This window comes from Argopecten irradians, chromosome 1, assembly GCF_041381155.1.
Source record: "Argopecten irradians isolate NY chromosome 1, Ai_NY, whole genome shotgun sequence".
Taxonomy (NCBI): Eukaryota; Metazoa; Mollusca; class Bivalvia; order Pectinida; family Pectinidae; genus Argopecten; species Argopecten irradians.
This window is the reverse complement of record NC_091134.1, coordinates 71,623,448-71,767,626: the sequence shown is the minus strand read 5'-3', so window position 1 is coordinate 71,767,626 and position 144,179 is coordinate 71,623,448. Positions and strand designations below refer to the sequence as shown.

The 144,179-nt window shown below is 41.3% G+C and overlaps 4 protein-coding genes across 6 annotated transcripts; 3 read left to right on the top strand and 1 right to left on the bottom strand.

The window, feature by feature from the left end:
* The first annotated feature begins 5,795 nt into the window (after positions 1-5,795).
* LOC138307463 (basic phospholipase A2 3-like) lies at positions 5,796-23,766 on the top strand. 3 transcript variants are annotated; one of them, XM_069248229.1, is made up of 6 exons: positions 5,796-6,589; positions 8,109-8,227; positions 8,813-8,888; positions 9,723-9,882; positions 10,189-10,307; positions 23,028-23,766. In XM_069248229.1, exons 3-6 carry the CDS (start codon positions 8,837-8,839, stop codon positions 23,153-23,155), a joined length of 459 nt encoding a protein of 152 aa, XP_069104330.1. In that variant the 5' UTR covers positions 5,796-6,589; positions 8,109-8,227; positions 8,813-8,836; the 3' UTR covers positions 23,156-23,766. The 3 variants fall into 3 exon arrangements, with proteins under 3 accessions (XP_069104330.1, XP_069104347.1, XP_069104338.1); XM_069248246.1 differs by lacking the exon at positions 8,109-8,227; XM_069248237.1 differs by lacking the exon at positions 5,796-6,589 and having other exon boundaries at positions 6,609-8,227.
* A 36,806-nt stretch (positions 23,767-60,572) lies between these two features.
* On the top strand, positions 60,573-97,822 carry LOC138307433 (ras-related and estrogen-regulated growth inhibitor-like). Its single transcript, XM_069248185.1, has 5 exons — positions 60,573-61,760; positions 64,534-64,590; positions 93,311-93,384; positions 96,219-96,854; positions 97,155-97,822. Exons 1-4 carry the CDS (start codon positions 61,637-61,639, stop codon positions 96,654-96,656), a joined length of 693 nt encoding a protein of 230 aa, XP_069104286.1. The 5' UTR covers positions 60,573-61,636; the 3' UTR covers positions 96,657-96,854; positions 97,155-97,822.
* A 34,557-nt stretch (positions 97,823-132,379) lies between these two features.
* LOC138307357 (zinc finger protein 436-like) lies at positions 132,380-134,724 on the bottom strand. Its single transcript, XM_069248059.1, has one exon. The coding sequence runs from the start codon at positions 134,141-134,143 to the stop codon at positions 132,914-132,916; it is 1,230 nt and encodes a 409-aa protein (XP_069104160.1). The 5' UTR covers positions 134,144-134,724; the 3' UTR covers positions 132,380-132,913.
* Positions 134,725-137,635: 2,911 nt separating this feature from the next.
* Positions 137,636-141,051, top strand: LOC138307390 (zinc finger protein OZF-like). Its single transcript, XM_069248113.1, has 2 exons — positions 137,636-137,728; positions 139,571-141,051. The coding sequence occupies exon 2, from the start codon at positions 139,638-139,640 to the stop codon at positions 140,577-140,579; it is 942 nt and encodes a 313-aa protein (XP_069104214.1). The 5' UTR covers positions 137,636-137,728; positions 139,571-139,637; the 3' UTR covers positions 140,580-141,051.
* The last annotated feature ends 3,128 nt before the right edge of the window (positions 141,052-144,179 follow it).

Here is a 144,179-nt window from a genome sequence, read left to right as displayed (position 1 = left end):
CATTTAGAAATGATAATTGTGTCGTCATAACATTATGCAACCCTACTCGATCTGAATATACCGGCTTCACACCATCGGCATATTGTTGTGTAACATAAAAAAATGAATTAATTGTCTCGCTAAGACATATAAACAAATTGATCTTTTAAGAGACATTTTTTTTAAATAGCACATAGAATCCCTTGATGGACATTTTTAGTCTAGTTTGTGTGTATTGAATTTTCACTATTTAAGGTTTGACATTATGTGCTTGAACGTTTTAGGAAATGCGCCGCGCAGCGGAAAATTTTCTAGAATGAAGTACGAAAAATGTGTAGGAGGACCCTTTTTTCTTTCAAATAAGCATTTTTAGAAAATTTCAGTCGGCGAAAATGGGGGGGCAAAAAGACATGTTTGCCCCCCCGTCCTGGGGAACGGGGGGGCAGTTGCCCCCCTGCCCCCCGCTTCCTACGCCCCTGCACGTATATATATTATAGTAACAAGGGTATGAACTCGGCGGTCGAGAAAAACGGACCTATTTTTTTAAAACCATGATTATTTTAATAAATGGGTTCTATACAACATTGACTGATATCTTACCCTAAAGAAAAATAATTTATCTTTCCATTGAGTGCTTGATGAACAAAATTGGCCAAGTATTGACGATGTTATGGCTTGATGAATCGGGAAATTTACGAAAAATATGCTAGGTAGACATTTCCCTGTCCGGTCGAAATGTCGTCTCGGCTCTAATGGGTACCTCAAAAACCAAGCCAAAATCACAAAATCTACGCTTGTGGCGCTAAATACTACCCATAACTGTGTTCATCCACATTCTCCTTTGGAGGTGTCATGGCCCGTACTCTGCTGAAACTCCATTTAAACATCGTGTAGCTCACGTACTTTAACCGTCACCGCCATGTTCATTTTTCTCTCGGAACGCTTCTCGACTTTACATATCGTGACTTCATTATGCAAATTATGTTATGTTGTGCTTGTCGGTAAACTCGAGAAGCGTTCCGAAGAACAAATGAACATGGCGGTGACGGTTAAAGTAAGTGAGCTACACGATGTTTAAATGGAGTTTCAACAAAGTACGGGCCATGACACATCCAAAGGAGATTGTGGATGAACACAGTTATGGGTAGTGTTTTAGCGCAACAAGCGTAGATTTTGTGATTTTGGCTTGGTTTTTGAGGTACCCATTAGAGCCGAGACGACATTTCGACCGGACAGGGAAATGTCTACCTAGCATATTTTTCGTAAATTTCCCGATTCATCAAGCCATAACATCGTCAATACTTGGCCAATTTTGTTCATCAAGCACTCAATGGAAAGATAAATTATTTCTCTTTAAAATAAGTTATCCGTCAATGTTGTATAGAACCCATTTATTAAAATAATCACGGTTTGAAAAAAATAGGTCCGTTTTTCTCGACCGCCGAGTTCATACCCTTGATACTATAATATATGTATGTATACTATTGGTTAAAAAAAATTTCGTGCCAGGTCCCTGTGGTATGGCATGACGGACTACATGTAGCTCCCTCTTAAGTTCACATGATGATCTCATAGCATAATAATTACAATCAGGTCTATTCCAATAAGACATTAAACTTGGATAAAAGCTATTAAAGTACATACGAGTTCTGCATATAGGTGTTTGAAGGTTGATAATTTTGAAGAATAACATATGTTGTTAGTCATTTCTACGTTTCTTTAACCCCTAGAGTGCCACAGAGCCTATTTATAGCTCTATGATACTACCGTTGAGTGCCAAAGGGCCTTTTTTTAGGCTCTCTGGAATTCGACAGTTTAACAATAGCGAAGACGTCATCTAACTATTCTGCAACGTCATTTCTTTTAATTCTTCGGGACAAAGCAGGCACATTTATATATACATCTCCACATATTGCATGCAATGTTTTTAAAATTTTATATACATTGAGAAACAATCAGTAAAATTCAACATATTATGTAGGTTTTACCTTAGCAGAAATTATTATCACTAAAGAATGAATTTGAATATATAATCGAAAATTAACTTACCAGAAATCATTTTGAGATATAACACAAATTTATTGAGTGTATTACTGAAAATACAAATACAAATTTTACATATTTAATTAAAAGATATTACCTATACCAATATATAAATAATGATTAACATTAATAATAGAAAAAGCCCCAAGCTCTTGAACGATTTTTTTCGAATGTTATAAAAAATTCAATTAATGCTTATAAATTTATTAGTATTTGCTTAATGAAAAGATTTATGAGTTTAGCTTAATTTTGAATTTTGATTTTAAAACATTTTTAACTTGAAAAACACATCAACTTAATTTTATTTCTCTAAAACAAAAATTTGCCTTCACTCTCATTTATTCAATTTTTACTGGGCAATTCATAAAATATAATAGTTTTCACCCAATATGTGCTTACACAGTCACTGCTAAATAAATATTTTCTTTTTGAGATAATTACAACAAATTGAGGGAGTGAAACAATTATATATATTTTTTATATATGCATATAACATAAATTTATAATTCCATTCAATCAAAACAAAAATTAATCACATTTAACACAATATATCTGTCTTAGAGCCAAATTGACACATCAAAATATATGATACATCAAAGGTAAAGTAGAAGTAAATATAGTGTTTAATGTTAACACAGCTTAATTTAATGCAGTATTAATTATCAAAATATTACAGCTTTTTTATCGGAAATAAAATACATTGTAAATCATGTTTTTTCGATAGGAAGATGAAACGTATGGGGGGGCAAAGGTCCTCAATATTTTGTAACCCCCCCCCCCGAAACAACCTACAGGAGGAGATTTAATTTCAACTCCCAACCTTATAATATAATTTAATGTTCATTTTTGAAAATCATTTATATCATAAAATTTAATCCTTGTACACATTTATTATACAGTGTTTGTCGCCTAAAATTTCGAAACGAAATTAACATTTTTCTGAACTAACGCAAAATATTAATTTCCCTATAAAAAAGTAAGCATCGAAGGCAGTTCGATTTTTTTCATTTAGCAAATGTTTTATTATTTCTACTGACAACCCCTATACCCCATCATTAGTAAATGTATTTTGATGATTTTTGCGATCGCCCGACAGCGCGAGACACAATACCATCGGCATATTGTTCAACTTGTAACATATAAAAAATGAATATACAAACAAAAATTTAATATTGTCTCGCTAAACAACATATAAACAAATTTTTCTTTTAAGAGACATTTTTTAAATATCACATAGAATCCCTTGAAACATTTTTCTCTATGTATACATGTGTATTGAAATATTTAAAAACTATTTAAGGTTTACATTATGTGCAATTTGAAACGTTTTAAAAATGCGCCAATTTCTTTTGCGTCAAAAATTTTCTAGAATGAAGTACGGAAAAAATGTGTACGTGATTGTTTGCTCCAATTTTTCGATTTTTTTCAATAAGCTTTATTTTTCGAGAAAATTTTTACCAAAATGGTATAACAAAACGTATAAATTTTGCCCCTCAGTTCAACGGGTGAGCGATGCCCCTTTTGCACCGTTAAAACTCCATGACACTTTCTTTTTTTTTACAAATAGCGTGAAAATGCTTGCTCATAGGACACGGTTTTCTAAAAAAACAATATCAATTAAAATTACTGATGTATGATCTGTAAGAGTAGATAATTTTCTGGATGTTTGGCAACTTGTTTAGAATCAATGAATAAATAAAATCAGGTAGATCTATATTGCAAAATTGACCACGTGAAAAGACGTTTCAGCCGAAATTGAGCATAAGAAGTCTATTCGTAGCAGTAAAATACTTAAAATTCCAAGTGCATGTGCATTGGTGCCTGTCAGCCATGTTGTTTTCTCATTTGTCCTAAGTTACAATATGCATGTTCATAGGAAGCGGGAGATATAAATGAAAAGATATCACCTCAAATACTTTCCGAGAATTACCTGTAGCGGTAAAAAGAATGCTTACGGACGGCTGAAGAACGACGGACAAAAGGCGATAATTATGTATATAAAATTTACGTTATATAATTAAATTTTAAGGGATTTATGCTTAAGAGCAACAATAAAATGCACAAGTATTAACGCAATATATCAATATCATAAATATACGAGAACATAGATTGTCAGTTGCATTCTTATCTGTTGAGATAAGCACAGGCACAAAACATAAATACAAATGTATGCTTAGGCAAATAGCTCTCGTTCGCTTGACTGTTAATAATTACCGACATATCAAACGTACGTCAATACATATCGACATCACCAAAAATAAGTAACTAACAAATCAACTTTTGTCGATTGTAGGATATTTTTTTCGCGGGCTTTTTGGTGTACACGCGCGCGGCTGGCAATACTCTTCAGATTTGTCTCCGATTAATGTGAATAGCTAACACATATACATGCATACGATTTTATGCGGACTCGTCCGCCTTATTCATCTTTCTGAAAAAATAGATTTTGAAAATGCAGAAAGTCTGCACCGGGGAAAAAATTATATCATCATTTGTTCGAATTCCTTATCTTAAAATAAAGAAATATGTGAAAGTGAAGTTATCGATTACACCTACCTCGCTAGCCATTACGATACTATCCCTGTTTTGGGTACTTGGTTTGCTATGTTGCGGTTATATATACCACAGGCGTTAGGCTCTATAGGCATGTTTCTCTCTATTACATATATATATGTGACACAGTATTACCTTGTATAATATATATAAAGAGAGAGAGGGGGGAGGGGAGAGGGGGAGAGAGAGAGAGAGAGAGAGAGAGAGAGAGAGAGAGAGAGAGAGAGAGAGAGAGAAAGAGAGAGAGAAATATCTATAGAGCCAAACCCCTGTGCTTATACCGTATCGCTGTACCATTCGCTCGTTCCCCCCATCCACCGCTATCATTTATTTACCGAAAGGATATACAATGTATCTCGGTGGCTGACCGTCTGTTTTTCCTATATCATTCTTAGTTTTTTTTTTATACATTTTAGAGTGATACATATGTGCGAATACGGTACGTTCAAGGAATTTCCGTAGATTACATGTAAGACACATGTATACATGTACAGATGACGTCACGAAGAATAAATGTTGTTTGGTTTTCTGTTTGGAATAAAATGTGATTTGAGACGATACATTGGTTTTTATTTCAACGATTCATATAATTCTATTTAAAAACTTCTGTTAAAATATCTGAAAATAGACATATAGCACACGACCTTAAACGCTACATCAACAGTTTCGGATCAAAAGTCTTTCCGCATTGTTAAATTTTCCTATATATTTGTTTTATTTTCATTTTATCTTTGAATTTTTTTATCTCTTTATTAGTGGATTTTTTTCCAAATTCATCTATATGTTCAGCTCATTATATTTGCATAGTTCTCCAATATTTATTTTTTTAAGATATCATTAGTTTTGTGCTCAAAGCTGACATCTTCCTTTCCTTGTTATGCTAAACATGGCGATGAAGATGGTTTTTTTTGTTTATAAAATATGTTTTTTCTCAAAAGAATCAGTGACGAGAAACTATGCAAATATCATGAGCTGAAATAGTAGAAAATTTCCCATTAGTATGTCAAATTTGGTAAAGATTCATTTGGCTAGGAACTGTACACAAACATGTCCTTTTATCAGTTGTGCACAACAATATCCATTTTGTGACGAGAGGAATTCCAGGCTTGCCGTGATAATGACGTGACGTCATCGCTGGTTCTATTGTTCAATTGTTCTACGTCATATTTTTTTCAAATCACATTTTGATCGAAACACGGCTTGGCACTCTCTAAGAGGATTCCTGAGGCACTCAAAGGGTTAAAGGCCCACTACCTTTCCGAAACGGCTTTTAATTTTTAAAATAGGAATGTAAAACGACATAAATAATTTTGTAGAGTCGCAGGAGTATTAACTATACGTTTACTAGCACACTTATCATCACCTTCAGAACTGTTTAATAAAAATAAATAAAATGTCAATTTTCATAACGCGGGTCGTTTTATGTTTCCCGCCGTCGTCCTAAATGCCGCGCGGTAGTTGACTATCACTGCGCCAGACGACAAAACAGCGAAATGAATCTCCACTGTTATCGTACATTAGACAGGAAATCTTGCATATGTTTGGTGTTGTAACCTCATCTTAAGCCATCGATATATATTTTCTTTTGTTATTAATGTTTTTAAGAAACCTTTAAATTTTGCTCCGGAAAGGTAGTGGTCCTAATGGTGTAACAGAAATAGGCCTATAATTAGATGGGTCATTTCTTATTCCTTTACCTTTATAGATAGCTGTAACATCAGCATTTTTTCAGATTTGAGGTAGATGTCCAAGTTCAATTGATTCAATAAACTATTGTTTATAATAAGTCTACCATTGGTGTAAATACGACCAGTAAGTGTTTACAAATATGATGATGTCACGTCATTCATAATCTAAGTACACACGACCTACAAGTACATCATCTTGGTGTGGTATTCTCGTCAACGACACATCTGACGTCAGCATTCTTACCGCTTATTAAACACGTGTTAAACACATCATCTGTAATCTGATCATAATAAATGGTACACGGATCAACGTTTCAAACTTAAAGGTAAGTGAAGTGTTATTTACATCCTACATTTATTATTGTTGTATTTTCGTACTACCTAGATCATATACTCATTTCAAATCTATCGATTATTACAGTACACAATTGTATATCTGTGGATATTATCATTAGGTTATACAACAAGATTCACACCCTTGTAATCATGAGGCTTTGGATCCTGGAATGGGCACTTCCCTTTGAATCTAATATATCGCATGCCAAACTATTTCAATTCTTAATGTTACACAGGTTGTAGGTCAATCAGCAATATAGTCCAATACCTAATCGTCTATGTAACGTAATTTTCATATGAACAAATTCCGAAAGCGAGAGAAGATTATTTTATGTAACATTAAATCATCTGTTTAAACATAATATGAACAATATAACAAACATGGCGAAGGCAATTCCATGGAATCTCATATATTTTGATTTTTGAATATAACTTTCATGGATAAGACAATTAAACGCCCTTTTGATAATACTGTAACGTTGTGATATGAATAAGATACTAAATAAATTTTCATTTCGTAAGAATTTTTTATGAAACGAAGTCTCTGAAGGGTTTTTCATTATCATTATTGCGAACATTGGCGATCAGATATGAAACAGATTCGAACCTAGTTTATCAAAAAACAAATTTACTTAACAATGAATTTCCTGTACGGTACATACATTGCTATCAATGTCACACTAGTACGTAAACCAATACAGTCAGAAAGTGACTGGTTATCAGGTGGATTATGTGATTATAGAGTGTTCCACATTTTAGGTTTGTGTGATGTAGATATTGAACGAAAATATTGTACTGAGGAGGTTTGATTACAAATCCTTTGAAAAGGTGATATTTCTGTAGGACTTCAGCCTCGGGGAACATCACCTTTCTCAGGTTTAACAATTCCTCGTATTCACCTACAAAAAGTCGATATTTGTATAATGTCACCTGAACATTTTAGCATAATCTGTCGTTAGGATTTGATTGTGATCACGAATTGTTCACACATTAGGTGAGTGTAATGTTGATACCCCGATATATCAGGTGTTATCTATAAGATATGATAAAACAATGAAGCCCGATGTCACAAACAGATAAACAAGAAAGTTACTCCTGTGGACACTGTCTGGAGTGTGGTCAGTGGCCATCTTGTTTGAACTAGATATTAGAATGTCTAACGTCTGTGGTCAGGCAGACGGCTGGGCAAGGTCCAGGATTATCAACAGTAATGTCATTGACATCTTTATACTTGTAGTGTATTCTGAGGTTAAATTACTGCCCTTGCACAAAAGTGATGCTCTACAAAAGTCATGTCGAATGTGAATTTTGAGTAACCATGGTGATAGCAATATTTTAAACATTGGTCTATTAAATTGTTTATCGAAGACATATACTCCCGTGTATTGAAGACGAGGTGGATTTTGTAGAGGACATCTTCCGTTCCAATAGGAAACCTGGAATATTCCGGTTTTTATGTACCATACTTTATCTTTCACATTACTAGGGTTTCTTTCTCCCTTATTTCAGGATTTCTCCCGAGCCAAATGTATTTTGTATTGAAGTTTCCTAAGGTCCTGTTGTTGTCTTTCCGTGACGTCGGCATATCTATAGTTCATATTTATCTGTTCTCTTGGATTGTTTTGGTGGTTTGTATGATTTTAATTAACAATCCCACATCTATGTTGTTTTTTCCCTTTGGATGTCCATATTCTAGCACATTTGTTCCATCCCATGAATTTCACTGTGCTTAACCTCTAACATTTCATACATTAATAATAATTTTTTATTTATTTTCATACTAAATCCAACTCTCTGATTTTCAGATTCTTTTTCTTCTATATACCCTGAAGAAAAAATCCTAGAATGACGCGAAAATCCAACGTAATCAATTAATTATAAGCATTGATGTAACTATTTTTTTAACTTCAAAGGGTTGTGAAATAAATTTTGTTAGCAAACTTTTGTGAGAATCCGCTACGCGGATTCACACAGTTTGCAAACAAAATTTCTTTCTTACCCCTATGAATTTAAAAAGTAGCAACATCAATGCTTAAATGAAATGTGCCAATAATGTTGAGAATGTTTTAAATACATTTATTGATTTCAATGTATGGACACACCAAACCAGCGCCCGTTTGTTGTCACAGCCTTATTAACTTGACTATATATGTGTATCGTAGTTGTAGTATACCGTATGTAACTGGTTCTGTTGTTTACCATTACTTTTCCAGGATTGATACCAAACGCACATGTAAATGGAGCTAAAATGGATCCTTATAATGACAGCTGTATTTCTCCTTTACGAAGGTAAATCAAATATCATTGTCTGAATAAAACAATGACCGAAAAGGACTTGGTACAATTAGGGCTCTTCATGAAAACCAACCCCTCCCCTTTCCCCATTAATATTTTAACTAAGTGTTAAGGCATTTAGCTTCTAGCTAAACACGTGTTTAATATTAACAAATCTCTATTTTTGCATAATTAATGAATGCTAAGAGTTATTATCATAGCTAGTTCTGCTACATTGATACGGAACTATCATAGTAATTGTAGCGGAGATGTACTCTATATTTCAAAATTTGAACATTTGGGGGCAAAAAGGTACACACCATGAAGAGTCCTTCGACTTAAATCGTGACACTGTTTCGGTTGTTTTCGTATGACAGTATTTGTGCTTCAATATTGCTTGGCTGTTCGAATATGATTGGTTATTTCAGTAATAATGTTTTTCTGCTCACACGGATATGTTTTATTCTTGGTTCATCGCTAAGACGATTTTGTGGGATACCAAATGCAATAGTATCAATGTGTGTGTTTGTGTGTGTGTGTGTGTGTGTGTGTGTAGGGGGGTGTATCTGTAATATCCTTCCGTTATGATTGGCGTAATGTTGCACCTTTTTCATCATCTTCTTTTAGAAATGTATATCATTATTAAACGAATAGCACACAACAGTGAATGAATGAATAAATGAATGAAGTGTCTTTTGTAACATAGATGGTCACGGCACCATATAGATGGGTTTTTTCCCTTGATTTATGCTGTGTTGGTCCCTTCCAGGTTCGGACGTAGTGTGTTTCTGTTATTTATTTATCTATTTATTTATGTATTTTATTTTATTTGAGACATTTTTGTATTAGTAAGGACGACGTGCTGCCGGATGATACAGAAGAGGAGTGTATTTCAGCTGTGTGACCTTATAGAGTTCCATAGTGACGTATCCTGCTACACTGTCAACGATTATGGCTGTTTCTGTGGGCTGGGGCAGAACGGGCATCGCCCACTCGATAATATAGACAGGTAAACACATCCTACTTATGTAAATTCAGTTAATTTCTTAACATGTTTTATACAGTTGTCATGGATACTTCACTATATATGCCTGTTGTTTCCTTGACACCGGGTTCCAATACTTTTATATTTTTCGGGATAACGTAACAGTTTATTACTTATTTGCATTTTCCTTGTAAAAACATATCTCAACTAATCCATCGTAACATATATACAGTTCTGAATTTAACATGCTTCGTAATGACATATCGGACGATTTTTTTTATTTGATACCTTTATTGCCAGGTTATTAAATTATACTAATTTTATATCAAGGTGTTGTTATGAACATGATGGTTGCTATGGTAACCTAGCCCGGTGTTACTTGTACCTTCCCCAACTGTTCCACTACTGGTATTCCTGTGACCAGTCCACACAAAGCTGTTCTTGTACAGGTAAATTCTTATATTCTCCATCCCAGTCCACATAAATATGTACTTGTACAGGTAAACCCTTATATTCTACACCCTAGTTCACATAAATCTGTACTTGTACAGGTAAACCTTATATTCTACACCCTAGTTCACATAAATCTGTACTTGTACAGGTAAATCCTAATATTCTACGACATTGGAAATCCACAAATAGAACACTGCACTAGCGCATGTTTTAGTTCCAGACTTTTTACATAAAAGCTTGTAATAATGACATAATTTCCTGGCGCGTGTACATAAAAGCTTGTAATAATGACATAATTTCCTGGCGCGTGTACATAAAAGCTTGTAATAATGACATAATTTCCTGGCGCGTGTACATAAAAGCTTGTAATAATTCTGGCGGTACATAATTCATAATTTCCTGGCGCGTGTACATAAAAGCTTGAAATAAATGACATAATTTCCTGGCGCGTGTACATAAAAGCTTGTAGTAATGACATAATTTCCTGGCGCGTGTACATAAAAGCTTGTAATAATGACATAATTTCCTGGCGCGTGTACATAAAAGCTTGTAATAATGACATAATTTCCTGGCGCGTGTACATAAAAGCTTGTAATAATGACATAATTTCCTGGCGCGTGTACATTAAAGCTTGTAATAATGACATAATTTCCTGGCGCGTGTACATAAAAGCTTGTAATGACTAATTCCTGGCGCGTTATAAAAGCTGTAATAATTCTGGTTACATAACTGTACATAATTTCCTGGCGCGTGTACATAAAAGCTTGTAGTAATGACATAATTTCCTGGCGCGTGTACATTAAAGCTTGTAATAATGACATAATTTCCTGGCGCGTGTACATTAAAGCTTGAAATAATGACATAATTTCCTGGCGCGTGTACATAAAAGCTTGTAGTAATGACATAATTCCCTGGCGCGTGTACATAAAAGCTTGTAGTAATGACATAATTTCCTGGCGCGTGTACATAAAAGCTTGTAGTAATGACATAATTTCCTGGCGCGTGTACATAAAAGCTTGTAATAATGACATAATTTCCTGGCGCGTGTACATTAAAAGCTTGTAGTAATGACATAATTTCCTGGCTTGTATATTGACATAATTGTCCAGGCGCGTGTACATAAAGCTTGTAGTAATGACATAATTTCCTGGTGCGTGTACATAAGAGGCTTGTAATAAGAAATAATTTCCCTGGCGCGTGTACATAAAAGCTTGTAAATATCGACCATAATTTCCTGCGTGTACATAAAGCTTGTAACATAATTTTAATATTGAATAATAAACCATATAATAAAACATAAAATTTGACAAATTTCCTAACGCGTGTTTAAAAGCCCAAACATATTGACATAATTAACACATTTGAAATATTGACATTCCTGGCAAGCTTGTAATAAAAAAAAAAAAAAACCCAATTTATTCCACGCGTGTACATTAAAAAGCTAATTAATATTGAAAATAATTTACAAAAAACATAAATAAAAAATTTCCTGGCGCGTGTAAAAATACATTAAAGCTTGTAATAAAAACATAATTTCCTAAACGTTTTGTACACCCAATATTAAACCAAATAAAATGGCGCGTGTACACAAAAAGCATTTAAATTGAACATAATTTCCCCCATTGTACCCCCCCTAAATTAACATTTATTGACATAATTTCCCGCGTGTACATAAAGCTTTTAATATTGACATAATTTCCTTCGTGTACATAAAATTATAAAAAATAATACATGACATAATTTCCTGGCCGTTGTACATAAAAAGCAAAAAAATATTAATTTTTTAATTTCCTAAATTTTCAAGTTTATACATAACCCCCCAAACCCCCCCACCCACATTAATTAATCCCCCCCCGTGTACATAAAACCTAATAAATTTACAAAAAATTCCCAACTTTTAACAAAATTTAAAATACCAATTTCCTTTACATATTAAAGCTTGTTTTTGACATAATTTCCTGGCCCTATACAAAGCTTTAATAAAATTTCCCCTCGTGTAAAAACTTTTTACCCAAATTTTCCTGCCGTGTAAATTAAATTATTATCAAAAATTAAAAAATTTACCAATTTAAAAAACAACATTAACATTAAAAAAAAAAAAAAATATATCCTGGGTGGTTTAATACCAAAAATATAACCAAATACACCATAAAAGCTACTTTAATAACCCAAAAAATTTCCAAAAAACATAAAAAAAAGTTAAACAAAATAAAAAAAATTTAACAAAAAAATATAAAGCTTTCAAATTAAATCACCAAACTAATGTCAAAACATTAAAACACTTTGGTAATAACCCCACATCAAACTAAAATATTTTTATTTTTACCAATTTTTTTTAAATTAATTAACAAAATTAACCCCCCCATATATGGTAATGTATTATAAATTAACTTTAATTTAATTGCCCCCAAATTAACATATAAAAAAACCACATAATTACCCCCCCCTACCATTTGTAAAAAAAACATAACCCAACAAATGTAAACAAAAAAAAAAAAAAATAATTAAACATCCCTACCACCTTTTTAAAAAAAATAAAACCAAAATTAAAAAAAATACAAACCCACGTAACATAAATAACCCCCTTGTAAACCACCACAATTAAAAAATTCATCCCCACAACAATATAAAATCAAAAAATTCCACCCCCCCCCTCCAAATCATACATAAAAACCCTTTAAAAAAAAAAAAATCAAAAAACTTTACCATAAAAATAAAAATGACATAATTTCCCCGTGTAAAAATTTTTTTTAAAACTATACAAATAAAAACAAAATAAAAATGTTTAACAAAAAAATTAAAAAAAAAATACCAAAAAACATACCAATTTTTAACAAACATTCTACGTTTACAAAAACCCCCAATAATATCAAATTAAACACAAAAAAAAATAAAAAAATGTAAACAAAACTTGTAAAAAAATAAACAAATTTCCTGGCCAATGTAATTTTCTAAAATTGTAATAAAATACGGTTTAATTTCCCCATGTACATAAACCCCCAACAATTCAAACCCCAAAAAAACATTCCCCCCAATTTTTTTAACCACCTTATATAAAACATCATTCCTATATAATACTCCCCAAAAAAAAAACCATTTTTTAAAACCATTCTTAAAAAAAAAAAAAAAACAAAAACAAAAAAATTAAAAATTACTCAAAAAAAACCCAAAAACGGTTAAAAAAAAACAAAAAATATTTTTTTAACAACCCCCCCCCACCCCCCAATAAACCCCCCCCCAAACTAAATTATTACAAAAAAAAAAACCTTCAACAACAACCCCCTATTTTTTTTCAATAACCCTTTACTTTTAAACACCCCATAAACATTTAAATAAGTAACAACATTTAAATCCCCCATCCCCCCTGTGTAATAAACACCATACTATTATATAAAAAATTAATCAATACCATTAAATTTTTAAAATACCAAAACCACACCAAATTTATGACAAAAACAATCCCCATAACCATCTTCACCCCAAAAAAAAACAAAATTTAAATAATTTAATAAACAAAAAAAAAAAACTTCATACCAACCCCCAAAAAACCATTAAAAAAAAAAATTAAAAATAAAAATCCCCCCCCCCCCGTACCCATATTTAAAAAAATTTTAAAACCAACCCCAACCACTTTTTAAAAAAAAAATTACAATACCAATTTTAACAAACACCCCATTTGTTTTAACTCATTTTAAAAAATTTTTACCCCCCCACAACAAACAATTACCCAAGTCTATTACATAACAAACAGTTAAACTATAACAAATTAAAAAATTTTAACAAAAAAACCAAAACCCCAATTGAAAAAACAACCCCATATTAACAAACAATAAAAAATTTTTTGCTAAAATCATATATTAACCCAAAACATTTAATTTTTACAAAACATATAAACCCCATGTTTAACCATTTTAAAAAAATTTAAACCCCCACCCCCCAAAAAAACCACCCACATCAAAAACATATAAACTTCCAAAAAAAAACCCACATTCAAAAACAAAAAAAAAAAAAAAAAAAAAAAAAAATTTTAACAACAAAACTCTATTTAAAATTTTACAATTTATAACCCCCCCAAACCCATTAAACCCCACACCATTATATTCAAAAAACAACCCCAAAAAAAACCATTTTAATAATCCCAACCCCCAAACCCAAACCCTAACCCATTCCAAAAATAAAACCCAATTCTAACATTTAAAAACAAAATAAAAATAACAAACAATTTAACAAAACCCCACCCCCCCAACCAAAAAAATTTAAAAACCAATTTTTAAAAAATTAAAATTACCCCAAAACCCACCCCCCCCCCCACCCCCCCCCCCCAAATTTTTAACAACCACCCCCTTCAATTCATTAAACATTTTATTTAACCACCATAAAAAAAAAAAACCCCCACTCCATACTCCTTCTCAATCACCTTATCTAAATACAACCCAAAAAAAAAAACACCCACCCACAAACCAAAAAAAAAAAACAACCCAAACACCCAAAAAAACCCCCCCCCCAACCCCAACCCACCCCCACAAACACAACAACAACCCACCCCACCAACAACACAAACCCCCCCCCCCCCCCCACCCCCAAAAACACCCCCACCAACCACCCCCCCCCCCAACCCCCCCCCCCCCCAAACCCCCACCCCCCCCCCCAAAAAAAAAAAAAAAAAAAACCCCCCCCCCCCCCCCCCCCCCCCCCCCCCCCCCCCCCCCCCCCCCCACCCCCCCCCCCCCCCCCCCCCCCCCCCCCCCCCCCCCCCCCCCCCCCCCCCCCCCCCCCCCCCCCCCCCCCCCCCCCCCCCCCCCCCCCCCCCCCCCCCCCAAACCCCCCCCCCCCCCCCCCCCCCCCCCCCCCCCCCCCCCCCCCCCCCCCCCCCCCCCCCCCCCCCCCCCCCCCCCCCCCCCCCCCCCCCCCCCCCCCCCCCCCCCCCCCCCCCCCCCCCCCCCCCCCCCCCCCCCCCCCCCCCCCCCCCCCCCCCCCCCCCCCCCCCCCCCCCCCCCCCCCCCCCCCCCCCCCCCCCCCCCCCCCCCCCCCCCCCCCCCCCCCCCCCCCCCCCCCCCCCCCCCCCCCCCCCCCCCCCCCCCCCCCCCCCCCCCCCCCCCCCCCCCCCCCCCCCCCCCCCCCCCCCCCCCCCCCCCCCCCCCCCCCCCCCCCCCCCCCCCCCCCCCCCCCCCCCCCCCCCCCCCCCCCCCCCCCCCCCCCCCCCCCCCCCCCCCCCCCCCCCCCCCCCCCCCCCCCCCCCCCCCCCCCCCCCCCCCCCCCCCCCCCCCCCCCCCCCCCCCCCCCCCCCCCCCCCCCCCCCCCCCCCCCCCCCCCCCCCCCCCCCCCCCCCCCCCCCCCCCCCCCCCCCCCCCCCCCCCCCCCCCCCCCCCCCCCCCCCCCCCCCCCCCCCCCCCCCCCCCCCCCCCCCCCCCCCCCCCCCCCCCCCCCCCCCCCCCCCCCCCCCCCCCCCCCCCCCCCCCCCCCCCCCCCCCCCCCCCCCCCCCCCCCCCCCCCCCCCCCCCCCCCCCCCCCCCCCCCCCCCCCCCCCCCCCCCCCCCCCCCCCCCCCCCCCCCCCCCCCCCCCCCCCCCCCCCCCCCCCCCCCCCCCCCCCCCCCCCCCCCCCCCCCCCCCCCCCCCCCCCCCCCCCCCCCCCCCCCCCCCCCCCCCCCCCCCCCCCCCCCCCCCCCCCCCCCCCCCCCCCCCCCCCCCCCCCCCCCCCCCCCCCCCCCCCCCCCCCCCCCCCCCCCCCCCCCCCCCCCCCCCCCCCCCCCCCCCCCCCCCCCCCCCCCCCCCCCCCCCCCCCCCCCCCCCCCCCCCCCCCCCCCCCCCCCCCCCCCCCCCCCCCCCCCCCCCCCCCCCCCCCCCCCCCCCCCCCCCCCCCCCCCCCCCCCCCCCCCCCCCCCCCCCCCCCCCCCCCCCCCCCCCCCCCCCCCCCCCCCCCCCCCCCCCCCCCCCCCCCCCCCCCCCCCCCCCCCCCCCCCCCCCCCCCCCCCCCCCCCCCCCCCCCCCCCCCCCCCCCCCCCCCCCCCCCCCCCCCCCCCCCCCCCCCCCCCCCCCCCCCCCCCCCCCCCCCCCCCCCCCCCCCCCCCCCCCCCCCCCCCCCCCCCCCCCCCCCCCCCCCCCCCCCCCCCCCCCCCCCCCCCCCCCCCCCCCCCCCCCCCCCCCCCCCCCCCCCCCCCCCCCCCCCCCCCCCCCCCCCCCCCCCCCCCCCCCCCCCCCCCCCCCCCCCCCCCCCCCCCCCCCCCCCCCCCCCCCCCCCCCCCCCCCCCCCCCCCCCCCCCCCCCCCCCCCCCCCCCCCCCCCCCCCCCCCCCCCCCCCCCCCCCCCCCCCCCCCCCCCCCCCCCCCCCCCCCCCCCCCCCCCCCCCCCCCCCCCCCCCCCCCCCCCCCCCCCCCCCCCCCCCCCCCCCCCCCCCCCCCCCCCCCCCCCCCCCCCCCCCCCCCCCCCCCCCCCCCCCCCCCCCCCCCCCCCCCCCCCCCCCCCCCCCCCCCCCCCCCCCCCCCCCCCCCCCCCCCCCCCCCCCCCCCCCCCCCCCCCCCCCCCCCCCCCCCCCCCCCCCCCCCCCCCCCCCCCCCCCCCCCCCCCCCCCCCCCCCCCCCCCCCCCCCCCCCCCCCCCCCCCCCCCCCCCCCCCCCCCCCCCCCCCCCCCCCCCCCCCCCCCCCCCCCCCCCCCCCCCCCCCCCCCCCCCCCCCCCCCCCCCCCCCCCCCCCCCCCCCCCCCCCCCCCCCCCCCCCCCCCCCCCCCCCCCCCCCCCCCCCCCCCCCCCCCCCCCCCCCCCCCCCCCCCCCCCCCCCCCCCCCCCCCCCCCCCCCCCCCCCCCCCCCCCCCCCCCCCCCCCCCCCCCCCCCCCCCCCCCCCCCCCCCCCCCCCCCCCCCCCCCCCCCCCCCCCCCCCCCCCCCCCCCCCCCCCCCCCCCCCCCCCCCCCCCCCCCCCCCCCCCCCCCCCCCCCCCCCCCCCCCCCCCCCCCCCCCCCCCCCCCCCCCCCCCCCCCCCCCCCCCCCCCCCCCCCCCCCCCCCCCCCCCCCCCCCCCCCCCCCCCCCCCCCCCCCCCCCCCCCCCCCCCCCCCCCCCCCCCCCCCCCCCCCCCCCCCCCCCCCCCCCCCCCCCCCCCCCCCCCCCCCCCCCCCCCCCCCCCCCCCCCCCCCCCCCCCCCCCCCCCCCCCCCCCCCCCCCCCCCCCCCCCCCCCCCCCCCCCCCCCCCCCCCCCCCCCCCCCCCCCCCCCCCCCCCCCCCCCCCCCCCCCCCCCCCCCCCCCCCCCCCCCCCCCCCCCCCCCCCCCCCCCCCCCCCCCCCCCCCCCCCCCCCCCCCCCCCCCCCCCCCCCCCCCCCCCCCCCCCCCCCCCCCCCCCCCCCCCCCCCCCCCCCCCCCCCCCCCCCCCCCCCCCCCCCCCCCCCCCCCCCCCCCCCCCCCCCCCCCCCCCCCCCCCCCCCCCCCCCCCCCCCCCCCCCCCCCCCCCCCCCCCCCCCCCCCCCCCCCCCCCCCCCCCCCCCCCCCCCCCCCCCCCCCCCCCCCCCCCCCCCCCCCCCCCCCCCCCCCCCCCCCCCCCCCCCCCCCCCCCCCCCCCCCCCCCCCCCCCCCCCCCCCCCCCCCCCCCCCCCCCCCCCCCCCCCCCCCCCCCCCCCCCCCCCCCCCCCCCCCCCCCCCCCCCCCCCCCCCCCCCCCCCCCCCCCCCCCCCCCCCCCCCCCCCCCCCCCCCCCCCCCCCCCCCCCCCCCCCCCCCCCCCCCCCCCCCCCCCCCCCCCCCCCCCCCCCCCCCCCCCCCCCCCCCCCCCCCCCCCCCCCCCCCCCCCCCCCCCCCCCCCCCCCCCCCCCCCCCCCCCCCCCCCCCCCCCCCCCCCCCCCCCCCCCCCCCCCCCCCCCCCCCCCCCCCCCCCCCCCCCCCCCCCCCCCCCCCCCCCCCCCCCCCCCCCCCCCCCCCCCCCCCCCCCCCCCCCCCCCCCCCCCCCCCCCCCCCCCCCCCCCCCCCCCCCCCCCCCCCCCCCCCCCCCCCCCCCCCCCCCCCCCCCCCCCCCCCCCCCCCCCCCCCCCCCCCCCCCCCCCCCCCCCCCCCCCCCCCCCCCCCCCCCCCCCCCCCCCCCCCCCCCCCCCCCCCCCCCCCCCCCCCCCCCCCCCCCCCCCCCCCCCCCCCCCCCCCCCCCCCCCCCCCCCCCCCCCCCCCCCCCCCCCCCCCCCCCCCCCCCCCCCCCCCCCCCCCCCCCCCCCCCCCCCCCCCCCCCCCCCCCCCCCCCCCCCCCCCCCCCCCCCCCCCCCCCCCCCCCCCCCCCCCCCCCCCCCCCCCCCCCCCCCCCCCCCCCCCCCCCCCCCCCCCCCCCCCCCCCCCCCCCCCCCCCCCCCCCCCCCCCCCCCCCCCCCCCCCCCCCCCCCCCCCCCCCCCCCCCCCCCCCCCCCCCCCCCCCCCCCCCCCCCCCCCCCCCCCCCCCCCCCCCCCCCCCCCCCCCCCCCCCCCCCCCCCCCCCCCCCCCCCCCCCCCCCCCCCCCCCCCCCCCCCCCCCCCCCCCCCCCCCCCCCCCCCCCCCCCCCCCCCCCCCCCCCCCCCCCCCCCCCCCCCCCCCCCCCCCCCCCCCCCCCCCCCCCCCCCCCCCCCCCCCCCCCCCCCCCCCCCCCCCCCCCCCCCCCCCCCCCCCCCCCCCCCCCCCCCCCCCCCCCCCCCCCCCCCCCCCCCCCCCCCCCCCCCCCCCCCCCCCCCCCCCCCCCCCCCCCCCCCCCCCCCCCCCCCCCCCCCCCCCCCCCCCCCCCCCCCCCCCCCCCCCCCCCCCCCCCCCCCCCCCCCCCCCCCCCCCCCCCCCCCCCCCCCCCCCCCCCCCCCCCCCCCCCCCCCCCCCCCCCCCCCCCCCCCCCCCCCCCCCCCCCCCCCCCCCCCCCCCCCCCCCCCCCCCCCCCCCCCCCCCCCCCCCCCCCCCCCCCCCCCCCCCCCCCCCCCCCCCCCCCCCCCCCCCCCCCCCCCCCCCCCCCCCCCCCCCCCCCCCCCCCCCCCCCCCCCCCCCCCCCCCCCCCCCCCCCCCCCCCCCCCCCCCCCCCCCCCCCCCCCCCCCCCCCCCCCCCCCCCCCCCCCCCCCCCCCCCCCCCCCCCCCCCCCCCCCCCCCCCCCCCCCCCCCCCCCCCCCCCCCCCCCCCCCCCCCCCCCCCCCCCCCCCCCCCCCCCCCCCCCCCCCCCCCCCCCCCCCCCCCCCCCCCCCCCCCCCCCCCCCCCCCCCCCCCCCCCCCCCCCCCCCCCCCCCCCCCCCCCCCCCCCCCCCCCCCCCCCCCCCCCCCCCCCCCCCCCCCCCCCCCCCCCCCCCCCCCCCCCCCCCCCCCCCCCCCCCCCCCCCCCCCCCCCCCCCCCCCCCCCCCCCCCCCCCCCCCCCCCCCCCCCCCCCCCCCCCCCCCCCCCCCCCCCCCCCCCCCCCCCCCCCCCCCCCCCCCCCCCCCCCCCCCCCCCCCCCCCCCCCCCCCCCCCCCCCCCCCCCCCCCCCCCCCCCCCCCCCCCCCCCCCCCCCCCCCCCCCCCCCCCCCCCCCCCCCCCCCCCCCCCCCCCCCCCCCCCCCCCCCCCCCCCCCCCCCCCCCCCCCCCCCCCCCCCCCCCCCCCCCCCCCCCCCCCCCCCCCCCCCCCCCCCCCCCCCCCCCCCCCCCCCCCCCCCCCCCCCCCCCCCCCCCCCCCCCCCCCCCCCCCCCCCCCCCCCCCCCCCCCCCCCCCCCCCCCCCCCCCCCCCCCCCCCCCCCCCCCCCCCCCCCCCCCCCCCCCCCCCCCCCCCCCCCCCCCCCCCCCCCCCCCCCCCCCCCCCCCCCCCCCCCCCCCCCCCCCCCCCCCCCCCCCCCCCCCCCCCCCCCCCCCCCCCCCCCCCCCCCCCCCCCCCCCCCCCCCCCCCCCCCCCCCCCCCCCCCCCCCCCCCCCCCCCCCCCCCCCCCCCCCCCCCCCCCCCCCCCCCCCCCCCCCCCCCCCCCCCCCCCCCCCCCCCCCCCCCCCCCCCCCCCCCCCCCCCCCCCCCCCCCCCCCCCCCCCCCCCCCCCCCCCCCCCCCCCCCCCCCCCCCCCCCCCCCCCCCCCCCCCCCCCCCCCCCCCCCCCCCCCCCCCCCCCCCCCCCCCCCCCCCCCCCCCCCCCCCCCCCCCCCCCCCCCCCCCCCCCCCCCCCCCCCCCCCCCCCCCCCCCCCCCCCCCCCCCCCCCCCCCCCCCCCCCCCCCCCCCCCCCCCCCCCCCCCCCCCCCCCCCCCCCCCCCCCCCCCCCCCCCCCCCCCCCCCCCCCCCCCCCCCCCCCCCCCCCCCCCCCCCCCCCCCCCCCCCCCCCCCCCCCCCCCCCCCCCCCCCCCCCCCCCCCCCCCCCCCCCCCCCCCCCCCCCCCCCCCCCCCCCCCCCCCCCCCCCCCCCCCCCCCCCCCCCCCCCCCCCCCCCCCCCCCCCCCCCCCCCCCCCCCCCCCCCCCCCCCCCCCCCCCCCCCCCCCCCCCCCCCCCCCCCCCCCCCCCCCCCCCCCCCCCCCCCCCCCCCCCCCCCCCCCCCCCCCCCCCCCCCCCCCCCCCCCCCCCCCCCCCCCCCCCCCCCCCCCCCCCCCCCCCCCCCCCCCCCCCCCCCCCCCCCCCCCCCCCCCCCCCCCCCCCCCCCCCCCCCCCCCCCCCCCCCCCCCCCCCCCCCCCCCCCCCCCCCCCCCCCCCCCCCCCCCCCCCCCCCCCCCCCCCCCCCCCCCCCCCCCCCCCCCCCCCCCCCCCCCCCCCCCCCCCCCCCCCCACCCCCCCCCCCCCCCCCCCCCCCCCCCCCCCCCCCCCCCCCCCCCCCCCCCCCCCCCCCCCCCCCCCCCCCCCCCCCCCCCCCCCCCCCCCCCCCCCCCCCCCCCCCCCCCCCCCCCCCCCCCCCCCCCCCCCCCCCCCCCCCCCCCCCCCCCCCCCCCCCCCCCCCCCCCCCCCCCCCCCCCCCCCCCCCCCCCCCCCCCCCCCCCCCCCCCCCCCCCCCCCCCCCCCCCCCCCCCCCCCCCCCCCCCCCCCCCCCCCCCCCCCCCCCCCCCCCCCCCCCCCCCCCCCCCCCCCCCCCCCCCCCCCCCCCCCCCCCCCCCCCCCCCCCCCCCCCCCCCCCCCCCCCCCCCCCCCCCCCCCCCCCCCCCCCCCCCCCCCCCCCCCCCCCCCCCCCCCCCCCCCCCCCCCCCCCCCCCCCCCCCCCCCCCCCCCCCCCCCCCCCCCCCCCCCCCCCCCCCCCCCCCCCCCCCCCCCCCCCCCCCCCCCCCCCCCCCCCCCCCCCCCCCCCCCCCCCCCCCCCCCCCCCCCCCCCCCCCCCCCCCCCCCCCCCCCCCCCCCCCCCCCCCCCCCCCCCCCCCCCCCCCCCCCCCCCCCCCCCCCCCCCCCCCCCCCCCCCCCCCCCCCCCCCCCCCCCCCCCCCCCCCCCCCCCCCCCCCCCCCCCCCCCCCCCCCCCCCCCCCCCCCCCCCCCCCCCCCCCCCCCCCCCCCCCCCCCCCCCCCCCCCCCCCCCCCCCCCCCCCCCCCCCCCCCCCCCCCCCCCCCCCCCCCCCCCCCCCCCCCCCCCCCCCCCCCCCCCCCCCCCCCCCCCCCCCCCCCCCCCCCCCCCCCCCCCCCCCCCCCCCCCCCCCCCCCCCCCCCCCCCCCCCCCCCCCCCCCCCCCCCCCCCCCCCCCCCCCCCCCCCCCCCCCCCCCCCCCCCCCCCCCCCCCCCCCCCCCCCCCCCCCCCCCCCCCCCCCCCCCCCCCCCCCCCCCCCCCCCCCCCCCCCCCCCCCCCCCCCCCCCCCCCCCCCCCCCCCCCCCCCCCCCCCCCCCCCCCCCCCCCCCCCCCCCCCCCCCCCCCCCCCCCCCCCCCCCCCCCCCCCCCCCCCCCCCCCCCCCCCCCCCCCCCCCCCCCCCCCCCCCCCCCCCCCCCCCCCCCCCCCCCCCCCCCCCCCCCCCCCCCCCCCCCCCCCCCCCCCCCCCCCCCCCCCCCCCCCCCCCCCCCCCCCCCCCCCCCCCCCCCCCCCCCCCCCCCCCCCCCCCCCCCCCCCCCCCCCCCCCCCCCCCCCCCCCCCCCCCCCCCCCCCCCCCCCCCCCCCCCCCCCCCCCCCCCCCCCCCCCCCCCCCCCCCCCCCCCCCCCCCCCCCCCCCCCCCCCCCCCCCCCCCCCCCCCCCCCCCCCCCCCCCCCCCCCCCCCCCCCCCCCCCCCCCCCCCCCCCCCCCCCCCCCCCCCCCCCCCCCCCCCCCCCCCCCCCCCCCCCCCCCCCCCCCCCCCCCCCCCCCCCCCCCCCCCCCCCCCCCCCCCCCCCCCCCCCCCCCCCCCCCCCCCCCCCCCCCCCCCCCCCCCCCCCCCCCCCCCCCCCCCCCCCCCCCCCCCCCCCCCCCCCCCCCCCCCCCCCCCCCCCCCCCCCCCCCCCCCCCCCCCCCCCCCCCCCCCCCCCCCCCCCCCCCCCCCCCCCCCCCCCCCCCCCCCCCCCCCCCCCCCCCCCCCCCCCCCCCCCCCCCCCCCCCCCCCCCCCCCCCCCCCCCCCCCCCCCCCCCCCCCCCCCCCCCCCCCCCCCCCCCCCCCCCCCCCCCCCCCCCCCCCCCCCCCCCCCCCCCCCCCCCCCCCCCCCCCCCCCCCCCCCCCCCCCCCCCCCCCCCCCCCCCCCCCCCCCCCCCCCCCCCCCCCCCCCCCCCCCCCCCCCCTGGGAGACTGCGGTATATTCGTGTTACCTTCTTGTGGTGCTGCAATGGGTTTTTTCAAATTTAATTAGACAAGCTTACTCAACGACGAAAACGCCAAATAACGGTTAAGTGAACTCTTTGATTCTATTGTTTTATTTTGTTTCAGATAACTGGCCGTGTCTACAGGATGTGTGTGAATGTGACCTTCAACTTGCTCGCTGTTTAAAAAGCGCCTTTAATAACACGGACTATAACGTAGCTTATAAGAACTACAAGTTATCTCGCTGTGTATGATCATACTACTAGTTAAAGTTCTACTACCTCGCTTGTTTTGTGATATACAGATCGCCGAGACAGACAAATAGACGGATATGTGTTGTGCTCTTCTGACCTCCATTGTTGTTAAAGTCTTAGATTTCAGAAACAACTAAGAAACACTCATGGTGCAAAAATGATCAAATTACCGAACTCAGAATGAACACTGAACGCGAGAGTCAGCCATGCCTCGTTATCCTATTGACTGAGATCAGTAGAAACACCTATTGCTACGAATATTGACAATAATTTGAGGGGGCTTGTTTCTCAGTTCTTTGACCCCATCGGCCTTTTCAAGTCTATTCAGTAACGTGACTAAAATGTTTATAGTGATTATAGTATAAAGCAAACACTGCATGGTGGAACGGTAACACGATATATACATGATGTGTACTATATTTTTAATTGTTCATCTGTTTAATCAAAGTTCATTTATATTCGTCTTGTACATGTAGGGTCATATTCCATAAGCCAAATTCATTCAAGTGAATTTCGATGATATCATAACTCAAGAGAAATAACTCGCAGTGACTATAAATCATTATGGAAAAACGAAGTGAATAATGATATTAATATATATATTTTCTTTGCTTTCAAATCTTGCTTTTTGATTGGCCAATTTTTTTCATGCCACTATGAAAATAGTGTAATCACACTATTTTGTAATATCATCGGGTTTAAAAAAAAACCCATTTGTTTGCTAACAATGCGGATTCTCACAAAAGTTTGTTTACGGTGATTCTCACGGTTTGCATACAGATTTTGTTATTACCACCTTGGAATTATATAATAGTAACATCAATGCTTATATATATATATATATTTCTTTGCTGTCAAATCTTGCTTTTTCATTGCCCATTTTTGTTTTTATACCACCGTGAGAATGGAGTGAACAACCGACGTTATCGTGACGCCACAATAAAAACATTAACGTTGCGTAGATTTGGAAAAAGACTCCCTTGTAAAACCAATGAAATCGTACATCAAAACGTATTTTATCAAACAAACACATCAAACTAAGAATTAATTAAAAGCCTCGATGACACAAACACTATTGTATAATTTAATCGGGTATGAAAAAAATATTTGTTTGCTAACTTTGTGAATCTGCGTAGCGGATTCTCACAAAAGTTTGTTTACGGTGATTTTCACGGTTTGCAAACAGATTTTGTTAATACCACCTTGGAATTATGTTATAGTCACATCAATGCTTATATAAATATTTTTTTTTTCATACTAAATTTGACTGATTAACCGATTGCTTTATACCACTTTGAAAAAAAGAAGACAAAAATTCAAAAATGATGCGACAACCCGACAATATCGAGACATCGACGTTGCGTAATCAATTTGATAAATCTATTGAATCGTAAATAGACGTAACGGTATTTTATTTTGTCAAGTTGCCTGCAAAATTATTTATCAATATTGATGTCTAATTTAATCGTGTTATAAAAATGTTTGTAAGAATCCGATGCGCTGATTCACACAGTTTGCAGACAATTGCTTTTCAAATCCCTATGAAGTTAAATAATATTGACATCAATGCTTAAATCCTTACCGTTGACACTTTCCATCGAAGGACAGTAAACACTGATGCTGTTGATGGAGACTACTTGTGAAGGGAGGTTACACTGTAATCCTTAAACCATTCTAACACAGGTCACCTCTTTATATACCTTCTAACATTTTACAACCATTCTAACACAGTTCACCTCTTCATATACCTTCTAACATTTTACAACCATTCTAACACAGTTCACCTCTTCATATACCTTCTAACATTTTACAACCATTGTAACACAGTTTCACATCTCCTATACCTTCCAACATTTTACAACCATTGTAACACAGTTCACCTCTTCATATACCTTCTAACATTTTACAACCATTCTAACACAGTTCACCTCTTCATATACCTTCTAACATTTTACAACCATTCTAACACAGTTCACCTCTTCATATACCTTCTAACATTTTACAACCATTGTAACACAGTTCACATCTTCCTATACCTTCCAACATTTTACAACCATTGTAACACAGTTCACCTCTTCATATACCTTCTAACATTTTACAACCATTCTAAACAACACAGTTCACATCTCCTATACCTTCCAACATTTTACAACCATTGTAACACAGTTCACATCTCCTATACCTTCCAACATTTTACAACCATTGTAACACAGTTCACATCTCCTATACCTTCCAACATTTTACAACCATTGTAACACAGTTCACATCTCCTATACCTTCCAACATTTTACAACCATTGTAACACAGTTCACATCTCCTATACCTTCCAACATTTTACAACCATTGTAACACAGTTCACATCTCCTATACCTTCCAACATTTTACAACCATTGTAACACAGTTTACATCTCCTATACCTATAACATTTTACAACCATTTAACACACCATTTTACATTGTAACACAGTTCACATCTCCTATACCTTCCAACATTTTACAACCATTGTAACACAGTTCACATCTCCTATACCTTCCAACATTTTACAACCATTGTAACACAGTTCACATCTCCTATACCTTCCAACATTTTACAACCATTGTAACACAGTTTACATCTCCTATACCTTCCAACATTTTACAACCATTGTAACACAGTTTACATCTCCTATACCTTCCAACATTTTACAACCATTGTAACACAGTTCACATCTCCTATACCTTCCAACATTTTGCAACCATTGTAACAAAGTTTACATCTCCTATACCTTTTAACATTTTAAAAACCATTGTAACACAGTTTACATCTCCTATACCTTCCAACATTTTACAACCATTGTAACACAGTTCACATCTCCTATACCTTCCAACATTTTACAACCATTGTAACACAGTTTACATCTCCTATACCTTCCAACATTTTACAACCATTGTAACACAGTTCACATCTCCTATACCTTCCAACATTTTACAACCATTGTAACACAGTTCACATCTCCTATACCTTCCAACATTTTACAACCATTGTAACACAGTTTACATCTCCTATACCTTCCAACATTTTACAACCATTGTAACACAGTTTACATCTCCTATACCTTCCAACATTTTACAACCATTGTAACACAGTTCACATTCTTCCTATACCTTCCAACATTTTACAACCATTGTAACACAGTTTACATCTCCTATACCTTCCAACATTTTACAACCATTGTAACACAGTTCACATCTCCTATACCTTCCAACATTTTACAACCATTGTAACACAGTTTACATCTCCTATACCTTCCAACATTTTACAACCATTGTAACACAGTTTACATCTCCTATACCTTCCAACATTTTACAACCATTGTAACACAGTTCACATCTCCTATACCTTCCAACATTTTACAACCATTGTAACACAGTTTACATCTCCTATACCTTCCAACATTTTACAACCATTGTAACACAGTTTACATCTCCTATACCTTCCAACATTTTACAACCATTGTAACACAGTTCACATCTCCTATACCTTCCAACATTTTACAACCATTGTAACACAGTTTACATCTCCTATACCTTCCAACATTTTACAACCATTGTAACACAGTTCACATCTCCTATACCTTCCAACATTTTACAACCATTGTAACACAGTTTACATCTCCTATACCTTCCAACATTTTACAACCATTGTAACACAGTTCACATCTCCTATACCTTCCAACATTTTACAACCATTGTAACACAGTTTACATCTCCTATACCTTCCAACATTTTACAACCATTGTACACAGTTCATATCTCCTATACCATCCAACATTTTACAACCATTGTAACACAGTTCACATCTCCTATACCTTCCAACATTTTACAACCATTGTAACACAGTTCACATCTCCTATACCTTCCAACATTTTACAACCATTGTAACACAGTTCACATCTCCTATACCTTCCAACATTTTACAACCATTGTAACACAGTTTCACATCTCCTATACCTTCCAACATTTTACAACCATTGTAACACAGTTCACATCTCCTATACCTTCCAACATTTTACAACCATTGTAACACAGTTTACATCTCCTATACCTTCCAACATTTTACAACCATTGTAACACAGTTCACATCTCCTATACCTTCCAACATTTTACAACCATTGTAACACAGTTCACATCTCCTATACCTTCCAACATTTTACAACCATTGTAACACAGTTTACATCTCCTATACCTTCCAACATTTTACAACCATTGTAACACAGTTCACATCTCCTATACCTTCCAACATTTTACAACCATTGTAACACAGTTTACATCTCCTATACCTTCCAACATTTTACAACCATTGTAACACAGTTCACATCTCCTATACCTTCCAACATTTTACAACCATTGTAACACAGTTCACATCTCCTATACCTTCCAACATTTTACAACCATTGTAACACAGTTCACATCTCCTATACCTTCCAACATTTTACAACCATTGTAACACAGTTTACATCTCCTATACCTTCCAACATTTTACAACCATTGTAACACAGTTCACATCTCCTATACCTTCCAACATTTTACAACCATTGTAACACAGTTCACATCTCCTATACCTTCCAACATTTTACAACCATTGTAACACAGTTCACATCTCCTATACCTCTTCAACATTTACACCATTGTAACACAGTTCACATACTCTCCTATACCTTCCAACATTTTACAACCATTGTAACACAGTTCACATCTCCTATACCTTCCAACATTTTACAACCATTGTAACACAGTTTACATCTCCTATACCTTCCAACATTTTACAACCATTGTAACACAGTTTACATCTCCTATACCATCCAACATTTTACAACCATTGTAACACAGTTTACATCTCCTATACCTTCCAACATTTTACAACCATTGTAACACAGTTCACATCTCCTATACCTTCCAACATTTTACAACCATTGTAACACAGTTCACATCTCCTATACCTTCCAACATTTTACAACCATTGTAACACAGTTTACATCTCCTATACCTTCCAACATTTTACAACCATTGTAACACAGTTCACATCTCCTATACCTTCCAACATTTTACAACCATTGTAACACAGTTTACATCTCCTATACCTTCCAACATTTTATAACCATTGTAACACAGTTTACATCTCCTATACCTTCCAACATTTTACAACCATTGTAACACAGTTTACATCTCCTATACCTTCCAACATTTTACAACCATTGTAACACAGTTTACATCTCCTATACCATCCAACATTTTACAACCATTGTAACACAGTTTACATCTCCTATACCTTCCAACATTTTACAACCATTGTAACACAGTTCACATCTCCTATACCTTCCAACATTTTACAACCATTGTAACACAGTTTACATCTCCTATACCTTCCAACATTTTACAACCATTGTAACACAGTTCACATCTCCTATACCTTCCAACATTTTACAACCATTGTAACACAGTTTACATCTCCTATACCTTCCAACATTTTACAACCATTGTAACACAGTTCACATCTCCTATACCTTCCAACATTTTACAACCATTGTAACACAGTTCACATCTCCTATACCTTCCAACATTTTACAACCATTGTAACACAGTTTACATCTCCTATACCTTCCAACATTTTACAACCATTGTAACACAGTTCACATCTCCTATACCTTCCAACATTTTACAACCATTGTAACACAGTTTACATCTCCTATACCTTCCAACATTTTGCAACCATTGTAACAAAGTTTACATCTCCTATACCTTTTAACATTTTAAAAACCATTGTAACACAGTTTACATCTCCTATACCTTCCAACATTTTACAACCATTGTAACACAGTTTACATCTCCTATACCTTCCAACATTTTACAACCATTGTAACACAGTTTACATCTCCTATACCTTCCAACATTTTACAACCATTGTAACACAGTTCACATCTCCTATACCTTCCAACATTTTACAACCATTGTAACACAGTTTACATCTCCTATACCTTCCAACATTTTACAACCATTGTAACACAGTTTACATCTCCTATTACCTTCCAACATTTTACAACCATTGTAACACAGTTTACATCTCCTATACCTTCCAACATTTTACAACCATTGTAACACAGTTCACATCTCCTATACCTTCCAACATTTTACAACCATTGTAACACAGTTCACATCTCCTATACCTTCCAACATTTTACAACCATTGTAACACAGTTTACATCTCCTATACCTTCCAACATTTTACAACCATTGTAACACAGTTCACATCTCCTATACCTTCCAACATTTTACAACCATTGTAACACAGTTCACATCTCCTATATACCCTTCCAACATTTTACAACCATTGTAACACAGTTTACATCTCCTATACCTTCCAACATTTTACAACCATTGTAACACAGTTTACATCTCCTATACCTTCCAACATTTTACAACCATTGTAACACAGTTTACATCTCCTATACCTTCCAACATTTTACAACCATTGTAACACAGTTTACATCTCCTATACCTTCCAACATTTTACAACCATTGTAACACAGTTTACATCTCCTATACCTTCCAACATTTTACAACCATTGTAACACAGTTCACATCTTCCTATACCTTCCAACATTTTACAACCATTGTAACACAGTAACATCTCTATCTCACATTTACCCTTATCCTTCCAACATTTTACAACCATTGTAACACAGTTTACATCTCCTATACCTTCCAACATTTTACAACCATTGTAACACAGTTTACATCTCCTATACCTTCCAACATTTTAACAACCATTGTAACACAGTTTACATCTCCAACACCATTTAACACAGTTTACATCTCCTATACCTTCCAACATTTTACAACCATTGTAACACAGTTTACATCTCCTATACCTTCCAACATTTTACAACCATTGTAACACAGTTTACATCTCCTATACCTTCCAACATTTTACAACCATTGTAACACAGTTTACATCTACATCTCCTATACCTTCCAACATTTTACAACCATTGTAACACAGTTCACATCTCCTATACCTTCCAACATTTTACAACCATTGTAACACAGTTTACATCTCCTATACCTTCCAACATTTTACAACCATTGTAACACAGTTCACATCTCCTATACCTTCCAACATTTTACAACCATTGTAACACAGTTCACATCTCCTATACCTTCCAACATTTTACAACCATTGTAACACAGTTCACATCTCCTATACCTTCCAACATTTTACAACCATTGTAACACAGTTTACATCTCCTATACCTTCCAACATTTTACAACCATTGTAACACAGTTTACATCTCCTATACCTTCCAACATTTTACAACCATTGTAACACAGTTCACATCTCCTATACCTTCCAACATTTTACAACCATTGTAACACAGTTTACATCTCCTATACCTTCCAACATTTTACAACCATTGTAACACAGTTTACATCTCCTATACCTTCCAACATTTTACAACCATTGTAACACAGTTTACATCTCCTATACCTTCCAACATTTTACAACCATTGTAACACAGTTTACATCTCCTATACCTTCCAACATTTTACAACCATTGTAACACAGTTTACATCTCCTATACCTTCCAACATTTTACAACCATTGTAACACAGTTACATCTCCTATACCTTCCAACATTTTACAACCATTGTAACACAGTTCACATCTCCTATACCTTCCAACATTTTACAACCATTGTAACACAGTTTACATCTCCTATACCTTCCAACATTTTACAACCATTGTAACACAGTTTACATCTCCTATACCTTCCAACATTTTACAACCATTGTAACACAGTTTACATCTCCTATACCTTCCAACATTTTACAACCATTGTAACACAGTTTACATCTCCTATACCTTCCAACATTTTACAACCATTGTAACACAGTTCACATCTCCTATACCTTCCAACATTTTACAACCATTGTAACACAGTTTACATCTCCTATACCTTCCAACATTTTACAACCATTGTAACACAGTTTACATCTCCTATACCTTCCAACATTTTACAACCATTGTAACACAGTTCACATCTCCTATACCTTCCAACATTTTACAACCATTGTAACACAGTTCACATCTTCCTATACCTTCCAACATTTTACAACCCATTGTAACACAGTTCACATCTCCTATACCTTCCAACATTTTACAACCATTGTAACACAGTTTACATCTCCTATACCTTCCAACATTTTACAACCATTGTAACACAGTTCACATCTCCTATACCTTCCAACATTTTACAACCATTGTAACACAGTTTACATCTCCTATACCTTCCAACATTTTACAACCATTGTAACACAGTTTACATCTCCTATACCATCCACTATTTAACAACCATTGTAACACAGTTTACATCTCCTATACCTTCCAACATTTTACAACCATTGTAACACAGTTTACATCTCCTATACCTTCCAACATTTTGCAACCATTGTAACAAAGTTTACATCTCCTATACCTTTTAACATTTTAAAAACCATTGTAACACAGTTTACATCTCCTATACCTTCCAACATTTTACAACCATTGTAACACAGTTTACATCTCCTATACCTTCCAACATTTTACAACCATTGTAACACAGTTTACATCTCCTATACCTTCCAACATTTTACAACCATTGTAACACAGTTCACATCTCCTATACCTTCCAACATTTTACAACCATTGTAACACAGTTCACATCTCCTATACCTTCCAACATTTTACAACCATTGTAACACAGTTTACATCTCCTATACCTTCCAACATTTTACAACCATTGTAACACAGTTTACATCTCCTATACCTTCCAACATTTTACAACCATTGTAACACAGTTTACATCTCCTATACCTTCCAACATTTTACAACCATTGTAACACAGTTTACATCTCCTATACCTTCCAACATTTTACAACCATTGTAACACAGTTTTCACATCTCCTATACCTTCCAACATTTTACAACCATTGTAACACAGTTTACATCTCCTATACCTTCCAACATTTTACAACCATTGTAACACAGTTCACATCTTCCTATACCTTCCAACATTTTACAACCATTGTAACACAGTTTACATCTCCTATACCTTCCAACATTTTAAAACCATTGTAACACAGTTTACATCTCCTATACCTTCCAACATTTTACAACCATTGTAACACAGTTCACATCTCCTATACCTTCCAACATTTTACAACCATTGTAACACAGTTTACATCTCCTATACCTTCCAACATTTTACAACCATTGTAACACAGTTTACATCTCCTATACCTTCCAACATTTTACAACCATTGTAACACAGTTTACATCTCCTATACCTTCCAACATTTTACAACCATTGTAACACAGTTTACATCTCCTATACCTTCCAACATTTTACAACCATTGTAACACAGTTCACATCTCCTATACCTTCCAACATTTTACAACCATTGTAACACAGTTTACATCTCCTATACCTTTAACATTTTAACACCATTTAACAACACATTGTACACATTACATCTCCTATACCTTCCAACATTTTACAACCATTGTAACACAGTTTACATCTCCTATACCTTCCAACATTTTACAACCATTGTAACACAGTTCACATCTCCTATACCATCCAACATTTTACAACCATTGTAACACAGTTCACATCTTCCTATACCTTCCAACATTTTACAACCATTGTAACACAGTTTACATCTCCTATACCTTCCAACATTTTACAACCATTGTAACACAGTTTACATCTCCTATACCTTCCAACATTTTACAACCATTGTAACACAGTTCACATCTCCTATACCTTCCAACATTTTACAACCATTGTAACACAGTTTACATCTCCTATACCTTCCAACATTTTACAACCATTGTAACACAGTTCACATCTCCTATACCTTCCAACATTTTACAACCATTGTAACACAGTTCACATCTCCTATACCTTCCAACATTTTACAACCATTGTAACACAGTTTACATCTCCTATACCTTCCAACATTTAACATTAACACAGTTACATCTCTACTTTTTACAACCATTGTAACACAGTTTACATCTCCTATACCTTCCAACATTTTACAACCATTGTAACACAGTTTACATCTCCTATACCTTCCAACATTTTACAACCATTGTAACACAGTTCACATCTCCTATACCTTCCAACATTTTACAACCATTGTAACACAGTTTACATCTCCTATACCTTCCAACATTTTACAACCATTGTAACACAGTTTACATCTCCTATACCTTCCAACATTTTACAACCATTGTAACACAGTTTACATCTCCTATACCTTCCAACATTTTACAACCATTGTAACACAGTTACATCTCCTATACCTTCCAACATTTTACAACCATTGTAACACAGTTTACATCTCCTATACCTTCCAACATTTTACAACCATTGTAACACAGTTTACATCTCCTATACCTTCCAACATTTTACAACCATTGTAACACAGTTCACATCTCCTATACCTTCCAACATTTTACAACCACAGTTCACATCTTCCTATACCTTCCAACATTTTACAACCATTGTAACACAGTTTACATCTCCTATACCTTCCAACATTTTACAACCATTGTAACACAGTTTACATCTCCTATACCTTCCAACATTTTACAACCATTGTAACACAGTTCACATCTCCTATACCTTCCAACATTTTACAACCATTGTAACACAGTTCACATCTCCTATACCTTCCAACATTTTACAACCATTGTAACACAGTTCACATCTCCTATACCTTCCAACATTTTACAACCATTGTAACACAGTTCACATCTCCTATACCTTCCAACATTTTACAACCATTGTAACACAGTTTACATCTCCTATACCTTCCAACATTTTACAACCATTGTAACACAGTTCACATCTCCTATACCTTCCAACATTTTAAACCATTGTAACACAGTTTACATCTCCTATACCTTCCAACATTTTACAACCATTGTAACACAGTTTACATCTCCTATACCTTCCAACATTTTACAACCATTGTAACACAGTTTACATCTCCTATACCATCCAACATTTTACAACCATTGTAACACAGTTTACATCTCCTATACCTTCCAACATTTTACAACCATTGTAACACAGTTCACATCTCCTATACCTTCCAACATTTTACAACCATTGTAACACAGTTTACATCTCCTATACCTTCCAACATTTTACAACCATTGTAACACAGTTCACATCTCCTATACCTTCCAACATTTTACAACCATTGTAACACAGTTTACATCTCCTATACCTTCCAACATTTTACAACCATTGTAACACAGTTTACATCTCCTATACCTTCCAACATTTTACAACCATTGTAACACAGTTCACATCTCCTATACCTTCCAACATTTTACAACCATTGTAACACAGTTCACATCTCCTATACCTTCCAACATTTTACAACCATTGTAACACAGTTCACATCTCCTATACCTTCCAACATTTTACAACCATTGTAACACAGTTTACATCTCCTATACCATCCAACATTTTACAACCATTGTAACACAGTTTACATCTCCTATACCTTCCAACATTTTACAACCATTGTAAACACAGTTCACATCTCCTATACCTTCCAACATTTTACAACCATTGTAACACAGTTCACATCTCCTATACCTTCCAACATTTTACAACCATTGTAACACAGTTTACATCTCCTATACCTTCCAACATTTTACAACCATTGTAACACAGTTCACATCTCCTATACCTTCCAACATTTTACAACCATTGTAACACAGTTTACATCTCCTATACCTTCCAACATTTTACAACCATTGTAACACAGTTTACATCTCCTATACCTTCCAACATTTTACAACCATTGTAACACAGTTCACATCTCCTATACCTTCCAACATTTTACAACCATTGTAACACAGTTCACATCTCCTATACCTTCCAACATTTTACAACCATTGTAACACAGTTCACATCTCCTATACCTTCCAACATTTTACAACCATTGTAACACAGTTCACATCTCCTATACCTTCCAACATTTTACAACCATTGTAACACAGTTTACATCTCCTATACCTTCCAACATTTTACAACCATTGTAACACAGTTTACATCTCCTATACCTTCCAACATTTTACAACCATTGTAACACAGTTCACATCTCCTATACCTTCCAACATTTTACAACCATTGTAACACAGTTCACATCTCCTATACCTTCCAACATTTTACAACCATTGTAACACAGTTACATCTCCTATACCTTCCAACATTTTACAACCATTGTAACACAGTTTACATCTCCTATACCTTCCAACATTTTACAACCATTGTAACACAGTTCACATCTCCTATACCTTCCAACATTTTACAACCATTGTAACACAGTTCACATCTCCTATACCTTCCAACATTTTACAACCATTGTAACACAGTTTACATCTCCTATACCTTCCAACATTTTACAACCATTGTAACACAGTTTACACATCTCCTATACCTTCCAACATTTTACAACCATTGTAACACAGTTTACATCTCCTATACCTTCCAACATTTTACAACCATTGTAACACAGTTCACATCTCCTATACCTTCCAACATTTTACAACCATTGTAACACAGTTTACATCTCCTATACCTTCCAACATTTTACAACCATTGTAACACAGTTTACATCTCCTATACCTTCCAACATTTTACAACCATTGTAACACAGTTTACATCTCCTATACCTTCCAACATTTTACAACCATTGTAACACAGTTCACATCTCCTATACCTTCCAACATTTTACAACCATTGTAACACAGTTTACATCTCCTATACCTTCCAACATTTTACAACCATTGTAACACAGTTCACATCTTCCTATACCTTCCAACATTTTACAACCATTGTAACACAGTTTACATCTCCTATACCTTCCAACATTTTACAACTATTGTAACACAGTTCACATCTCCTATACCTTCCAACATTTTACAACCATTGTAACACAGTTCACATCTCCTATACCTTCCAACATTTTACAACCATTGTAACACAGTTCACATCTCCTATACCTTCCAACATTTTACAACCATTGTAACACAGTTTACATCTCCTATACCTTCCAACATTTTACAACCATTGTAACACAGTTTACATCTCCTATACCTTCCAACATTTTACAACCATTGTAACACAGTTCACATCTCCTATACCTTCCAACATTTTACAACCATTGTAACACAGTTCACATCTCCTATACCTTCCAACATTTTACAACCATTGTAACACAGTTCACATCTCCTATACCTTCCAACATTTTACAACCATTGTAACACAGTTCACATCTCCTATACCTTCCAACATTTTACAACCATTGTAACACAGTTTACATCTCCTATACCTTCCAACATTTACAACCATTGTAACACAGTTTCACATCTCCTATACCTTCCAACATTTTACAACCATTGTAACACAGTTTACATCTCCTATACCTTCCAACATTTTACAACCATTGTAACACAGTTCACATCTCCTATACCTTCCAACATTTTACAACCATTGTAACACAGTTCACATCTCCTATACCTTCCAACATTTTACAACCATTGTAACACAGTTTACATCTCCTATACCTTCCAACATTTTTACAACCATTGTAACACAGTTCACATCTCCTATACCTTCCAACATTTTACAACCATTGTAACACAGTTCACATCTCCTATACCTTCCAACATTTTACAACCATTGTAACACAGTTCACATCTCCTATACCTTCCAACATTTTACAACCATTGTAACACAGTTACATCTCCTATACCTTCCAACATTTTACAACCATTGTAACACAGTTTACATCTCACTCTCTATACCTTCCAACATTTTACAACCATTGTAACACAGTTTACATCTCCTATACCTCAACATTTACAACCATTGTACACATTACATCTCCTATACCTTCCAACATTTTACAACCATTGTAACACAGTTTACATCTCCTATACCTTCCAACATTTTACAACCATTGTAACACAGTTCACATCTCCTATACCTTCCAACATTTTACAACCATTGTAACACAGTTCACATCTCCTATACCTTCCAACATTTTACAACCATTGTAACACAGTTTACATCTCCTATACCTTCCAACATTTTACAACCATTGTAACACAGTTTACATCTCCTATACCTTCCAACATTTTACAACCATTGTAACACAGTTTACATCTCCTATACCTTCCAACATTTTACAACCATTGTAACACAGTTTACATCTCCTATACCTTCCAACATTTTACAACCATTGTAACACAGTTTACATCTCCTATACCTTCCAACATTTTACAACCATTGTAACACAGTTCACATCTCCTATACCTTCCAACATTTTACAACCATTGTAACACAGTTTACATCTCCTATACCTTCCAACATTTTACAACCATTGTAACACAGTTTACACATCTCCTATACCTTCCAACATTTTACAACCATTGTAACACAGTTCACATCTCCTATACCTTCCAACATTTTACAACCATTGTAACACAGTTCACATCTCCTATACCTTCCAACATTTTACAACCATTGTAACACAGTTCACATCTCCTATACCTTCCAACATTTTACAACCATTGTAACACAGTTCACATCTCCTATACCTTCCAACATTTTACAACCATTGTAACACAGTTCACATCTCCTATACCTTCCAACATTTTACAACCATTGTAACACAGTTCACATCTCCTATACCTTCCAACATTTTACAACCATTGTAACACAGTTCACATCTCCTATACCTTCCAACAACATTTTACAACCCATTGTAACACAGTTCACATCTCCTATACCTCAACATTTAACAACCAACATCTTATACAACCATTGTAACACAGTTACATCTCCTATACCTTCCAACATTTTACAACCATTGTAACACAGTTTACATCTCCTATACCTTCCAACATTTTACAACCATTGTAACACAGTTTACATCTCCTATACCTTCCAACATTTTACAACCATTGTAACACAGTTTACATCTCCTATACCTTCCAACATTTTACAACCATTGTAACACAGTTTACATCTCCTATACCTTCCAACATTTTACAACCATTGTAACACAGTTCACATCTCCTATACCTTCCAACATTTTACAACCATTGTAACACAGTTTACATCTCCTATACCTTCCAACATTTTATACAACCATTGTAACACAGTTTACATCTCCTATACCTTCCAACATTTTACAACCATTGTAACACAGTTCACATCTCCTATACCTTCCAACATTTTACAACCATTGTAACACAGTTTACATCTCCTATACCTTCCAACATTTTACAACCATTGTAACACAGTTCACATCTCCTATACCTTCCAACATTTTACAACCATTGTAACACAGTTTACATCTCCTATACCTTCCAACATTTTACAACCATTGTAACACAGTTTACATCTCCTATACCTTCCAACATTTTTTACAACCATTGTAACACAGTTCACATCTCCTATACCTTCCAACATTTTACAACCATTGTAACACAGTTCACATCTCCTATACCTTCCAACATTTTACAACCATTGTAACACAGTTTACATCTCCTATACCTTCCAACATTTTACAACCATTGTAACACAGTTCACATCTCCTATACCTTCCAACATTTTACAACCATTGTAACACAGTTCACATCTCCTATACCTTCCAACATTTTACAACCATTGTAACACAGTTTACATCTCCTATACCTTCCAACATTTTACAACCATTGTAACACAGTTTACATCTCCTATACCTTCCAACATTTTACAACCATTGTAACACAGTTACATCTCCTATACCTTCCAACATTTTACAACCATTGTAACACAGTTTACATCTCCTATACCTTCCAACATTTTACAACCATTGTAACACAGTTCACATCTCCTATACCTTCCAACATTTTACAACCATTGTAACACAGTTCACATCTCCTATACCTTCCAACATTTTACAACCATTGTAACACAGTTCACATCTCCTATACCTTCCAACATTTTACAACCATTGTAACACAGTTTACATCTCCTATACCTTCCAACATTTTACAACCATTGTAACACAGTTCACATCTCCTATACCTTCCAACATTTTACAACCATTGTAACACAGTTCACATCTCCTATACCTTCCAACATTTTACAACCATTGTAACACAGTTCACATCTCCTATACCTTCCAACATTTTACAACCATTGTAACACAGTTCACATCTCCTATACCTTCCAACATTTTACAACCATTGTAACACAGTTCACATCTCCTATACCTTCCAACATTTTACAACCATTGTAACACAGTTTACATCTCCTATACCTTCCAACATTTTACAACCATTGTAACACAGTTTACATCTCCTATACCTTCCAACATTTTACAACCATTGTAACACAGTTCACATCTCCTATACCTTCCAACATTTTACAACCATTGTAACACAGTTTACATCTCCTATACCTTCCAACATTTTACAACCATTGTAACACAGTTTACATCTCCCTATACCTTCCAACATTTTACAACCATTGTAACACAGTTTACATCTCCTATACCTTCCAACATTTTACAACCATTGTAACACAGTTTACATCTCCTATACCTTCCAACATTTTACAACTATTTAACAACCATTGTAACACAGTTTACATCTCCTATACCTTCCAACATTTTACAACCATTGTAACACAGTTCACATCTCCTATACCTTCCAACATTTTACAACCATTGTAACACAGTTCACATCTCCTATACCTTCCAACATTTTACAACCATTGTAACACAGTTCACATCTCCTATACCTTCCAACATTTTACAACCATTGTAACACAGTTCACATCTCCTATACCTTCCAACATTTTACAACCATTGTAACACAGTTTACATCTCCTATACCTTCCAACATTTTACAACCATTGTAACACAGTTTACATCTCCTATACCTTCCAACATTTTACAACCATTGTAACACAGTTCACATCTCCTATACCTTCCAACATTTTACAACCATTGTAACACAGTTTACATCTCCTATACCTTCCAACATTTTACAACCATTGTAACACAGTTCACATCTCCTATACCTTCCAACATTTTACAACCATTGTAACACAGTTACATCTCCTATACCTCACATTTACAACCATTGTAACACAGTTTACATCTCCTATACCTTCCAACATTTTACAACCATTGTAACACAGTTTACATCTCCTATACCTTCCAACATTTTACAACCATTGTAACACAGTTTACATCTCCTATACCTTCCAACATTTTACAACCATTGTAACACAGTTCACATCTCCTATACCTTCCAACATTTTACAACCATTGTAACACAGTTTACATCTCCTATACCTTCCAACATTTTACAACCATTGTAACACAGTTTACATCTCCTATACCTTCCAACATTTTACAACCATTGTAACACAGTTTACATCTCCTATACCTTCCAACATTTTACAACCATTGTAACACAGTTCACATCTCCTATACCTTCCAACATTTTACAACCATTGTAACACAGTTCACATCTCCTATACCTTCCAACATTTTACAACCATTGTAACACAGTTCACATCTCCTATACCTTCCAACATTTTACAACCATTGTAACACAGTTTACATCTCCTATACATTCCAACATTTTACAACCATTGTAACACAGTTCACATCTCCTATACCTTCCAACATTTTACAACCATTGTAACACAGTTTACATCTCCTATACCTTCCAACATTTTACAACCATTGTAACACAGTTTACATCTCCTATACCTTCCAACATTTTACAACCATTGTAACACAGTTCACATCTCCTATACCTTCCAACATTTTACAACCATTGTAACACAGTTCACATCTCCTATACCTTCCAACATTTTACAACCATTGTAACACAGTTTACATCTCCTATACCTTCCAACATTTTACAACCATTGTAACACAGTTCACATCTCCTATACCTTCCAACATTTTACAACCATTGTAACACAGTTCACATCTCCTATACCTTCCAACATTTTACAACCATTGTAACACAGTTCACATCTCCTATACCTTCCAACATTTTACAACCATTGTAACAACAGTAACACAGTTACATCTCCTATACCTTCCAACATTTTACAACCATTGTAACACAGTTTCACATCTCCTATACCTTCCAACATTTTACAACCATTGTAACACAGTTTCACATCTCCTATACCTTCCAACATTTTACAACCATTGTAACACAGTTCACATCTCCTATACCTTCCAACATTTTTACAACCATTGTAACACAGTTCACATCTCCTATACCCAACATTCAACCATTGTAACACAGTTACATCTCCTATTTCCACAACAACCATTGTAACACAGTTCACATCTCCTATACCTTCCAACATTTTACAACCATTGTAACACAGTTCACATCTCCTATACCTTCCAACATTTTACAACCATTGTAACACAGTTCACATCTCCTATACCTTCCAACATTTTACAACCATTGTAACACAGTTCACATCTCCTATACCTTCCAACATTTTACAACCATTGTACACAGTTACATCTCCTATACCTTCCAACATTTTACAACCATTGTAACACAGTTCACATCTCCTATACCTTCCAACATTTTACAACCATTGTAACACAGTTTACATCTCCTATACCTTCCAACATTTTACAACCATTGTAACACAGTTTACATCTCCTATACCTTCCAACATTTTACAACCATTGTAACACAGTTTACATCTCCTATACCTTCCAACATTTTACAACCATTGTAACACAGTTTACATCTCCTATACCTTCCAACATTTTACAACCATTGTAACACAGTTTACATCTCCTATACCTTCCAACATTTTACAACCATTGTAACACAGTTTACATCTCCTATACCTTCCAACATTTTACAACCATTGTAACACAGTTTACATCTCCCTATACCTTCCAACATTTTACAACCATTTGTAACACAGTTTACATCTCCTATACCTTCCAACATTTTACAACCATTGTAACACAGTTTACATCTCCTATACCTTCCAACATTTTACAACCATTGTAACACAGTTCACATCTCCTATACCTTCCAACATTTTACAACCATTGTAACACAGTTTACATCTCCTATACCTTCCAACATTTTACAACCATTGTAACACAGTTCACATCTCCTATACCTTCCAACATTTTACAACCATTGTAACACAGTTTACATCTCCTATACCTTCCAACATTTTACAACTTGTATACAACTCACATTTACATTGTAACACAGTTTACATCTCCTATACCTTCCAACATTTTACAACCATTGTAACACAGTTTACATCTCCTATACCTTCCAACATTTTACAACCATTGTAACACAGTTTACATCTCCTATACCTTCCAACATTTTACAACCATTGTAACACAGTTCACATCTCCTATACCTTCCAACATTTTACAACCATTGTAACACAGTTCACATCTCCTATACCTTCCAACATTTTACAACCATTGTAACACAGTTCACATCTCCTATACCTTCCAACATTTTACAACCATTGTAACACAGTTTACATCTCCTATACCTTCCAACATTTTACAACCATTGTAACACAGTTCACATCTCCTATACCTTCCAACATTTTACAACCATTGTAACACAGTTTACATCTCCTATACCTTCCAACATTTTACAACCATTGTAACACAGTTCACATCTCCTATACCTTCCAACATTTTACAACCATTGTAACACAGTTCACATCTCCTATACCTTCCAACATTTTACAACCATTGTAACACAGTTTACATCTCCTATACCTTCCAACATTTTACAACCATTGTAACACAGTTCACATCTCCTATACCTTCCAACATTTTACAACCATTGTAACACAGTTCACATCTCCTATACCTTCCAACATTTTACAACCATTGTAACACAGTTCACATCTTCCTATACCTTCCAACATTTTACAACCATTGTAACACAGTTCACATCTCCTATACCTTCCAACATTTTACAACCATTGTAACACAGTTTACATCTCCTATACCTTCCAACATTTTACAACCATTGTAACACAGTTTACATCTCCTATACCTTCCAACATTTTACAACCATTGTAACACAGTTCACATCTCCTATACCTTCCAACATTTTACAACCATTGTAACACAGTTCACATCTCCTATACCTTCCAACATTTTACAACCATTGTAACACAGTTTACATCTCCTATACCTTCCAACATTTTACAACCATTGTAACACAGTTTACATCTCCTATACCATCCAACATTTTACAACCATTGTAACACAGTTTACATCTCCTATACCATCCAACATTTTACAACCATTGTAACACAGTTTACATCTCCTATACCTTCCAACATTTTACAACCATTGTAACACAGTTCACATCTCCTATACCTTCCAACATTTTACAACCATTGTAACACAGTTCACATCTCCTATACCTTCCAACATTTTACAACCATTGTAACACAGTTTACATCTCCTATACCTTCCAACATTTTACAACCATTGTAACACAGTTCACATCTCCTATACCTTCCAACATTTTACAACCATTGTAACACAGTTCACATCTCCTATACCTTCCAACATTTTACAACCATTGTAACACAGTTCACATCTCCTATACCTTCCAACATTTTACAACCATTGTAACACAGTTTTACATCTCCTATACCTTCCAACATTTTACAACCATTGTAACACAGTTCACATCTCCTATACCTTCCAACATTTTACAACCATTGTAACACAGTTCACATCTTCCTATACCTTCCAACATTTTACAACCATTGTAACACAGTTCACATCTCCTATACCTTCCAACATTTTACAACCATTGGTGATCATATTATAATACAAACACTTACCACACCAACTCTAGAGGTGATCATATTATAATACAAACACTTACCACCAACTCTAGAGGTGATCATATTATAATACAAACACTTACCACCAACTCTAGAGGTGATCATATTATAATACAAACACTTACCACCAACTCTAGAGGTGATCATATTATAATACAAACACTTACCACCAACTCTAGAGGTGATCATATTATAATACAAACACTTACCACCAACTCTAGAGGTGATCATATTATAATACAAACACTTACCACCAACTCTAGAGGTGATCATATTATAATACAAACACTTACCACCAACTCTAGAGGTGATCATATTATAATACAAACACTTACCACCAACTCTAGAGGTGATCATATTATAATACAAACACTTACCACCAACTCTAGAGGTGATCATATTATAATAATACAAACACTTACCACCAACTCTAGAGGTGATCACATTATAATACAAACACTTACCACCAACTCTAGAGGTGATCATATTATAATACAAACACTTACCACCAACTCTAGAGGTGATCATGTTATAATACAAACACTTACCACCAACTCTAGAGGTGATCATATTATAATACAAACACTTACCACCAACTCTAGAGGTGATCATATTATAATACAAACACTTACCACCAACTCTAGAAGTGACATTTTAATCAAACACTTACCACCAACTCTAGAGGTGATCATTTATAATACAAACACTTACCACCAACTCTAGAGGTGATCATATTATAATACAAACACTTACCACCAACTCTAGAGGTGATCATGTTATAATACAAAACACTTACCACCAACTCTAGAGGTGATCATATTATAATACAAACACTTACCACCAACTCTAGAGGTGATCATATTATAATACAAACACTTACCACCAACTCTAGAGGTGATCATATTATAATACAAACACTTACCACCAACTCTAGAGGTGATCAATTATAATACAAACACTTACCACCAACTCTAGAGGTGATCATATTATAATACAAACACTTACCACCAACTCTAGAGGTGATCATATTATAATACAAACACTTACCACCAACTCTAGAGGTGATCATATTATAATACAAACACTTACCACCAACTCTAGAGGTGATCATATTATAATACAAACACTTACCACCAACTCTAGAGGTGATCATGTTATAATACAAACACTTACCACCAACTCTAGAGGTGATCATATTATAATACAAACACTTACCACCAACTCTAGAGGTGATCATATTATAATACAAACACTTACCACCAACTCTAGAGGTGATCATATTATAATACAAACACTTACCACCAACTCTAGAGGTGATCATATTATAATACAAACACTTACCACCAACTCTAGAGGTGATCATATTATAATACAAACACTTACCACCAACTCTAGAGGTGATCATGTTATAATACAAACACTTACCACCAACTCTAGAGGTGATCATGTTATAATACAAACACTTACCACCAACTCTAGAGGTGATCATATTATAATACAAACACTTACCACCAACTCTAGAAGTGATCATGTTATAATACAAACACTTACCACCAACTCTAGAGGTGATCATATTATAATACAAACACACTTACCACTACACCAACTCTAGAGGTGATCATATTATAATACAAACACTTACCACCAACTCTAGAGGTGATCATATTATAATACAAACACTTACCACCAACTCTAGAGGTGATCATATTATAATACAAACACTTACCACCAACTCTAGAGGTGATCATATTATAATACAAACACTTACCACCAACTCTAGAGGTGATCATGTTATAATACAAACACTTACCACCAACTCTAGAGGTGATCATATATAATACAAACACTTACCACCAACTCTAGAGGTGATCATTTATAATACAAACACTTACCACCAACTCTAGAGGTGATCATATTATAATACAAACACTTACCACCAACTCTAGAGGTGATCATATTATAATACAAACACACTTACCACCAACTCTAGAGGTGATCATATTATAATACAAACACTTACCACCAACTCTAGAGGTGATCATATTATAATACAAACACTTACCACCAACTCTAGAGGTGATCATATTATAATACAAACACTTACCACCAACTCTAGAGGTGATCATATTATAATACAAACATTACCACCAACTCTAGAGGTGATCATATTATAATACAAACACTTACCACCAACTCTAGAGGTGATCATATTTATAATACAAACACTTACCACCAACTCTAGAGGTGATCATATTATAATACAAACACTTACCACCAACTCTAGAGGTGATCATATTATAATACAAAACACTTACCACCAACTCTAGAGGTGATCATATTATAATACAAACACTTACCACCAACTCTAGAGGTGATACATTTAATACAAACACTTACCACCAACTCTAGAGGTGATCATATTATAATACAAACACTTACCACCAACTCTAGAGGTGATCATATTATAATACAAACACTTACCACCAACTCTAGAGGTGATCATATTATAATACAAACACTTACCACCAACTCTAGAGGTGATCATATTATAATACAAACACTTACCACCAACTCTAGAGGTGATCATGTTATAATACAAACACTTACCACCAACTCTAGAGGTGATCATATTATAATACAAACACTTACCACCAACTCTAGAGGTGATCATATTATAATACAAACACTTACCACCAACTCTAGAGGTGATCATATTATAATACAAACACTTACCACCAACTCTAGAGGTGATCATATTATAATACAAACACTTACCACCAACTCTAGAGGTGATCATATTATAATACAAAAACACTTACCACCAACTCTAGAGGTGATCATGTTATAATACAAACACTTACCACCAACTCTAGAGGTGATCACATTATAATACAAACACTTACCACCAACTCTAGAGGTGATCATATTATAATACAAACACTTACCACCAACTCTAGAGGTGATCATGTTATAATACAAACACTTACCACCAACTCTAGAGGTGATCATATTATAATACAAACACTTACCACCAACTCTAGAGGTGATCATATTATAATACAAACACTTACCACCAACTCTAGAGGTGATCATATTATAATACAAACACTTACCACCAACTCTAGAGGTGATCATATTATAATACAAACACTTACCACCAACTCTAGAGGTGATCATATTATAATACAAACACTTACCACCAACTCTAGAGGTGATCATATTATAATACAAACACTTACCACCAACTCTAGAGGTGATCATATTATAATACAAACACTTACCACCAACTCTAGAGGTGATCATGTTATAATACAAACACTTACCACCAACTCTAGAGGTGATCATATTATAATACAAACACTTACCACCAACTCTAGAGGTGATCATATTATAATACAAACACTTACCACCAACTCTAGAGGTGATCATATTATAATACAAACACTTACCACCAACTCTAGAGGTGATCATATTATAATACAAACACTTACCACCAACTCTAGAGGTGATCATATTATAATACAAACACTTACCACCAACTCTAGAGGTGATCATATTATAATACAAACACTTACCACCAACTCTAGAGGTGATCATATTATAATACAAACACTTACCACCAACTCTAGAGGTGATCATATTATAATACAAACACTTACCACCAACTCTAGAGGTGATCATATTATAATACAAACACTTACCACCAACTCTAGAGGTGATCATATTATAATACAAACACTTACCACCAACTCTAGAGGTGATCATGTTATAATACAAACACTTACCACCAACTCTAGAGGTGATCATATTATAATACAAACACTTACCACCAACTCTAGAGGTGATCATATTATAATACAAACACTTACCACCAACTCTAGAGGTGATCATATTATAATACAAACACACTTACCACCAACTCTAGAGGTGATCATATTATAATACAAACACTTACCACCAACTCTAGAGGTGATCATATTATAATACAAACACTTACCACCAACTCTAGAGGTGATCATATTATAATACAAACACTTACCACCAACTCTAGAGGTGATCATATTATAATACAAACACTTACCACCAACTCTAGAGGTGATCATATTATAATACAAACACTTACCACCAACTCTAGAGGTGATCATGTTATAATACAAACACTTACCACCAACTCTAGAGGTGATCATATTATAATACAAACACTTACCACCAACTCTAGAGGTGATCATATTATAATACAAACACTTACCACCAACTCTAGAGGTGATCATGTTATAATACAAACACTTACCACCAACTCTAGAGGTGATCATATTATAATACAAACACTTACCACCAACTCTAGAGGTGATCATATTATAATACAAACACTTACCACCAACTCTAGAGGTGATCATATTATAATACAAACACTTACCACCAACTCTAGAGGTGATCATATTATAATACAAACACTTACCACCAACTCTAGAGGTGATCATATTATAATACAAACACTTACCACCAACTCTAGAGGTGATCATATTATAATACAAACACTTACCACCAACTCTAGAGGTGATCATATTATAATACAAACACTTACCACCAACTCTAGAGGTGATCATATTATAATACAAACACTTACCACCAACTCTAGAGGTGATCATATTATAATACAAACACTTACCACCAACTCTAGAGGTGATCATATTATAATACAAACACTTACCACCAACTCTAGAGGTGATCATATTATAATACAAACACTTACCACCAACTCTAGAGGTGATCATATTATAATACAAACACTTACCACCAACTCTAGAGGTGATCATGTTATAATACAAACACTTACCACCAACTCTAGAGGTGATCATATTATAATACAAACACTTACCACCAACTCTAGAGGTGATCATGTTATAATACAAACACTTACCACCAACTCTAGAGGTGATCATATTATAATACAAACACTTACCACCAACTCTAGAGGTGATCATATTATAATACAAACACTTACCACCAACTCTAGAGGTGATCATATTATAATACAAACACTTACCACCAACTCTAGAGGTGATCATATTATAATACAAACACTTACCACCAACTCTAGAGGTGATCATATTATAATACAAACACTTACCACCAACTCTAGAGGTGATCATATTATAATACAAACACTTACCACCAACTCTAGAGGTGATCATATTATAATACAAACACTTACCACCAACTCTAGAGGTGATCATATTATAATACAAACACTTACCACCAACTCTAGAGGTGATCATATTATAATACAAACACTTACCACCAACTCTAGAGGTGATCATATTATAATACAAACACTTACCACCAACTCTAGAGGTGATCATGTTATAATACAAACACTTACCACCAACTCTAGAGGTGATCATGTTATAATACAAACACTTACCACCAACTCTAGAGGTGATCACATTATAATACAAACACTTACCACCAACTCTAGAGGTGATCATATTATAATACAAACACTTACCACCAACTCTAGAGGTGATCATATTATAATACAAACACTTACCACCAACTCTAGAGGTGATCATATTATAATACAAACACTTACCACCAACTCTAGAGGTGATCATATTATAATACAAACACTTACCACCAACTCTAGAGGTGATCATATTATAATACAAACACTTACCACCAACTCTAGAGGTGATCATATTATAATACAAACACTTACCACCAACTCTAGAGGTGATCATATTATAATACAAACACTTACCACCAACTCTAGAGTGATCATTATATACAACACTTACACATTAGATGATCATATTATAATACAAACACTTACCACCAACTCTAGAGGTGATCATATTATAATACAAACACTTACCACCAACTCTAGAGGTGATCATATTATAATACAAACACTTACCACCAACTCTAGAGGTGATCATATTATAATACAAACACTTACCACCAACTCTAGAGGTGATCATATTATAATACAAACACTTACCACCAACTCTAGAGGTGATCATATTATAATACAAACACTTACCACCAACTCTAGAGGTGATCATATTATAATACAAACACTTACCACCAACTCTAGAGGTGATCATATTATAATACAAACACTTACCACCAACTCTAGAGGTGATCAATTATAATACAAACACTTACCACCAACTCTAGAGGTGATCATTTATTATAATACAAACACTTACCACCAACTCTAGAGGTGATCATATTATAATACAAACACTTACCACCAACTCTAGAGGTGATCATATTATAATACAAACACTTACCACCAACTCTAGAGGTGATCATATTATAATACAAACACTTACCACCAACTCTAGAGGTGATCATATTATAATACAAACACTTACCACCAACTCTAGAGGTGATCATATTATAATACAAACACTTACCACCAACTCTAGAGGTGATCATATTATAATACAAACACTTACCACCAACTCTAGAGGTGATCATGTTATAATACAACAAACACTTACCACCAACCAACTCTAGAGGTGATCATATTATAATACAAACACTTACCACCAACTCTAGAGGTGATCATATTATAATACAAACACTTACCACCAACTCTAGAGGTGATCATATTATAATACAAACACTTACCACCAACTCTAGAGGTGATCATGTTATAATACAAACACTTACCACCAACTCTAGAGGTGATCATATTATAATACAAACACTTACCACCAACTCTAGAGGTGATCATATTATAATACAAACACTTACCACCAACTCTAGAGGTGATCATATTATAATACAAACACTTACCACCAACTCTAGAGGTGATCATATTATAATACAAACACTTACCACCAACTCTAGAGGTGATCATATTATAATACAAACACTTACCACCAACTCTAGAGGTGATCATATTATAATACAAACACTTACCACCAACTCTAGAGGTGATCATATTATAATACAAACACTTACCACCAACTCTAGAGGTGATCATATTATAATACAAACACTTACCACCAACTCTAGAGGTGATCATATTATAATACAAACACTTACCACCAACTCTAGAGGTGATCATATTATAATACAAACACTTACCACCAACTCTAGAGGTGATCATGTTATAATACAAACACTTACCACCAACTCTAGAGGTGATCATATTATAATACAAACACTTACCACCAACTCTAGAGGTGATCATGTTATAATACAAACACTTACCACCAACTCTAGAGGTGATCATATTATAATACAAACACTTACCACCAACTCTAGAGGTGATCATATTATAATACAAACACTTACCACCAACTCTAGAGGTGATCATATTATAATACAAACACTTACCACCAACTCTAGAGGTGATCATGTTATAATACAAACACTTACCACCAACTCTAGAGGTGATCATGTTATAATACAAACACTTACCACCAACTCTAGAGGTGATCATATTATAATACAAACACTTACCACCAACTCTAGAGGTGATCATATTATAATACAAACACTTACCACCAACTCTAGAGGTGATCATGTTATAATACAAACACTTACCACCAACTCTAGAGGTGATCATATTATAATACAAACACTTACCACCAACTCTAGAGGTGATCATTTTATAATACAAACACTTTACCACCAACTCTAGAGGTGATCATATTATAATACAAACACTTACCACCAACTCTAGAGGTGATCATATTATAATACAAACACTACCACCAACTCTAGAGGTGATCATGTTATAATACAAACACTTACCACCAACTCTAGAGGTGATCATGTTATAATACAAACACTTACCACCAACTCTAGAGGTGATCATATTATAATACAAACACTTACCACCAACTCTAGAGGTGATCATTTAATACAAAACACTTACCACCAACTCTAGAGGTGATCATATTATAATACAAACACTTACCACCAACTCTAGAGGTGATCATATTATAATACAAACACTTACCACCAACTCTAGAGGTGATCATATTATAATACAAACAACTTACCACCAACTCTAGAGGTGATCATGTTATAATACAAACACTTACCACCAACTCTAGAGGTGATCATGTTATAATACAAACACTTACCACCAACTCTAGAGGTGATCATATTATCATATTATAATACAAACACTTACCACCAACTCTAGAGGTGATCATATTATAATACAAACACTTACCACCAACTCTAGAGGTGATCATGTTATAATACAAACACTTACCACCAACTCTAGAGGTGATCATGTTATAATACAAACACTTACCACCAACTCTAGAGGTGATCATATTATGGTGAATACAAAAGTTAGACATCGAATACAGAATAACTGCCCATCTTTAATTTGCACTCAAAAGAACAGATGTGCTGAGAAAACGAAAAAAGGACGTCAATTAAGGATTAAATCACATATCTTATATATTGTATATAAAAAAATCATTGGAATTATGTACAGCGTTGTCAGTTAAGTGCCATCATTGTATTCAATGACAAATTAGACTGTCTTACACCTAAAAGCACATTTACAAAGTAAGAACGCTCTTTCCCCGACTTTCTCTTGTTTAAATCTGTGTTACTTTAAATCGTGTGGGAGGAGGCCACAGGAGCCTTTGGGGGAGAAGCTCATCGTCTAATAGACATTGACGTGACGTGTAGATGTTAGCTCATGTCGTAAAACTTCCAAGTAATAACATGTTTCCTTGTACTTCAGCATGTCTATGGGATTATTGCACGGAAAATATTATGATGCATGTTTTCGAAAATATCTTGACACAACCAAGCAGACGATGTAGATACGAGACGGATGTAGCTTGTCTGTGGAACAGAAAGGCCAACAGCCATCAAGGCTACCTTAGTATTAACATGTGACAACTGTACCATTGGACAATAATAATAATACACAATGTACAAACATCCGCGCGAGAGCACGTTCACCAGATAGAGTTTTCATAATGATCTATCTGAGCATCTTATCTAAAACCTTGATTCTTACACTGTCCCCATAAAAACATATTGTCGAATGAGGATAGATGTAGGGGCCGGCCTGTGAAGGGAGGGGGTGGTGTTCTAATTTCACAGAGTTTCTTTCCCTCGATTCTCTTCATGATTGAATAGAATAGAAGAAAGACAAGATCTACCATATGCTTTTTTTATGAAATATCCATATCTGAACCATCTACAATTTATTTCGAGAAGATGTAACAGTTTTAGAGGAAATGATACGATAAATATGTCGTTCAAAGTCTGGAGTGTCGATAGGACTAAACTAAATATACCATCCTAGTTTTGAATTTCATTAAATCACGAAACTTTTTCAGAACAACAATATGAATTTGGTTATTTTTGTCCTCTCTGATACATGCTTCGCCGTTTTGTGTCTACGTGCCAAGTGAGGCTATCTCCGATTATATTTCCGCCCAGACCAGTATTCTGAACTCTTTCTAAACTGATACGCCTGTCTAACTTCTTAAGAAATAACAACAAAGACCCCGGAGGTTCTTACATTTCTTTTTTTCTCTCTCTCTCTAAAATTAAACAAGCATACGAAATACAGGGTGGGTTTACAGGTGCCTTTTCAACATTCATCTACTATGCGTAACTACACACCAATATACAATTTAATTTGGCCATTATTAAAATAATCTGATTTTTAACTCTTCTCTGAGATCCTACTTCGATTGACCGATTTGATTTTGGTGACATTTTGGGCAACAACCTATATTTATATCTAGAGCTTTTTCAAATCAAGTCTTTGAGTCTGGTTTCCAATTATAACAAAGCATCAGAAACAACTTAATAATACATTGTAATCTCTTTGGTAAACGTGAACATATCAGTTTCTCATAAATTCCATTTCTAATATTTAGATTGTAACATTCCAGCATTCCGAGTACCCGCTTTTCTCAGATATTCAAATCGTTTGTTCACAAATCCCATGATAGGAACTATTCACACTTTGAGGTATTGGTATAGAAATAATGAAATATCATTATCATTTAGCTTTTAATTATTGTCTAAAGATTTATATATCAAAGACACTATATTTTCCAATTCACATTGTTTTGGCTCGGGCGATCTAGAATGATGACGAACGATCGACAAAATGCTAACATTGGTATAGTGATCCTCTTTAAGTCGAATCTTCGTTTTACTGATTATTCTATTTATTTAAAGTTTTTACAAATATCAGTACAAACGGATTTTTTGAATTGTTGCCTTATGAATAGTTTGTGATCATGTATTACGTCTGTGTTCATATTGCTGGTCGGTCACAATCATATTTTCAAATGTATCAAGAAGTTCATGATGAATTTTACATAGGTGGTTTTTGTTTTCATGTACATGATGATGACCACGAGGACGGAAATTTGTAGAGGAAGAGACATCTATGAACAAGAAAACGTTTATCCTGTTATCAGGAACAAAACCTTAAATGTTCATTATACCTGTTTCTAATCTGAATAATGAAAATCGCACCATAATGGTGTTAACGGCATTGGTTCTTACCTACACAAAAGGGATTTAAAAAGAAAGTTAGAATGTTCATAATAACGAAACACAACAACTAGTAAACCACGGAGATATAAAAACGCTGATGGATCCAAGGGCTGGGGAGGGTGAAATGGAGGTCTCTTAATATAACATTACCTATAGCTAGTGAAGGTGTGAGAATGGAGTCTCGTGACGGCCGGATGGAAGGTGTTAACTTGTGTAATGACGGCATTAATTTTAATCTACAAGCATTAGACTTGACCTTGTAATGGGGAGAATTGCTCTTCTGGTAACGAGCGTAGCAATTTCCCTGGATTGTCGCAATTATACAGCAAAGGTATGCCAATCTTAGTTAAAAAAAAAATCGCTAAGACTTTAAGGTAATGGGTATTGTTTTTATTACAGTTTCCGGTAGAGAAGTTTAAAAAAAGATTACAGAAATATGTAGTTTTTGTTATTGGCGGTTTCATTAGCACTTATGTTCTGTGTGTAAACCTCTAGGCGAGAACATAATCCAAGGAATGTAAAAAACGACTTATTTATTTATCTATCAAATGTATTTATTTGCTTTATTATCAGAAAGCAATAAAACGGATATTTTCTGCACATCAACAAAATAAGAACTCTACTTAAATATGCATTAACTCTAATGATTCCGTAAATTCTCTCATGCCACATATCGGGCTGTTTTCATGTAATAAGAATATTTTTACGTAGAATATAGTTGACTTAATCATGAACATTTCAACATTTGATTTCCACTAAAACAGTGGTGCTGTTTTTTCACTTATCTAAATAGTGTTATGACCATTTCAAGTTGATAAAAAGCGTAAAAAGTGAACTTGGTGCGCCAATCTACCTCCTGTTCGATGATGTAGGACTTCATTCTACATTGAATCAATGGAGACAACGATGAAATATAAACCGACTACTCCCCATAGTAATATGGCTCTTTTTCTCTATCGACTACCTATTTACCCCGTCTGGGGTTATTTTTGTAAATATATGGATACTGCTTGTTAATGTAAAAACAATAGGAAGGATAAGACAATATGGAAATCATAACACATACTGACAAAGGAAAATAGAGTACCTCAAAATCACTACAGTAGGGGCAAAATATCAACAAATATGGTCAGATAGGTCAATAACAAAGGAAAATAGAGTACCTCAAAATCACTACAGTAGGGGCAAAATATCAACAAATATGGTCAGATAGGTCAATAACAAAGGAAAATAGAGTACCTCAAAATCACTACAGTAGGGGCAAAATATCAACAAATATGGTCAGATAGGTCAATAACAAAGGAAAATAGAGTACCTCAAAATCACTACAGTAGGGGCAAAATATCAACAAATATGGTCAGATAGGTCAATAACAAAGGAAAGTAGAGTACCTCAAAATCACTACAGTAGGGGCAAAATATCAACAAATATGGTCAGATAGGTCAATAACAAAGGAAAATAGAGTACCTCAAAATCACTACAGTAGGGGCAAAATATCAACAAATATGGTCAGATAGGTCAATAACAAAGGAAAATAGAGTACCTCAAAATCACTACAGTAGGGGCAAAATATCAACAAATATGGTCAGATAGGTCAATAACAAAGGAAAATAGAGTACCTCAAAAATCACTACAGTAGGGGCAAAATATCAACAAATATGGTCAGATAGGTCAATAACAAAGGAAAATAGAGTACCTCAAAATCACTACAGTAGGGGCAAAATATCAACAAATATGGTCAGATAGGTCAATAACAAAGGAAAATAGAGTACCTCAAAATCACTACAGTAGGGGCAAAATATCACAACAAATGGTCAGATAGGTCAATAACAAAGGAAAATAGAGTACCTCAAAATCACTACAGTAGGGGCAAAATATCAACAAATATGGTCAGATAGGTCAATAAAAAAGGAAAATAGAGTACCTCAAAATCACTACAGTAGGGGCAAAATATCAACAAATATGGTCAGATAGGTCAATAACAAAGGAAAATAGAGTACCTCAAAATCACTACAGTAGGGGCAAAATATCAACAAATATGGTCAGATAGGTCAATAACAAAGGAAAGTAGAGTACCTCAAAATCACTACAGTAGGGGCAAAATATCAACAAATATGGTCAGATAGGTCAATAACAAAGGAAAGTAGAGTACCTCAAAATCACTACAGTAGGGGCAAAATATCAACAAATATGGTCAGATAGGTCAATAACAAAGGAAAATAGAGTACCTCAAAATCACTACAGTAGGGGCAAAATATCAACAAATATGGTCAGATAGGTCAATAACAAAGGAAAATAGAGTACCTCAAAATCACTACAGTAGGGGCAAAATATCAACAAATATGGTCAGATAGGTCAATAACAAAGGAAAATAGAGTACCTCAAAATCACTACAGTAGGGGCAAAATATCAACAAATATGGTCAGATAGGTCAATAAAAAAGGAAAATAGAGTACCTCAAAATCACTACAGTAGGGGCAAAATATCAACAAATATGGTCAGATAGGTCAATAACAAAGGAAAATAGAGTACCTCAAAATCACTACAGTGGGGGCAAAATATCAACAAATATGGTCAGATAGGTCAATAAGGTGAGTTAACGATGCTTTTCTTTTGTTTTTGTATTCACTATGAGTGAATATTAATCTTGATGACCAAATTTTAAAAAGTTCTGGTGCCCTTTATTTTGAATTTCACGAGGTATATTCAACAGTCATGACCGTCAAAGTTTTTGTCATTAAAAAACGAACATTAATACCTGTTGTTTTTGAAGGTCCATGTAAGGCCAGGTAAGTTCTCGTAAGTTCTTCCATACATGTTCTCAGATTAGTTTATAGATAACCGACACAAAGCGGCCGAAATAGATGGGAGTTAAATAGTTTGTGGAAACGTTTGTCCTTTAATATAATCTGAAAATATATCGTCTCTATCAAGAAATCTGTTCCTTTTGTGATGTAAGATAAAACTTTAATCTTCTTGATATGATTTGTGGTTCCGTGTGGATGCCTGAAATCTGAAATTATTACATAATTTATTTGATCTAGAGTTATATGGCGGATGCCGACGATAACGCAGAGACGCTTACTATTCCGGAGCGATGATATCTTTGTTGTATTTATTCACCAGTCTATGTATAGATGTATATACTTTAATTTTCCTTGTAAAATACATTTTATATTTATTTATTATGCACCTTTAACAATACAACATATATCCCGTTCATATAGTTCACTACAAATAATCTGTTTATTGGGGTAGTTGAAACTTCAAAGGAAGTTTCGATATGTTATTTTGAGATTTGGCCCAGTTTTACCCAGCACTTCTAGATACCTTGTCGCATTGCAACAATCGGAACTCCTCGGATGTAACTGTCGAACATTGACCTCTGATGTGATACGAGAGCATCCAATTTTAAACAATGGGCTGCTTTCATTACAACATGGTAACCATCTATGACACTACTCCTCGGAAAGCTTTAGTGTATCGATGTTGTGTTGTGCAACTCGAACGAGAAAAGTTTACGATCGATTTCTTGAAATAAGGCTATAATATCTCAATATTTCAATAACTATTAATTTCTTTCGCACACTTAGGGTTAATTACGTTTTTCCGATGAAGAAATGTTTACATATACATATACTTACTTCTATTACACCCCAGGTCATATTATACATTCGAGAAGTTTCGATTGATATTGAAGATACCAAGATTGACAATTCCGCATGATCTACAATCGTACAAATTTCTTGTGAACTAACAAAAGCAAATGTTGCTTGTTTTTCATAGATAGGACCAATAATGCATTCAAACATTACGAGTTCCTTTGTTGTTTTTTCTACGAATTCCATTAAAATAATGATATAAGAAAAATGGAAGTGTTAATTAGATGTGTGTGTATACTGAGTGCAGTACATTTAGATTTCAACAGTTTACGAGTTTGTGAGAGATGTAAAGCACCTGTTTAAGATGTTGGTGTAATAGAGTTTATGCAGATATTTACATTGGCGTTAAAATTCCTATACCTTTATCCTTTAATTTGAGGCTACAGCTAATCTTCTGAAATACATTACACACGTGTTGAAACATTATGTGCATTATTTCTGCAAACCACAGAAAGGTTTTACTGCATATTTCAAATTAACACTATACAGATTGGGCATGAACTAAAATGTTTTACTTCCCCGAAAATTATCTATTTGATGTTTGTCTGCAAATTTGTTTAGCATTTGTCTTATTACACTGAGATAAAAAGTATTAATGGATGAATACAAAGACTTCCAATCTTTCATTTGTGTTTTATTAATAATCCAGAAATTGCTGGTACAGGTATTTAGTGATGAATTAAACACACCTGAAAATTTTATTGTTACATACAGCTAATTAACAGTTCTAGGAATCTATGTCTAAGTGTTTCTCACAGAGACAATGTGTACCTTAAATATCGTTTAATTTTGTTTCTACTTTTACGATGCATTAGTTTGTACATGCACCTTTTTCTTTTCTTCAAATTATTGAACATTTTTTGAAGATGATATGTCAGAAAAAAACCGTATTATTCTACCGGATAATGGGAATATTGAAATGTAGCAAAGAGTTTACATATTTATTTTGCTTATTATACTATTAATCAATCCATTGATTGATTATAAATTAAGACATTTTAAAAATGCAATAATACTCGATTGACTACGAAAAAGTCTGTGTCTCTCGCTCTGTAAATATCCGATATGTTAACAGCATATCATTTATCTCCCTTTTATTCTTTCTGACCGTAAGACGCTTTCTATTTTACACTCCCCCTATCGAAGGTCTCCATGCCGGAAATCGTTTGGCGGAATGTATAACATTTCCTGGGTACACATTTAGAAAACTACGTTTGTTTACATCGATATTTTAGCGTGTTTCCTCCTAATATTAACACAGCAATGTTTCCTTTGACTAAAACACACATTACACATCGTTTGAACATACATTTAAAATCCATGATTAGCCTGACTAGTATATATCTATATGTGAGGAAATGTTACCCACCCTAACATGGAGGGCTGGAGGAGTTTAGATCTGTGATATATCGGTGATTCTGTCCCCTAAATAAACAACATTGTAACAAAAAAAGTGGGCTATGGACAAATCTGTCAGATTGGACGAGTAGCAAAATATGCACATTTCAGTTAATAGCCAATTCACATCTAAATAAACAATCTACAGAGAACAATATATTGAGCCAAAACTTGAGTTTTGATATGACGATGGTTTAATGAAGACAAATCCAGAACATATACGAACTAACTTAAGTAATATGTAATTGATTGTCGCACGAGTTCGTCTTCAAACTAAATGAAAGTGTTGTCGATTAGAATATAATTATAAAAAACATAACGTTACACTATACTTTAACAGTACAAATCAGGTGTTCGATTCATCAGAGTATATCCTTTGGCACAACAGACATTACAACAAACAAACACAAACGTGTCTATAGGAGCTACATGTACCTGTTAAAAGTGAATAAGAGAATATATCAGGTAGTACAAAGCTCTCCCAAAAGGTTCCTCGTATCTTCATAGAAAACCTATCATATCCCCATTGGACCCAGAAACCTTATGACAGTGACCCAGATAAGAGTACATCTATGAATATCCATGACTGGCCCTTCCAGGTGGAAGAAAGTACATTTTATACATCTTTCACGGAGTTCGCTGAACCCTTGAATAAAAACGAAGAAGAACCAAGTATCCTTTTTGATATATGACAATCCCTTCCGGGATGAATGATGAAGAAAATATGAGTATCAAATTGACGTCGAATTCTCTGCGTGATTTGCCATTCCCTTGGTATATATCGTTGGAATGGACAAAAAGTAAATGTTATCGTTATTACGTACACCACTCGACGGGACCAGGAAGGAGAGCACACTGACGATCACTGGTGAAAACATCCCAAGGAACATGCATTCTCTAACGTCAATGACGGCGCAATTAGTTCGATAATTTGACCTTGTGGTACGATAGTCATCTATAACCAGAACTTCTACTCAGACATCGGTTTATACAGAAGCAAGCTAATAGCGAGATAAGGTCTTATCAAGATACTTCCGTGTGCGCAAGTTCTCTGTTGGCCGGTGAATTAGTCCGTACATCAGACATGTGTGTGCTATAGCAACGCGCAAATGTCGAACTACAAATTATATCTGTGTAAACAGTCATCTACTTCATTCAAGTTAGGTTTTTAATACCTTTGGAAAACACTTAAACATAGCAAATGTATATCACTGGACCACTTATATGAGAAAAATTCGATAATTCTAAACTGTAATTTATTTTTCTTTTCATAACGGAGGATTAATATCACCGGGGTACAAATCCTTTAATCTGTGTTTGACACTGAGGAGGGTGTCGAGTCCTTACCTAGGACATATGACGGGTGTTAGGGTCCTATCTCCACTACAGATAGATAAGTTTGTTCTGAGATACGGCCTTCCTCCCGTTATATATAACACGCTTCACACTTGAGCAATGCTAGCAGATGATGACAGACTGCCGACCTTACAGCTCCCGTACACACCGTTAACTCAGCTTCCATCGACCAGCACTTTACTGGAATAGTACAAAGTCAGCAATACTTGTAATTCCAAAACATACATGGACAAAGAATTCCAAAACCGATGCATAGAAACTTTTATTCACCTGTTGATTCGACTGGATTTTGGTGTTAAAATATGTTTTTTGGAAACTGTGATATATCTGTTATGTGATAATTCGTGAAGGATAATGTGATGGAATAACCTGTAACTATAAAAAAACTTATCTTCATAAATGTGTGTCATTCCTGATCTGTGGTAAACTGTGATAGCTTTATATAATGCATCTATTCGTGTATATGTTGTCCCCCTAATATAAGTTAGTGTAACCTATTAACTTACTACTACTACAAAGAGGTTTACGTAGTCACATGTGATGCACGATCTAAGAACCAAGGACACAATAATGAATGGATCAAGGTATCGTAGCAACGGAAGTGACAGCAAGGACACTGTGTTTAAAGTTGTTCTGCTGGGCTGTCCAGGTGTCGGAAAGACAGGTAAGATAATTATCATTATGCAATTTCCATTTAATTAAATTTTCTTAAAATTTTGTAATTTATTGTGAAAACTAGTATTACGTTGAAGTATGCACAATATGTAAAATACAATTTCAGTTCTTGTTTGGTTTAAACAATTAGTTCTATATAATTATATTATTTCATCAATCAAATCAACCCCTTACGATTCCATAAAATCACAATTTCTATTTATGACCCGCCAGTATATTTTTGTCTTTGCTTTTATTATCAAGTACTTTGTATGAGCAATTCGATGACATATTCAAAAACCTATATATCACTTTTCCTGAGCAAATATGATTAAGAAAAATAAAACCATTATATAATGTTGCTAGTTGCTATAATTTCTAGGACTCTGGATCTAAACTGCTTCGCAGTTTGGGTAAAACTTTGGGGAGACATTATTTCAAAGCCTGACGAACACTTTTATATGGGGTACTATATTAACTATAGCTATTCTTCAGTACAGCTAATTATTCATTAATCAGTGCTATCGATATATTTACACTGCACATTTCCCAATTATTCGCACTAGCTACCTAACGTTACAAGTTTTACCTTTGGCAGGCGGTGTATCAGAGATCAGTAATTTCTTTCTTTTATCAAACAATGGACTGGTTGGTATATATCTTTCGTCTTCACCTTTACTGATTTTAATATTTTATTTGTTTAAAGTTCTGTATTTGGTCTTCTTATAGTATCTACATTAAGCCTGTTTGTGAACATTACAGATGATGACTGGAAGGGCGAATTGTATGAGGTAATCTAGGCTCGAATAAGCTTTCTAGCACGAAGGCCTAATTTGAGAAAATGTTATAGGATGAGATGTCAAGTATGTTCTAACAGGGGCATTGTTGTGTTTGGGAAACTATTGCTAAAAACTCTTCTGGTGAATGTTTATCAAAGTCTGTCTTGTTGCTAACGGGTTACATTTTATGAGACCATTTTAAAAGCTCAACTTTCAAATAAAACATCAACGTGACTTTAATGTTAGGTAAAGTTCCGAAGTTACTAACAATGCTTTTTCAGTTGATAAATATTTCTACGTTACTAAAAAAAATATATAATTGAAATAGGGGAGACACCGTTTTGAGCTTTGTAGATAAGGAACTTTGAAACGTTTAAAGAATAAGACATAATCTCCAGTCAGCTCTTGTGAAGAGTTCAACACACAATATTAAAATTCCATGATACATAATAATGATTTGTTAATGATTTTTAAATTACCATCATGTTAGGCTCAGCTTAACATCGTATTGCTAAGATACAGGAATGATGTGAATCACTACTCTCTGGCATATATCCTGAAATATGTGGAAGATGCATGGCAAATTCAATTTTACTGATTTTGAAATATTTTGGTTATCTCGAATTGTTTTTATTCCCACTTTGAGCATTTCCTACCCTTCCCCCCTTTCAGTATACAAACAAAGTAGAATCTGTTACAATGCTTTACCACCCCGCTGATGTGTAGGAAACATTAGGCCTGGTCGGAGTCCACCCGCTGCCAAGACACCGGTGTGATATAGACATTTCCAATCTATAAACCATTCATTTACACAATCTTCCTGACACTTTTGAATTAGGCCTGGAACACACAGGCATTCTTCTTCAGCTTTTATGGTGTCAGAATTGTGATTGGGGAAAAAATGCGAAATGTCGATCACTCCTGAGAGGAATCAGAATAATGATAACAATGTCATACAGCCCTTAATTGATAACATTGACAAATACAGCCCAACTGTTTCATAGATTTAAAAAATATTATACCGATGGTAGCTACTAAATGAATAGTACAAAAGTTACTTAAGATATCATGCACTTTTCGATATTTGACTGCACATCTGTTTACCGCTGTAGAACTGATTCAAGAAAAAGTTAATGATAATATATATCGGATGGCACTAAGCTCAAAACGCGGATGAATCAAACAAAATATCAGCAATATTCACGTTATGATAAAATTGACCCATAATTTAAATATTTAGATAATTATATCTCCAAATCTATTCTGAAACCACTATATCCAAATTAGCGTTACGAGCAGACTGTAAAGAAACTGCTTTTTGTCACTGATCATTTTTTTTTATTTTCTTTAAATTCTTACCGTTGTTATAAACCAATAGTACTAAAGAATAATGTTGATATATAAGACAGGTTTTCTAAAGCGTTACATCAATATATCCATACTATACCTATATGTTCTTCAGCGAAGAGTAAACAGGATACTGTGGCATTAACTATTCGCCTACAAAAAAATTCTTACTGACGTTTTGATTTTATTTAGTGCCTGACTTAGTGATATTCGTTGTATTTACATGTTCATGGTAACAAAACTGCAAAGGAAAAAAACCAAAACACAGCAGTTTGTACAGAACGGACATTTCATATTTAATGATCATAACCTATTCTAAAAGCCTCATGTTACGGCTTTATATCATGACAAATGATGTATTTACTTTCATGTGAACAGTTTTATACATGTATGTTTGTAATTCTGATAGATATGTAAACATGTAACAAACCAGGCAATAACTCTGTTGTTGGCCATTATTATATGTTTGAACAACTTGATCATTATTTTGATTATATTCATACGTGGTGCCATACATCTTAGAAGATGAGCGCGAAAACCAGCTATTTATGTGTTTACAAAATACATTACAGATATTTATAATCTTACGCCCTAGCGATAGTTTATATAAACGAAACATGTTTATTATTATAAACGTGTTTTCTATTTCTACTTTAGCTCTTACGGTGCGATTCCTGACAAAGCGGTTCATTGGCGAGTATTGTCCAACTCTTGGTAAGTAATATATTTTTTTTTGCTTCCTTTGTCGGGATAACCTGCTTCTCTTAGTACTCATAACATATCCTAAGCAAAGATTCAGTTACCTGGTCCAGAAGTCTAAAATATATTTGAAACTGTTCTCAATTTCGTTGCATCATAGTTATTACGTGGTGTTTTGTTTTACTTTTGGTGAGTTATGAACTTTGTCTAGTTCTTACCTGCTTGGGAATAATGGTTTTATTATTTGTAAACATCAACACATTGATTAGTGCTAATAGGATAATTGTATAATTATTAAAATTTCGTAGTAATTTCGAAGGGCTTAAAACAAAGGTCATCTCATTTTTTGTATAAGTTTTTTTTTCCGTTCGCTCTGCCATTGATCCACAATGCAAATTTGCAAGTGTACGTTTGCCTCTTTCATCCGTGTGTAAACACCTTGTGTTAATTCCGATGTTAAGATTGTACTTCGCTGACTTGCACAAGCTGTCCCCCTGAGATTACCAACCAGCGTCATATGAACGTAGTTACAAGCTCGATTACCTCGCTACCACCTGAGGTTACATAGTAAACCTTTATAAACAGACATCCACAACAAACATCATTTCAGCTAAACATACCAACTTCTTGTTACCTCATCAGAACCAAATCGCTTTGTATCTATCTACAAAGCGTTAGATCTGCCGTACACCTGTTAATATTAAAGGGCTTGGATTCCCCGTATCGTGGCAAGTGCTCTCCCAAACATTTGATCTGAAGCTTGCAGAACGGTGATTTTATGTTCTTGATAATGACAACAGTTAAAAAATCAATTTGTAAACCTACACGATATTTCACTTTTGCATTCGTTTTGTGCCTGTTCCATATGAAATTTGTTGAGTATTGTAGGGTATAATGGCGTTCAGTTTTTGTTGGATTGAAACATCCGACAGCGTTTGATCAGGACTTCCGGTATAGGTAGCTGTTAGGTCTATGCAAAGGATCATATACTTTATATACGACAACAATACGCAGATATCAGTATGCATCATATACTTAGACACATAATTAACGGTGATATCTGTACAACAATATACTTGGACACATCAGTAATGGCGATATCTGTACAACAATATACTTGGACACATCAGTAATGGCGATATCTGTACAACAATATACTTAGACACATCAGTAATGGCGATATACTTAGACACATCAGTAATGGCGATATCTGTACAACAATATACTTAGACACATCAGTAATGGTGATATCTGTACAACAATATACTTGGACACATCAGTAATGGTGATATCTGTACAACAATATACTTGGACACATCAGTAACGGTGATATCTGTACAACAATATACTTAGACACATCAGTAACGGTAATATCTGTACAACAATATACTTAGACATATCAGTAACGGTGATATCTGTATTACAATATACTTAGACACATCAATAACGGTGATATCTATACAACAATATGCTTAGACACATCAGTAACGGTGATATCTGTACAACAATATACTTAGACACATCATTAACGGTGATATCTGTACAACAATATACTTAGACACATCAGTAACGGTGATATCTGTACAACAATATACTTAGACACATCAGTAACGGTGATATCTATACAACAATATACTTAGACACATCAGTAACGGTGATATATATACAACAATATACTTAGACACATCAGTAACGGTGATATCTGTACAACAATATACTTAAACACATCAGTAACGGTGATATCTGTACAACAATTTACTATGACACATCAGTAACGGTGATATCTGTACAACAATATACTTAAACACATCAGTAACGGTGATATCTGTACAACAATATACTTAGACACATAAGTAACGATGATGTCTGTACAACAATATACTTAGACACATCAGTAACGGGGATATCTGTACAACAATATACTTATACAAATAAGTAACGGTGATATCAGTACAACAATATACTTAGACACATCAGTAACGGTGATATATATACAACAACATACTTAGTATCCTGATACGAGGGGGCGAAATACTACACAAAAAACCCGAATCCATATCTCGGTGTATGAGGTTTATTTTAATCACGATGAAACAAAGTGAAGAACTGAAACAAACAGAAAGAAGAATTACTCTTTCTGATAGACAGAACACATAACAAACAACACTATGCTATAATGCAATAAATGTTACTCGAAACGATATGACCTTAATTTGACATGATTTACTTTAATATGTCGACTGTATATTTCCTATTCATAGTAAATATGAGTGATCGATAACATAACATACAATAGGAATGAAATTACATTTAGTCTAAACGATTATAAACTCTGTAAACTTACATTTTTGGACCACCCAAACTAATGGTGCGAGGCCCTCCAATGGCGTATCTTGCGAAAAGAGCGAAACAAAAGGGGGATAACTCTAATGTAACTATAAAGTTTTAAAGCGGCGATGTACCGAATCTATGACACATAATATAATACGAAATAATTGTATAATGTAACTATTTGTTACAGAACACTCCCCGTCTGGTATTGAATATGGGAAATACCACTATAATTAAACATACAACTAATAAGCCTTTCAAGTATACTTCAGTTCGTAGTGGTCACTTTAACCTACAGGGCAATCAACTAGTTCATTAATACACTTGAAATGTCCATGAAATTAGTCTCAGAATTTCCCATGATTGGGACAAATTACTGATTCTCTTTTTCTAAGAGTACGATAAGTTCCGTGATGGGTCTGACATAGTTTTTGATTTTTTGTTCATCATTGCGATATAACTGAACTGTGACGGTGCGCACATGACCGTCATCACCTGGGAAAGTCTCCTTCACGATTCCCATGGGCCAGTTGTTCCTATGGGAGTCCTTTTCTATAACTAGCACAATATCTCCAGGTTGCATATCACGTCTGCGAACAGTCCATTTGCGACGTTGTTGGAGAGACTGAAGGAACTCGAGACGCCAACGCTTCCAGAAAACGTTGGCTAACGCTTGAACTCGACGCCAATGAGCTCTGTACATGTCTTTACTGTTAGTGTCGGTGATGTACTCTCCTGTTTCAGCTGGTTTCTGTGTAAGTAACATGCTGGGACTCAGAACTGTTGGATTATCCGGGTCAGTAGAGACAGGAAGTAAAGGTCGCGCGTTTACCATTGCAGTGACTTCCGCCATAAATGTAGTAATCACATCATGAGTTAGGTCCTTAGTCGTAGTATGGTAAAGCATAGAGTCTAAGATCCGTCGAACAACACCTATCATCCGCTCCCACACTCCGCCCATATGGGAGGAATGTGGAGGGTTAAAGATCCATACTGTTCCACTTCTAAACAAAAACTCCTTCAATGGACCATCCTCTACATTTACAGCGTCGATTCTCATCAAGTCGGTAGCGCCCACAAAATTGGTGCCTCGATCTGACCTGAATTCCGTCACTTTTCCTCTGATGGCGATGAACCTACGAGTCGCGTTGATGAATGCTGAGGTGCTAAGTTCTTCAACGACTTCAATGTGAATGGCTCTAGTCGTCAAGCATGTATATAGCACGGCCCATCGTTTACTGTTGGCAACACCACCTCTTGTCCGACGTGCGACAACATTCCACGGGCCGAAAACGTCGACGCCCAAAGAGGAGAATGGCGGTCCTGGTACGACACGATCTTTTGGCAGATCTGACATTATCTGGTTCCCTTCCTTGCCTCGAAACTTCCTACACGTGACGCACTTATGAATGATAGACGATATAAGGCGCTTGCCACCAACAATCCAAAAGCCAGCCGACCTGATAGATCCCTCGGTGAGATGGCGACCCTGATGTTTCATCTGTTCATGATAGTGTCTCACAATGAGAGTGGATATATGATGAGCGCTGGGAATGATGATCGGATATTTCTCGTTGGTGTCTATCTTTGCGTGTTTCAAACGTCCTCCCACGCGCAGGAGACCATGCTGGTCCAGAAACGGGTTCAAAGCAGATATAGGACTATCTCTAGGACATGGATTGCCAGATGACAAACATTCGATTTCCGTCGGAAAGGTGTCTCGCTGAACAAGTTGTAGAATGAAAGTTTGTGCACGCGAGAAGGACTCGAGGCAACTCGGAGTTGAAGGTAAATTCCCTCCACCAATTCGCCTTGCTAATTTAATCAAAGTTCCCATAGCCGTAACCAACTGATGCCAATTGGAAAACTTTTCACAGCGCTTAAGAATTGTCTCACCTGATACTTTTGCCTTGGTGAGGAGACAGGATACCTCTGGCCGAACTTCCTTATCGTCAGCCGATACCTCTGGAACAAGGTCATCGGAGAACTCTGTTCCTTCGAGGAGAAACATGGGACCGTGGAGCCACTTGCTTTCCAACAAGTCCTTTGCGTGAATAGGTCTAGTTCCTTGGTCAGCGGGGTTATGTTCTGTTGATACAAAGTTCCACTGTTCAGGAGTTGAGCTCTTGCGGATCCTCGTTACGCGATTACACACGTAGTTATAGAAACGGCGGGTCTGGTTATACACGTATCCTAAAACCACTTTACTATCTGTGTAGAAGCGAAAGATGCTTTAACGGCAGATTGAGTTGCTCAGATATAGTTTCCGCGATTTCTATCGCAAGAACAGCAGCACACAGCTCAAGTCGTGGTATCGTCGTGGTATGAAGTGGCGCAACCTTGGTCTTACCCAAGATGAACCCTAGCTCTTGAGTTCCATCTTCACACGCTGTCAACAAGTAACCGACAGAGGCTATAGCTTTCTCAGAAGCGTCTGAGAAAACATGGACACTGATGTTCTCGCACTCTTTGAAGGATGATGAAGTATACTGACGTGGAATTCTGAGGTCCTGAAGATCATGTAATGAATCTCTCCATCGTTCCCACTCATTATAGAACTTTGAAGGAAGAGTCTCATCCCAGTCGAACATACCCGTAGTCATAGAGCGCAGCAGTATTTTCCCTCCGATTGCAACAGGTGCGATAAAGCCTAGTGGATCAAACAAACTATTAGTCACTGAAAGAACACCGCGACGAGTGTACGGTTTGTCATCTGGAGATATGCGAAACAGAAATGAGTCCGATTCAAGATCCCAACTGAGTCCGAGACTGTGCTGGACAGGTAAGCTGTCTGTACCTATCTCCAGATCCTTTAAGTCTTTTGCGAGGTCTTCTTGGGGGAATGATTTTAACACTTGTGTGCTGTTTGAAGCCACTTTGTGAAGCCTTATGCCAGCTGTAGCGAGAGCTTGTTGCGTACGTTTCATGAGGTCAATAGCTTCTGGTGCAGATGGCAGCGACATAAGCCCGTCATCAACATAAAAGTCTTGCTCAACGAACTCCTTCATATCATAGCCAAAGTTGTCAGCGTTTTCACATGCAGTTCTCCGAAGGCCGTACGTAGCAACTGCAGGTGAGGGGGTATTGCCGAATACATGCACACACATGCGGTATTCAACCAAGTCCTTGGACATGTCATTATCTTGATACCATAAGAACCTCAAGAAATTTCGATGATCCTCACAGACAAAGAAGTTGTAAAACATTTGCTGGACGTCGGCTGTTACTGCGACCTGCTCTCTGCGGAAGCGCAACAAGATCCCTGGTAAATTGTTGGTCATGTCTGGACCGGACATCAAGACATTGTTGAGCGACAGCCCATCATGTTTAGCCGATGAATCAAAGACTCCGCGGATTTGGTCTCTCTTTTTCGGATGATACACTCCGAAGATTGGCAAGTACCAACATTCTTGACCGTCATGGAGCGGTGGAGCTAGTTCGGCGTGTTTTTGCTCAAACAGTTTCTGCATGAAGGTTATGAAATGTGCTCTCTTGATGGGATCCTTACGCAGTGTATTGTCAAGTATATGAGCGCGCTTTACTGCTTGGGACTTGTTGTTTGGCAAACGCGGTCGATGTGGTTTAAATGGTAGTGGAGCTGTCCATCGCCCATGTAAGTCTTTTGTAAAGTCTCTATCCATAATTTTCAGGAAGTCCTGGTCCTCACGAGAGAAACCCAGTTTTTCGTCATCTCTGGTTCTTTGGAAGATTGAGTGTTCACACTCGTCGTGCGCAGTGGTATCTGAAGGTGCACGTTCCTTCACTCGGAGATTGTAGGGACAAGGTTTGCAAAGCGATGGTCGGTCCTTGATGAGATAAGTCTTATTGACATTGACTGTGTCGGGACGATGCATAGTACCTAAACACGTTTCTCCAATTATTGTCCATCCTAGATGGAGTTGTTGCGCGTAAGGTGAACCGGAAGGACCAATACGTTGATCTTGTACGTGATGTACCTCAGGGATATCACGGCCTAGAAGCATGACAATTTCTACACTAGGATCGAGATCAGGAATGTATTGTGCGAGGTCAGAAAGATGGGGGTAACTCAAGGCAACATCCGGAGTTGGAATTTCCTCTCGTTCGTTCGGCATATTGTCACATTCAAGTAAGCACGGTAGGTCTGCATTAAATGAACCATCAAGTGCTGAGACAGTAAAGTCACACGCTTTCCTCCCTGTAGCTGAAGCAAGTCCAGAGCATGTCGATAGCGAGTAGTTTACAGTTTCGTACTTTTTATCAAAAAGTTGGAAAAACGCAGGGCGTACAAGAGATCTATTACTTTGTTCATCTAACAACGCGTACATCTTTACTGTATTCTGTGGCTCTTGTGTAGGGTGAACATTTACCATGAGGATTTTGGCGCACGATTTACTTCGGCCACTGGCATTGTTAATACGCGTACAATTTGCCGTAACTTTCTCATTATGTGGTATGGTGACTGTTTTTACTAGTGGTTCTTTGTCACGATTTTTCTCCCCGCCGTCAAAATGTAGAGCTCCCGGATGTTCAGTGCTTTGACATACATTGCATGTTATGTTCTTCGAACAGTTTTTGTACACATGATCAGTGCTGTCACAACATTTGAAACAGTACCTCTTTTCTTTAAGGTATTTTCTCCTAACTCCAATAGGTTTTGATCGAAATTGACGACAGGAGTTTAACGAATGGCCTGTGTGATGCAACGGACAAAGCGATGAACTGTCGATAGACTCCATGTTTCCTGTAGGTGAGATTTCAGTTTTGAAAGTAGAGACATGAGGTGCCGACTGGTTTCCACGTTTCTTTGCGGGGGCACGACTAACAGGATTTCTGTCCTGTTTCTGAGTACTGCTGTCTTTCGCAGTGTCGTTGTCATAGACAAATCCTGGATCATTCTTTATCTGACTCATCTCGCGCACGAATTCTGTGAAGCATGAAAAGGGTGGGAAAACAACATCAAATTGTTTACGATACCGAACAGCATGATTTGTCCATTTTTCCTGAATGTTGTGCGGCAACTTAGAGACTATAGGATTTATCCCAGCAGTGGTGTTAAAGTATGAGAGAAGTTCTCGGTATGTCGGGTTTTCCATGGCAGATTCAATTTCCAAAAGAATGTCAGCAAGTTCATATAATCGCTTGAAGTCCTTGTTCGTGATCTTGGAAAAATTGTTTAGTTTTGTTTTGAGTGCGCTCTCGACCATATGGGGGCTTCCATACCTTTCATTAAGACGGTCCCATAGTCGTGAAAGACCTTTAACTGGGTTTGACGTACTTGCTGCACGGATGCTTGTCGCGTGTTTCATCGATTCAGGTCCTAACCAACGTATTAACAAGTCAAGTTCTTCAGGTGGCGAGACATTGAGTTCGTCCATGATGTTACAAAACCCAGTTCTCCAGGCAGCATAATTTTCGGGTGAATCGTCGAACTTGTGTAGTCGCGAGAATATTAGATCTTTTTTTAACAGAAATTGCGAAAGTTCAGACGCGACAGTGCTCTCCTTCATGACTGGTTGTCTCGATTCATTTTGCGACACATTTTCCATGTTCAGTTGTCTTTCTTCGTCGCGCGACACATTTCCAATGTTGGGTTGCCTCGCTTCGTAACGCGACATATTCTCAAAGTGCGGTTCTCTTGCTTCGTAACGCGACAGATTTTCAATGTTCGGTTCCCTTGTGTCGTAACGCGACCCATTTTCAATGTTTGTGAGCGAATTAACATATTTCTCTGTACGCAACACAGTATCCACTACAGGAACATTGAGATGTGCAGGAATATGTATACTTTCACCTGCAGCACTGATTGTTTCAAGTGCATCAGCTTCCGCTTCCGCTGCGGCACAGTTTTTGCGTTCTTGTAAAACATACATATCCGCATTTAGTTCTTGTTTTTGACGTTCTAATTTTGCTAAGTGTAATTTCTCCTCCTGCTCAATAAATGCTTGATGTTTACGTAACTCAGCTTCCTTTTGTACATATGCGACGCGAACCTTAGCAGCGTCTGCCTTAGCTCTCCTTCTAGCGGCATCAGAGCTAGAGTTCGAATGTTGTGAGATGCGATCAGAGTGTCGTGAAGTGCGACCAGAATGATCGGAGTGCCTCGATGACCGATTGGAACGAGTCTCATATTCTGCGGAACTAATTTTTACATCTATCTGTTTAAGGACGTTTTTTACTATGAAGTCTGATCTTTTGAAATTTGTTGCGTGATGAGCTACTTCACCTTGGCTTTCTGCAGAGTTGATTGTGTCCATGTAGGACGTAAATTCATCTGAAATCATGCAATATCCACCATATACTATTGACAGAGAAAGTCTTACTTTTTTCAGATTTTCTACGTTATCATCACTAGCACACATAACATTGTCCAACTCAGACTGGCACTTTCCCCAAGCAGAGGACAATTTATCCTTGAGTTTGGTTAATGTTTGTTCATATTGTTCTTTGGCCTTCTCAGTCAGGACCCGTGTCCTTCGGCTTTCAAGAATGTTTTTCTGAGTTACAGATGATTTGATCGACATATTTGTACGAATGTTCTAGTTAACTGTACACAAATTGAGGCTGTATATGTGTAATATATATGGAAAGTCTTATATGGAGTAGTTTTCAAGTAGTGGTACGTGTGACACTAATTTGTACGAAATTGCTTGTTCGAAAACAGTTCCATTGGTCACTGAGACTAGTACGAGTAGTTGTACAAGTGTCTATCGGGCTGCATTGAAACACGATTACAGAGTGTCCGAAATTTCTTCACTATCCTGATACGAGGGGGCGAAATACTACACAAAAAACCCGAATCCATATCTCGGTGTATGAGGTTTATTTTAATCACGATGAAACAAAGTGAAGAACTGAAACAAACAGAAAGAAGAATTACTCTTTCTGATAGACAGAACACATAACAAACAACACTATGCTATAATGCAATAAATGTTACTCGAAACGATATGACCTTAATTTGACATGATTTACTTTAATATGTCGACTGTATATTTCCTATTCATAGTAAATATGAGTGATCGATAACATAACATACAATAGGAATGAAATTACATTTAGTCTAAACGATTATAAACTCTGTAAACTTACATTTTTGGACCACCCAAACTAATGGTGCGAGGCCCTCCAATGGCGTATCTTGCGAAAAGAGCGAAACAAACGGGGATAACTCTAATGTAACTATAAAGTTTTAAAGCGGCGATGTACCGAATCTATGACACATAATATAATACGAAATAATTGTATAATGTAACTATTTGTTACAGAACACTTAGACACATCAGTAACGGTGATATCTGTACAACAATATACTTAGACACATCAGTAATGGTGATATCTGTACAAAGATATACTTAGACATATCTGTAACGGTGATATCTGTACAATAATATATTAGACATATCTGTAACGGTGATATCTGTACAATAATATATTAGACATATCTTTAACGGTGATATCTGTACAACAATAAACTTAGACACATCAGTAACGTTGATATCTGTATAAAATGAACTTAGATATATCAGTAACGGTGATATCTGTACAACAATATACTTATACACATCAGTAACGATGATATATGTACAACAATATACTAAGACACTTCAGTAATGGTGATATTTGAACAACAATATACTTAGATACATTAGTAACGGTGATATCAAAACAACAATATACTTATACAAATCAGTAATGGTGATATCAGTACAACAATATACTTAGACATATCAGTAATTGTGATATATGTACAACAATATACTTAGACACGTCAGTACTGGTGATAGATGTACAACAATATACTTAGACACATCAGTAACGGGGATATCTGTACAATAATATATTAGACATATCTTTAACGGTGATATCTGTACAACAATAAACTTAGACACATCAGTAACGGTGATATATATACAACATTATACTTAGACACATCAGTAATGGTAATATCTGTACAACAATATACTTAGACACATCAGTAACGGTAATATCAGTACAACAATATACTTAGACACATCAGTTACGGTGATATTTGTACAACAATATACTTAGACGCATCAGTAACGGTGATATTAGTACAACAATATACTTATACACATCAGTAACGGTAATATCAGTACAACAATATACTTAGACACATCAGTTACGGTGATATTTGTACAACAATATACTTAGACGCATCAGTAACGGTGATATTAGTACAACAATATACTTAGACACATCAGTAACGGTGATATCTATACAACAATATACTTAGACATATCAGTAACGGTGATATATGTACAACATTATACTTAGACATATCAGTAACGGTGATATCTGTACAACAATATACTTAGACACATCAGAAACGGTAATATTAGTACAACAATATACTATGACACATCAGTAACGGTGATATCTGTACAACAATATACTTAGACACATCAGTAACGGTGATATTAGTACAACAATATACTTATACACATCAGTAACGGTGATATCTATACAACAATATACTTAGACATATCAGTAACGGTGATATATGTACAACATTATACTTAGACACATCAGTAACGTTGATATATATACAACAATATACTTAAACACATCAGTAACGGTGATATCTGTACAACAATATACTTAAACACATCAGTAACGGTGATATATCTGTACAACAATTTACTATGACACATCAGTAACGGTGATATCTGTACAACAATATACTTAAACACATCAGTAACGGTGATATATATACAACAATATACTTAAACACATCAGTAACGGTGATATCTGTACAACAATATACTTAAACACATCAGTAACGGTGACATCTGTACAACAATTTACTATGACACATCAGTAACGGTGATATCTGTACAACAATATACTTAAACACATCAGTAACGGTGATATCTGTACAACAATTTACTATGACACATCAGTAACGGTGATATATGTACAACAATATACTTAGACATATCAGTAATGGTGATATCTGTACGACAATATACTTAGACACATAAGTAACGATGATGTCTGTACAACAATATACTTAGACACATCAGTAACGGGGATATCTGTACAACAATATACTTATACAAATCAGTAACGGTGATATCAGTACAACAATATATTTAGACACATCAGTAACGGTGATATATATACAACAACATACTTAGACACATCAGTAATGGTAATATCTGTACAACAATATACTTAGACACATCAGTAACGGTAATATCAGTACAACAATATACTTAGACACATCAGTTACGGTGATATTTGTACAACAATATACTTAGACGCATCAGTAACGGTGATATTAGTACAACAATATACTTATACACATCAGTAACGGTAATATCAGTACAACAATATACTTAGACACATCAGTTACGATGATATTTGTACAACAACTTAGACATATCAGTAACGGTGATATAATCAAAATATACTTAACACATCAGTAACGGTGATATAGTACAACAATATACTTAGACACATCAGTAACGGTGATATTGTACAACAATTTACTATGACACATCAGTTAACGGTGATATCTGTACAACAATATACTTAACACATCAGTAACGGTGATATATATACAACAATATACTTAACACATCAGTAACGGTGATATCTGTACAACAATATACTTAACACATCAGTAACGGTGAATCTGTACAACAATTACTTAGACACATCAGTAACGGTGATATCTGTACAACAATATACTTAAACACATCAGTAACGGTGATATCTGTACAACAATATACTAGACACATCAGTAACGGTGATATATGTACAACAATATACTTAGACACATCAGTAACGGTGATATCTGTACACAATATACTTAGACACATAAGTAACGAATTTTACAACAATATACTTAGACACATCAGTAACGGTGATATCTGTACAACAAATACTAACTCATAACTGATATTACAAATTATTAGACACATCAGTAACGGTGATATATATACAACAATATATCTTAGACACATCAGTAACGGTGATATTGTACAACAATATACTTAGACACATCAGTAACGGTATATCGTACAACAATATACTTAGACACATCAGTAACGGTGATATTGTACAACAATATACTTAGACACATCAGTAACGGTGATATAAAATATACTTAACTATACGTATTACAACAATATACTTAGACACATCAGTAACGGTGATATTAGTACAACAATATACTTAGACACATCAGTAACGGTGTACAACAATATACTTAGACACATCAGTAACGGTGATATTTACAACAATATACTTAGACACATCAGTAACGGTGATATTATACAACAATATACTTAGACACATCAGTAACGGTGATATTGTACAACAATATACTTAGACACATCAGTACGGTGATATTAGTACAACAATATACTTAGACACATCAGTAACGGTGATATTATACAACAATATACTTAGACACATCAGTAACGGTGATATTAGTACAACAATATACTTAGACACATCAGTAACGGTGATATCTGTACAACAATATACTTAGACACATCAGTAACGGTGATATATATACAACAATATACTTAGACACATCAGTAACGGTGATATCTGTACAACAATATACTTAGACACATCAGTAACGGTGATATATGTACAACAATATACTTAGACACATCAGTAACGGTGATATCTAGTACAACAATATATACTTAGACACATCAGTAACGGTGATATATATACAACAATATACTTAGACACATCAGTAACGGTGATATCTATAACAAATATACTTAGACACATCAGTAACGGTGATATATATACAACAATATACTTAGACACATCAGTAACGGTGATATCTTACAACAATATACTTAGACACATCAGTAACGGTGATATATACAACAATATACTTAACACATCAGTAACGGTGATATTATACAACAATATACTTAGACACATCAGTAACGGTGATATATATACAACAATATACTTAGACACATCAGTAACGGTGATATATATACAACAATATACTTAGACACATCAGTAACGGTGATATATATACAACAATATACTTAGACACATCAGTAACGGTGATATCTATACAACAATATACTTAGAACACATCAGTAACGGTGATATCTGTACAACAATATACTTAGACACATCAGTAACGGTGATATCTATACAACAATATACTTAGACACATCAGTAACGGTGATATTATACAACAATATACTTAGACACATCAGTAACGGTGATATCAGTACAACAATATACTTAGACACATCAGTAACGGTGATATATGTACAACAATATACTTAGACACATCAGTAACGGTGATATCTGTACAACAATATACTTAGACACATCAGTAACGGTGATATCTGTACAACAATATACTTAGACACATCAGTAACGGTGATATATGTACAACAATATACTTATACACATCAGTAACGGTGATATCTGTACAACAATATACTTAGACACATCAGTAACGGTGATATTAGTACAACAATATACTTAGACACATCAGTAACGGTGATATATGTACAACAATATACTTAGACACATCAGTAACGGTGATATATGTACAACAATATACTTAGACACATCAGTAACGGTAATATTAGTACAACAATATACTTAGACACATCATAACGGTGATATATGTACAACAATATACTTAGACACATCAGTAACGGTGATATATGTACAACAATATACTTAGACACATCAGTAACGGTGATATATGTACAACAATATACTTAGACACATCAGTAACGGTAATATTAGTACAACAATATACTTAGACACATCAGTAACGGTGATATATGTACAACAATATACTTAGACACATCAGTAACGGTGATATCTGTACAACAATATACTTAGACACATCAGTAACGGTGATATTAGTACAACAATATACTTAGACACATCAGTAACGGTGATATCTGTACAACAATATACTTAGACACATCAGTAATGGTGATATATGTACACAATATACTTATACACATCAGTAATGGCGATATCTGTACAACAATATACTTAGACGCATCAGTAATGGTGATATCTATACAACAATATACTTAGACATATCAGTAACGGTGATATCTGTATTACAATGTACTTAGACACATCAATAACGGTGATATATATACAACAATATACTTAGACACATCAGTAATGTGATATCTGTACAACAATATACTTATACACATCAGTAACGGTGATATCTGTACAACAATATACTTAGACACATCAGCAACGGTGATATCTGTACAACAATATACTTAGATACATCAGTAACGGTGATATCTGTACAACAATATACTTATACAAATCAGTAACGGTGATATCTGTACAACAATATACTTAGACGCATCAGTAATGGTGATATCTATACAACAATATACTTAGATACATCAGTAACGGTGATATCTGTACAACAATATACTTATACAAATCAGTAACGGTGATATCAGTACAACAATATACTTAGACACATCAATAACGGTGATATATATACAACAATAACATCCACACTAAACAAGAGACAATGCCTGGTGTTAGTTATTAAAATGAATCATGGACATGACTTATAACCAGTGAAATAATAGTTATCAAAGGCAATGATAATAAGGTAGATAATCTGTTATAGAAATTATAAATACATTCTGTATTTAAAAAAATAAATTTCGAAAAAAAAAACAACAATAGAACGGCCGCTGTGAAGTAAAATGCCTATAAAAGTGATAAAAATCAAAAAGGAAAAAATATCTTAAGAATACGATGTTAAATATTGTGCACACATACACACACACACACATATATAAAGCGTCATAGTGCCTATGCATTTTATTTATTACCAAATACTGTCCCAGTTCCCGACTGGTAGCAGAACACAGCGAAAGACAAGTATTTATCCTAGGTGTGTTGTTAGAGAAAACAGTGTTTTATTTGATAAGTCGAAAGCACAGTCTCTCAGATATCTTAGATTCTAACTTAAACATGTATACTAGAAGTAATGAAGATTGTATTAACTCCGTGTCGGTCGATGGATTAGTAGTATTTGATGTCGGTTACATATCACAAGGTTATTTCAGAACGACCACAGCTGAAACAGAAAAAGTCCAGATCGACTAATAATATAACATCTCGTGACATAGTTTCGGTCCTTAGCTTTGATGAAGAACTAAATGATTGAAGATGTAGTGTATGATTTTAAAAGTTATAATGTTTTTTTGTCATTTTATATTATACACATAATCACTTAAACTGTTTATTATATCGACATTTGGATGAACATCCCATCAAGTTTCACTTCACTCACACTCATTACTGAGTGATAATGTCTTTATATCACTAGTGATTTATATCACTAGTGATATTGTTTAACCCGTTATTTACACGGGAAAAGGCGCGATTTTAACTCATACCGAAAAAAATTGTAATTTCGGAATTCCCTATCTAGCTTTCAGTCAATTATCTCTCAATGTTTCTCAGATAAATTTAGAGGGCGTTTGCTTTGGAGGTAATTTATTTTTGCGATTTTGAACTATTTTAATAGAGCTTATATTTTTCATTCTCTCATAAATTCATAAATATTAATTTGTCCACCATCAGAACATTGATGTATAGTCATTGCCGTTGGGTGAACTTTACGTAAAATACCACCTATATGGATAAGGTCACAGCAGCTGACCTCAGAGTGACCTTAAACAGAATGTTACGACTAGCCACTAAAGGATTAGTTTCCCTTTTAAGTTACTTGTATCAGACATACCGGTAATCAATTAAATTGGTTTTAAAGACGATATCAATTCTAGTATCACTAAAATGTTATCCACACGTTTGAAGGGGAAAGATTTAACAATCCTATCTGAACTCCGAATAGGTCTAAAAGGATTTAGACGAAATAGCAATAGGACAGCATTGAATCGTATCGTATCGGCATGTTTAACTGTAAAGCATTAGCACTGATTACAGATACAAGGACTAACATCGCTCATTCTGTCCGTCCACCTTCTTATTTGTGATTGTGACTAAATGCGGTAGTATATATCAGTTATTGGTACACTCAGTGATATGTAAAAAGTTTTGCAGTTTTTCTAAAATCTCTGATCTTAATTCTCCGATTTTTGAAGTAATAAATCATGTTGAACATTGAACATTTCCATCGACCTATTACGAGCTATACAGACTTGTAAAATACAGTCATACGTCATTAGCATTCCTTGTAAAGGTTTTCCATCCTCGTTACGGTTTTTGGCAAACTATTATGTAACTCTTTAATTTCCATGGTAATGAACTTATATCGTAGGGGACTTTTTTGCCCTTACTGCTATTGTTCTGTGAAATAAGAGCAATGTTTATTCCAGACTGCTCTCACACAGGCTGTTGATATCGGTGTAACAAATGTAAAATGTCATACAAAGGAATGAACACCAGAATACCGCCTGAGGAAAGTGAACCCATTGGCCCTGTTATTTACCGACAGAAGTACCCACTCTGCGGGGGTAACTCTCAGTTGATATTTCGGCGTTGGATTAAGTTTGGATATGATAGGTAGCACCACTAGTGATACAAAGAGATCTATAGGCTTAGTCTGTCATCCAATGTCATCGATGATAAATTAATTTTTGGACGAGGAAGTGCTAAACATCCCTAATTCTTGCACAAGTTTAAACAGAAAAAATACGTGAAAGTAAAGATAGTATTTAATAAAGAATACAAGGGCCAAAGTTTATATTCTTCAATTATTCAATTATTCATCGCAAAAATGTTACCTGCCTAATTCATGTCGCCATGTTCTGAGGTGTTAGAAGCGATAATGTTTTTGATAAATAACGGAGATTGATTTTGCCCTAAGAGATTTCTTTGCTGGGGAAATATTACATTTTATATCCAGATCCTTTAATGCCATCTTCACTTTGTTACAACTATGTCAGTAGGTCGAGTGACTTAGCTGAACAAATAGCAATATTGATTAGACATTTAAATAACCCGGTAGATGAGCAGTGTTGTTCAAGTAAAACACCCGACGTCTTACAGTGACGCCATGGATGTGTACATATGTATTGCTGCAAACGTGTTTTGTGTTCAATAACAGGATATGGGTTAGATGGACCAGGATTAGACAAAGATTGAATATCTTTAGCGTATCACTTTAAAAGGAGAACTATAATTCTTGTAATCTAAATTAAATTCCACTTAATGTAAAGACATTATGAAAGTGAGAAAGCACAATCCAGGAGTATTATACGTCTGATTTCCATTTCAGAAATGACAAGTTGCCATAAGGATTTTAGAATCTAAAAGATAATGAGCAACTCCTGTAGCAATTTGTATTTTACTAAAAATATGAGCTTATAATGACAAAATCGTCTGTTACAATTCATGTAACATGTACAATACACATAAGCTGAATGTTGTCCCCCATGTAAAACACATAAGCCGAATGCTGTCCCCCATGTAAAACACATAAGCTGAATGCTGTCTCCCATGTAAAACACATAAGTTGAATGTTGTCCCCCATGTAAAACACATAAGTTGAATGTTGTCCCCCATGTAAAACACATAAGCTGAATGTTGTCCCCCATGTAAAACACATAAGCTGAATGTTGTCCCCCATGTAAAACACATAAGCTGAATGTTGTCCCCCATGTAAAACACATAAGCTGAATGTTGTCCCCCATGTAAAACACATAAGCCGAATGCTGTCCCCCATGTAAAACACATAAGCTGAATGTTGTCCCCCATGTAAAACACATAAGCTGAATGTTGTCCCCCATGTAAAACACATAAGCTGAATGTTGTCCCCCATGTAAAACACATAAGCCGAATGCTGTCCCCCATGTAAAACACATAAGCTGAATGTTGTCCCCCATGTAAAACACATAAGCTGAATGTTGTCCCCCATGTAAAACACATAAGCTGAATGTTGTCCCCCATGTAAAACACATAAGCTGAATGTTGTCCCCCATGTAAAACACATAAGTTGAATGTTGTCCCCCATGTAAAACACATAAGCTGAATGCTGTCCCCCATGTAAAACACATAAGCTGAATGTTGTCCCCCATGTAAAACACATATGCTGAATGCTGTCCCCCATGTAAAACACATAAGCTGAATGTTGTCCCCCATGTAAAACACATAAGCTGAATGTTGTCCCCCATGTAAAACACATAAGCTGAATGTTGTCCCCCATGTAAAACACATAAGCTGAATGTTGTCCCCCATGTAAAACACATAAGCTGAATGTTGTCCCCATGTAAAACACATAAGCTGAATGTTGTCCCCCATTAAACACATAAGCTGAATGTTGTCCCCCATGTAAAACACATAAGCTGAATGTTGTCCCCCATGTAAAACACATAAGCTGAATGTTGTCCCCCATGTAAAACACATATGCTGAATGCTGTCCCCCATGTAAAACACATAAGCTGAATGTTGTCCCCCATGTAAAACACATAAGCTGAATGTTGTCCCCATGTAAAACACATAAGCTGAATGTTGTCCCCCATGTAAAACACATAAGCTGAATGTTGTCCCCCATGTAAAACACATAAGCTGAATGTTGTCCCCCATGTAAAACACATAAGCTGAATGTTGTCCCCCATGTAAAACACATAAGCTGAATGCTGTCTCCCATGTAAAACACATAAGTTGAATGTTGTCCAGCTTACACTCCAATAGTGAGACATACAATCTTACAATTGATCAGGTTATTTTTGTTAAACTGCGCCAGAGTAGTAATTTGTTGGCTAGCCATATCAGCAGACACGGACCTTAAAAACTCAAATAAAGTTCCACACCGTGATGTATTATATATAACATGGTATATCATGTAAACGTATAGTCATATGGTATAATGCTTCCTCATACTTTGAGAGGACCTGTATTCAATGCTACACTAGGATACAGTGTAATGAAGTTGCACAAATTACTATATGTGTGGTTTCCTTACCTCATCTTGTAGGTTTATTACAGTGCGATTTCATTCTAGATTTTATTTAATCATTTCTTCCAATTGGAGTTTTCGTATGTATCGTATGGTCTTGAGTGATTTGTGAGCGGTTATCGGTTGAAATGTTAATTCTGACACATAGCAAATAAACAAAACTGCATTCTAGTAAATAGTTTAAAGAATTGTATATATGAGCTTTCACCACCGCTTGGAATTTTGCCGACGTTGTCGAATTAGTTTAATGTTTAAAAGAATGTACTCTTTTACCAAATCCTTCATAATATTTAACAGGTCCATTTTATCGTGTTATAACCGGCGAGACTATAGAGGAGCTATTTAACGCTTGATAAACGTACACAGATAGAGGTGTTAGCGGCAACGCGTGGGTTTACTGATGCGTGACCTGGCCGGCTTCTGCTGCTGGGATGGAAGTCATGGATCATCGCTTCCTGATCCACGTCCCCATACTCCAACAGCGTGCTTATCACCGCTACAGGAAGCACGTGCTTCAAAGTTCATCCTCAACTTGAATCTCGCTCTGGAATGCTTTTCATTGGATTAATCCTACCTATCATCTTGAGATATTTATTTCCTATTCCTTTTCAGCCTCACAGCATTAAAGTCACTATACAAGTTGACTTTGTCTGATATGCTGATGATTAGACTATTTCTATAACTTTAGGTAATACATGTTTCTCCAAACGACCCATGCAAATATTTATCATAAACAGACGAGCTACAGATAGGTGTGAATGTTTTCCTATCGTGCATATTCCAATTATGGCGTAATAATTGAGAAGAAAAAATAACAAAGCTGTTGGCATTTCTGTACAGATTTGTACACATCCTGTAATATGTTGTATGTACATAGACCTAGTAACGGCGGATATTGTAATAAAACTTTTCTCGGGTGCGATTAAATTTCACATAGTTGTAATAGAAAAAAATAAAATCAGCATAAAACAAAAGTCGCCAAACATTGAAAGGTGAAACAAGTCCTAATGCAAATAAATTTACAGAGGCAAAAGGGTCGTTATAATTACCCGTCTGTTGTCAACAGATCAAATATAAAACGTTTTGACTTGGACAACGTTATGCCAGCTTTCACATGATGGTCTTTCAAAATTATAACATTTTGATTATGGACAGTCTGATAGGCAGATCGGAAATAAAGTTTCTTCGAAACAAGAATAAATAATTAATCTCTATGTGGATTAAATTCCCTTGGTGATATTTCTTTAAACCCTTACAGGTACAGTGTTTACTATATGTGAATTATATGTTGTTGACATATTCGAGCAAATTACAGTAATGACAATAGCAACATTAATAAGCCAGAAATGTTATATAGACATCATCATCTAAAAAGGAAAGTTTTGTCATTCCGTAGATTTAATTATCAATCCTTTTTGTTTATACACAATATTTGTTGAATTCGGCGAAACCCACAGAATGTGTCAGCGCTGCCAAAATGGCGGCTTGTGGTACTTTTATTAGCTTAATGTTTTTATTAGCTTAATGTTTTATTGGCCAAGTGTTTTTCATCTCGACCAGGAGATAGAAAACTAAACATACCAGTGCGCCACGTGTAGGTGCATGCTGGGTATGTGTCGAGGAGTCTACAGGGAGGGGCCAAAGGTGAGGGTCGGAAGTGCGAGGGTGTAGATGGGGGAGATAACGGGATCAACAGGTGTGATGTGATTGATATTGATGGGCTTTTTATGACGGAATGGTTTATACAAAGTCGTATCATGACATAGCTTGCTCAGAATGTCAGGGAGCGATTCGGCGTTAAAAGTCAGTAAATACTTCAGAAACATTAATCTGAATTGTTTTTTCGTTCATTAATGGTGTGTTTCGATAAAATTTAAGAAAACTCAATACCCATGATGAAGTATATTGAAGTTACTCTATTTTTATTCCGTAAATTAGAACCATGAAATACGAATCAGGTGAATAGAGAATAATAGAATTTAAAATTGTTCTCATAATGCATTGATTCAATTATCTCCTCGTGGGTATATTTCAATTTTCGTTTCATTTCATCTGACAACAATTTCCTGGTAATTTGATATATTAACTTTGATTGCTGTCTATACCAGTCCAATTTATGTTTCCTTTAATATCTATCTGTGATATATAAGGAGACGTGATATTTAGATGATCAAATAGAAAGTGTCATACAGCAATGTATCACCTTGATAATAGAGATAAATCACTTGTGACCGTGTCCATCGATCTTGTTATTTCCACGAAATGATTTGTTGGCGAAAACACCAAAGAAAAATTACCCTCATTTCACTTTCAGAACTGTTTGACCATTTCGAGTTTGGCATTGTACCCACTGCAACACTTTGTTCAGTTATACCTTAGTTAAGGGTCTACATTATGTCGGCATTGTTCCGTCACTTACAAAGATTGATAATATCTGACTAGCAATTCGTCAGCCACCTCCACATTGTACTATTCGCGCTACGTATTCTACATCCGTCATATTCCTTCTCTATAAATACATCACCTACATCACTAATCTAAATCTACAACCTGTTCCGCTCGCAGAATCTGGATTCTCTATTTGCTACATACCAATGTGCTCAGCTCATAAACCATGTCAATCTCTAATGTAATAACACTCGGCATCCACTGTCTTTGTATTAATATTTACACACATCATCTCTCATCTAAATCTACATCCGGTGAGAGAGCACCCATTTTCAATGATAGTCCACAATATCGTTTTATGTCCATCTATGCTGTATAATCTATCGCTAGTTTTCAAAGCGATGCTTGCATTTTTGGGTGATTCATTCCATTTATGCGTATCTTTTTGATCCGAAGACAAACTATCTGTGACGAATGTCAGAATATTATGATCTTTTGCATTCAAAGAACAGTATACCTAATTCCTGTTACAAAAACAAAATACTCTCAATTCGGGCATTGACATCATTTTGGGGAATTAAGGGGTGTTTCGGTATCTTCCTATAAATGGGACACCGCCCGAGACAGTTATCAACAGCGATCTAGCCTTAAATTGAGTGGTTATCTTTTTTCTTTGATAAAGATGGACTGATAATAATACACTTATCTCCCCCTGCCGAGATGGTACTCCCTTGTCGACGAAAAGATAACAACTCAATTAAGTAAAGAAGGAGTTTATTCGCCATATGCTTAACCTCTCCCCACTTCACTAGACATGATTGCTGAATTGAGAGTGGTATATATGTTAATGAAGGTATGATAAACAGCCAGCCCTGGGCTAGAGCAGAAACATGCTGAGGGTGCATGTCATGTTTCGATTACAGACTTATATATAATTACAGTATAATTCTTAACATATAAATATCTAACGGTTATACGGCAAGTGGAGATGATTTGCGGATTCTGTTGCAGACTGCATAGTGGGTGGGTAGGATTGTAGTTGGGGAGGAGGATGCGGTGACGGAAGGGGGTAGGAATCAGTTTGAATATACCTATCTATTTCAATGTTTAGAAAGCTCGGTTGTATTAAACAAACAACACGCGGGCTCCACGTCTAATCAACAGGAGGAGTGAACATTATATCCTTAACTCATGGGGAGACCTCGTGCACGACCTGTGCCATTTTATGACAGTGTATGCTTGCCATCCGTGGATAGGATTTATATATCGTATAATCACAGCATGCTTCACTTTATCTATAAAATATTGTGTAAAAGACCTTAAGAAAAAAACCTTGAAACACTCCTATAGTTAAAATATCACAGAGTTTGCTTGAGGGTTTTATAGCTGCGATATCTAAAACACCATACGTAAACCCTATCCGTATTGTGTTTAAGTATATAACATAAAGTTATGATGAAAATCCAAATCTTGAGAACGTTTTATGTGATTAACTCTGACTTAACGTGTCAATCCATCCTGTTCGTAAACTATCGCGGTTGTTAATAGAAAATTAAACAGTTTGTTCACTCCATGACGATATCTGAAATGCATGTAAAAGTTTGTCAGCGCTAAATGATTTGAAAACTTAAAAAATTGAGAACTGTGACAATTAAATGATTGACAAATTTAAGTTTGTTGAACGATAAAATACAAAATCGCTTTTTTCAAATAAAAGCAGTTTTATATACAATTTCAGAGCGATGAAAAACATAAGCAAAAGAGATGAAAAATGTCTTTACAAACATTGGTTTTTAGTTCTTTTTACCATGTTTTCTTTCAGTTTCTTCATTGTTTTTATTTTAATTTTAATGGCGAGTTCAAGTTTTCCTACACGATAGTACCATGACATTTATCTGTATTGCGATGTATGAAATGATCATTGAATTGTCTGATTATAAAAGTACAATCCATGACAAATCCCCATCCAAATATAATATTTAGTTATATTGATACTGCAATCGGGTATATTATTGTGAAATGCAGACTACGCTGTTTGTAGAATGGTACAAGAGAAAGCAAATGTTATCTTTCATTAAAGGGGCATTGTTTACAAACTTTGCCCTAGTTGATGTTGTTAACTGTAGCCAGCTGTCGGTATAGGTCAGCGTGTCTCCCTCATATGACAGTAACCGAAGCAACAACACCAGTTCCTGTAACTCATAATGATCTAGATTTGCAGATTGTATCTTCTCTGTCGATCTTTACCTTAACAGACAGAGTTACGGTAACCTTAACATGGCTTTTAACACCGTCTATATAACGAGCATGTATTGGTGACTGGTGAACAAACTGTCCACCGAAAGGGACGTTAATCCGGGTCAATTGCGAGACACATCGTGCACGTCAAAGATCTTCAGATGGTATCCGAAAAGAGAAGGGTTATTTCCAGCCGCCACAGCGAAAGATTTTATTTGGTGAATATGTAGTTTTTACATGCAAAGCCATGATTTCAAGAAAACTTTTATCACTAAGATAAATGAAAATTAACAACAAACATTGAAAAAAACTATTTAGAAAAAAAAATGGAAATACGTCAACGACAGCCTAACCAATGAACCTCGTCTTTGTTTGTCCACGGTATAAAAGCTCCACACGACCGCCCACTAAGACAAACAGTTGTGGAGCCAATATATAAAATACGCGGCGTTCTGCTTCTTTTCGGATGATAATATAAATCACTTGCACCTTTCACAATTTGTTTTAAAATTGAAACAATTACAGGTTTTGCTCTTTTGTCGGATAGACAACTTTACTACTTTAAACATTTATGTGTACTTTAACGAACTCTAATTATAAATTCTAGAACCCAATGTCCAACCAAGTTATGAAATTATGCGTAGATTGCCCACTCAACATTCATGTGCTTCATCCAAATGCTTCATGATCATTATAGTCCAAGACAGTAGGATTAACATCAATTAATAAGCCTACTCAAAAATTATTTTATAATATGCCACATTTAATCCAGACACCAAAAACGCATTTAGAACGATTATGAAGTGAACCTCATTTTAATTTGTATCAGAAATGACTAGTTCGATAGCTCTGCGTTAGTCAAATGTCGTGACATCTTTGGTTTATCATTATGAATGGTGTGTCCAAACTAAGGATTTGGCCTTCTTTATCCAAGGTTTTCCAGGGTGAATTACAAAGGCAAATTGTGTATCTTTTGTAAGTGTGTATTAGCAGGTCTAAACCTTTATCCTGGACCAGAGCATGTCTCCGGTAGTCGTACGTAACTATAGTGTCACTTTATATTGAATATCTAATGTGTTTTAGCAGGTTTGAACCTTTATCCTCAATATCGGACGTATGTCCCATTAATGAATATACGCCCTCATATTCTGGGGCAATATCAAAAGCATGCTACAAGTACCTCAGATTTAGTTTTCTGAACCATTCGTATGTCATTCCATTTCCTTTATGTAACAAACTTCCCTTTCGGTATTTTTTTTTCGTTTTCTTTCTGATTTTCCGTCTATCAGCGATTTGAAGGTTAGGGTTCCAGTAAGATGTAGCTAATTGGTTATTAAATTTACAACATACACGAAAATACCATTAAACCCTTACCAGCATCCTGACTTGATGAGGAGGTATAAGCCGAGCGGTGAAAACACCCCGACCTGACATATTCTAGTCGATAACAACTGTCAGCCGCCATATAACGCTCCTCGGCTCTCTCATTTCTACTCATTCACTGATAATTCTGACGCTCATCAGCGTCGAAGCTTCCGATCGCTGTCCGTCAAACTAGACAGCAGAAACAGTTGGCAGTACTTCAACATGCCAATTTTACTTTCTAAGTTTACATCAATAACCTGTACACACAATCTGCCCCCGAATAACACTTGACCCATATTCGTTATCATATCTGATATTTTAGTGTGCATGCTTGGATGAAAGGTAACACTGAATAAAGATATAACTGCAATCGCGAAGAACTTATTACTCTTTACTAAACATCGTTTTAACAGAACACATAGCCGGTATACATATATCAAAGACGTCAAAAGTTTAAAATGAAAATAATTACGAAAACAAAGCGTATTTCATACCCTAATCTTATATAATATACCTTCTTATCACATAATCCGCCTGATATCCAATGTTTTCGCCCGTGTAATATTTTTGCATATGCCACTAGTGTAATATGACCTGGAACGATTTTCATTGGCTGAAAATTCATTGTCACGTCCGACAGAAACAATAAAATGACGTCAGGAAAAATGACGTGACGTCAGGATTACGAGGACTGTGGAGCAAAATGGCGGTCTCTGCTGGATTTTCAAAATACATTTTGACGTTAAATTCTTAGCTTTGTAGGTATTTGTAGATATTTGATAAAAAAAAGTATCTTAAATTTGTGTTCATTTCATACGAGATTTTGTGAAACTCTTCTCAAGTTTTAATTTTTGCTCGCCAATGCTTGCTAAGATAAAAACTTTTAGACTCGTTTCCTAAAATCTCATATTCATGACATGAACACTCATGTAAGATCCTATATTTCAAAAGCTCTTTTCATCGATGGAGAACAAAATATAAGTGTATAAAATAAAACAATGTAAATATTGTGCCCGTAAGTTTGTTGGGTGTTTGGAACAGTAATTATTAAGTATGACAACAGATAATATATCTAGTCATTGTGATATCTGAGGATTCCTTTCTACATATGTTGTTTTGCTTTCCCTTTATTTACAGTCATTGGGATATCTGAGGAGTCCTTTCTACATATGTTGTTTTGCTTTCCCTTTATTTACAGTCATTGGGATATCTGAGGAGTCCTTTCTACATATGTGGTGTTGCTTTCCCTTTATCTACAGTCATTGTGATATCTGAGGAGTCCTTTCTACATATGTTGTTTTGCTTTCCCTTTATTTACAGTCATTGGGATATCTGAGGAGTCCTTTCTACATATGTTGTTTTGCTTTCCCTTTATTTACAGTCATTGGGATATCTGAGGAGTCCTTTCTACATATGTTGTGTTGCTTTCCCTTTATTTACAGTCATTGTGATATCTGAGCAGTCCTTTCTACATATGTTGTGTTGCTTTCCCTTTATCTATAGTCATTGTGATATCTGAGGAGTCCTTTCTACATATGTTGTGTTTGCTTTCCCTTTATCTATAGTCATTGTGATATCTGAGGAGTCCTTTCTACATATGTTGTGTTGCTTTCCCTTTATTTACAGTCATTGTGATATCTGAGCAGTCCTTTCTACATATGTTGTGTTGCTTTCCCTTTATCTATAGTCATTGTGATATCTGAGGAGTCCTTTCTACATATGTTGTGTTGCTTTCCCTTTATTTATAGTCATTGTGATATCTGAGGAGTCCTTTCTACATATGTTGTGTTGCTTTCCCTTTATCTATAGTCATTGTGATATCTGATCAGTCCTTTCTACATATGTTGTGTTGCTTTCCCTTTATCTATAGTCATTGTGATATCTGAGAAGTCCTTTCTACATATGTTGTGTTGCTTTCCCTTTATCTATAGTCATTGTGATATCTGAGGAGTCCTTTCTACATATGTTGTGTTGCTTTCCCTTTATCTATAGTCATTGTGATATCTGAGGAGTCCTTTCTACATATGTTGTGTTGCTTTCCCTTTATCTATAGTCATTGTGATATCTGAGGAGTCCTTTCTACATATGTTATGTTGCTTTCCCTTTATCTATAGTCATTGTGATATCTGAGCAGTCCTTTCTACATATGTTGTGTTGCTTTCCCTTTATCTACAGTCATTGTGATATCTGAGGAGTCATTTCTACATATGTTGTGTTGCTTTCCCTTTATCTATAGTCATTGTGATATCTGAGGAGTCCTTTCTACATATGTTGTGTTGCTTTCCCTGTATCTATTTTCATTGTGATATTTGAGCAGTCCTTTCTACATATGTTGTGTTGCTTTCCCTTTATTTACAGTCATTGTGATATCTGAGCAGTCATTTCTACATATGTTGTGTTGCTTTCCCTTTATCTATAGTCATTGTGATATCTGAGGAGTCCTTTCTACATATGTTGTGTTGCTTTCCCTTTATCTATTTTCATTGTGATATTTGAGCAGTCCTTTCTACATATGTTGTGTTGCTTTCCCTTTATTTATAGTCATTGTGATATCTGAGCAGTCATTTCTACATTTATGGTGTTGCTTTCCCTTAATAAAATCATTATAGACATTTTTTTGTGGAAATAATTGTGTAATATATGACATTCTTGAACATGTTAGATTCCACAGGTGTTGAAAATATTGGATACCTGATACTAGTCACCATTAACACTTTGATAAAACTTAGTGCCAAAGTAATTTGTCAGGAAGCTAATTACAAAAACGGCTCTCTAGTTCAATAAAATTGCCTTTTCACGATTGTTTGATTTATCTAACATTTTAAATGTTGGAGAAAGAACGAAAGCAATAATAGTATTTACGAAATGAAGAATATAAAAAATTCAAACAAATATCAAGGAGTGGAAACAACGATATCTGGACTACAAGTTATTTCGGTAGACGATCATCAAACATTTGGATATAGAAGCTGTCAGAGGTCTTAATGTTGGATGGACGATAAACATACACTAGGTCGCCCATCAAAGCATAGCTAAATTTAATCTAAATCCATTGTCTCAGACAGGGGAAAACGTGCTTAAAGAGACAAATAATTTCCACTTCAAACATATAATGTACGATCTGTATCCTACAGGTCTGGTTCGAGACAAACACGTCTACATGTGTTTTTTCGCTATTGTATGATTTCTAAATGAGGTATAAAAATAATCGACCAATCAGAAATCAGATTTGGTATTAATACAAAGAAAGTCAAATAGTTCTCAATATAGAAAACAATTCGTTAAAAGGATTTGTTTGATGTCCAGATTAGATCTCGCTCTTCCACTTTTTCGTTTTATTTTCAACGTTTCAATGGGTTGAGTTTGAGTAGTTTCCATCTTGAAAGTAACACTATTTGCAAGTTTAATATTGCAAGTTTCCCCTGTTTTACTAATGCTGTTATGAGCATCCGTTGATATTCTAATGATGAATTATATATTGTGTTTCAGAGAGTATCTATAAATATCGGACCAACTTTGATGACGATGAAGTAAAGATGGAGATTCTGGACACAGCCGGCCAGGTACGTTACTAATAGGTTGATAACATACATTGTACTAGAGGTACGTTACTAGTAGGTTGATAACATACATTGTACTAGAGGTACGTTACTAGTAGGTTGATAACATACATTGCACTAGAGGTACGTTACCAGTAGGTTGATAACATACATTGTACTAGAGGTACGTTACTAGTAGGTTGATAACATACATTGTACTAGAGGTACGTTACTAGTAGGTTGATAACATACATTGTACTAGAGGTACGTTACTAGTAGGTTGATAACATACATTGCACTAGAGGTACGTTACTAGTAGGTTGATAACATACATTGTACTAGAGGTACGTTACTAGTAGGTTGATAACATACATTGTACTAGAGGTACGTTACTAGTAGGTTGATAACATACATTGCACTAGAGGTACGTTACTAGTAGGTTGATAACATACATTGTACTAGAGGTACGTTACTAGTAGGTTGATAACATACATTGCACTAGAGGTACGTTACCAGTAGGTTGATAACATACATTGTACTAGAGGTATGAACACCTCTTACAAAACATCTTTCGGGGGTCAGTTCTGGAATTACAATGGGTAGAAATATCCAAGCCATGATTAAGTTAGATCGACAAAATAGAAACTTTCTAATACAGTAAATTTCATCAAGATCGGTTATATAACGCTTCAGAACTGTAATGACTTGTATGTTCTTTTGAAAAGTTTGATTCAAACAAAACGTTTTATAGGTTTGACAAATGAAAACCTGAGTTGTCTTCAGTAGTTGTTTTTAACGTATTGTCAATCAATGCAACATATGATTTATGTGAATTTACCTGCAATTACAACCTGGATGGTCATACTTTGAAAAAATAATATTATCTTTGAAAAAATAATATTATCGATACCAGTTTAGCAGAATTGGTTAGCAGAGTATTTCATTGTTCGGATCGGCTGTACCCTGTCAGTAGACCGTCGAATGACAACTGACGTTCGCCCACGAACTTGTAGATTGCATTCTGGTCCTCATCAAGATAGACAGGAAGAGACATTCTGCGTACTTAATTAACAAGGTCAAAATCCTTACTCAAGATTCTCAGGAATTGACAAGGCTAGATGAGATATATAAATAACATATATGAGAATGAAAGGCGTATGAACCCGGATTATACTTGAGGGTAACTTTGGTTGTTTCGATGTTTAGTTTGGCGCTGACTGATATACTAATAAATAGAGGTTCCCCAACAAGTGACTGTTGTTTATCATGTTTATCAAACTCGAGTTAGTTAGTTTTCAAATTTTGAAAAGACACGAGCTTTAGCGAGTGTCTTTTGAAAAATTGAAAATTAACTAACGAGAGTTTAGATAAACATGATAAACAACAATCACGCGTTGGGGAACTTATTTATCCCATAACTTTAGCTCTATATTTATACCATGGTGACCATTTCCTCGTCTTCATTCAGGGAAACTTACAACCATACATTGTGTAGTGATATCTTTCCGCCATAAAATATAGTTCCTAACTAGAGAGCCAATATTCTATTGTTTGATACTTTGAATAAGCAACTACCTGTTAAACAGTAAATACAATGCTATTTAAAAGAAAATGCGCTATGAAAAGAAGCCCGAAGTTGAGAGCCAATCGGAATCAAGAGATCTTGGAATTGACCAATCAGAGGTGCCGTAGGTGTTTACACACTAGAGTGAGTAAACATAACGATAACCAACTGCTATGGAATTTATCACATAGTTTTTTCCATTGTTAAACATGCATAGCTATGGGATAAATACTCTATAGCCAGTGAAAGCAGTAACAAATTTAAATTATACAGAGCCCACATAGTCAAATTTAAAGTGTTAATGTTTAAAGGATTCACGAAAATAAATATTTACTAAAGAGTGATTATTATTTCATGTACATGTACTTCTAGTGATATTATTGAATGTCTTTTACTTATAACTTTTACTAACAAAGGGCCCTGTGGAAGATAAGCTTTACTTAACAGGTTTAAATATCCTCGGAAAATAAAGTATCTTGTTATTAGTATTACTAGGATAATAATGTGCTCCGCAAGAGCTAGCGTCCTTTACTGATGACTTCCTCCTCTTTGTGTAAGGATTTATTTAAAGTGAATAGTCGGGCAAAGAAAACCAGTCTAAATGCGTTCATTGGCCTTCCAAAAGTTCTCACATATTAATACGACGGTCAAGTTCTGTTTAGTTTCCCAGTTCTGACCATTAAAGTAAAGAAAAGTTGAAAGCATTGAAAGCGAGGCTGCGTGGGAATGTAACCACGGACATAGTGAGCCGGGAGGACGTTTTAGAATTTCCATACTTTAAATTAATTTCTTCGTACGCAGACAGATTTTGACGAGAGATTTTATTTTTCCATTTCATAAGAAGTTATACTGGATACATTCACACCATTTTTACCGACTTTACATATCCTTGCCCGACTGTTCACTTTAATTGTCTTACTTGTAGCCTGCTTTACAGCAACACGTGACTGTATCAGGGATGGGATCAATTACAGTCTACTTAGTCATTGTATTTGGGCCTCCCTTCTTTTAAAAGATGATTTTGAATGCCATTCTAACGTTCCTGGTTCATAACGAACGAGATATGCATGACAACCAAGAACAGAAAACAGTTTCAATCATACTCAAATGGCAGTTAACAAATTATGATATAAGATCTTCTGTTATATATACCATCAAATACAGAATTAGGTCACAGTTACCCATGGTAGATTCTGGACGCAGGTTCAATCTTCAGTCAGTATAGCATGGCTTACGTTATCAGATATTGAAGCATCATGTACTGAAAAATTAATTCCTGCTTTTATTTTAACAGATGGAAGAAGGCTGGAAGGACGGGTACGCCTTATGGGCTGACTGTTTTGTTTTTGTGTATTCTATCACGGACAAAGAGAGTTTTGATGAAGTTATCAACATTAAAAGACAAGTAGAGAATGTTCGTCATTCCACGGCCATCAGTGGCATCCTGGTGGGCAATAAATCGGACTTACTTCACGATCGCCAGGTTCCGGTCAATCATGGTATGGAGTTAGCGGACGAAATCGGGTGTAAATTTTACGAAGTGTCAGCCGCGGACTGGACACAAGTGTCCGTCATTACAGACATGTTCCAGGACTTATTCCGGGAGTGTAGACGTGCTAAAAACGCGCGCGAGGGACGGCAGAGGAAGGCGAGTTCGTCACTACGATTCAAACAAGCCATACAGAAAGTGATTTCCGGGAAAGCTCCAGCACGCCGAACATTGAGCGCGTGATTATGGTAGTGCGGGTATTTGTTATTTATGTGATATTCATCTGATTCCATGGATTATATTTAAATCAATCAAGTTGATAGCTTGGATATTAGATCTTTACAGTAGCCAGTATTACTTACCTAACATCGAAATCCAGTATGGTCAACGTCGTCTCCCAGTGTGACTTAGCCCGCCTTTGTTATGCTTCATATTCAATAGGTAAATATATATGTAGAAATATTCTGATTATTTTTTGATGTCTAGTTCATTTACGATGTGTTAAAGGATTAGTTGTATTTTACAAATGCGATTAAAGGAAGATGCGAAGGCTGCTCATGTGTATGTAATAAAGAAGTAGAGGTAAATGAGTAACATTATATCCAAACTATGGTGTAATATTATAAGTCACGGCTGCTTACTTTCAATGTTTGTAGCTCTAATTCAGTTGAAGATGATATGATATCGATTGATAGTAGTAGAAATATTTGCTATCGTGTGATACTGATGCTTATTTTTTAGGAGTCGCTGTTGTGATATTCTCTGTGGTACCGCCACGAATCCCCCGGACACGAAGTACTGCTTGTAACAGAGAACTACGGGTCTGCGCCACAATGTGATCCGTGTATTGTTCGAGTGTCATTACGCTTTCTCTATCCATTAAACGTCAAACACACTGTATGCCATTGTTGGTATGAAGAATGTGTAGACGAAAACCAATGTCACCAAGGCTTTCAAACAACGACGTTAGCGCTTGAAACATTTAAACTGTTGACATACATTTCCAGATCGAGTTTTGTGGAAAGTCAAATTTTAAGGAAATAAACGATGCAACACAGAACATAAAACAATTAAGAATGGCTCCTCCTCTGTGTCTCATTCATAACAAAAGTGAAAAGACGGGCTGTAATGGTGGCCAACCAAAACGTAATGGTGGCCAACCAAAACTCATTGGCGGATCATTCATCTTTAAAAAAAACCCACTATTTATCAGACAGATTTGCTGACTTGGCGATGACATTTGCTGGGAAGGTTTTAGACGACCGGTGAAAATGTGATAATTAATGCCAAGGAGTTGATGATTAAATTACATTATAAACTACCATTGTTTTCTTTTATGAACTACTTGAACGTATTGCTTTATCGATATTCCTACAAGAAGCAATGAATAAAACACGTTTCTATCGAAATTGAAATTGTCTTCTTCTATATTTTGACAACCATGATGATATAAGAATTAATTCATTCCAATGCACAATAAGTAATATTTATTTTAGCTAGGTTAATCTTTCGTTGATTATGATATATTCCAATTTCGTTGACATTTAAATTCGTGGAAGGAGATATTATATGGTATATATATAATATAACGATACAAAGAATAAGATCAAGGTGTAAAGCCCCTTGTTATCTTCACACACATTTAAGATATTCATTTCGCACTGACAAAGTCACCCCTACTGTGTATGTTTTACAAAAACTAATAATATTTTTACACTCCACACATTAGATAATGCAAAAGGTTGGTTGTAACAAAATTGCTCTTCATCTTTGAGCAATCACTATCACAGGTGCACAATATGTTCAATTTTACATAATTTGGTACTTCCAAGCATATCTTTATCGATTTTGAATGAGTCGTCCGAATTACGTGTCTATTGGAGTCTGTTGTATAAAATTTTCCAAAGACCACAATTTTTAGAGTAGTAAATTCAATCTCATTGATAATGTATGTCAGTGTGTCCTTGTGTACTCTGTGTTGTTTGTTTTAGACATCAGTTCGATATCAATAACAGTGTGGCAAGCTCTAAATGTGTTTATCTGTAGAAGGGAGTTTTTTGTAAACACATCATCAACGCACTCTTCATTCCTATATACAAACACTACACTCAAGTCAAGCTTTCTAAGAGCGTTGATAATCAGAGTTAGTGGAAGCTTGAAAACAACAATTACTTACCAAAGTAACACTCTTGAACTAACTAACTGTTTGGGGAGTCTATAATAAAGACATTTTTCATCAGTAACTACAAACAACTATTACCTTTGTCGATGCCTCCAAATGTTTGCCAAGACACTGGTGTTCATATTATCCCCATTGTAGCAGTGTCCTATCTCGTGTGACAAACCAAACACGTGTTTTGTCAGTCACTGGAAAGAATGTATCGTAAGTGTTTGGCTAGAAAGATAAATACAAGATATGTGTAGAATGGGGTTTGAAAACAATCCAAAAACTTGAAGAATGTGCATTTTTTCACCTTGGCAATAACAAAACGTTTGTAATAGTTTGGTCACGTACGTAACGTCCTGGTAACTGGTAGGGGCATTTAAAGGCACTACCCCATGTATGTGATATGTGTTTTGTGCTTTGGGAGACTGCAGTTTGTAAATGCTGTGTCTGTTTGTAATAGTGGAACTTGTGTCTATTTTATCGTTATATTTCACTGAATCACACTGTCCGTTCATATATACTGACAACGGAAAAGCCAGTCGTCCCACCCCCTTTATTCTGAGCGATAAGCAGGACCACAAACTTTCACTTTTACAGACTATGGTGTGTTTTGACCAGAGGACAGAAACTATAACCTTCCTTCACAACGTGAGGCGGTGTCAATGGAGTCAAAGAAAGAGTCAAAGATAAAAAAAAAATAAAATGATCCCTACATTAGTTTCTGGTCGAACACATGGAAAATTCCCTCGCCTGAAATTGACAAGAAATTGACCAGAATTTCAGGTGAAAGGAGTTTTGTTTTGATATGAAACTCAAATAAGAAAGATATTGCTGTGTACCAGCACTCAAAACGCAAGAAAAATATATTTTGCTACAGTGATATGACCCAATGCACAACAGAAAAGATCATCAAACCTTTTACAAAACACTAAAACAATCATAAATCTATGTGGACAATCTAATGCGGAAGCTTTGCCACTTCCGGTACTAAATACTAAACGTATACAAAATGTACATCAATTAGAAACCGAACATTTTATTGACGTTACCGAATTTGGTTCAGCGAACAAAATCATTCTTCAAGTGGATAACTTCGTGAGAACTTCTGACTAAAGCATAAAACTTGTACTATTATATATCCAGACGGTATTTATGAATGAGCCAGCATTACAAATATACGGATTGATATTCCTGTACCATCTGTACCGGTGATAGCACTGCAGAGGACAAAGTTATACCCAGTACACAAGGTAAATACATCACACGCTTATTTTAAAGTGTGTGATTTGACTCCATGCCAAAACAGACAAATCACATACATTTACATATATAAAAAAACTGTTGTATTTTGAGGGGGTTTTTACACTAGGAAAAAAAATCACGAACCGTTAAAAGACAATGGATATTTTATAGTCGCGTGCTACAACATATTTCAATATATATATGTCGTCCGGCAATAATTGAAGTGCTCAGAAAATAAGAAACTACTTAAAATAATAACATTTGACATGGAAATATCTTTTTTTTTAATCTAGCCTTTTATCAACCAATATAATTTATAGTAAGGCGTACAAAATTCTGACATCTCAGGATTATTCTAAACAGTAAAACTCAAGTATAGAAGCGCGTGAGCCTGTATCAAGGTCATAACCAGCGGAAATGTCCAATCAGGTTGAATCAGTGTTACATCACCATCCCGCCGTCTGGGTGTGCAGATTTTACCGTCTAGTAATGGTCCACACAAAGCTGGTCATAGTGTACTTTATATTGTCTCGACTGCTTTTATGTTTACTCCGAATCGAAGCAACTGAAAATGTCTGTCCTTAGTCCTGATAACACAACTGATCGTATTGCTGACTTTAGTACACTTTTCAATCGGATTGACATGATCTTCCCATTAAAATTTTACGTTGCCTGATCATGAGCTTTAGGCGGGGAAAAGTTGTTAGAAACCGAATTAGAACCAATGCTTCATTAGTATCCGTACATGATCTGAAGAAAACGGAATCTGGTCGTTCTGGAGTTAAGTAATCACAGTGTCACTTGTGAACATATTAAACGATTTATGAACCTAAACAAAACGTGTATGCTGGTTTTTTTTTGTGTGTTCGTGATTGCGTCCAAGGTGTATTAAAATCTGTCTTTCATTGGTCAATATAAAAATATGTTCACGACTTTTCAAGCCTGATTACGATATCTTCAGGTTTTCAAACAAGATACAAGCCATGCATGACCAGACAATTTCAATCAGATTTCACATTTTGTCACCACTAAGCCGGTACTATTTATATTGGTTAATAACCTTAGTAAACTTAGATAACTATGATGTAAAAAGTTTATTGCAACATATGCAGGGTAATGCCAACTGTATGTTGATGTTATTGGTTTACGTAAAACGCATGTATTGTCGTCTGTAATTACAGGACTTCCCAGTAAATTACTACGGTCTCCACATGGATACATCCACACTATCTACTGCAATCCTCACATGTAGCCCAGGGGAAAGACAAGTGTTTAGGTTACAGAGCAGCCATGTTTACACGAAGGCCAAATTCCAATTATCGTTTTGGCACCTTGTCCACGACCCCTTCATCACCATTGGTTCCACCTGTCTGTACTATCGATACACTTTCCTGCCATATTGATACATTCAAGTTCCTCAATGAAACAGATGTTGTGGAAGTGACGTTCCTTGAAGAATAATGTTTTGGATTGTCTGGATAGTCACAATTACAAAGTGTCTGACAGCTAATGAGTTTCTATGGGAATTTCTCATACTGATAAAATTTACAGTTAGTAAAGGTAAATGAACTGAAGTAACACGTACAAGATGGTTGTGTCTAGAACGTTAAAAAAGCCCCACGTCATCAGTAAAATTAAAACTTCTTTTTGCGGATGATTGCCATACAGGCCCCAGACACTCGAACTGTGTCTTATACCTGACGACTAATTGGGGGGAGGGGGGGGACGAGTTAAAAATCATACAAATAATGTACCATTCCTGAGTGGTGGAATAATGATATAAATATTGGTATTATTAAATATCAGAAACAAACTAAAAAGAATGGCAAAATGTATAAAATGTTGAAAAACAAAGTTACAGACGTGATAAAGAATGAAAGAAAAAACTACTTTGTGGAAATCTTAGAGAAATGCAAAATTCAAATAAAGACCTCTGGAAATACTTTATGAAACTTTGCCCTAAAACTGAAAAACAACCTCCAACCTTTATTCAATTTGAAAATATAGACACAACAGACACTAACAAAATTAACAAGGTTTTTAAAGTGAATAGTCGGGGAAAGAAAACCAGTCTAAATGCATACATTGGCCTTCCAAAAGTTCTCACATATTGATACGACGGCCAAGTTCTGCTTACGTTTCCCAGTTCTGACCATTAAAGTAAAGGAAAGTTGAAAGCATTGAAAGCGAGGCTGCGTGGAAATGTAACCACGGACATAGTCAGCCGGGAGGACGTTATAGGATTCCTATACTTTAAATTAATTTCTTCGTACGCAGACAGATTTTGGCGAGAGATTTTATTTTTCTATTTCATAAGAAATTATACTGGATACATTCACAACATTTTAACCGACTTTAGCCATCCTTGCCCGACTGTTCACTTTAATTAATTTACTTAAATATCTATCCGGTATACTTCAGAGGAAAGTGATGCCCATGCTTTAACAGTTCAATTAAGGAAAACGTGCAGATCTGTTAAATTGACGATAAATTTGTTGATTTTCTAGCTTAAAGCAAAAATTGATATATCAAAAGGAACAAGATTTTGCAGTATAAGAGCTAAAATGTTATCCCAAATGTATTGACCTGTGTTATACTAATCAAAAGCTTCAGAATTCAATACATCACCAATCCACTGGAAAATGCAAAAGTAAGTTCTCTTTGTAAGCCATTTACTTTTTTACTAATAGGTACAAGAACGACTTGTTATACCAATAGCATATTAAGCCATATGTTAAGCAAAGCTAAGAGAAATCTGTGTTACGTGTGTAATTGTTTATACCACTGATCAAACTCATTCAAAAAGATGTGTATATAATCATTTATGGTGTAAGCAAATGAATAGATTTTAATTTTGGTCGTATGATAGATATTCGTCATCAAACAATAATGTTATAACACTTTGTATTCTAAAAGACTTTTAAAGCAGATTGATATAGTGTCTATGTATTTTGACAAGGTAGTAAGAAATGACAGGTAATTTCGTTTGCGTTACGGCAAGACCAAAGAGGCCAAGCCACAAGATTTTTATGGAATGGTATGGTATATCCGACTTATTCTTATTCCACAGTGATATGTTCCTTTTGTATAAGATCTATGTTAAGAAGCCATATTTTCTAATAAATGGATATTGTCAAAAGGTAAATTCCAAAGGTTGACAGAAGCAGGTAGAAATTAGTTTATAAGAATGTTGTTCTATATCGGACATGTCTAGTGTTGTCTTGGTGAATATGCGAATTTTGTTCTGGGATAATGTTTCTAAGACATTGTGGTGTAACAGTATACAGTTGTTGACCGAGTTTGAGCTCAACATGTGTTATGTTGAATAAAAGGACCAAACTGTTGCCCAATTGATCACAAATTCATTCTTTGTAATATTTTATTTCAGAAATAAAATGACTATATTCATTTTATTTGCTATCATACATTATAATTAATATATATATTTGTAATGAAGGATTTTTTTAGTTCTTATATACGTGATAGAAGATATAACAAAACATTTGTAGGCTGAGTTTTCGGTCACCATGTGTTATGTTGAACTCTCGGACCGAAGTGTTGCAGTTTGGTCCTCTAGTTTAACATAACACATGTTGATCGAAAACTCAGTCAACGGATGTATACTGTCTATCTTCGCATAAGCAATCGTAGATATTTTACCTTTTCTGACGGAATCACCTTGCCGTAGCTATAACAATTAGTTTATAAATCCTCATTTTGACTATTGCTGTACTTCATGGGGAGATGCTACTCAAACATCCTAAAACGTGCTTCAAAAGTCATTCTGAAATTCGATTTTCATACGCTTTCAAATGATATGTTTAAAAAAGGGATAACATTTAAAAATGAATAACATACAACAACTCTATTTTGATGGATTCAAAAGATCTTTTTACACACTATAAGCCGAGGTCATTTCATCTAAAACAGTTCACAATCTTATATACAAAACTGAAAAGTTTACTGTCTTTTAAAACATCTGCTAAGCAATATTTTATGTAGTCACAAAATAGCATTTACTTTTTTGTTTACGAAATGTAATAGTCTGAAGGAATTTATATAAATATGTTGCATGTTATCTAACGAGTGTAATCATTCAAAATCGTTTATTATAATACTTGGAGGTTTCTTCCATTCTATTTTTTATCGGAACAATATTCAATTTCTTCTTTTATTAATTTGAACTGTGATATTTTTGTTAATTGATTAGATACGGAGTAGTCATTCCTGTAATTCAAAATAATCCGTCACTGACGAATTGATTATCCTCCGTCCATAAAAAACGAAGGAGAACCTCATTAAACAGTAGAAACCTATTATAGTGATTTTGTACACAGTCACAGGGTATGTTAGGAGAAAGATGCTGCTGGGGTCAAACCGACACACTTCTCGACAGTTAATATCCTAACTTTAAATTAGATTCTTTAAATAGATGACATGTCAATAGGCACAAGTCAATGTTTTTTTTTATCTCTTTGTGTTGCCTAGGGGATCCCTCTAAGCCACCTGTTATTAGCCAAGTCTCGTATCTCTTACTTTAATCAGGGTTAGAACCAAACCTAACTCAGATAATCCTCGACTTGTTGTATCCGGATGTATTATAGAAAAACACATTAACCGTGGTCGCTTACTCAGAAACGCATCCTAGTAATCAATGGAGATAGAACACCCTGTATTGCTATCAGTCAATGACCTTGGCGGTTTGGTTCCACACCAGAAAAAAGATATACATGCTTGTTGAATCGTTGGAAAAATTAAGACTACGGACGCCATCATATGGTGGATAATAAGTCTGGTCTACAGAAGATTAGGTTTTTAAAATAGTATTCATGATGAAATGACAAACATGAAACTCGTGTTAAGATCTACGAAGTGATGAAACTGAAGTAATTGACGTTTTTCTCAATACAATATAATAACCACGAACTTAGTAGATATAACGCCTTGTTTATTAGTTTATAGTAATAGTATACCATTTGTGGCACAGTAGAAGTGTTGGTACAAAACTATATTGGCCTAGTGGCTAGTGTGTTAGTAAAATTGGCCTTGTGGATAGTGAGTTAGTAAGATTGGTGAAGTAACTAGTCATATATATATATATATATATATATACATATTAGTGTAGCGTTACTTTAAGTATAGCAGAGTTATCCCCCTGACTAATTAATGCATTGTGGGATCGCGCAAGTTATAAGCACATGTTTAGGCGGCCATGATGAATGTAACACTGACGACGAGGCGGTAGACTGTTAAATACCTGTGTCAGAAGATTACCAGAGAACCCAGAGATGGCTGCATACGGTAAATTAGAGGAATTTCGCCCGGAATGAGAGGTATGGATTCAATACATCGAACTATTAGAGCATTATTGTACGGCGAACGATATTACCGGAGGTGCAAAGAAAAAAGCCATTCTATTGTCAGTATGTGGATCGAAAACGTACAGACTTATGAGTAATTTGTTGGCTCCCACAAAACCAGGGGAACAGACGTTCGATGAGTTAAAAGAACTGATTCAGAACCATCACGACCCAACCCCATCAGAGATTGTTCAACGTTTCAAATTCAATAGTAGATTCAGAAATACGGGGGAGACAGCAGCGACATTTGTGTCGGAACTCCGTAAACTGTCAGAACATTGCAATTTTGGAACAACGTTAGAGACAATGTTACGTGGTAGGTTAGTGTGTGGGATAAATAAATAACGATCACATACAGCGAAGATTGTTGTCAGATTGGCGGCTGACATTAAAAAAACCTAGAGATGGCCATCGCACTGGAAATGGCAGTACAAAATGCGACTGATTTGAAGAAAACAGGTCAGAACCAGCGACAGGCCCAACATGTCAACAAAATTTACAGCAACCGTAAACATCAAAGTACTGGACGTACTGAGGGACGCGACACAAATTCCGAGGTTAAATTAATAATGGATGTTTTAGGTGCGGTAAACAACACTCTCCCGCAACATGTCCATACAAGGATGTTGAATGTTATTCGTGTGGGAAGACGGGACACCTTATTAAAAAATGTCAGCAACGACAGTCAGGTGTAACAATAGGTCAGACGAGACGACCTTTTCGGAAACATACAGGCCGGGGAAGAGGAAAAAGCCGGCCTACTTCTAGTACTAATTACGTTGAGGCAGAAGAAGATGAGGTCTATACGATGTTTCACGTAGGTCATTCAAAGGATGCATACATGATAAAGGTGCAACTTGAAAACAAGTTCATAGACATGCAAATAGATACGGGAGCTTCACTGTCAGTAATCAGTCAAAAGACTCTAGATGAAATTGTGGACCAGGGAGTTGAGATCAAGGTGTATCCATGTGACCGAAAGTTGAGGACATATTTGGGAGAGCCCATATCTGTCGTCGGTATATGTTTAGTGTCAGTTGTTTGTAATAGTCAAAGCAAGAACTTACAGGGTACTATGGGCGCCGCCCATTCCGAGAACTGCACGGCTTCAATCGTTCCTTCGCGTTGAAGGCGACTCAGCTCCTCTTCAATTTTTCACGGAGCGCGTAAGGCACGGGCCTTGCCTTGAAATATTTCGGAGTTGCTTGTTCGTCAACGTATATTTTGGCCTTAATCCCTTTCACTGTGCCAAGACCATCCTTTAATGCATCTCCATATTTCTCCAGTACTCTGTCCACCTCTTCTGGGGTTGTTCCTGAATGGAGTTTAGTGTTGAATATTTCAGACCAGTCAAGCTTTAGTTCCTGAAGCCAGTCTCTACCCATTAAACTTGGGCCTTCCCCTTCCACTATCACTAAGGGCAAGTTCTTGCTTTGACTATTACAAACAACTGACACTCTGACGTAGTAGTAAGAGTAGATGACATTCTCATCACAGGACGTACCCGGTCCGAACATCTGGAAAACCTAAGTGAGGTCCTGTGTAGGATAACAGAGGCAGGTATCCGTCTGAAACGGTCGAAATGCATTTTTCTGGCAAAGGAAGTGGTTTATTTGGGTCACCAGGTCAATGCTGAGGGAGTGAAACCAATTACGGAGAAGGTCAAGGCAATCGGAGATATGCCTACACCTACCACAGTGAAAGAACTTCAGGCGTACCTGGGAATGATCAACTTTTATAGTCGGTGTTTGCCAAACAAATCAACAGTACTAGCACCAAAACACGATGTACTGGTGAAGGGCGCAAAATCGGCTTGGACAAAGGATAAGCAGGAACCATTCCGAAAGTCAAAACAGCTGTTATTGTCGGCGGATCTATTAGTACACTTTGACTCGTTCTTAGAAATTGTACTATGTTGCGATGCATCACCCTATGGTGACGGTGCTGTACTCGCTATGAAGATGGAAGATGGTTCAGAAAGGCCAGTTTGTTAAGCTTCGCGTACATTGTCTCAAGCGGAGAAGAATTATTCACATTTGGAGAGAAGGACTTTCAATCGTTTTTGGAGTGAAAAAGTTTCACCAATACTTGTATGGCAAACATTTTTTTTACTATACACAGATCATAAATCCCTGCTTTGTTTATTGAAGGAAGATCTGAGGATTCCAGATATGGCCGCTGCCAGAATACAGCGGTCGGCCTAAACACTGTCCGCGTACAAGTACACGCTGGTATATATGGAAGGCCGTAAAAACTACGCAGATGGACTTAGTCGACTTCCTATTCAGGAGAGACTTGTGGAACCCTCTGTTCCAGGAGAGATTAAAATGGTCATGGAACATTTGGATCACTCAACCATTAAAAAGCCGATTAAATTAAACAGTGGACCGGTAAAGATCCATTGCTCGTGCAGGTGGTCAGCTACATCAAATCTGGATGGCCACAGAGAAAACCCGATGCGTCACTGAGACCGTTTTTCAGTGTTTGATCGGAATTGAGTGTCGATGACGGTTGTTCACTTCGCGGTAGTCGAGTTGTGGTTTCACTCAAGGGACATGCTCAAATACTACAAATTCTACATGAAGGACACCCAGGCACCAACAGAATGAAAAACCTTGCAGGATCATATGTGTGGTGGCCTAAGATTGATTCAGACATTGAAAAGGAGATACAAAACTGTAGCTTGTGTCAGTTGAACAGAAAACCTCCGGCAGAGGCACCCTTACACCCATGGGAATTTCCTAGTAGGCCGTGGTCTAGAATTCACATTGATTACGTAGGTCCATTCATGGGGACAATTGGCCTAATGGCTAGTGTGTTAGTAAGATTGGCCTAGTGGCTAGTGTGTTAGTAAGATTAGCCTAGTGGCTAGTGTGTTAGTAAGATTGGCCTAGTGGATAGTGTGTTAGTAAGATTGACATAGTGGCTAGTGTGTTAGTAAGATTGGCCTAGTGGCTAGTGTGTTAGTAAGATTGGCATAGTGGCTAGTGTGTTAGTAAGATTGGCCTAGTAAGCTAGGTGTGTTAGTAAGATTGGCCTAGTGGCTAGTGTGTTAGTAAGATTGGCCTAGTGGCTAGTGTGTTAGTAAGATTGGCCTAGTGGCTAGTGTGTTAGTAAGATTCGCCTAGTGGCTAGTGCATTAGTAAGATTGGCATAGTAGATAGTGTGTATGATACAAAATTAGATTTAATATATTGTTCAATACATCTTTAGGTATAGAGGATGTGGTGTTCAGAGAAGATCATGATTTGCTATCAAAGGCCAGAATCATGCATCTCACAATTAGCTGTTAAACCTTTTCCCATACTTCATAGCATATCAGTAGTTAATCTATCTTGAATGATTTATTTTTTATTAATTTATTTTATAATATTTAATTATAAGTATTTTAAATTTGTAATCAAGACGTGTAGAGAAACTAATCGTGTATACAGGAGCCTAAATCTAACGTATCAGTATTGTTAACGATGGTAAGGTCCCCAACTCACTCTAACCATATGCCTCTTAAAAGCCTTTCTACTATCACAAATCATTTACTCAGTTCACCTTCGTTCAATTCTAGACATTTCCTATTCATTCAATTAATCCTTAGTTATATAATGCACATTTAATGAGGAGAGTTATCTGTTTCTTTCATACACCAAGTTGTTTGTTGTTATTTCAACTAATTTCCTTTAAAATCTCTAGACAGTCTTCGAATTTTATCCTTTTTCTGTCGTATCTCCAATCACTGTCCTCTCTGCCCCAATTCCAAACCCAGCCACTACCTAGCTCCTATATCATCCCATCACTAAATCTTCTCACACGTCCCCATCCAGCCACTACCTAGCTCCTATATCATTTCATCACTAAATCTGCCCACACTTCCACACCCAGCCACTACCTAGCTCCTATATCATCCCATCACTAAATCTACCCCCATTCCCCACCCAGCCAGTACCTAGCTCATATACCATCCCATCACTAAATCTATCCCCACTTTCACACCCAGCCACTACCTAGCTCCAATAATTTCATCACTAAATCTGTCCCACCTTCCACACCCAGCCACTACCTAGCTCCTATATCATCCCATCACTAAATCTGCTCCCACTTCCCCACCCAGCCACTACCTAGCTCCTATATCATCCCATCACTAAATCTACCCCCACTTTCACACCCAGCCACTACCTAGCTCCTATATCATCCCATCACGAAATCTGTCCCACCTTCCACACCCAGCCACTACCTAGCTCCTATATCATCCCATCACTAAATCTGCCCCCACGTCCCCATCCAGCCACTACTAGCTTCTATACCATCACATCACTAAATCTGCCCCCATTTCCCCACCTAGCCACTACCTAGATCCTATATCATCCTATCACTAAATCTGTCCCACCTTCCACACCCAGCCACTACCTATATCCTATAAATTTCATCACTCAATCTACCCCCATTTTCACACCCAGCCACTACCTAGCTCCTATATCATTTCATCGCTAAATCTGCCCCACCTTCCACACCCAGCCACTACCTAGCTCCTATATCATCCCATCACTAAATCTGCTCCCACGTTCCACACCCAGCCACTACCTAGCTTCTATATCATCCCATCACTAAATCTGCCCCACTTCCACACCCAGCCACTACCTAGCCTATATCATCCATCACTAAATCTGCCCCCACTTCCACACCAGCCACTACCTAGATCCTATATCATCACATCACTAAATCTGCCCCCACTTTCCCACCTAGCCACTACCTAGCTCCTATATCATCCCATCACTAAATCTGCCCCCACTTCCCACCCAGCCACTACCTAGCTCCTATATCATCACATCACTAAATCTGCCCCATTTCCCCACCTTGCCACTACCTAGCTCCTATATCATCACATCACTAAATCTGCCCCCACTTCCACACCCAGCCACTACCTAGCTCCTATATCATCCCATCACTAAATCTGCCCCACTTTCCACACCCAGCCACTACCTAGCTCCTATATCATCCCATCACTAAATCTGTCCCCACTTCCCCACCCAGCCACTACCTAGCTCCTATATCATCCCATCACTAAATCTGCCCCCACTTCCCCACCCAGCCACTACCTAGCTCCTATATCATCCCATCACTAAATCTGTCCCCACTTCCACACCCAGCCACTACCTAGCTCCTATATCATCCCATCACTAAATCTGCCCCACCTTCCCCACCCAGCCACTACCTAGCTCCTATATCATCCCATCACTAAATCTGCCCCCACTTCCACACCCAGCCACTACCTAGCTCCTATATCATCCCATCACTAAATCTGCCCCACCTTCCACACCCAGCCACTACCTAGATCCTATATCATCCCATCACTAAATCTGCCCCACCTTCCACACCCAGCCACTACCTAGATCCTATATCATCCCATCACTAAATCTGCCCCCACTTCCACACCCAGCCACTACCTAGCTCCTATATCATCCCATCACTAAATCTGTCCCACCTTCCACACCCAGCCACTACCTAGCTCCTATATCATCCCATCACTAAATCTACCCCCACTTTCACACCCAGCCACTACCTAGCTCCTATATCATCCCATCACTAAATCTGTCCCACCTTCCACACCCAGCCACTACCTAGCTCCTATATCATCCCATCACTAAATCTGCTCCCACTTCCCCACCCAGCCACTACCTAGCTCCTATATCATCCCATCACTAAATCTACCCCACATTCCCCACCCAGCCACTACCTAGCTCATATACCATCCCATCACTAAATCTATCCCCACTTTCACACCCAGCCACTACCTAGCTCCAATAATCCCATCACTAAATCTGTCCCACCTTCCACACCCAGCCACTACCTAGCTCCTATATCATCCCAACATAAATCTACTCCCACTTCCCCACCCAGCCACTACCTAGCTCCTATATCATCCCATCACTAAATCTACCTCCATTCCCCACCCAGCCACTACCTAGCTCCTATATCATCCCATCACTAAATCTGCCACCCATTCCCCACCCAGCCACTACCTAGCTCCTATATCATCCCATCACTAAATCTGCCCCCACTTCCCCACCCAGCCACTACCTAGCTCCTATATCATCCCATCACTAAATCTACCCCACATTCCCCACCCAGCCACTACTACCTAGCTCCTATATCATCCCATCACTAAATCTGTCCCACATTCCACACCTCAGCCACTACCTAGCTCCTATATCATCCCATCACTAAATCTGCCCCCCTTCCACACCCAGCCACTACCTAGCTCCTATATCATCCCATCACTAAATCTGCCCCCATTCCCCCACCTAGCCACTACCTAGCTCCTATATCATCCCATCACTAAATCTGTCCCCACCTTCCCCACCCAGCCACTACCTAGCTCCTATATCATCCCATCATTAAATCTGCCCCCATTCCACACCAGCCACTACCTAGCTCCTATATCATCCCATCACTAAATCTGCCCCCACTTTCCACCCCCTAGCCACTACCTAGCTCCTATATCATCCCATCACTAAATCTGCCCCCACTTCCCCACCAGCCACTACCTAGCTCCTATATCATCCCATCATAAATCTGCCCCACTTCCCCACCAGCCACTACCTAGCTCCTATATCATCCCATCATTCTGCCCCACTTCCCCACCCAGCCACTACCTAGCTCCTATATCATCCCATCACTAAATCTGCCCCACTTCCCACCCAGCCACTACCTAGCTCCTATATCATCCCATCACTAAATCTGCCCCACCTTCCACACCCAGCCACTACCTAGCTCCTATATCATCCCATCACTAAATCTACCCCCACTTTCACACCCAGCCACTACCTAGCTCCTATATCATCCCATCACTAAATCTGTCCCACCTTCCACACCCAGCCACTACCTAGCTCCTATATCATCCCATCACTAAATCTGCCCCCACTTCCACACCCAGCCACTACCTAGCTCCTATATCATCCCATCACTAAATCTGTCCCACCTTCCACACCCAGCCACTACCTAGCTCCTATATCATCCCATCACTAAATCTGCCCCCACTTCCCCACCCAGCCACTACCTAGCTCCTATATCATCCCATCACTAAATCTGCCCCCACTTCCCCACCCAGCCACTACCTAGCTCCTATATCATCCCATCACTAAATCTGCCCCCACTTCCACACCCAGCCACTACCTAGATCCTATATCATCCCATCACTAAATCTGCCCCCACTTCCCCACCTAGCCACTACCTAGCTCCTATATCATCCATCACTAAATCTGCCCCCACTTCCCCACCTAGCCACTACTACCTAGCTCCTATATCATCCCATCACTAAATCTGCCCCACTTCCACACCCAGCCACTACCTAGATCCTATATCATCCCATCACTAAATCTGCCCCAACTTCCACACCCAGCCACTACCTAGATCCTATATCATCCCATCACTAAATCTGCCCCCACTTCCACACCCAGCCACTACCTAGCTCCTATATCATCCCATCACTAAATCTGCCCCACCTTCCACACCCAGCCACTACCTAGATCCTATATCATCCCATCACTAAATCTGCCCCACTTCCCCACCCAGCCACTACCTAGCTCCTATATCATCCCATCATTAAATCTGCCCCCACCTTCCACACCCAGCCACTACCTAGCTCCTATATCATCCCATCACTAAATCTGCCCCCACTTCCCCACCCAGCCACTACCTAGCTCCTATATCATCACATCACTAAATCTGCCCCCACTTCCACACCCAGCCACTACCTAGCTCCTATATCATCCCATCATTAAATCTGCCCCCACTTCCCCACCCAGCCACTACCTAGCTCCTATATCATCCCATCACTAAATCTGCCCCCACTTCCCCACCTAGCCACTACCTAGCTCCTATATCATCCCATCACTAAATCTGCCCCACCTTCCACACCCAGCCACTACCTAGATCCTATATCATCCCATCACTAAATCTGCCCCACGTCCCCACCCAGCCACTACCTAGCTCCTATATCATCCCATCACTAAATCTGTCCCACCTTCCACACCCAGCCACTACCTAGCTCCTATATCATCCCATCACTAAATCTGCCCCCACTTCCCCACCCAGCCACTACCTAGCTCCTATATCATCCCATCACTAAATCTGCCCCCACTTCCCCACCCAGCCACTACCTAGCTCCTATATCATCCCATCACTAAATCTGCCCCCACTTCCCCACCCAGCCACTACCTAGCTCCTATATCATCACATCACTAAATCTGCCCCCACTTCCCACCCAGCCACTACCTAGCTCCTATATCATCCCATCACTAAATCTGCCCCCACTTCCACACCCAGCCACTTACCTAGCTCCTATATCATCCCATCACTAAATCTGCCCCACACTTCCACACCAGCCACTACCTAGCTCCTATATCATCCCATCACTAAATCTGCCCCCACTTCCCCACCTAGCCACTACCTAGCTCCTATATCATCCCATCATTAAATCTGCCCCACTTCCCACCCAGCCACTACCTAGCTCCTATATCATCCCATCACTAAATCTGCCCCCACTTCCCACACCTAGCCACTACCTAGCTCCTATATCATCCCATCACTAAATCTGCCCCCACTTCCCCACCTAGCCACTACCTAGCTCCTATATCATCCCATCACTAAATCTGCCCCTATTCCCCACCTAGCCACTACCTAGCTCCTATATCATCCCATCACTAAATCTATCCCCACTTCCACACCCAGCCACTACCTAGCTCCTATATCATCCCATCATTAAATCTGCCCCACTTCTCCACCCAGCCACTACCTAGCTCCTATATCATCCCATCACTAAATCTGCCCCCACCTTCCACACCCAGCCACTACCTAGCTCCTATATCATCCCATCACTAAATCTGCCCCACCTTCCACACCCAGCCACTACCTAGCTCCTATATCATCCCATCACTAAATCTGCCCCCACTTCCCCACCCAGCCACTACCTAGCTCCTATATCATCCCATCACTAAATCTGTCCCCACTTCCCCACCCAGCCACTACCTAGCTCCTATATCATCCCATCACTAAATCTGCCCCCACTTCCACACCCAGCCACTACCTAGCTCCTATATCATCCCATCATTAAATCTGCCCCCACTTTCCCACACCCAGCCACTACCTAGCTCCTATATCATCCCATCACTAAATCTGCCCCACCTTCCACACCCAAGCCACTACCTAGATCCTATATCATCCCATCACTAAATCTGCCCCCACTTCCACACCCAGCCACTACCTAGCTCCTATATCATCCCATCACTAAATCTGCCCCCACTTCCCCACCCAGCCACTACCTAGCTCCTATATCATCCCATCACTAAATCTGCCCCCACTTCCCCACCCAGCCACTACCTAGATCCTATATCATCCCATCACAATCTGCCCCCACTTCCACACCCAGCCATTACCTAGCTCCTATATATCATCTGCCCCCACTACAATCCATTAGCTCCCCATCCCATCCACACCCAGCCACTACCTAGCCACCTATATCCTATCACATCACTAAATCTGCCCCCACTTCCCCACCTAGCCACTACCTAGCTCCTATATCATCCCATCACTAAATCTGCCCCCACTTCCCCACCCAGCCACTACCTAGCTCCTATATCATCCCATCACTAAATCTGCCCCCACTTCCACACCCAGCCACTACCTAGCTCCTATATCATCCCATCACTAAATCTGCCCCCACTTCCACACCCAGCCACTACCTAGCTCCTATATCATCCCATCACTAAATCTGCCCCCACTTCCACACCCAGCCACTTACCTAGCTCCTATATCATCCCATCACTAAATCTGCCCCACTTCCCACCAGCCACTACCTAGCTCCTATATCATCCCATCACTAAATCTGCCCCACTTCCACCACCCAGCCACTACCTAGCTCCTATATCATCACATCACTAAATCTGCCCCCACTTCCCCACCCAGCCACTACCTAGCTCCTATATCATCCCATCACTAAATCTGCCCCCACTTCCACACCCAGCCACTACCTAGCTCCTATATCATCCCATCACTAAATCTGCCCCCACTTCCACACCCAGCCATTACCTAGCTCCTATATCATCCCATCACTAAATCTGCCCCCACTTCCACACCCAGCCACTACCTAGCTCCTATATCATCCCATCACTAAATCTGTCCCCACTTCCACACCCAGCCACTACCTAGCTCCTATATCATCCCATCATTAAATCTGCCCCACCTTCCACACCCAGCCACTACCTAGATCCTATATCATCCCATCACTAAATCTGCCCCCACTTCCACACCCAGCCACTACCTAGATCCTATATCATCCCATCACTAAATCTGCCCCACCTTCCACACCCAGCCACTACCTAGCTCCTATATCATCCCATCACTAAATCTGCCCCCACTTCCACACCCAGCCACTACCTAGCTCCTATATCATCACATCACTAAATCTGCCCCCACTTCCCCACCTTGCCACTACCTAGCTCCTATATCATCACATCACTAAATCTGCCCCCACTTCCCCACCTAGCCACTACCTAGCTCCTATATCATCCCATCACTAAATCTGCCCCCACTTCCACACCCAGCCACTACCTAGCTCCTATATCATCCATCACTAAATCTGCCCCCACTTCCCCACCTAGCCACTACCTAGCTCCTATATCATCCCATCACTAAATCTGCCCCACTTCCCCACCCAGCCACTACCTAGATCCTATATCATCCCATCACTAAATCTGCCCCCACTTTCCACACCCAGCCACTACCTAGCTCCTATATCATCCCATCACTAAATCTGCCCCCACTTCCCCACCCCAGCCACTACCTAGATCCTATATCATCCCATCACTAAATCTGCCCCCACTTCCACACCCAGCCACTACCTAGATCCTATATCATCACATCACTAAATCTGCCCCCACTTCCACACCCAGCCATTACCTAGCTCCTATATCATCCCATCACTAAATCTGCCCCCACTTCCACACCCAGCCACTACCTAGCTCCTATATCATCCCATCACTAAATCTGCCCCCACTTCCACACCCAGCCACTACCTAGCTCCTATATCATCCCATCACTAAATCTGCCCCCATTCCCCCACCCAGCCACTACCTAGCTCCTATATCATCCCATCACTAAATCTGCCCCCACTTCCCACACCCAGCCACTACCTAGCTCCTATATCATCCCATCACTAAATCTGCCCCCGACTTTCCACACCCAGCCACTACCTAGCTCCTATATCATCCCATCACTAAATCTGTCCCCACTTTCCCCACCCAGCCACTACCTAGCTCCTATATCATCCCATCACTAAATCTGCTGCCCCACCTTCCACACCCAGCCACTACCTAGCTCCTATATCATCCCATCACTAAATCTGCCCCCACTTCCCCACCCAGCCACTACCTAGCTCCTATATCATCCCATCACTAAATCTGCCCCCACTTCCCCACCCAGCCACTACCTAGCTCCTATATCATCCCATCACTAAATCTACCCCCACTTTCACACCCAGCCACTACCTAGCTCCTATATCATCCCATCATTAAATCTGCCCCACCTTCCACACCCAGCCACTACCTAGCTCCTATATCATCCCATCACTAAATCTGCCCCACCTTCCACACCCAGCCACTAACCTAGATCCTATATCATCCCATCACTAAATCTGCCCCACCTTCCACACCCAGCCACTACCTAGATCCTATATCATCCCATCACTAAATCTGCCCCCACTTCCACACCCAGCCACTACCTAGCTCCTATATCATCCCATCACTAAATCTGCCCCACCTTCCACACCCAGCCACTACCTAGATCCTATATCATCCCACCACTAAATCTGCTCCCACTTCCCCACCCAGCCACTACCTAGCTCCTATATCATCCCATCACACTAAATCTGTCCCCCACTTTCACACCCAGCCACTACCTAGCTCCTATATCATCCCATCACTAAATCTGTCCCACCTTCCACACCCAGCCACTACCTAGCTCCTATATCATCCCATCACTAAAATCTGCCCCCACCTTCCACACCCAGCCACTACCTAGCTCCTATATCATCCCAACATTAAATCTACCCCCATTTTCACACCCAGCCACTACCTAGCTCCTATATCATCCCATCACTAAATCTGTCCCACCTTCCACACCCAGCCACTACCTAGCCCCTATATCATCCCATCACTAAATCTACCCCCATTTTCACACCCAGCCACTACCTAGCTCCTATATCATCCCATCACTAAATCTGCCCCACCTTCCACACCCAGCCACTACCTAGCTCCTATATCATCCCATCACTAAATCTGCCCCACTTCCCCACCCAGCCACTACCTAGCTCCTATATCATCCCATCACTAAATCTGCCCCCACTTCCCCACCCAGCCACTACCTAGCTCCTATATCATCCCATCACTAAATCTGCCCCCACTTCCACACCCAGCCACTACCTAGCTCCTAATCATCCCATCACTAAATCTGCCCCCCTTCACACCCAGCCACTACCTAGCTCCTATATCATCCCAACATTAAATCTACCCCATTTTCACACCCAGCCACTACCTAGCTCCTATACCATCACGTCACTAAATCTACCCCACTTTCCCCACCTTGCCACTACCTAGCTCCTATATCATCACATCACTAAATCTGCCCCCACTTCCCACCCAGCCACTACCTAGCTCCTATATCATCCCATCATTAAATCTGTCCCCATTTCCCCACCTAGCCACTACCTAGCTCCTATATCATCCCATCACTAAATCTGCCCCCACTTTCCACACCTAGCGACTACCTAGCTCCTATATCATCCCATCACTAAATTTGTCCCCACTTCCCCACCTAGCCACTACCTAGCTCCTATATCATCCCATCACTAAATCTGCCCCACCTTCCACACCCAGCCACTACCTAGATCCTATATCATCCCATCACTAAATCTGCCCCCACTTCCACACCCAGCCACTACCTAGCTCCTATATCATCCCATCACTAAATCTGCTCCCACGTCCCCATACAGCCACTACCTAGCTCCTATATCATCCCATCACTAAATCTGCCCCCACTTCCACACCCAGCCACTACCTAGCTCCTATATCATCACATCACAATCTGCCCCCACTTCCACACCCAGCCATTACCTAGCTCCTATATCATCCCATCATTAAATCTGCCCCACTTTCTCACCCAGCCACTACCTAGCTCCTATATCATCCCATCATTAAATCTGTCCCACCATTCCACACCCAGCCACTACCTAGCTCCCTATATCATCCCATCACTAAATCTGTCCCCACTTCCACACCCAGCCACTACCTAGCTCCTATATCATCCCATCACTAAATCTGCCCCACCTTCCACACCCAGCCACTACCTAGCTCCTATATCATCCCATCACTAAATCTGCCCCCACTTCCCCACCCAGCCACTACCTAGCTCCTATATCATCCCATCACTAAATCTGCCCCACCTTCCACACCCAGCCACTACCTAGCTCCTATATCATCCCATCACTAAATCTGCCCCCACTTCCACACCCAGCCACTACCTAGCTCCTATATCATCCCATCACTAAATCTGCCCCCACTTCCACACCCAGCCACTACCTAGCTCCTATATCATCCCATGCCCCCACTTCCCCACCCAGCCACTACCTAGCTCCTATATCATCCCATCACTAAATCTGCCCCCACTTCCACACCCAGCCACTACCTAGCTCCTATATCATCCCATCACTAAATCTGCCCCACTTCCACACCCAGCCACTACCTAGATCCTATATCATCCCATCACTAAATCTGCCCCCCACTTCCCCACCCAGCCACTACCTAGCTCCTATATCATCACATCACTAAATCTGCCCCCACTTCCCACCCAGCCACTACCTAGCTCCTATATCATCCATCACTAAATCTGCTCCCACGTCCCCACCCAGCCACTACCTAGCTCCTATATCATCACATCACTAAATCTGCCCCCACTTCCCCACCTAGCCACTACCTAGCTCCTATATCATCACATCACTAAATCTGCCCCCACTTCCCCACCCAGCCACTACCTAGCTCCTATATCATCCCATCACTAAATCTGCCCCACTTCCCCACCTAGCCACTACCTAGCTCCTAGCTCCTATATCATCCCATCACTAAATCTATCCCCACTTTCACACCCAGCCACTACCTAGCTCCAATAATTTCATCACTAAATCTGTCCCACCTTCCACACCCAGCCACTACCTAGCTCCTATATCATCCCATCACTAAATCTACCCCCACTTTCACACCCAGCCACTACCTAGCTCCTATATCATCCCATCATTAAATCTGCCCCACCTTCCACACCCAGCCACTACCTAGCTCCTATATCATCCCATCACTAAATCTGCCCCACCTTCCACACCCAGCCACTACCTAGCTCCTATATCATCCCATCACTAAATCTGCCCCCACTTCCACACCCAGCCACTACCTAGCTCCTATATCATCCCATCACTAAATCTGCCCCACCTTCCACACCCAGCCACTACCTAGCTCCTATATCATCCCATCACTAAATCTGCCCCCACTTCCCCACCCAGCCACTACCTAGCTCCTATATCATCCCATCACTAAATCTGCCCCCACTTCCACACCCAGCCACTACCTAGCTCCTATATCATCCCATCACTAAATCTGCCCCACTTCCACACCCAGCCACTACCTAGCTCCTATATCATCCCATCACTAAATCTGCCCCCACTTCCCCACCCAGCCACTACCTAGCTCCTATATCATCCCATCACTAAATCTGCCCCACCTTCCACACCCAGCCACTACCTAGATCCTATATCATCCCATCACTAAATCTGCCCCACCTTCCACACCCAGCCACTACCTAGATCCTATATCATCCCATCACTAAAATCTGCCCCAACTTCCACACCCAGCCACTACAACCTAGATCCTATACAATCTCCCCCACTTTCACACATCACTAAATCTGCCCCACCTTCCACACCCAGCCACTACCTAGCTCCTATATCATCCCATCACTAAATCTGCCACCACTTCCACACCCAGCCACTACCTAGCTCCTATATTCATCCCATCACTAAATCTGACCCACCTTCCAACACCCAGCCACTACCTCAGACTCCTATATCATCCCATCACTAAATCTTGTCCCCCACCCTCCACACCCAGCCACTACCTAGCTCCTATATCATCCCATCACTAAATCTGTCCCCCATTCCCCACCCAGCCAGTACCTAGCTCATATACCATCCCATCACTAAATCTATCCCCACTTTCACACCCAGCCACTACCTAGCTCCTATATCATCCCATCACTAAATCTGTCCCACCTTCCACACCCCAGCCTACACGTACCCTAGGCTCCTATATCATCCCATCACTAAATCTGCCCCACTTTCCCACCCAGCCCAGTACCTAGCATCCTATATCATCCCATCACTAAATCTGCCCCACCTTCCACACCCAGCCACTACCTAGCTCCTATATCATCCCATCACTAAATCTGCCCCACCTTCCACACCCAGCCACTACCTAGATCCTATATCATCCCATCACTAAATCTGCCCCCACTTCCACACCCAGCCACTACCTAGCTCCAATATCATCACATCACTAAATCTGCCCCCACTTCCACACCCAGCCACTACCTAGCTCCTATATCATCCCATCATTAAATCTGCCCCACCTTCCACACCCAGCCACTACCTAGCTCCTATATCATCCCATCACTAAATCTGCCCCCACTTTCACACCCAGCCACTACCTAGCTCCTATATCATCCCATCACTAAATCTGTCCCACCTTCCACACCCAGCCACTACCTAGCTCCTATATCATCCCATCACTAAATCTACCACCACTTTCACACCCAGCCACTACCTAGCTCCTATATCATCCCATCACTAAATCTGCCCCACCTTCCACACCCAGCCACTACCTAGCTCCTATATCATCCCATCACTAAATCTGCCCCACCTTCCCCACCCAGCCACTACCTAGCTCCTATATCATCCCATCACTAAATCTGCCCCCACCATTCCACACCCTGCCACGTAACCTAGCTCCTATATCATCCTATCACTAAATCTGCCCCAACTTTCCACCACCCATAGCCACTACCTAGATCCTATATCATGCCCACCACTATCTGGCCCCCATATTCCCTCACCCAGTCACCACCTAGCTCCGTATATCATCCCTTCACTAAATCTGGCCCCACTGCCCCACCTTCCACTACTCTCCTCTACACTACTACTACCTAGATCTCTTAATCGATCCCATCACTAAATCTGCCCCGCATACTTCCACGCACCTAGCCACTACCTAGCTCCTATATCATCCCATCACTAAATCTGCCCCCACTTTCCACCCAGCCACTACCTAGCCTCCTATATCATCCCATCACTAAATCTGCCCCACTTCCCCACCCAGCCACTACCTAGCTCCTATATCATCCCATCACTAAATCTGCCCAGATCACTTCCACAACCCAGCCACTACCTTAGCTTCTATATCATCCCATCACTAAATCTGCCCCCACTTTTCCCCACCCAGCCACTACCTAGCTCCTATATATCATCACATCACTAAATCTGCCCCCACATTCCCACCCAGCCACTACCTAGCTCCTATATCATTCCCATCACTAAATCTATGCCCCACCTTCCCCACCCAGCCACTACCTAGCTCCTATATCATCCCATCACTAAATCTGCCCCCACTTCCCCACCCAGCCACTACCTAGCTCCTATATCATCACATCACTAAATCTGCCCCCACTTTCCCACCTAGCCACTACCTAGCTCCTATATCATCCCATCACTAAATCTACCCCCATTTCCCATCCAGCCAGTACCTAGCTCATATACCATCCCATCACTAAATCTATCCCCACTTCCACACCCAGCCACTACCTAGCTCCTATATCATCCCATCACTAAATCTGCCCCCACTTCCCCACCCAGCCACTACCTAGCTCCTATATCATCATCCCATCACTAAATCTGTCCCACCTTCCACACCCAGCCACTACCTAGCTCCTATATCATCCCATCACTAAATCTACCCCCATACTTCCACACCCAGCCACTACCTAGCTCCTATAATCATCCATCACTAAATCTGCCCCACCTTCCACACATTGCCACTACCTAGCTCCTATATCATCACCATCACTAAATCTGCCCCCACCTTCCCCACCTAGCCCACTACCTAGATCCTATATCATCCCATCACTAAATCTGCCCCCACTTCCCCACCCAGCCACTACCTAGCTCCTATATCATCCCATCACTAAATCTGCCCCACCTTCCACACCCAGCCACTACCTAGCTCCTATATCATCCCATCACTAAATCTACCCCCACTTTCACACCCAGCCACTACCTAGCTCCTATATCATCCCATCACTAAATCTGTCCCACCTTCCACACCCAGCCACTACCTAGCTCCTATATCATCCCATCACTAAATCTGCTCCCACTTCCCCACCCAGCCACTACCTAGCTCCTATATCATCCCATCACTAAATCTGCCCCCACTTCCCCACCTAGCCACTACCTAGCTCCTATATCATCCCATCATTAAATCTGTCCCCACTTCCCCACCTAGCCACTACCTAGCTCCTATATCATCCCATCACTAAATCTATCCCTAAATCCACCCACTTCCCCACCCAGCCACTACCTAGCTCCTATATCATCCCATCACTAAATCTGCCCCCACTTTCCACCATACCCAGCCACTACCTAGCTCCTATATCATCCCATCACTAAATATACTGCCCCCACTTCCCCACCCAGCCACTACCTAGCTCCTATATCATCCCATCACTAAATCTACCCCCACTTTCACACCCAGCCACTACCTAGCTCCTATATCATCCCATCACTAAATCTGCCCCACCTTCCACACCCAGCCACTACCTAGATCCTATATCATCCCACCACTAAATCTGCCCCACCTTCCACACCCAGCCACTACCTAGATCCTATATCATCCCACCACTAAATCTGCCCCCACTTCCCCACCCAGCCACTACCTAGCTCCTATATCATCCCATCACTAAATCTATCCCCACTTTCACACCCAGCCACTACCTAGCTCCTATATCATTTCATCACTAAATCTGTCCCACCTTCCACACCCAGCCACTACCTAGCTCCTATATCATCCCATCACTAAATCTACCCCCACTTTCACACCCAGCCACTACCTAGCTCCTATATCATCCCCATCACTAAATCTCTGCCCCCACCTTCCCACACACCTAGGGCAGCCACTACCTAGCTCCTATATCATCCCATCACTAAATCTGCCCCCACTTCCACACCCAGCCACTACCTAGCTCCTATATCATCCCATCACTAAATCTGCTCCCACTTCCCCACCCAGCCACTACCTAGCTCCTATATCATCCCATCACTAAATCTGCCCCCACTTCCCCACCCAGCCACTACCTAGCTCCTATATCATCCCATCACTTAAATCTGCCCCAGCACTTCCACACCCAGCCACTACCTAGCTCATATATCATCCCATCACTAAATCTGCCCCCACTTTCCACACCCAGCCACTACCTAGCTCCTATATCATCCCATCACTAAATCTCTAGTCCCCACTTCCCACACCCAGCCACTACCTAGCTCCTATATCATCCCATCACTAAATCTGCCCCCCACTTCCACACCCAGCCACTACCTAGCTCCTATAGTCATCCCATCACTAAATCTGCCCCACACTTCCACACCCAGCCACTTACCTAGCTCCTATATCATTTCATCACTAAATCTACCACCACTTTCACACCCAGCCACTACCTAGCTCCTATATCATCCCATCACTAAATCTGCCCCACCTTCCCCACCCAGCCACTACCTAGCTCCTATATCATCCCATCACTAAATCTGCCCCATTTCCCCATCCAGTCACCACCTAGCTCCTATATCATCCCATCACTAAATCTGTCCCCACTTCCACACCCAGCCACTACCTAGCTCCTATATCATCCCATCACATCACTAAATCTACCCCCACTTCCCACACCAGCCACTACCTAGCTCCAAATATATCATCCCATCATCACTAAATCTATCCCCACTTCCACACACCCCAGCCACTACCTAGCTCCTATAAACATTTCATCACTAAATCTGTCCCCCCACCTTCCACACCTAGCCATACCTAGCTCCTATATCATCCCATCATTAAATCTTCCCCCACTTCCCCACCCATCCACTACCTAGCTCCTATATCATCCCATCATCTAAATCTGCCCCACCTTCCACACCCAGCCACTACCTAGATCCTATATCATCCCATCACTAAATCTGCCCCCACTTCCACCACCCAGCCACTACCTAAGATCCTATATCATCCCATCACTAAATCTGCCCCACCTTCCACACCCAGCCACTACCTAGCTCCTATATCATCCCATCACTAAATCTGCCCCCACTTCCCCACCCAGCCACTACCTAGCTCCTATATCATCCCATCACTAAATCTGCCCCCACTTCCCCACCTAGCCACTACCTAGATCCTATATCATCCCATCACTAAATCTGCCCCACCTTCCACACCCAGCCACTACCTACCTCCTATATCATCCCATCACTAAATCTGCCCCACCTTCCACACCCAGCCACTACCTAGATCCTATATCATCCCATCACTAAATCTGCCCCCACTTCCACACCCAGCCACTACCTAGATCCTATATCATCCCATCACTAAATCTGCCCCACCTTCCACACCCAGCCACTACCTAGCTCCTATATCATCCCATCACTAAATCTGCCCCACCTTCCACACCCAGCCACTACCTAGATCCTATATCATCCCATCACTAAATCTGCCCCCACTTCCACACCCAGCCACTACCTAGATCCTATATCATCCCATCACTAAATCTGCCCCCACTTCCACACATAGCCACTACCATAGCTCCTATATCATCCCATCACTAAATCTGTCCCCCACTTCCCCACCACCACCACTACCTAGCTCCTATATCATCCCATCACTAAATCTGCCCCCACTTCCCCACCTAGCCACTACCTAGCTCCTATATCATCCCATCACTAAATCTGCCCCACCTTCCACACCCAGCCACTACCTAGCCACTCCTATATCATCCCATCACTAAATCTGCCCCACCTTCCCCACACCCAGCCACTACCTAGATCCTATATCATCCCATCACTAAATCTGCCCCCCACTTCCACACCCAGCCACTACCTAGATCCTATATCATCACATCACTAAATCTGCCCCCACTTTCCCACCTAGCCACTACCTAGCTCCTATATCATCCCATCATTAAATTTGTCCCCACTTCCCCACCCAGCCACTACCTAGCTCCTATATCATCCCATCACTAAATCTGCCCCCACTTCCCCACCCAGCCACTACCTAGCTCCTATATCATCCCATCACTAAATCTGCCCCCACTTCCACACCCAGCCACTACCTAGCTCCTATATCATCAACATCACTAAATCTGCCACCACCTTCCACACCCAGCCACTACCTAGCTCCTATATCATCCCATCACTAAATCTGCCCCACCTTCCACACCCAGCCACTACCTAGATCCTATATCATCCCATCACTAAATCTGCCCCCACTTCCACACCCAGCCACTACCTAGCTCCTATATCATCCCATCACTAAATCTGCCCCCACTTCCCCACCCAGCCACTACCTAGCTCCTATATCATCCCATCACTAAATCTGCCCCCACTTCCCCACCCAGCCACTACCTAGCTCCTATATCATCCCATCACTAAATCTGCCCCCACTTCCCCACCTAGCCACTACCTAGCTCCTATATCATCCCATCACTAAATCTGCCCCCACCTTCCCACCCAGCCAGCTACCTAGCTCCTATATCATCCCATCACTAAATCTATCCCCACTTTCACATCCAGCCACTACCTAGCTCCTATATCATCCCCATCACTAAATCTGTCCCACCTTCCACCACCCAGCCACTACCTAGCTCCTATATCATCCCATCCACTAAATCTGCCCCCACTTCCACACCCAGCCACTACCTAGCTCCTATATCATCCCATCACTAAATCTGTCCCCCACTTCCCCACCCAGCCACTACCTAGCTCCTATATCATCCACATCACTAAATCTGCCCCCACTTCCACATCCAGCCACTACCTAGCTCCTATATCATCACAATCACTAAATCTGCCCCACTTCCACACCCAGCCACTACCTAGCTCCTATATCATCCCATCACTAAATCTGCCCCCACTTCCCCACCCAGCCACTACCTAGCTCCTATATCATCCCATCACTAAATCTGCTCCCCACTCCCCACCCAGCCACTACCTAGCTCCTTTATCATCCCATCACTAAATCTGCCCCCATTTCCCACCCCACCAGCCACTACCTAGCTCCTATATCATCCCATCACTAAATCTGCCCCACCTTCCACACCCAGCCACTACCTAGCTCCTATATCATCCCATCACTAAATCTGCCCCCACTTCCACACCCAGCCACTACCTAGCTCCTATATCATCCCATCACTAAATCTGCCCCACTTCCCCACCCAGCCACTACCTAGCTCCTATATCATCCCATCACTAAATCTGCCCCCCACTTCCCCACCCAGCCACTACCTAGCTCCTATATCATCCCATCACTAAATCTGCCCCCCTTCCCCACCTAGCCACTACCTAGCTCCTATATCATCCCATCACTAAATCTTGTCCCCACTTCCACACCCACCACTACCTAGCTCCTATATCATCCCATCACTAAATCTGCCCCACTTCCACACCCAGCCACTACCTAGCTCCTATATCATCCCACCACTAAATCTGCCCCCACTTCCCCACCCAGCCACTAGCCACTACCTAGCTCCTATATCATCCCATCACTAAATCTGCCCCACCTTCCACACCCAGCCACTACCTAGATCCTATATCATCCCATCACTAAATCTGCCCCACCTTCCACACCCAGCCACTACCTAGATCCTATATCATCCCATCACTAAATCTGCCCCCACTTCCACACCCAGCCACTACCTAGCTCCTATATCATCCCATCACTAAATCTGCCCCAACCTTCCACACCCAGCCACTACCTAGCTCCTATATCATCCCACCACTAAATCTGCTCCCACTTCCCCACCCAGCCACTACCTAGCTCCTATATCATCCCATCACTAAATCTACCCCCACTTCCCCACCCAGCCACTACCTAGCTCATATATCATCCCATCACTAAATCTATCCCCACTTTCACCACCCAGCCACTACCTAGCTCCTAATAATTTATCACTAAATCTGTCCCACCTTCCACACCCAGCCACTACCTAGCTCCTATATCATCCCATCACTAAATCTACCCCCACTTTCACACCCAGCCACTACCTAGCTCCTATATCATCCCATCACTAAATCTGCCCCACCTTCCACACACCCAGCCACTACCTAGCCTACCTATATCATCCCATCACTAAATCTGCCCCCACTTCCACACCCAGCCACTACCTAGCTCCTATATCATCCATCACTAAATCTGCCCCACCTTCCCACCCAGCCACTACCTAAATATCATCCCATCACTAAATCTGTCCCCCACTTCCCCACCCAGCACTACCTAGCTCCTATATCATCCCATCACTAAATCTGTCCCCACTTCCCCACCCAGCCACTACCTAGCTCCTATATCATCCCATCACTAAATCTGCCCCCACTTCCCACCCAGCCCACCACCTACCTAGCTCCTATATCATCCCATCACTAAATCTGCCCCCACTTCCACACCCAGCCACTACCTAGCTCCTATATCATCCCATCACTAAATCTGCCCCACCTTCCACACCCAGCCACTACCTAGCTCCTATATCATCCCACCACTAAATCTGCTCCCACTTCCCCACCCAGCCACTACCTAGCTCCTATATCATCCCATCACTAAATCTGCCCCCACTTCCACACCCAGCCACTACCTAGATCCTATATCATCACATCACTAAATCTGCCCCCACTTCCACACCCAGCCACTACCTAGCTCCTATATCATCCCATCACTAAATCTGCCCCACTTCCACACCCAGCCACTACCTAGATCCTATATCATCCCATCACTAAATCTGCTCCCCACTTCCCCACCCAGCCACTACCTAGCTCCTATATCATCCCATCACTAAATCTAACCCCCACTTTCCCCACCTCACCCAGCCACTACCTAGCTCCATATAATCATCCCATCACTAAATCTATCCCCACTTCCCCACCCAGCCACTACCTAGCTCCTATAATCATTTCATCACTAAATCTGTCCCCACCTTCCACACCCCAGCCACTACCTAGCTCCTATATCATCCCATCACTAAATCTGCCCCCACCTTCCACACCCAGCCACTACCTAGCTCCTATATCATCCCATCACTAAATCGGCTCCCACGTCCCCATCCAGCCACTACCTAGCTTCTATACCATCACGTCACTAAATCTGCCCCCATTTCCCCACCTAGCCACTACCTAGCTCCTATATCATCCCATCACTAAATCTGCCCCCACTTCCACACCCAGCCACTACCTAGCTCCTATATCATCCCATCACTAAATCTGTCCCCCTTCCACACCCAGCCACTACACCCAGCCACTACCTAGCTCCTATATCATCCCATCACTAAATCTGCTCGCACGTCCCCACCCAGCCACTACCTAGCTCCTATATCATCCCATCACTAAATCTGCCCCCACTTCCACATCCAGCCACTACCTAGCTCCTATATCATCACATCACAATCTGCCCCCACTTTCACACCCAGCCACTACCTAGCTCCTATATCATCCCATCACTAAATCTGCCCCACCTTCCACACCCAGCCACTACCTAGATCCTATATCATCCCATCACTAAATCTGCTCCCACTTCCCCACCCAGCCACTACCTAGCTCCTATATCATCCCATCACTAAATCTACCCCCATTCCCCACCCAGCCACTACCTAGCTCCTATATCATCCCATCACTAAATCTATCCCCACTTCCACACCCAGCCACTACCTAGCTCCTATATCATCCCATCACTAAATCTACCCCACCTTCCACACCCAGCCACTACCTAGCTCCTATATCATTTCATCACTAAATCTGCCCCACTTCCACACCCAGCCACTACCTAGCTCCTATATCATCCCACATCACTAAATCTGCCCCCACTTCCCACCCAGCCACTACCTAGCTCCTATATCATCCCATCACTAAATCTACCCCACTTCCCACACCCAGCCACTACCTAGCTCCTATATCATCCCATCACTAAATCTGCTCCCCTACTTCCCCACCCAGCCACTACCTAGCTCTATATATCATCCATCACTAAATCTGTCCCCACCTTCCCCACCCAGCCACTACCTAGCTCCTATATCATCCATCACTAAATCTACCCCCATTCCTCACACCAGCCACTACCTAGCTAACTCCTATATCCATCCCATCCACTAAATCTATCCAACCTTCCACACCCAGCCACTACCTAGCCCCTATATCATCCCATCACTAAATCTGCCCCACTTCCCCACCCAGCCACTACCTAGCTCCTATATCATCACATCACTAAATCTGCCCCCATTTCCACACCCAGCCACTACCTAGCTCCTATATCATCACATCACTAAATCTGCCCCCACTTCCCCACCTAGCCACTACCTAGCTCCTATATCATCCCATCACTAAATCTGCCCCACCTTCCACACCCAGCCACTACCTAGCTCCTATATCATCCCATCACTAAATCTACCCCCATTCCCCACCCAGCCACTACCTAGCTCATATACCATCCCATCACTAAATCTATCCCCACTTTCACACCCAGCCACTACCTAGCTCCTATATCATTTCATCACTAAATCTGTCCCACTTTCACACCCAGCCACTACCTAGCTCCTATATCATCCCATCACTAAATCTACCCCCACTTTCACACCCAGCCACTACCTAGCTCCTATATCATCCCATCACTAAATCTGCCCCCACTTCCACACCCAGCCACTACCTAGCTCCTATATCATCCCATCACTAAATCTGCCCTACCTTCCACACCCAGCCACTACCTAGCTTCTATATCATCCCACCACTAAATCTGCCCCCACTTCCCCACCTAGCCACTACCTAGCTCCTATATCATCCCATCACTAAATCTATCCCCCATTTCCACCTCAGCCACTACCTAGCTCCTATAATTTCATCACTAAATCTGCCCCACCTTCCACACCCAGCCACTACCTAGCTCCTCTATCATCCATCACGCACAAATCTGCCCCACCTTCCACACCCAGCCACTACCTAGCTCCTATATCATCCCATCACTAAAATCTGCCCCACCTTCCACACCCAGCCACTACCTAGCTCTATATCATCACATCACACTAAATCTGCCCCCACTTCCCCACCTAGCCACTACCTAGCTCCTATATCATCACATCACTAAATCTGCCCCCACTTCCCCACCTAGCCACTACCTAGCTCCTATATCATCCCATCACTAAATCTGCCCCCACTTCCCCACCTAGCCACTACCTAGCTCCTATATCATCCCATCACTAAATCTGCCCCCCCCTTCCAGCACTACCTAGATCCTATATCATCCCATCACTAAATCTGCCCCCACTCTTCCACACCCAGCCACTACCTAGATCCTATATCATCCCATCTCTAAATCTGCCCCACTTCCACACCCAGCCATACCTACTACATCCCATACTAAATCTGCCCCACTTCCACACCCAGCCACTACCTAGCTCCTATATCATCCCATCACTAAATCTACCCCCACTTCACACCCAGCCACTACCTAGCTCCTAATATCATCACATCACTAAATCTGTCCCCACTTCCACACCACCCAGCCACTACCTAGCTCCTATATCATCCCATCATTAAATCTGCCCCACTTCCACACCCAGCCACTACCTAGCTCCTATATCATCCCATCACTAAATCTGCCCCACCTTCCACACCCAGCCACTACCTAGCTCCTATATCATCCCATCACTAAATCTGCCCCACTTCCACACCCAGCCACTACCTAGATCCTATATCATCACATCACTAAATCTGCCCCCACTTCCCCACCCAGCCACTACCTAGCTCCTATATCATCCCATCACTAAATCTGCCCCACCTTCCACACCCAGCCACTACCTAGCTCCTATATCATCCCATCACTAAATCTGTCCCCACCTACACCACTACTACCTAGCTCCTATATCATCCCATCATTAAATCTGCCCCACCTTGCACACCCAGCCACTACCTAGATCCTATATCATCCCATCACTAAAATCTGCCCCAACTTCCACACAAGCCACTACCTAGATCTATATCATCCCACCACTAAATCTGCCCCCACTTCCCCACCTAGCCACTACCTAGCTCCTATATCATTTCATCGCTAAATCTACCCCCACTTCCACACCCAGCCACTTCCTTGCTCTTTTATCATCCCATCACTAAATCTGCCTGCACTTCTCCATCCCTGGTCTGGAAATGGGCTATTGGGCTTTTGGCAATACAAAGGGAAATAACCCTCAGTTTCATACAACATTCATTGAAACCTAAATCATTGTAATAATTGATATTGTACAAATTTGGCTATGCTATTTACGCTCTGGACACACTATTTATTATGCATGGGAAATGGTTTTTTACATTGAATTTAAAGAGGGTTGAAGCAGATTAGAATTAAAGAATAGACACCCACCAATAAGGGATATTTGTCGGTTGAATAGATATTTTCTCTGCTTTTCTTTTCTTTCCCTCCTTTTTTTTAAACTTTTGATTTTTATAGGTAAACATAAGTCAGCATAAGTGAACATGGTGGAAGAAATCATTACAAGATAATCATTACCTATATCCCCCAAGGGCAGCTCTGTCATATGAAAATACAGAATAACAAACTCCAATGGTTAATATCAAAGATGGCGGCCTGTCTGCAGACAAGAATGGTTTGTATATGGATATGAGGGACAGACAGATATTTTTTGAAAGTGATTTGAATATCCCACCATCTGCTTACAGTACACTAAAAACTCAAACAAAATCTAAGGCCGTGGTATGGCATATGTGCAGCTTGTCCTTCAATAGGTGGAGTACAACGTATACATACAGATCAAGGCAAATCTCTATACAGTACAAGTTTATTAATTATAACATCCAGTTATTACACAGATTTATAATTCAGAAAGCAAGATATAAAGTTCAATTATTTACAATTTGCAAGTAAAAGTAATACATCATAATCATTAACAGAAGTATTTTATTTGAACATTGTTCAATTGCTACAATTCCATATCTATACCATCACTGTTATTCAGACTTCATATGTTTATACTTAATTTTCATGATTTCATGATCATATATCAATAAACACAGTTGAAAAAAAAATCAAAATAGCCTTTGTCACATTATATGATAATAATAATACATCACTGTAAATATCTTATGTAAATTAAAGTTAATTGTCACATGACTTATAATTAACAGCACATGTATCTTGTAAAGTTGTGAGATTGTCACATGACATCACAGTGCCTTGTAAAGTTGTGAGATGATGTGACTTCACAGTGTCTTGTGAAGTTGTGAGATCATGTGACTTCACAGTGTCTTATGAAGTTGTGAGATCATGTGACTTCACAGTGTCTTGTGAAAATTTGAGTTAATTGTCAGATGACTCTACAGTGTCTGTCTTCACAATAACTTGTGAATTTGTGAAATTGTCACATGATTCCTCGGTGTCTGTCTTCACAATTACTTGTGAAGTTGTAAAATTGTCACATGACTTTACTGAATCTTCTGAAGTAGGGAGATCGTCAGATGACTTCAGAGTGTCTTGTGAAGTTGTGAAATTGTCACATGACTCCTCAGTGTCTGTCTTCACAATTACTTGTGAAGTTGTGAAATTGTCACATGAAGTCATGGAATCTTGCGAAAGTGTGAAATTGTCATATACCTTCACAGTATCCTGTGAAGTTGTGAAATTATCACATGACTTCACAGTGTCTGTCTTCATAGTATCTTGTGAAGTTGTGGGATCACATGATGTAACAGTATCTTGCGAAGTTGTGAAATTCTCATACAACTCCATAGTGTCTTGTGAAGTTGTATCATCACATGACTTCGCAGTAGCTTGTGAAGTTGTAAATTTGACACATAACTTAACAGTATTTTGTAAAGTTGAGAAATTGACACTGGGTGTAGCAGTATCTTGTGAAGTTGTCAAATTTACAGATGGTGAAGGAACAGTATATTGTTTGTTTATGTTTGGTTTTATTAAGTGATGGGTTTTGATATGAGTCATCAGGGCACTGTTCAGTCTGAACTCGTGTCCACAAATACCACATTTATATGGTTTTTCTGCCTTGTGGGTTGTGGCATGAGATGTGAGGTGACTGCTCCGGTTAAACCTCCTACCACAGATTTCACATTCAAACGGCTTCTCTCCAGTATGTATTCTGATGTGCCTTGATAGGTACACCTTCCTAGAAAACTCCTTACCACAAATAAAGCACATGTGTGGTTTCTCTCCCGTGTGTGTTCTCATGTGTCTGGGTAGGTCAGTCTTCACAGTAAACTTTCTTCCACACACATCACACTGGTACGGCTTCTCTCCAGTATGTATTCTTACATGTCTGAACAGTCCATCTTTCTCAGAAAATTCCTTACCACAGTACTGACATTCAAATTGCTTCTCTCCAGTGTGTATCCTGGTATGTCTTGTCAGTGCACCCTTCTGGGAGAACTCCTTACTACAGATTTCACATTGAAATGGCTTCTCCCCTGTATGTGTTCTCATATGTGTTGACAGGTGACTGCTCTGAGTGAATTGTCTCCCACAGACTTTACACTTCTTCTCAGGATCAGGGTTTACTTGTTCCTCCGTATCCATAGTACCCAGGAAGACTCTCAATCAGATAATGATTTTAGGTATTTTGTTGTAACTAACCGGCTACTGCTTCCTTCTTATTAATACTTTGTTTGTTTCACTTAGTTCTCATATTTCATACTAACGACTAGTCAAAGTATTTTGATAATATGAATCATTTATTTTCAGGTGAGAAATGATCTTCAATTACACCCAAATCAGTTGGCCAAGTTTAGATAGAATACACATGTCATCCAAACTATAAGTACACAAAAGTTGTCACCATGTTTAGTAACTTAAACGTTGATTTTCAATTTTTTAATGTTTCTCCCAGTCAAGTTCATGTTTTGGTTTAAGACTTAATGAGTTCCAGTCAGTTTCTGAGTAATATGAACTAATCCAAAAGTATGTACCTGGCCCACTGGTTACAGATCCGACAGTGTGTACTAGGCCTACTGGTTACAGATCTGACAGTATGTACCTGGCCTACTGGTTACAGATCCGACAGTGCGTACTAGACATACTGGTTACAGATCCGACAGAGTGTACTAGGCATACTGGTTACAGATCCGACAGTATGTACTAGGCCTACTGGTTACAGATCCGTCAGGTTACTCAGGTGTACTAGGCCTACTGGTTACAGATCCGACAGTGTGTACTACATACGTACTATGTGGCCTACTTGTTACGGATCTTCCTTATGTCTCTAATTTACTGGTTCCCTCTTCAAGGCATCTCTCAGACTTTCTGTGAAAAAAATAAATAAAGAAATTTATAAAAGTGAGGTATGAGTCACAGACACCTTTCAATATTACACCTACCTCGGTATATAGCTACAGACAAATACGAACACTAAAAGACTCTCACATACAGTCTGTTTGCAAACAGTTGTATAATGAAATACTTATATTAATGCCATAAATAATAATTCAAATTATCTCTGCTAGTTTTGTAGATGACTTATAATTAACCAAAATGGGCATAATCCAGTAAACAGTAACCACTTTGAGCAACCATTTACAATGAAGGGTCTAGTTGTTAAAAATAAAGTTATACACAATATTAATATTGATTAAAAAGCTGTATCCAAACAGGGTGTTAGGGTAACGGATCATAGATTACATATCATTGCACAATGACCATTGATTACTATTTATTGTCTCCCTTGTCAAAAGATGACAATTAACTGATATCACTGTCAGTACTCTCCAGTGGCTAGAGTGTACAGCTAATGGGAAATTATAATTATGTTCAAGTGTCCTGGATAAAAGAGAAGTTACCTTTATATACCGTACACATTTATACTTTTAGCCCTATAGAGTAAGCAATGGAGGTTATCAATCAAGCTCCCTATTTAAAAATGTATTGACAATTTTAAATGTTTTCATTTCACAGAAGTCGGACTGTCCTGCATATAAAGGATTACATAAATTTGTTTACACCCAAACTGAATGTTACCCATTATTCCAATAACATGAGAATCAACTTGTCAGCCGTTTTCTTATCAGACATTAGTTTGCTGACTAGTACTAGTACGGTTGACTATCATTTTCAAAGGCTTATTTCTTTTGCTGCTCATACTTAGTCCAACTTCAGGTGAAGGCAGAAGTAAAAATGTGATAATATCAATATATCTATAGCTTTCACCAAGATAACATCAATGTGTATTTACAGATTAGGTATATATAATTATCCTATTTATATAGGTATACTCAAGGCCTCATAAAATAGTGAATCAAGCTTAGTATGATTCATACTTTCAATAACATTTAGACCTACCATAGATTTAAATATGGCCAGCTTGGTTACTTCCAGAAACGGAATGTGAATTCAAGCTGACAGAATACAAATAAAAGTGAAGGCAGAAGTATTTCAGTGACATAGCAACTTGTTTTTTCTATTTATCGGATGGATCATTATCACCATGATGTTTTTGCTTGGTCATAAATGCTTATGCTAGGATTGAGATGAAAACATTTGTTTTAGATGCAGTTTACGGCTGATCAAAATGTATGTTCATTTATGAAAAAGGGGTAGGCATTTGATTTTGTTGAAAATGTAACCCTCAGCATTGGGTAAATCACCAATCAGAAGTTAGAGCACGACTAATGTTTCAAAAGTGTCTTGTGCTATAGCTCTAATGTTAATCGAGTATTGCACAGTTAATGTTGTGTGCGTCCAACCTGTTAAAGTTTATGTCTAACTAGGACAACAAACATGGCGAAATTTACATGTCCGGGAAAATTTGACACTGACTGCCTATATGTCTTAAAATACGGTCCGTACCAACCATCCAGCAATTATTGAGTATCGAAAGTCAGTGGAAATGGCGTGCGAGAAGCACCCTTTGTCTATTCAACAAATGAATAGTATATCTACCCAAATATAGCAATCCGCCGAGATTAAAGACGATTTGCATATTAACAAAAAATTGATAGAAATTGATATAGCAGTGCACTCTGGCCCTAAACCAGACATCTATATGTCAAAATGTCTAAGTCTGGTGTCAGGGCCAGAGTATCTCAGGCTAAGTCCTTGCTGGTCAAAATGCATATGTCCGGCCATTTCTTTCAACTCTCACAATGCCTACGTAAGACAAACAATAATACCGTGGCTTTAGATCCGTTCCCGAGGACCATCTGTCAGAAATCTTCGTCCGTCGTACAGATGTGCATTACAATAGACTTTTCGGTTACAATCTCAGCTAACAGTCAAAAGAGCGCAGCTCCTGCGCGGGCCGATGCAAGCTCACTACTAACATGTGTGTAATCAGACATTCCAATACCCCTTTGTAATCCATTCAGCGCCTCCATGCAGGCTTTTTTTTCGTGTAGCACGACGAGATTTGATATTTCTGTACTAGACTAAATGTAATCTATAATTAGCTTTAAAAAAATCAAGAACAACGCAATAACAGTTAATATACAAATTGCAATTTTGAAGGTTTGTCAAAAACTATTCCATAATTATTTGAATTCGAAGAATACATGTGTTTTATTGCAAGCTTAAGTCATTATTTGTGACATGCAAATTTCACTACTACTGCCAAAGTAATTATTTGTGACTTGTGAACAAATACTCAGAACATGATTTGTGTCAAGAAACGGGTTACGTGTATGGAATTACAAAGAAAAGATCATATAAATAACCACAATTGAAATCAAATACAGATTTAAGAGACTTAAGATAGCTTAATTATACCTACCAAACAAGGTATTGGTAATCACAAGCAGATCACCTTCGGGACAGCTTTGTTTTTCACACCGGAAGTAGTATCTATGACTATAAATTTCGAATATATGGGCCTTATATTTCCGGACAAAACACTGAATCTGTGAAAAAGTGCTAAAAATACACACAATTTTTTTCGGTATATTTATTAATGCGATGTAACCGTAATAGTATTTGCAATACAACAACCAAAGCGTTAACGTTTACTTCGATATTATGTAGACACGTAATTTGTTTTCTTAGTCGGAAACTTTCATTACGACTCCAAACGACAATTAGACTACAAATGTAATTTCCTATGCAAACAACACAGGACTGTCAGACTGTCGATTTATTGACATTTAATTCCGGTGTATTGATCAAGTAAGGGACATAACGGTAAGACTAAATTTGATATGCAAAGATTTTCCAATCATTTCCTGAGATGAAATAGAGTAGAAACTCTCTGTAACAGTACAGTACATATCTGCAGTAGGATTTATTTACTTGCAACAAAAATAACACTGCTTGAGCGCTTCGATATTTACTGTCGATGTACTTATATTAAATTATTTACACAAATATATCAAGATAATTAAATGCAATTGTTAGAGTCTGAATTAAATAGTTTGATAAGCGATTTGTTTCATTGTTTATAAAAAATAACACCAATGCTCTTGTACGAGTTACTCCCCTTTACATGTAATTTTGCGTATCTTTATACGGACTACGGATTGACAGTAATGCAAGTGTCATCTTATCGATTATATATAGACTTACACAACGAGTCGTTGTTGGATATGGAATTCATTACACACGAATGAGTTATTTTTTAAAAGTTACAAAGACACGAGTGTCTTTTGTAACTTTTAAAAAATAACTTACGAGTGTGGAATAAACTCCATATCCAATAACCACGAGTCGTGTGACCTGTTTCTACCACATGATATTCGTTTTTAGCCGATAAAGGTACGACGAGGAATAGATGTAGTGATATTTTCATCAGCGAAAAGTCACTAATAAATATTCAAAAGTCATATTTTGATAAAGAATCCATTCATATAAAAGTCTTCGAATTGGGTACAACTTTAAGATGAAATATTTCTCATTTAACATATATTATTAAAGTTATTTTTTCAAGGTTACTTAAAATATAAACTCTTTGTCAGACTATAAAAATAACACGCGAATGGCAAAGCCGTGCCGTTTACTTCCCGCCAAATAATCATTAATCTTCTGTAATCAAGTACAAGTCCAATCTGAGTAAAACACAGATCCTTATAACCACTCCGTTCAATAGAGGATCTGACAATATCCCATAAGGGTTCACGTCCAGATGACCTTTATACCACGTGTACTTCTGAGCAAATGCAGTTGCTACACCTTACAACATTAATTGAAATCGTCTTTTCGCCCCAGTATACATATGCAATTAGCTTTGTTGTGCACTTCGGGCGAGATGACTACATACACGAAAATAATTTGGACAGCTTTTTCAAACTCTTTCGTCCCCAGTCAAGATTCTGGCAGTGCCAATTTGATTGGCTATTTCAAAAGGTCATCTTGACGTGACCCCTAATGGGATGTTCTCAGATCCTCTTATCCAACGTAGTGATAATAAGGATCTGTATTTTAATCAGATTGGTGCAAGTCCGTTTCAGACTAATTTTACCAAACTCACTAGTATTCAGATCCTTTTCCGTCAAAACAAGTTACACAGATTATTAAACTTCACATAGAAAAAAATCACGTTTTTGACACATACCTCGACTCATATATACTGTACGCTTTCCAACAGCAGTTTTGACGTCAGGCGGCGATAACAACATACATTGTAGCGTAACGTCACTCGATTATTAATGACGTTGTCAAATGACGATGTTGCACTAAGAAAAAAGTACATGTAGCTCGGTTAAAGTTCACCGTGTCAGCCAATCAGAATGCGTACAATATAAACAAATTGTTAATCAACAGCTGCATCGTTTATCTTATACCCTGAGTGTTGAATAACAGCGCCTATTGCGGTAGAAAGTCCACTTTTCCATTCATTTCTTTATCAAGAGACCTGTAGCACATGCGTTTTGTTGATTTTTTGTATTTCAATAAACAAATGGTAATGTGATTAAGTGCAGGTTCATAGAGTTTATCTTTTTATGATTACAGAAGTGTCAATGTACATGTAATTTAACGCAGACATTGATATTTGTATTTGTACATTGTATTTTCCGTATTATCTTTTAGAAATACCAAGAATGATCTAAAAGAGAGGGTAACAAGTCAACAGAAATTGGAGCATGTTATTGAACCAATGTTGGCTAATATGGATATGGAGAGTGCCCACACAAATCTTATGTCTCAGGTGGAACTACCTGTCAAAGACCAAACAGAGAAGACATGTGGTATATGTGGCAGGCAGTTTACACAAAAGAGTCACCTGTCAGTTCACATGAGGATACACACAGGAGAGAAACCATTTCAGTGTGAAATGTGTTGTAAAAAGTTCTATACCAACAGTCATCTGGTGAGGCATGTTAAAGTCACACACAATAGAGAAAGGCCATTTAAATGTGACATTTGTGGGAGACAATTTTCAGAAAATGGTCTGCTGTCGACACATATGAGATCACACACAGGAGAGAAAGTGTTCAAGTGTGATATCTGTGGGGATGACTTCTTTCTTAACTGTGACCTAGTTAGACATGTCAGCATACATACAGGGGAGAAACCCTTTAAGTGTGAAGTTTGTGGAAAAGGTTTTTATCAGAAAAGTACCATGGTAAGGCATGCCAGGACACATACAGGCGAGAAGCCATTTTCTTGTGACATCTGTGGTAAGGCGTTTTCTCAAAGCAGTGCTCTGGCAAAGCATACCAGAATACATACAGGGGAAAAACCATTCAAATGTGAGGTCTGTGGTAAGGAATTTTCTCATAACAGTGCCCTTTTTAAGCATGACAGAGTGCACACAGGGAAGAAACCATATAAATGTGACATCTGTGGTAAGGCATTTTCCCATGACGGTAGCTTAGCTCATCACATCAGAACACATACAGGAGAAAAACCATTTAAGTGTAACTTCTGTGGTAAGGCGTTTTCCCACAATAGTAATCTGATGAGCCATGTCAGAATACATACAGGAGAGAAGCCGTTTAAATGTGACATTTGTGATAAAGGATTTTCTCAAAGTAATAACTTGTTAAGACATGCTAAATTAGTTCACACCACACCAGATTTAGAGACAGCTGTATGAAGGCAATTTAAGTACACATCACACCAGATTTAGACACATCTGTACGAAGGCGATTTAAGTACACACCACACCAGATTTAGAGACAGCTGTATGAAGGCGATTTAAGTACACACCACACCAGATTTAGAGACATCTGTATGAAGGTGATTTAAGTACACACCACACCAGATTTAGAGACAGCTGTATGAAGGCGATTTAAGTACACAACACACCAGATTTAGAGACATCTGTATGAAGGCGATTTAAGTACACACCACACCAGATTTAGAGACAGCTGTATGAAGGCGATTTAAGTACACACCACATCAGATTTAGAGACAGCTGTATGAAGGCGATTTAAGTACACACCACACAAGATTAGAGACAGCTGTATGAAGGCGATTTAAGTACACAAAACACCAGATTTAGAGACAGCTGTATGAAGGCGATTTAAGTACACAACACACCAGATTTAGAGACAGCTGTATGAAGGCGATTTAAGTACACACCACACCAGATTTAGAGACAGCTGTATGAAGGCGATTTAAGTACACACCACACAGATTTAGAGACATCTGTATGAAGGCGATTTAAGTACACACCACACCAGATTTAGAGACATCTGTATGAAGGCGATTTAAGTACACACCACACCAGATTTAGAGACATCTGTATGAAGGCGATTTAAGTACACACCACACCAGATTTAGAGACATCTGTATGAAGGCGATTTAAGTACACACCACACCAGATTTAGAGACAGCTGTATGAAGGCGATTTAAGTACACACCACACCAGATTTAGAGACAGCTGTATGAAGGCGATTTAAGTACACACCACACCAGATTTAGAGACATCTGTATGAAGGCGATTTAAGTACACACCACACCAGATTTAGAGACATCTGTATGAAGGCGATTTAAGTACACACCACACCAGATTTAGAGACAAGGCATTTAAGTACCACCCACAGATTAGAGACGTCACCACACCAGATTTAGAGACATCTGTATGAAGGCGATTTAAGTACACACCACACCAGATTTAGAGACAGCTGTATGAAGGCGATTTAAGTACACACCACACCAGATTTAGAGACATCTGTATGAAGGCGATTTAAGTACACACACACCAGATTTAGAGACAGCTGTATGAAGGCGATTTAAGTACACACCACACCAGATTTAGAGACATCTGTATGAAGGCGATTTAAGTACACACCACACCAGATTTAGAGACAGCTGTATGAAGGCGATTTAAGTACACACCACACCAGATTTAGAGACATCTGTATGAAGGCGATTTAAGTACACACCACACCAGATTTAGAGACAGCTGTATGAAGGCGATTTAAGTACACACCACACCAGATTTAGAGACATCTGTATGAAGGCGATTTAAGTACACACCACACCAGATTTAGAGACATCTGTATGAAGGCGATTTAAGTACACACCACACCAGATTTAGAGACATCTGTATGAAGGCGATTTAAGTACACACCACACCAGATTTAGAGACATCTGTATGAAGGCGATTTAAGTACACACCACACCAGATTTAGAGACAGCTGTATGAAGGCGATTTAAGTACACACCACACCAGATTTAGAGACATCTGTATGAAGGCGATTTAAGTACACACCACACCAGATTTAGAGACATCTGTATGAAGGCGATTTAAGTACACACCACACCAGATTTAGAGACATCTGTATGAAGGCGATTTAAGTACACACCACACCAGATTTAGAGACAGCTGTATGAAGGCGATTTAAGTACACACCACACAGATTTAGAGACAGCTGTATGAAGGCGATTTAAGTACACACCACACCAGATTTAGAGACAGCTGTATGAAGGCGATTTAAGTACACACACACACCAGATTTAGAGACAGCTGTATGAAGGCGATTTAAGTACACACCACACCAGATTTAGAGACAGCTGTATGAAGGCGATTTAAGTACACACCACACCAGATTTAGAGACATCTGTATGAAGGCGATTTAAGTACACACCACACCAGATTTAGAGACATCTGTATGAAGGCAATTTAAGTACACACCACACCAGATTTAGAGACATCTGTATGAAGGCGATTTAAGTACACACCACACCAGATTTAGAGACATCTGTATGAAGGCGATTTAAGTACACACCACACCAGATTTAGAGACATCTGTATGAAGGCGATTTAAGTACACACCACACCAGATTTAGAGACAGCTGTATGAAGGCAATTTAAGTACACACCACACTAGATTTAGAGACAGCTGTATGAAGGCGATTTAAGTACACACCAAACCAGATTTAGAGACATCTGTATGAAGGCGATTTAAGTACACACCACACCAGATTTAGAGACATCTGTATGAAGGCGATTTAAGTACACACCACACCAGATTTAGAGACATCTGTATGAAGGCGATTTAAGTACACACCACACCAGATTTAGAGACAGCTGTATGAAGGCGATTTAAGTACACAACACACCAGATTTAGAGACATCTGTATGAAGGCGATTTAAGTACACACCACACCAGATTTAGAGACATCTGTATGAAGGCGATTTAAGTACACACCACACCAGATTTAGAGACATCTGTATGAAGGCGATTTAAGTACACACCACACCAGATTTAGAGACAGCTGTATGAAGGCGATTTAAGTACACACCACACCAGATTTAGAGACATCTGTATGAAGGCGATTTAAGTACACACCACACCAGATTTAGAGACAGCTGTATGAAGGCGATTTAAGTACACACCACACCAGATTTAGAGACATCTGTATGAAGGCGATTTAAGTACACACCACACCAGATTTAGAGACATCTGTATGAAGGCGATTTAAGTACACACCACACCAGATTTAGAGACATCTGTATGAAGGCGATTTAAGTACACACCACACCAGATTTAGAGACATCTGTATGAAGGCGATTTAAGTACACACCACACCAGATTTAGAGACATCTGTATGAAGACGATTTAAGTACACACCACACCAGATTTAGAGACAGCTGTATGAAGGCGATTTAAGTACACACCACACCAGATTTAGAGACATCTGTATGAAGGCGATTTAAGTACACACCACACCAGATTTAGAGACAGCTGTATGAAGGCGATTTAAGTACACACCACACCAGATTTAGAGACAGCTGTATGAAGGCGATTTAAGTACACACCACACCAGATTTAGAGACATCTGTATGAAGGCGATTTAAGTACACACCACACCAGATTTAGAGACATCTGTATGAAGGCGATTTAAGTACACACCACACCAGATTTAGAGACAGCTGTATGAAGGCGATTTAAGTACACACCACACCAGATTTAGAGACAGCTGTATGAAGGCGATTTAAGTACACACCACACCAGATTTAGAGACAGCTGTATGAAGGCGATTTAAGTACACACCACACCAGATTTAGAGACATCTGTATGAAGGCGATTTAAGTACACACCACACCAGATTTAGAGACATCTGTATGAAGGCGATTTAAGTACACACCACACCAGATTTAGAGACATCTGTATGAAGGCGATTTAAGTACACAACACACCAGATTTAGAGACATCTGTATGAAGGCGATTTAAGTACACAACAC

Bases quoted from the DNA above. Each gene is read 5' to 3' on its own strand.
- LOC138307463 (XM_069248246.1), top strand. From the start codon at position 8,837: ATGGAGCTAAAATGGATCCTTATAATGACAGCTGTATTTCTCCTTTAC. The intron at 9,883-10,188 runs GTAAACACATCC...TTTTATATCAAG, and splicing joins CCACTCGATAATATAGACAG to GTGTTGTTATGAACATGATG. The intron at 10,308-23,027 runs GTAAATTCTTAT...ATTTTGTTTCAG, and splicing joins ACAAAGCTGTTCTTGTACAG to ATAACTGGCCGTGTCTACAG.
- LOC138307433 (XM_069248185.1), top strand. From the start codon at position 61,637: ATGCACGATCTAAGAACCAAGGACACAATAATGAATGGATCAAGGTAT. The intron at 64,591-93,310 runs GTAAGTAATATA...ATTGTGTTTCAG, and splicing joins CGAGTATTGTCCAACTCTTG to AGAGTATCTATAAATATCGG. The intron at 93,385-96,218 runs GTACGTTACTAA...TTATTTTAACAG, and splicing joins TTCTGGACACAGCCGGCCAG to ATGGAAGAAGGCTGGAAGGA.
- LOC138307357 (XM_069248059.1), bottom strand. From the start codon at position 134,143: ATGGATACGGAGGAACAAGTAAACCCTGATCCTGAGAAGAAGTGTAAA.
- LOC138307390 (XM_069248113.1), top strand. From the start codon at position 139,638: ATGTTGGCTAATATGGATATGGAGAGTGCCCACACAAATCTTATGTCT.